We start from the raw sequence: 144,179 nt of genomic DNA, 5'->3' as shown, positions 1-144,179 counted from the left end.
TTTCTTCCGCATTTGTGTTAACAGCCAAGAAGTAACTGCAGCCGTCCCGTCTTAGCACCATAACTCCAGAAAATGTCATTGACCTCCGCCCTCAGCCTCTTGAACGGACTCCAGAATCCCTGCTTCCATTCTCTGTGTTGGATCTGACCACCGTGATTACAATATTGACCTGAAGTGGGGAGCAGCATTAGCCTCCGCACAGCCATTTAGCAATGGTTGGAGCCCATCGAGACAAATGTAGCATCCTCACCTCCTCTGAGGTCCGAGCTCACCGTTACCAAGTGGGCTCCCTCCAGGTGCTTATTCTCAAGGTAACGCCCTCACAACCTCAGCACATTCTACAGAGCTCTACAGCCAGTGAAGTGTTTCCTGAAGTGTAGTCACTGTTGTAATGTAGGAATCACGGCAGCCAATTTGCGCACAGCGAGATCCCACAAACAGCCCCGGTGATAATGACCGTGGATAATCTGTTTAAAAAAAAAAAAATTTAGAGTACCCAATTCATTTTTATTTTCAATTAAGGGACAATTTAGCGTGACCAATCCATCTACCCTGCACATCATTGGGTTGTGGGGATGAAACACATGTAGACACTGGGAGAATGTGCAAACTCCACACGGACAGTGACCCGGAGCCAGGATCGAACCTGGGTCCTCAGCGCCATGAGGCAGCGGTGCTAATCACCGTGCCGCCCGATAATCTGTTTTTGTGATGTTTTTTAAAGGATATATATTGGCCAGGACATGTGCTCCCCTCCTGCTCTTCTTCAAACTAGTGCCATGGGATCTTCCATATCCACGTGTGAGAGCAAATGGACCATTGGTTTAGCATCTCATCGAAAAGACAGCCACTCTGATAGCGTAGCATTCCCTCCACTACTACCCAGATTTCTGTGTTCACCTTTTGGGACGTCCCTTTGAACTCAAAGCCTTCTGACTCGGGCAAGATTGCAAACAACTGCTGACAGGGTGCTTCATGCAAACTGAAAATGAACGGTATGTGCAAACGGTTTAGATCCAGACCTGCACTTGGGTCTCCTCAGCGGATGGTAAACATCCGATTGAGGAACATAAAAGACTCAGGCCAAACAATGAGGATTAAACAGATCGACGTGGGTTCAAGTAGATCTTTCGAAAAGGCAGCAAGTGAGTATCATGCCACCAGAAACGGGGTAAGAGCATTCTGGAGTTTATAAATAGGATCATACAGTGCAACCGCTAAATGATAATGACACATTAGGACAAGGCAATAGCTAGGCCGTACATCCTGACTTGGGCATGGAGGGCCTGACTTTAACTCGGGTAGGTGGGTGGACTTTGAATGAGTTAAAATCTCACTCTATATAATCATTGTTCATTCATCATCGCTGGGTCAAAGCACTGGAACATCCTACCTCACACCCCCGTGAGTTTACCTTCAGCAGATGAAGAATGCTCACCACCACCTACTCAAAGACAACGAGGGATGACCTGACCTCTCAGACGATGACCAGGCCTCAGTGTTAATTGATGAAAGTTGAAGATAATTATTAACGAGGGAGGTTATTTGACCATCCACCCAGACTTGACGCTCACAACATTTGTGAGGCAATAGAGAACAGCACGATATCGAGGCCTGGGTTTTATTAATTTTGGGAAACCAAGGCAGAAGGCCAGAGTTCATGGTGAGGGCCATAACGAGGTTGAAAGGCCAAACAACAAATTAAGTATCAGGAAGCGCTGAAACTTGGGGAGGGGGGGAAGGCAGGTTCAGTTCAATGAGCGAGATTTAAGAATGTCACAAAGAAAGATATTAAGTTGAGGCTTTGAAACAAGTTCATAGAGGAGATGGAAATGTCTTTATGCTGGCAGTGGGAGTCTGGGACAACGGGGACATAACTTTAAAATCCGAACCAAGCCAGGCAGGGCAGCACAGTGGTTAGCACTGTTGCTTCACAGCTCCAGGGTCCCAGGTTCGATTCCCGGCTTGGGTCACTGTCTGTGCGGAGTCTGCACGTTCTCCCCGTGTCAATGTGGGTTTCCTCCAGATACTCCGGTTTCACAGTCCAAAGATGTGCAGGTTAGGTGAATCGGCCATGATAAATTGCCCCTTAGTGTCCAAAAAGGTTAGGTGAGGTCACTGGGTTACGAGGATAGGTTGGAAGTGTGGGCTGAAGCAGGGTGCTCTTTCCAAGGGCCGGTACAGACCCGATGGGCCGAATGGCCTTCTTCTGCGCTGTAAATTCTATGATTCTATGATGCAGGGCCTTTATTCTTTGGAGTTTAGAAGATTAAGAGGTGATGCCATTGAAACTTAAAAGATTCTTGATGCACTATCAATTACCACAAAGACGAGAGTAGTGGAATAATCGAGGCTTTATTGAGCAAGATGTTGTGCCTCCTGTAGCTGGAACCAGAATGGCTGCAGCACAGGAGAGCACACACATTTATACACCGCCTACTGGGCGGAGCCAGCAGGCAGGGATTTACCCATGTACCTTTACTATACGGGCAGTGCCGTAATACATGTAATATAGTACTAGTGGTGCGACCACAATTCTGAAGGGGTTTGATAGGATGGACAGCGAGAGATTGTTTCCGCTGGTCAGGGAATCTAAAATACGGGGGCACAGTCTCGGGATCAAGGGGCCCAATCATTCAGGACTGAGATAAGGAGAAATTAATGCACTCAAAGGGCTGTGAATCTTTGGAATCCCGACCCCGAGGGCTCTGAGTGCTCCATTGTTGAATACATTTCAGGCTGGGACAGGTGGAGTTTTGGCCTCTCGGGGAATCAAGGGATATGGGAGTGGGGAGTAAAATTGAGCTGAAGCTCAAGATCAGACTGAATGGCAGAGCGAGCGCGAGGGGCTAATTGTCTATTCCTGCTCCTAATTCTTGAGAGAAGTTTGGAGTCACAGCTTCACTCAAAGGCTGGTCGGAGTGCAGAACTCAGGTTGTAACTTTAAGTCTGAGGTCAATAGTTGATTGCTGGACAAGTAGAAGACGATATGGGGCCAAGATGGGTGGATAGAGTTTTTTTTTTAATTTAGAGTACCCAATTCATTTTTTCCAATTAAGGGGCAATTTAGTGTGGCCAATCCACCTAGCCTGTGCATCTTTTGGGTTGTGGGGGCGAAACCTACGCAAACACGGGGAGAATGTGCAAATTCCACACGGACAGTGACCCAGAGCCATGATCGAACCTGGGACCTTGGCGCCGTGAGGCAGCAGTGCTAATCCATTGTGCCACCGTGCTGCCCTCCGGGTGGATAGAGTTAAAGGATGGGTAAGCCGTGACTTCGCTAAAGAGCAGAACAGGCTCAATAGGAACATAGGACTTCGAAACAGGAGTAGGCCATTCAGCCCTTCCAACCTGCTGCACCATTCAGTAAAATCATGACCAGTCTGGTTCCGGTCTCAGCTGCACTTTGCTACCTGCTCCCTATAATCCTTGACTCCCTTGTCTAACTCAGCCATGAATTAATTCAATGGCCCCAGCCTCCACTGTTTACTGGGGAAGAAAGTCCCGCAGTTCCAGAAGGAAAACAACAGTAAAATGGGGAAAAGGATGTGGTATTATCAGGTATTGCAGTACCCGAGAGGCTGAAGCCCATTGGTTAAACCTAGGAGTTTCCATTGGCTGTATAGTATGTAGCTCCGCCCTGACAGGCGGGGTATAAGAACCGGTGCCCTCCCAGCAGCCCTCATTCTGTACCGAAGCTGCTGGGGAACAGTTCTAGTCTATTAAAGCCTTCAGTTATGTTATAACATTGTTTTAATAGTTATTGATCGTGCATCAAGGGAAGTAAGAATATTAGGCCAAACTGTTTTTTCCCCTTCTGGGTAGATTTTATAGAATTTACAGTGCAGAAGGGGCCACTCAGCCTATCGAGTCTGCACCGGCTCTTGGAAAGAAACCCAATTTAAGCCCACACCTCCACCCCATCCCCGTAACCCAGTATCCCCATCTAAACTTTCTGGACACTAAAGGCATTTATCACGGCCATCCCACCTAATCTGCACATCTTTGGACTGTGGGAGGAAACCGGAACACCCGGAGGAAACCCACGCACACACGGGGAGAACGTACACACTCCACACAGACAGTGAGCCAAGCCGGGAATCGAACCTGGGACCCTGAAGCTGGGACCCACTGCGCTACCGTGCCGCCCAGAAACAATGCTTTGAGAGATGAAAATCCAAGAGGTTGAATGGCCAACTCTTGTTTCTGGGTTCTTGTTAGTCAGAGAGTGGCAGAGAGCGAGAGAGGAAGGGACAGGTGGAGAGAGATTAAAAACAGGCTTCCAACTCCGGTAAGAATTTGGAATATCCTGGAGGTACTTAAGGAGTGCAGATACGTTTTGGTAAAACAAATGTGGAGAGACGATATAAAATAAAGACAAAGTAAAATAAAATTCTAACGGGGGTGCAGGAGCAGAGAGATTTGAGTGTTCATCTAAAAGTCATTGGAGGTGGCAGGATACATTGAGAGAGCCGTTTATAAAATGTACGGCGTCTGAGACTTTATTGCTGGGAGCATAGAGTACAAAAGCAATGTTAAACTTTGATAGAACACCGGTCTGGCTTCAACTGCAGTAGTGTGTCCAGTTTTGGATACCACACTTTAGGACAATGTGAAGGCATTGCAGAGGGTTTTGAAAAGATTCATGCAAATGGTTCCCAGCGGTGAGGAACTACAGTTATGTCGATAGATTGGAGAAGTTGGGACTGTTTTCTTCCTTGGCGAAGAGGAGGCTCCAAGGAGACCTGTTAAAGGTATTCAAAATCATGAGGCTCCTGGACCGAAAGGAAAGGGGAAATCTGTTCCCAATGGTGGAAGGCTCAATAATCAGAGGGCACAGGTTAAATGAAGCAATGACGACAGGAGAGGAAACTTTTTCACACAGCGAGTAGTTAAAATCTGGAATGCAGACGTCCGGTTGCGGCTATGCCTGGGTAGGTCGCACGGTCGGCAGCTCCCGCCGAGAATGGACTTTTGGGCCCTTTTACGGAGCTTCAGCGGCACTTGGACGACGATTCCCGGTGTGGGAAGGCAGCAGTGAGGTTCTCCCAGCGCTGTGTGGAGTGGACCAGGAGTGGAGCATTCAAAAAAGCGGCTTTGGAGAAGACAGGAAAAGGGGCGGGAAAAAACAAGATGGCGGCGGGCCCAGCGGTCACGGGAGCAGCAGGAGTTTCTCAGAAGCTGCTTCGCCGAGTTAAAGGCAGAGATGTTAGCCCCATGAAGGCTTCTATTGAAAGGTTGGTGGAGACCCAGAAGATGCAGGGGACGGCGATCAAGGAGGTGCAGCAGAAGGCCTCTGATAACGAGGATGAGATTTTGGGCCTGGCGGTTAGAGTAGAGGCGCACGAGGCTCTGCACAAAAGATGGCAGGAGAGGCTGGAAGACCTTGAAAACAGGTCAAGAAGGCAGAACCTGCGGATTCTGGGTCTCCCTGAAGGCGTGGAGGGGTCGGATGCTGGTGCATATGTGACCACGATGCTGGGAATGCTGATGGGCGTGGGGGCTTTCCCGCAATCCCTGGAGGTGGATGGGGCGCACAGAGCCTTGGCAAGGAGGCCTAGGGCGAACGAGCCACCGAGAACTATGGTAGTAAGATTCCACCACTTCACCGATAAGGAGTGTGTCCTGCGACGGGCGAAGAAGGAGCGAAATAGCAGGTGGGAGAACTGTGAGATCCGTATTTCCCAGGACTGGGGTACAGAGCTGGCCAAGAGGCGCGCGGGATTCAACCGGGCCAAGGCGGTCCTCCACAGCAAAGGGGTGAAGTTCGGGCTGTTACAACCGGCGAGGCGGTGGGTTACACATCAGGACCAGCACCACTATTTCGACACGCCGGATGAGGCGTGAACTTTTATAAAGAACGAGAAGCTGGACTCAAACTAATGGACTGCAGTATGTTGTTGGGGCATGCTGGTGGGGGCGGGGTGGTGGTGGGGGGGGGGGGGCTGTTGGGCTTTTTCCCTGTGTTCTCGTTTGTTTTTGTTGCCCCCTTTGTCCTGGGCCCTCGAGGTTCTGGGCTGGGTCGCAGTCGGGGAAGAGCTGCGTCACAGGTGATAGGGTTGGGCCAGACAGTGAGAGCAGTTTATTCGCTCAATGTTGGGGGTAGCACCCGAAGTTTGTTTGTTTGAGAGAGTTGTGTTTTTTCTCTGTACACACGGGATGTAGGGGGGGAACTCTCTTTACCTCACTTAGCTGACGGGGTGGGGGTTGGAGACCCGTAGAGGGAGCCAACAGGGGGATTGGAGGTAGAGGCGGGAGCGGCCGGGGTCAGCATGAGTCAGCTGTCTTGCGGGAGTACAATGGGGGGGGGAAGGGGGGGTTAAGCGAACGCTTGACTATGGTGGGGGGGATTGAGGGGGGTGGAGAGCTGGGATGCTGCTTTGCTGACTGGAGGGGAATCAATTTTCGGAGTAAAGGGGAGAGTCGGGACGGGGAGCCTCCGGCTGGAGGGCTGGAGTGTGCAGGAGGCGCGGGCACGTGGCTGGCCTAAAAAAGGAGATGGCTAGTCGGCAGCTGTGGGGGGGGGAGTAGTTAACCCCACCGACCAGGCTGATCATGTGGAACGTGAGGGGCCTGAATGGGCCGGTCAAGAGGGCCCGTGTATTTTCAGAGATGCATCTGAAGGTCGCGGATCAAACCAGGCTGAGGAAGGGATGGGTGGGGCAGGTCTTCCACTCAGGGCTGGATGCGAAGACCAGGGGGGTCGCAATCTTGGTGAGCAAGCGGGTGGCATTTGTGGCGGATAAAGGGGGTCGATATATTATGGCGAGTGGCAAGCTGCAGGGGGCCCGGGTGGTGTTAGTGAATGTGTATGCTCTGAACTGGGACGATGCAGGGTTCATGAAGTGGATGTTGAGTAAGATTCCGGATTTGGAGTCAAGCAGCCTGGTAATGGGGTTCTTCAATACGGTACTGGACCCGGCACTGGATTGGTCTAGGTCTAGATCGGGTAAGAGGCCGGCAGCGGCCTGTCATAATATACACCAGTATATCATGGTGCAGACACACACTGATGGACACACAGTGGGACCAATCAACACACACAACACCGCAGCCAATCACCAGTTAGAGCACACTCACTATAAAGACAGAGGGCATCAGTTTTCCCGCTCATTCGGGATGCAGCCTCCTACAAGGACAGAGCTTACAGCTTACAGCACAGATCTTCACCATGTGCTGAGTGCATAGACTGGTTAGGACAGGCATAGGTCTTTAATTTAATCTAACATCGTGTTAACCCACAGTAAAAGTATGTTCAACAGTTTCTAGCTTAATAAAATAGTGTTGCACTATTTCAGGTGTTGGTGGCCTGTATGTGTTCCACAGATCCAGAACACCCAACACATCATGATACCAGTAGTTGAGGGATGTTAGAACTTCTTCGACCTACCTGCAAGTGATCTGCCTTCCACCAGCATACAGCCATCCTGCAAAATGGCCGCCGCTCCGCCCGCCGCCGCCGCTCCGCATCACCGGTAACCTGGGGGCCAACTGGAAGATATTCAAACAACGCTTCCAGCTCTACCTTGAAGCCACAGACCGGGAAGCTGCCTCAGACACCAGGAAGATTGCTCTCTTCCTATCCACGGCCGGGGAACATGCCATCCACATTTTCAATTCTCTCACCTTTGCTAATGGTGAAGATAAATCAAAATTCAAGACAGTCCTCCTTAGGTTTGACAGTCACGGCGACATCGAGGTGAATGAAAGTTTTGAGCGCTATGTATTCCAACATCGTTTGCAGGGTAAGGATGAACCTTTCCAGTCCTTTCTCACCCACCTCCACATCCTTGAGCAGTCCTGTAATTACGGGCCCACCTCCGACTCCATGATACACGACCAGATCGTTTTCGGTGTTCAGTCGGACCCCCTACGCCAGCAGCTCTTCAAGGTAAAGCAGCTCACTCAAGCGATTGCCATCGAGACCTGTGTGCTACACGAACACGCCACTAGTCGGTATTCCCACATCCAAGCGGCTGAAACAGCGCAGCAAGGTCCCCACGAGGCAGAACGGGTCCAAGCAATCGAGCAACTCCAGAGCCTCAGCCTGGATGAGGGCGGCCATTTTGCGCGCTTTTCGTGGACTCACGCGCTTGTGCGCAGCGAACGAGGGGGTTGCGACGTCGACGGACGTACTGCGCAGGCGCGCACCACGTATGACCGCACCACGCATGCACGGTGGTGCAGCGAACGTACCGACGCTACAACGTGCGGCAACTGTGTCTCTGCCCACTTAAAGCGGCAATGCCCTGCCAAATCCCGACGATGCCTGCAATGTGGCAAACTTGGCCACTATGCTGCTTTATGCAGATCAGCTCAGCCTGCCAACTCTCGTCGCTCCAGCCAGCCTCGCAGGAATGTCCGGGCCATTCAACCCACGGTCACCGAGCCCGATCCGGACCTACTACCCGATATTGACACCGAGGTCCCAAAGGCCCCTTTTCGAGTCGGTATCGTTACAAAAAACAGGGTGTCCCCGAAGCAAAGAATCCAGCCTCTATCGGTATACAGCATCGATCCAGACGATGAGTGGTGTGCCACCCTTACGGTCAACCGGTCCCAAATACGAGTCTGCCTGGACACTGGTGCCTCCGCCAATCTCATTGCGCGGTCTGACCTCCAAAGCCTTCGTGTCAAACCAGCCAGCCTGCCATCAGCCTGCCAGCTATTAGATTATAATGGCAATGCCATTGCTGCCAGCGGCTCATGCCAGCTTGAAGTGATGCACAGGTCACGCAAAGCCATCCTTCCCTTTGAAATCGTGGGCTCCTCAAAAGCCTCCCTGCTTGGCGCGCAGGCATGCAAGCTATTGAACCTAGTTCAGAGAGTTCACTCTCTCTCTCCTGATGATGCGTCTGCCTTTCAGGACACTGACTTCAGGGCGCAGCTCGACGCCATTATCAACCAGTACCACGACGTCTTCGAGGGCATGGGCACACTCCCGTACACCGACAAATTTTATTAAAACCGAATGCCACGCCTGTGGTGCACGCACCTCGCAGGGTCCCAGCACCCCTTAAGGACCGCCTCAAGCAGCAGCTGCAGGACCTCCAGAACCAAGGAGTGATTTCCAAAGTCACGGAACCGATCGACTGGGTCAGTTCCATGGTATGTGTAAAAAAGCCTTCCGGCGAATTGAGAATTTGCATTGATCCCAAGGATCTAAATCGCAATATTATGAGAGAGCATTGTCCAATTCCCAAGCGCGTAGAACTCACGTGTGAGATGGCTCACGCCAAGCTCTTTACCAAACTCGACGCCTCAAAAGGATTCTGGCAAATCCAGCTCGATAAATCCAGCAGGAAACTGCACATTTAACGCCCCCTTTGGCAGATATTGTCACAATAGGATGCCGTTTGGGATCATCTCGGCATCAGAAGTGTTCCACAGGATTATGGAACAAATGATGGAAGGCATTGAAGGTGTTCGCGTCTATGTCGATTACATAATTATTTGGTCCACCACCCCGCAGGAGCATGTCAGTCGCCTCCAGCGCGTATTCAGACATATACATGAGCATGGCCTCCGCCTCAACAGGGCCAAATGCCATTTTGGTCATACGGAACTCAAGTTCCTCGGGAACCACATCTCCCAATTGGGTGTGCAGCCAGATGCGGACAAGGTAGCTGCCATCACAGCTATGAAAACACCAGAGGACAAGAAGGCGGTCCTCCGATTTCTGGGCATAGTCACTTTTTTAGGGAAATTCATCCCGAACCTCGCCTCTCATACCACGGCTCTCAGGAACCTGGTCAGGAAGACGACAGACTTCCAATGGCTCCCCGCCCACGAGCGCGAATGGAGAGAACACAAAACAAAACTGACCACGGCCCCGGTCTTAGCTTTCTTTGATCCAGCAAAGGAGACCAAAATTTTGACCGATGCCAGTCAATCCGGCATTAGGGCAGTGCTCCTTCAATGTGATGAGGCCTCATCATGGGCCCCCGTTGCATATGCGTCACGTGCAATGACCCCCACGGAGCAGCGCTACGTGCAGATAGAAAAGGAGTGCCTGGGCCTTCTGACCGGTGTGGTTAAGTTTCACGATTATGTGTACGGCCTTCCTCAATTCACCGTCGAGACCGACCATCGCCCGCTGGTCAATATAATACAGAAAGACTTGAACGACATGACGCTTCGCCTCCAGCGTATTCTTCTCAAGCTCCGGCGATACGACTTCTGGCTGGTATACACCCCAGGCAAAGACCTCATCATTGCTGACGCTCTCTCCAGGGCAGTCAACACTCCATGTGACCCATCGGGATTTGTCTGCCAGGTTGATGCCCAAGTGGCATTCGCAGCCTCCAATCTACCTGCCTCGGATGAACGCCTCGTCCAAATTTGCTGCGAGACGGCGGCTGACCCCTTGCTACAACGTGCCATGCGCCACCTAACGGACGGGTGGCTCAAAGGCCAATGCCCTCAATTCTATAATGTCAGAGATGATCTGGCGGTAGTAGACGGGGTTCTTCTAAAACTGGACCGCATTGTCATCCCGCATAGCATGCGCCAGCTACTCCTGGAACAGCTACACGAGGGCCACCTTGGCGTGGAAAAGTTCCGCCGACGGGCCCGAGAGGCAGTGTACTGGCCCGGCATCAATGAGGACATAGCCAACACAGTGCTCAACTGCCCCACTTGTCAGCGCTTCTAGCCGGCCCAACCACGTGAGACCCTGCAGCCCCATGAGTTGGTCACGTCACCATGGACCAAGGTGGGCATCGACCTGTTCCGCACGCTGGGTACAAAGAACAAAGAACAAAGAAATGTACAGCACAGGAACAGGCCCTTCGGCCCTCCAAGCCCGTGCCGACCATGCTGCCCGACTAAACTACAATCTTCTACACTTCCTGGGTCCGTATCCCTCTATTCCCATCCTATTCATGTATTTGTCAAGATGCCCCTTAAATGTCACTATCGTCCCTGCTTCCACCACCTCCTCCGGTAGCAAGTTCCAGGCACCCACTACCCTCTGCGTAAAAAAACTTGCCTCATACATCTACTCTAAACCTTGCCCCTCTCACCTTAAACCTATGCCCCCTAGTAATTGACCCCTCTACCCCGGGGAAAAGCCTCTGACTATCCACTCTGTCTATGCCCCTCATAATTTTGTAGACCTCTATCAGGTCGCCCCTCAACCTCCTTCGTTCCAGTGAGAACAAACCGAGTTTATTCAACCGCTCCTCATAGCTAATGCCCTCCATACCAGGCAACATTCTGGTAAATCTCTTCTGCACCCTCTCTAAAGCCTCCACATCCTTCTGGTAGTGTGGCGACCAGAATTGAACACTATACTCCCAAGTGTGGCCGAACTTAGGTTCTATACTGCTGCAACATGACTTGCCAATTCTTATACTCAATGCCCTGGCCAATGAAGGCAAGCATGCCGTATGCCTTCTTGACTACCTTCTCCACCTGTGTTGCCCCTTTCAGTGACCTGTGGACCTGTACTCCTAGATCTCTGACTTTCAATACTCTTGAGGGTTCTACCATTCACTGATATTCCCTACCTTCATTAGACCTTCCAAAATGCATTACCTCACATTTGTCCGGTAGAGACTATGTCCTGATCGGGGACTACTTTTTGAATTACCCGGAGGTAATACGGTTGCACGACATCACCTCGTCTGCAGTCATTCCTGCATGTAAAGAAACCTTTGCTCGACACAACATCCCGAGGAGGGGTTGTTAAAAGAGAGGCGGAGTCTGCAGGCGGAGTTTGACCTGCTTACGACGGGGAAGACCGAGGCTCAGTTGAGGAAGGTATAAGGAGCGGTGTATGAGTATGGGGAGAAGGCAAGCAGGATGCTGGCGCATCAATTGCGGAAGAGAGAGACGGCCAGGGAGATTGGGTGCTGAGCTCAGCAAAGATCAATGGGGTCTTCAAGGACTTTTATGATAAACTGTATGAGTCAGAACCCCCGGAGTGGGGGGAGGGGGTGAAGCAATTCCTGGACCAACTGAGGTTCCCTAAGGTGGAGGTGGGGTGGGTAGAGGGATTGGGGGCCCCGATTGAGATGGAGGAATTGGTTAAATGGTTGGAGGGTATGCAGTCGGGCAAGGCCCTGGGACCGGACGGATATCCCGTAGAATTTTACAGGAAATTCTTGGAGCTGTTAGGTCCGCTATTGTTGAGAACTTTTAACGAGGCTAAGGAAAAGGGAACCCTTCCCCCGACGATGTCGCAGGCTCTGATCTCGCTCATCCTTAAGCGAGATAAGGACCCGTTGCAATGTGGCTCCTACAGGCCGATTTTGCTCCTTAATGTAGATGCCAAACTGTTGGCCAAGATCTTGGCCACTAGGATTGAGGACTGTGTCCCGGGAGTGATCAATGAGGATCAGACGGGGTTTGTGAAGGGCAGGCAGTTGAACACGAATGTGCGGAGGCTCCTGAATGTGATCATGATGCCCTCGAAAGGGGGGGCGGATGCAGAGGTGGTGGCGGCAATGGACGCGGAGAAAGCCTTCGATCGGGTGGAGTGGGAGTACCTGTGGAAAGTGTTAGGCAGATTTGGGTTTGGCGAGGAATTTACAGGGTGGGTTAAATTGTCTCAGGCCCCGGTAGCGAGTGTGTCGACGAACCGGCTGCGGTCGGAGTACTTTAGGTTACATCGAGGAACGAGGCAGGGATGCCCCCTGTACCCCCTGCTGTTTGCCCTAGCAATCAACCCGCTGGCCATGGCGTTGAGGGAGTCTAGAAACTGGAGGGGGCTGGTTCGGGGGTGGAGGAGCATCGGGTTTCACTGTATGCGGATGACCTGCTCCTGTACATTTCGGACCCGGTGGTCATGCAGATCCTTAAAGATTTCAGGACTTTTCGGGGTATAAGCGAGCTTTTGTGATACATGCGAGGGGCCAGGAAAAGAGACTGGGAGAGCTACCGCTAAGATGGTGGAGAGGAGCTTTCGCTATTTGGGCACACAGGTGGCTAAGAGTTGGGATGCCCTGCACAAGCTCAATCCAGCGCGGCTGGTGCATCAGATGGAGGAGGACTTTAAGAGGTGGGACATGCTGCCGCTTTCCCTGGCGGGCAGGGTGCAGTCCGTGAAGATGACGGTCCTCCCCAGGTTATTGTTTGTCTTCCAGTGCCTTCCCATTCTCACCCTTCTTCAAGCGGGTGAACAGGATTATCACGGGATTTGTGTGGGCAAACAAGACCCCGCATGTTCAGAGACTGTTCTTCGGACTTCCGGGTGCGGCGATGACCAGCTGAGTCGCACGTTTCGGCAGCTCCCGGTGAAACGGACTTTTGGGCTCTTGATAGGAGCCCCAACGGCAATTTTGACGGCTAAAAACACTGTGCGGTAAACCAGAAGGGAATCCCCCCTGGATACGGATGAAAAAAGGAGGAGAAAGTGGCCGGATTGCAGTGGATCCTTTAGAACAGCGGCAAGGAAGGCAAGCAAAAACCAAGATGGCGTCGGAAGGTGGCAGTTTAACATGGGGCCCTGAACAACAAGAGTTCTTGAAATGCTGTGTGGAAGAGCTCAAAAAGGAAATGAAGAAAGAGCTGTTGGCCCCGATACTACAGGCGATCGAAGGGCTAAAGGAGGAACAAAAGACCCAGGAGCGGGAGCTTCGGGTCGTGAAGGCAAAGGCAGCCGAGAATGAGGACGACATACAGGGCCTGGTGGTGAAGACGGAGATGCATGAGGCACATCAGAAACGATGTGTGGGAAGGTTGGAGGCACTGGAGAACAACGCAAGGAGGAACAACTTGAGGATTCTTGGTCTTCCTGAAGGTGCGGAGGGAGCGGACGTCGGGGCATATGTGAGCACGATGCTGCACTCGTTAATGGGAGCGGAGGCCCCGGCGGGTCCGTTGGAGGTGGAGGGAGCATACCGAGTGATGGCACGAGGACCAAGAGCAGGAGAAATTCCCAGAGCCATAGTGGTGAGATTCCTCCGTTTTAAGGATAGAGAAATGGTCCTTAGATGGGCAAAGAAAACTCGGAGCAGTAAATGGGAGAACGCGGTGATCCGCGTTTATCAAGACTGGAGTGCGGAGGTGGCGAGAAGGAGGACGAGCTTTAATCGGGCCAAGGCGGTGCTTCATAAAAAGAAGATAAAATTTGGAATGCTGCAACCGGCAAGACTGTGGGTCACATATCGAGGGAGGCACCACTACTTTGAGACGGCGGATGAAGCGTGGACTTTTATTGTGGAAGAAAAACTGGAATGAGCGGGTTATTAAAAAGAACGTTTGAACAAAGTGGTGGGGCGAATGTGGGGGGGCGAAGAGGGGGGTTAAAAAGGGGGGAAAGAGGAGTTTTATGTACTAATCCTGCGATGTGGTAACTTTTCTCTCTTCCACAGGTGGTGATGGGGGGAGGAGGGGAGGTGGAGGAGATGGGGCGTTGGCCATTGGGGGCGGGTCCAAGGGAGCAGCGCGGGCTTGGTTCCCGCGCTATGATAATCATGGCGGGAATAGAGAAGCAGGAAGGAGGGGGCGTCGCACGGTGCGAGCCGAGGTCACGGGGGGAAGCCGAGGTCGGCCAGAGTTTGCTGACTTCTGGGAGCAACATGGGGGGAGTAATTACGCTAGCGGGGGATCTAGCGGGGGGGGGGTGGGAGGGGGGAATTACTGGGTTGCTGCTGCTGGGGAGAGGGGGGAGCTGGTATGGGAGGGGATGGGCGGGGGGGCACCGCCTGGGGGAGATACAGCTGCGTGGGAACCGGGTGAGGAGCTGGAAAAAGGGGATGGCTAATCGACAAAGGGGGGGGGGTAGGAAGCCCCCCAACCCGGCTGATCACGTGGAACGTGAGAGGGCTGAACGGGCCGATAAAGAGGGCACGGGTACTCGCACACCTTAAGAAACTTAAGGCAGATGTGGTTATGTTACAGGAAACGCACCTGAAACTGATAGACCAGGTTAGGCTACGCAAAGGTTGGGTGGGGCAGGTGTTCCATTCGGGGCTAGATGCGAAAAACAGGGGGTGGCTATATTAGTGGGGAAGAGGGTAATGTTCGAGGCAAAGACTATAGTGGCGGATAACGGGGGCAGATACGTGATGGTGAGTGGCAAACTACAGGGGGAGACGGGGGTTTTGGTAAACATATATGCCCCGAACTGGGATGATGCCAATTTTATGAGGCGGATGCTAGGACGCATTCCGGACCTAGAGATGGGAAAGCTGATAATGGGGGGAGATTTTAATACGGTGTTGGAACCAGGGCTGGATAGGTCGAAGTCCAGGACTGGAAGGAGGCCGGCAGCAGCCAAGGTACTTAAAGATTTTATGGAGCAGATGGGAGGTGTAGACCCGTGGATATTTAGCAGACCTAGGAGTAAGGAGTTCTCGTTTTTCTCCTATGTCCATAAAGTCTACTCGCGAATAGACATTTTTGTGCTGGGAAGGGCGTTGATCCCGAAGGTGAGGGGAACGGAGTATACGGCTATAGCCATTTCGGATCACGCTCCACACTGGGTAGACTTGGAGATAGGGGAGGAAACAGGAGGGCGCCCACCCTGGAGAATGGACATGGGACTAATGGCAGATGAGGGGGTGTGTCTAAGGGTGAGGGGTGCATTGAAAAGTACTTGGAACTCAATGATAATGGGAAGGTCCAGGTGGGAGTGGTCTGGGAGGCGCCGAAGGCGGTGGTTAGAGGGGAGCTGATATCAATAAGGGCACATAAAGGGAAGCAGGAGAGTAAGGAACGGGAGCGGTTGCTGCAAGAACGTTTGAGGGTGGACAGATAATATGCGGAAGCACCGGAGGAGGGACTGTACAGGGAAAGGCAAAGGCTACATGTAGAATTTGACTTGCTGACTACGGGCACTGCAGAGGCACAATGGAGGAAGGCACAGGGTGTACAGTACGAATATGGGGAGAAGGCGAGCAGGTTGCTGGCACACCAATTGAGGAAAAGGGGAGCAGCGAGGGAAATAGGGGGAGTGAGGGATGAGGAAGGAGAGATGGAGCGGGGAGCGGAGAGAGTGAATGGAGTGTTCAAGACATTTTATAAAAAATTATATGAAGCTCAACCCCCGGATGGGAGGGAGAGAATGATGGGCTTTTTGGATCGGCTGGAATTTCCCAAGGTGGAAGAGCAGGAAAGGGTGGGACTGGGAGCACAGATCGAGGTAGAAGAAGTGGTGAAAGGAATTAGGAGCATGCAGGCGGGAAAGGCCCCGGGACCGGATAGATTCCCAGTCGAATTCTATAGAAAATATGTGGACTTGCTCGCCCCGGTATTGACGAGGACCTTTAATGAGGCAAAGGAAAGGGGACAACTGCCCCCCGACTATGTCTGAAGCAACGATATCGCTTCTCTTAAAGAAGGAAAAGGACCCACTACAATGCGGGTCCTATCGACCTATTTCCCTCCTAAATGTAGATGCCAAGATCCTGGCCAAGGTAATGGCAATGAGAATAGAGGAATGTGTCCCGGGGGTGGTCCACGAGGACCAAACTGGGTTTGTGAAGGGGAGACAGCTGAACACGAATATACGGAGGCTGTTAGGGGTAATGATGATGCCCCCACCAGAGGGGGAAACGGAGATAGTAGTGGCGATGGATGCCGAGAAAGCATTTGATAGAGTGGAGTGGGATTATTTGTGGGAGGTGTTGAGGAGATTTGGTTTTGGAGAGGGGTATGTTAGATGGGTGCAGCTGTTGTATAGGGCCCCGATGGCGAGCGTGGTCACGAATGGACGGGGATCTGCATATTTTCGGCTCCATAGAGGGACAAGGCAGGGATGCCCTCTGTCCCCATTATTGTTTGCACTGGCGATTGAGCCCCTGGCGATAGCGTTGAGGGGTTCCAAGAAGTGGAGGTGAGTACTTAGAGGAGGAGAAGAACACCGGGTATCTTTGTATGCGGACGATTTGTTACTATATGTGGCAGACCCGGCGGAGGGGATGCCAGAAATAATGCGGATACTTGGGGAGTTTGGGGATTTTTCAGGGTATAAATTGAACATGAGGAAAAGTGAGTTGTTTGTGGTGCATCCAGGGGAGCAGAGTAGAGAAATAGAGGACCTACCGTTGAGGAAGGTAACAAGGGACTTTCGTTACCTGGGGATCCAGATAGCCAAGAATTGGGGCACATTACATAGGTTAAATTTAACGCGGTTGGTGGAACAAATGGAGGAGGATTTCAAGAGATGGGATATGGTATCCCTGTCACTGGCAGGGAGGGTGCAGGCGGTTAAGATGGTGGTCCTCCCGAGATTCCTCTTTGTGTTTCAGTGCCTCCCGGTGGTGATCACGAAGGCTTTTTTAAAAAGGATTGAAAAGAGCATCATGGGTTTTGTGTGGGCCGGGAAGACCCCGAGAGTGAGGAAGGGATTCTTACAGCGTAGCAGGGATAGGGGGGGGCTGGCACTACCGAGCCTAAGTGAGTATTATTGGGCCGCTAATATTTCAATGGTAAGTAAGTGGATGGGAGAGGAGGAGGGAGCGGCGTGGAAGAGATTAGAGAGGGCGTCCTGTAGGGGGACTAGCCTACAGGCTATGGTGACAGCCCCATTGCCGTTCTCACCGAGGAACTACACCACAAGCCCGGTGGTGGTGGCTACACTGAAGATTTGGGGACAGTGGAGACGGCATAGGGGAAAGACTGGAGCCTTGGGGGGGTCCCCGATAAGAAACAACCATAGGTTTGCCCCGGGGGGAATGGATGGGGGATATGGAATGTGGCAAAGAGCAGGAATAACGCAACTGAAAGATCTGTTTGTGGATGGGAAGTTCGCGAGTCTGGGAGCGCTGACCGAGAAATATGGGTTGCCCCAAGGGAATGCATTCAGGTATATGCAACTGAGGGCTTTTGCGAGGCAACAGGTGAGGGAATTCCCGCAGCTCCCGACACAAGAGGTGCAGGACAGAGTGATCTCAAAGACATGGGTGGGGGATGGTAAGGTGTCAGATATATATAGGGAAATGAGGGACGAAGGGGAGACTATGGTAGATGAACTAAAAGGGAAATGGGAAGAAGAGCTGGGGGAGGAGATCGAGGAGGGGCTGTGGGCAGATGCCCTAAGCAGGGTAAACTCGTCGTCCTCGTGTGCCACGCTAAGCCTGATTCAGTTTAAGGTATTACACAGGGCGCATATGACTGGAGCACGGCTCAGTAAATTTTTTGGGGTGGAGGATAGGTGTGCGAGGTGCTCGAGAAGCCCAGCGAATCATACCCATATGTTTTGGTCATGCCCGGCACTACAGGGGTTTTGGATGGGGGTGACAAAGGTGCTTTCAAAAGTAGTGGGGGTCCGGGTCGAACCAAGCTGGGGGTTGGCTATATTTGGGGTTGCACAAGAGCCAGGAGTGCAGGAGGCGAGAGAGGCCGATGTTTTGGCCTTTGCGTCCCTAGTAGCCCGGTGCAGGATATTGCTAACATGGAAAGAAGCCAAGCCCCCGGGGGTGGAGACCTGGATAAATGACATGGCAGGGTTTATAAAGCTAGAGCGGATTAAGTTCGTTCTAAGGGGGTCGGCTCAAGGGTTCACCAGGCGGTGGCAACCGTTCGTCGAATACCTCACAGAAAGATAGATGGAATGGAAAAAAGAAGGCAGCAGCAGCCCAGGATCGGGGGGGGGGGGGGGGGGGTGGTGGTGGGAGGGGGGGGGGGAGGAGGGACCAGAAGGACTCTCAGGGTTGTTAATATATACTGTATAATATGTATAGGTCGTTGCTACAGATAATTATATATTGGACTGTTAAATTATATTTTTGGAGAGTGTTACTTGTGATAAGGCAGTTGCCAATTAGGGTTAGTTTTCATTTTTGTTATTTATTATTTATTCATTTTCTGTTTATAAAATAGGTCATTGTTATTTGTGTTGTTATAATATTGTGTAAAGGATGCACAATGTACTGTGTTGGTTGACCAAAAATTTTCAATAAAATATTTTATATTAAAAAAAAGAGACTGTTCTTCGAGCGCAGTCGGGGTGGGGGTGGGCTGGCGCTGCCGAACTTCTGCAGCTATTATTGGGCAGCGAATATATCCATGATTCGGAAAAGGGTAGTAGAGGGAGGGGGGGATGGCGTGGAAACGGTTGGAGGCGGCGTCTTGCAGGGATACTAGCCTGGGGGCATTGATAACGGCACCGCTGCCGCTCCCGCCGACACGGTACACCACGAGCCCGGTGGTGATGGTGACATTGAGGATCTGGGGTCAGTGGTGAGGGCACAAGGGGGAGGTAGGGGCCTCAGTCTGGACCCCGATACGAAACAACCACAGGTTCATTCCAGGTAGAATAGACGGTGGGTTCCTAAGCTGGCACAGAGCGAGTATTAAAAGGATGGGGGACTTGTTTATTGACGGGACTTTTGCTAGCCTGAGGGCGCTGGAAGAGAAATTTGGGTTGCTCCCAGGGAATACCTTTAGGTACCTGCAGGTCCGGGCTTTCGTGAGGAAGCAGGTGGGGGAATTTCCGCTGCTACCGGCCCGGAGGAGACAGGACAGGGTGGTCTCGGGCTTGTGGGTAGGGGACGGAAAGGTATCGGACATATACCAGGAGCTGCAGGAGGCGGAGGAGGCCTCGGTGGAAGAACTGAAGGGCAAGTGGGAGGAGGAGCTGGGTGAGGAGCTAGATGAGGGCCTGTGGGCAGATGCGCTGGGCAGGGTCAATTCCTCCTCATCTTGCGTCAGGCTGAGCCTGATTCAGTTTAAGGTGGTGCATCGGGCGCATATGACAGTGGCGAGAATGAGTAAGTTCTTTGGGGTGGAGGACAGGTGTGTGAGGTGTTCAGGGAGCCCAGCAAACCATGTCCATATGTTTTGGGCATGCCCAGCACTTACAGAATTTTGGAAAGGCTTTGCAAAGGCTATGTCTAAGGTCTTGGACACTCGGGTAAAACCGAGCTGGGGGATAGCGATATTTGGGGTATAGGATGATCCGGGAGTGCAGGAGTCGAAAGAGGCCGGAGTTCTGGCCTTTGCCTCCTTGGTAGCCCGGAGACGGCTCTTGTTAATGTGGAGGGACGCAAAACCCCCAAATGTGGGGACTTGGGTCAGTGACATGGCGGGGTTTCTAGTTTGGAAAGGATAAAGTTTGCCTTGCGAGGGTCTGTGCAGGGGTTCTCCAGGCGGTGGCAACCGCTCCTTGACTTTCTCGCGCAACGTTAAGTGGAGGTCAGCAGCAGCAGCAACCCAGAAGGGGGGGGAGAGAGGGGGCGCGGCGGTATGGGTGGTGGATAGATTTCACTGGTAAAGGGCAGATACCCCACCTTGTTTTGTTCAGTTTGTTAATTCGCTTTTCTTTATTATTATTATTATGTTTTGTTGCATTCTTTCTGTGGTGGATTGTAAAATTTTGTAAAAAATTTTGAATAAAAACAAATTTTAAAAAATAAATAAATAAATATGGAATGCACTGCCTGAGAGTTTGGTGGAGGCATTCAAGAAAAAATGGGATTAATGTTTAAAAAGGAAGAATGTACAGGGTAATGGGGAGAAGGTTGGGGAGCAGCACTTCCTCCAACGGGACAACACAGGCACCGTGGATTGAATGGCCTCTTCGTGTGCTGTAACAATTCTGTGATGAGGCATGGTCACCATCTTTCTTTGGGCAATTCAAGTTCTAATATCTAAACTCACGAGAGAAGCTCAGTTTATAAAGAGCCCATGACTTTATGCCAGTTTTTGCGCAGTTCTGTGGGAGAGACATTAATAACCGTTTTTTTTAATATAAATGTCACTCACTGCAGGAGCAGGTCCATTGTCTACCCTGCAGGAGCCAATTCCATCCTCTCAAAAACTGTTGAATGATTTAAAATCGACAATAATGGCATAAAATTATTCATGTCCCCTGGTGCAAAAAGCCATTGCCGGTCAGAAGTGATGGATAATTAGTGAATACTGTTTCAAATGAAAAATAATGTTCATTTCAGGAATGGCTTGTTATTTGTTAGACGTTGCCGAGCCAAATTGACACATTTGCTGGAGTGAATGTACATTTCTCCACTTCCGTCACTGTGGTGACAAGAGAGATCTAGACTTGTGATAGCACTGATGGCTGTAAGTGATGCCAAACTGACCAAAGCTGACACAAAGTACAGAGGTCTGTGCCCACCGCCGCCTTTATACTACCTGGGAAGTGAGTGGCTCTAAGCTACAGAGCATGGATCGCAGGCAACTAGAGCAAAGTTATACTGTGGGCTGTGGTTCTCTGCTCCAGCTCCCGGGACAGCATCTGCTCAATCATAGAGCTCGGCTTATAAACCTCATACAGAATTCTGCTCACCCCTTCTGTCCCCTGCTGTGGGAGCTGTACAGCCGTCACTGCTGTGATCATTGACTTACCAAAGGCTCCTACTCCTCCATAAATTTAAAAATCTCATCCTTGTGTTTAAATCTGTTCGTAGCCTTACCCTCCCCTGGGCTCTGTGACCTCCTCCAGCCCTACAACTTTCCACCAACACTCTGTTTCTCCAACTCTAGTCTCCTGTATCCCCAGGCCCCACCCTCAGCACACCTCACCCCATCATTCTACCTTCTCAAAACCTTTCCTTCGCCGGGCTACCAGGGACGCAAAGGCCAGAATACCGGCCTCTTTCGCCTCCTGCACTCCCGGCTCCTCTGCCACCTCAAATATTGCGAGCCCCCAGCCCAGCTTGACCCTGGATCCTACCACCCTCGACACCGTCCTCGTTACATCCTTCCAAAAGTCCTCCAGCGCTGGGCATGTCCAGAACATGTGGGTGTGGTTTGCTGGGCTCCATGAGCACCTAACACATCTGTCCTCACTCCCAAAGAACCGGCTCATCCTTGCCCCGGTCATGTGTGCCCGGTGCAGCACCTTAAACTGTATCAGGCTGAACCTCGCGCAAGAGGAGGAAGAGTTCACCCTCCCCAGGGCATCCGCCCACGTCCCCTTGACAATCTCCTCTCCCAACTCCTCCTCCCACTTACCCTTTAGCTCCTCTGCCGAGGCCTCCTCCTCCTCCTGCATCACCTCATACGTTGCCGAGATCCTCCCCTCTCCAACCCACAATCCCAAAAGCACCCTGTCCTGGACCCTGCGTGGCGGCAATAGTGGGAACGCCACCACCTGCCGCCTAACATACGCCCTTACCTGCATATATCTGAAGGTGTTCCCAGGGGGGAGCCCGAACGTTTCCTCCAGCTCACCCAGGCTCCCGAACTTCCCGTCCACAAACAGGTTCCCCCATCCTTCTAATACCTGCCCTGTGCCAACTCAGGAACCCTCCGTCCATTCTCCCCGGGACAAACCGGTGGTTCCCCGTATCGGGGACCACACTGAGGCCCCCACCTCCCCCTTGTGACGTCTCCATTGCCCCCAAATTTTGAGGGTAGCCGCCACCACCATCTCGTGGTATACCTCGTTGGAGGAAGCGGCAGCAGCGCCGTCACCAGCGCCTCCAGGCTCGTGCCCACACAGGACGCCATCTCCAGCCCCTTCCATGCCGCCCCTCCCCCTCCATCACCCACTTATGCACCATCGCCACATTGGCGGCCCAATAATACCCACAGAGGTTAGGCAACACCAACCCCTCCCTATCCCTGCACCGCTCCAGGAACACCCTTCTGACCCTCGGGGTCTTCTGCGCCCACACAAACCCCATAATGCTCCTATTAATCCTCCTGAAGAAGGCCTTAGGGATCAGGATGGGGAGGCACTGGAACAGGAACAAAAACCTCGGGAGCACCGTCATTTTAACTGACTGCACCCTACCCGCCAGGGAGAGTGGCAGCACATCCCACCTCTTAAACTCCTCCTCCATCTGCTCCACCAGCGTCGTGAAGTTAAGCCTATGCAGGGCCCCCCAACTTCTAGCCACCTGGACCCCCAGGTACCTGAAGCTCCTCTCCGCCCTGTTTAGTGGGAGCTCGCCAATCCCCCTCTCCTGGTCCTCTGGGTGCACTACGAACAACTCGCTCTTCCCCATATTGAGCTTATACCCGGAGAAATCCCCAAACTCCCTGAGAATCTTCATCACCTCCGGCATTCCCCCCCACCGGGTCCGCCACATATAACAACAAGTCGTCCGCATAGAGCGACACCCGATGTCCCTCCCCACCCCGCACCAGCCCCCTCCAGATCTTCGACTCCCTCAACGCCATGGCCAGGGGCTCGATTGCCAGCGCAAAGAGCAGGGGGGACAGGGGGGGACCCCTGCCTCGTCCCCCAGTGTAACCGAAAATACTCTGACCTCCTTCTGTTCGTGGCCACACTCGCCACCGGGGTCTCATACAGCAACTTAACCCACCTGACGAACCCCTCCCCAAACCCGAACCTTTTCACCACCTCCCACAAGTACCCCCATTCCACCCTATCAAAGGCCTTCTCCGCATCCATCGCCGCCACTATCTCCGCCTCCCCTTCCACCGCCGGCAACATTCAAGAGCCTCCGTACATTCGTATTCAGCTGTCTCCCTTTCACGAACCCCGTCTGATCCTCGTGAATGACCTGTGGCACACAGTCCTCTATCCTCATGGCCAAAATCTTTGCCAGCAACTTTGCATCTACATTTAGGAGTGAGATCGACCTGTATAACCCACATTGTAGGGGATCCTTGTCCCGCTTTAGGATCAAAGAGATCAGCGCCCGAGACATCGTCGGGGGCAAAGCCCCTCCTTCCCTTGCCTCGTTAAAGGTTCTTACCAACAGAGGGCCCAGCAGGTCCGCATACTTCTTATAAAATTCGACCGGGAACCCATCCGGCCCCGGTGCCTTCCCCGCCTGCATGCTTCCTATCCTTTTAGCCAACTCCTCCAACGCCCCCAGCCCCGCCACCTGCCCCTCCTCCACCCTCGGGAATCTCAACCGGTCCAGAAAGCGACCCATCCCTCCCTCCTCCAGTGGGGGCTGGGACCGATACAGTTCCTCGTAAAAGTCCCTGAAGACCCCATTGATACCCACCCCACTTCGCACCGTGCTCCCTCCCCATCCTTAACTCCCCGATCTCCCGAGTTGCCTCTTGCTTCCGAAGCTGGTGCGCCAGCATCCGGCCCTCCTTTTCTCCATACTCATATACCGTCCCCTGCGCCTTCCTCCATTGCGCCTCCGCCTTCCTGGTGGTCAACAAATCGAACTCAGCCTGGAGGCTACGCCGCTCCCTCAGCAGTCCCTCCTCCGGGACCTCTGCGTACCTCCTGTCTACCCTCACCATCTCCCCCACCAGCCTCTCCCTCTCTCTCTTCTCCCTCCTCTCCTTATGGGCCCTAATGGAGATCAGCTCTCCCCTGACCACCGCCTTCAGCGCCTCCCAGACCACCCCCACTTGGACCTCCCCATTGTCGTTAGCCTCCAGGTACCTCTCTATACACCCTCAGACCCGCCCGCTCACCTCCTCGTCCGCCAACAACCCCACCTCTAAGCACCACAGCGGGCGCTGGTCCCTATCCTCCCCCAACTCGAGGTCTACCCAATGCGGAGCGTGATCGGAAATGGCTATCGCCTATTACTCCGTATCTTCCACCCTCGGAATCGGCCTTGTGGACATGGGAGAAGAATGAGAATTCCCTGGCCCCCGGCCTCGCAAACTTCCATGGGTCCACCCCTCCCATCTGGTCCATGAACCCCCTCAGCACCTTGGCCTCCGCCGGCATCCTACCCATCCTTGACCTGAAGCGATCCAGCGCCGTGTCCAGCACCGTATTGAAATCCCCCCCCCCCCATTATCAGGCCCCCTGTCTCCAGGTCCGGAATCCGGCCCAGCATACGCCGCATGAAACCCGCATCGTCCCAATTCGGGGCATATACATTGACCAACACCACCCGCTCCCCCTGCAGCTTGCCACTTACCATCACATCACTACCGCCATTGTCTGCCACGATGCTCGACGCCTCGAACGACACTCTCTTCCCCACCAAGATCGCCACCCCCCGATTTTTTGCATCCAACCCCGAATGAATCACCTGGCCTACCCACCCCTTTCTCAACCTTACCTGATCTGCCACCCTCAGGTGTGTCTCCTGAAGCATGGCCACATCTGCCTTCAGCCCCTTCAGGTGCGCGAACACCCGGGCCCATTTGACCGGCCCGTTCAGTCCCCTTACGTTCCAGGTTATCAGCCGGATCAGGGGGCTGCCTGCCCCCCTCCCCCGCCGACTAGCCATATCCCTTCCTAGGCCAGCCACGTGCCCGCGCCCCCTGCACGACCCGTTCCCCACAGCGGCAGACCCCCGCCCCGACCCCCTCTACCGGCACCAGCTCCCCCTTGGCCATTCCAGCAGCAACCCGGTTCCCCCCAGCTAGGTCCCCCCACTAGCTGCATTGCTCCCCCCATTGCACTCCAGTAAGTCAGCGACTCCTGCTGACCCCGGCCACTCCCTCGACCCCCCCCCCCAGTGTGGAACTTCCCCTCCCCACCCCCCTCCCATTGTCCACCAGCAGGCTCTCCTCCTCCCCCTTTCACTCCCAGCATGAGAAAAAGCCCTCGCTTCCTAGCTCCGGCCCCGCCCTCTTCAGCCCTTAGCGCGGTAAAAAGCCCGTGCTTTCCACTCGCGCGGCCCCGCCTCCTCTGGCGCAGCTCCCTTTTCAGGCCCGGTCCCCTTACCCCCAACTCAGGCCTCACCCCCCCCCCCCCCCCCGCGGGGCCCCATCCCCCCCCTGCCGGCCATCAACCCCCCAAGCCGTTTACCTACCCCCCACCACCAGCCCACCCGGCGGACCCAACCGAAACAGTGCCCAACCAACCCCCAAAAAACAAAGAACCAACAAAGAACAAAGAACCCCCCCCCTCAAAATACAACACAATAATCCACAACCATCCCTTCACCGCAACCCCCCGACCCTCAGTCCGAGTCCAATTTTTCGGCCTGAACAAAGGCCCACGCCTCCTCCGGGGACTCAACATAATGATGTCGGTCCTTATGGGTGACCCACATGCAGCATGCCGAACTTCACCCCCCTCCTGTGCAGCACCACCTTCACCCGATTGTACCCGGCCCTCTTCTTCGCCACCTCCGCGCTCCAATCTTGGTAGATCCGGACCTCCGCGTTCTCCCACCTGCTGCTCCGCTCCTTCTTGGCCCACCTTAGCACGCACTCCCCATCAGCAAACCGGTGGAACCGCACCAGCACCGCCCGCGGTGGCTCGTTGGGCTTGGGCCTCCTCGCCAGCACTCGGTGGGCCCCCTCCAGCTCCAGGGGCCCCTGGAGGGACCCCGCTCCCATCAGCGAATTCAGCATGGTGACCACGTAGGCCCCCACCTCCGGCCCCTCCAGGAGGCCCAGGATCCGCAGATTCTTCCGCCTCGACCGGTTCGCCATCTCCTCGAACCTCTCCTGCCATTTTCATATGGAGCGCCTCGTGCGCCTCCACTTTCACCGCTAGGCTTGGGATCTCATCTTCGTTCTCAGAGACCTTTTGCCAGACCTCCCAGATTGCCGCCCCTTGGGCCGTCTGGGTCTCCAGCAGCTTATCGATTGGAGCCTTCATCGGCTCCAGCAGATCCGCTTTCAGCTCCCTAAAGCAGCGCTGAAGAAACTCCTGCTGCTCCTGCGCCCACTGCATCCACCTGCCGCCATCTTGGTCTTCCTCCGTCGCACCTTCTTTTGCTTCACTGCCACGTTTTGGATCGCCCCACTCCTGGTCCAAGCCATACAGTATTGGGGGAATGTTGCTGTCCCCTACCCACACCGGGAAATGTCGAGCAAGCGCCGTTACGGGCTCTAAAAAGAGCACAAAAGTCTGTTTCTAGTGGGAGCTACCGAATGTGCGACTTAGCTCCGCATAGCCGCAACCGGAAGCCCAGTCACGATCTTATTGAACGACGGAACTGGCTTGATGGGCTGAATGGCCCACTCCTGTTTCCTATTATCTTATGGTTCTTCCAATCTTTTGCTCACCGCTCCTATTATTCCCTTCTGTGGTTTGACGTTCATGTCTGACGTGTTAGCTGCGTGGCTCAGTTGGTACTGCTTGTGTTTCTGAATTACAAGGTTCGGGGTTCAAGACTCACTGCAGGGCTCGAGTGCGAAACTCAATGCTGATGTTCCAGTGCAGTTATGAGGGAGTGTTGCACAGGCAGAGGTGCTGTTTCTCGAATGAGATGTTAAATTGTCTGCTGGGATGGATGTAAAAGCTTCCATGGCAATATCTTGAAGAGTAGGGGAGTTGTCCCCGGGGTTCTGGCCGACATTTGCCCCTCAACCCAACATCATTAAACAGATTACCTGGACGTTATCACATTGCGTTGTGTGGGATCTTGCTGTGTACAATAGTGACTACACCTCATAAAGTACCCCATTGACCGAAGAGCACAATGGTGGTGAGGGGGCTACATAAGTGCAAATGTTTCTCTTTTTCTGGCTGCGAACAGAACTGGGATGTGCGTTGCGAGATTTAACAGAACTGGGATGTGCGTTGCGAGATTTAACAGAACTGGGATGTGCGTTGCGAGATTTTTCTACATTAAATGTGTTCCATAAATGTAAGTTTTTGTTCATAAATTTTGAGCACCCAATTTTTTTTCCAATTAAGGGTCAATTTAGCGTGGCCAATCCGCCTACCCTGCACATTTCTGGGTTGTGGGGGTGAGACCAACACAGAAACGGGGAGAATGTGCAAACTCCACACAGGCAGCGACACGGGGCTGGGATTGAACCTGGGTCCTTGGCGCTATGAGGCAGTTGTGGTGATGTGCATCAATGTAAATGCATGTAGGCTAACTAGATACTAGAGGGAGCACCAGAAACATCACACACACACATTCAACCAATAGATCAGATAGATAGGATACGACCAATGGACATTCACGATACACAAGGAGGTGACACGACCACAGGGGGGCATTACACCAACCCATATATAAAGGACACCACACACATGATCTGCCTCTTTCCAGTGGAGACAGTCAGTGAGGACAGACACAGGGTTGATTCAATATTAGACCCACCACGTGGATTGCAGCAACTGGTTAGTCAGTCTAGGTAGCTATAGTAGGATTAGCAGTAGTGTCGAACCCGAGTAATAGAAGTGTAAATAGTTTAATAAACGTGTTGAAGTTATCTCCACATCTGAACCTTCCTATGTCAAGTGCAGCACAAGGAAGCCGCTTATGTTACACCAACAACATAACAAATCATGGTACCAGGACTGAACTGTTTCAATCCAGATAGCCATACTTCAGCGTACAGTGACAACCAGCAACGATACCCAGGCAAGATGTTCGAGATCCGGGTTCCGCAGCAGCTCCAGTGCCACGGCGATCTCTGCGAAAACTGGCGGGCATTCCGGCAAAAGTTTGAAATCTTCCTGGTGGCAGCCGAACTAGAAGAAGTGGCCAATCCAGAAAAAACAGAGCTTCTCCTCACCATCGCCGGTGCCAGAGCAGAAGAAATCTTTTAAAAATTCAATATTAGACCCACCACATGGATTGCAGCAACTGGTTAGTCAGTCTGGGTAGCTATAGTAGGATTAGCAGTAGTGTCGAACCCGAGTATAGAAGTGTAAATAGTTTAATGAACGTGTTGAAGTTATCTCCACATCTGAATCTTCCTTTGTCAAGTGCAGCACAAGGAAGCCGCTTATGTTACACCTACAACATAACAAATCAGCAGTAGTGCTAACCACTGCGCCACTGTGCCATCCGTCATAAATGTATGTCAAAATGGATCTTGGAAGGCGCCCATTCAATGTTTTGACTGTACGACAAGACATAGCAAGATTCACAAACTTGTGCTTCAGTTGACAACTTGATCAGGACTTCAGGGTGCACCTGAGTACTTTTGAATCCCAGGTTTCACCTGGGGTTACACTCCGCACCATCAAACCCGTGCAGAGTGCCATTCGGCCCATCGAGTCTGCACCGGCCCTTGAAAAGAGCACCCTACTTAAGCCCACATCTCCACCCTACCCCCGTAACCTAGTAACTCTACTAACGTTTTGGAAACTAAGGGGCAATTTATCAGGGCCAATCCACCTAGCCTGCACATCTTTGGACTGTGGGAGGAAACCGGAGCACCCGGAGGAAACCCACGCACACACGGGGAGAAAGTGCAGACTCCGCACAGACAGTCACCCGAGGCCAGAATTGAACCCGATCCCTGGAGCTGTGAGGCAGCAGTGCTAACCACTGTGCCACCATGCCGCCGTTTCCCCCCCCCCCACCCCCAGGGTGCCATACTTGATGCTTGCTGGGGGTGAGGTGGGGGATGGAGAGTGGAGGGATAATACTGTGTAACCTGCAAGCAGAGAGTGACATGAATGTAACATATGACCGCATTAAGCGGCGACATTATCTGACAGCACAAGAGAAAGAAACCTATTCAATCGTTGAAAATGAATCTTTCCAGCAGTTTGGTACAATTGTGGAAAGTGTGCGGCAATAAATACATCAAGGATGTACAGGCGGTGAGAGTGAGTTACAGCAATTGATTCACAGCCATGACAAGCACGTAACTCATGGACACGGTAGTTATTGAGAATGAATTATTGTCTTCAAACACTATGCGTATAACAGAAGCAGGAACATTGAAAGTGAGATTAATGACCGGGGGCAGCCCATTTGGAGCCCATTTGAACATTACTAAGAGACATCAATATAGACCATTTATTTTACTTCTGTTTTCACCCCGAGCTACAACTGCCTCGGAGACATTATTTTTGTGTGATGGGAATACAACAGTGCCTTCGCCATGCAATAACACAAGTCAGTTATCATTAGGCAATCCACACCCCAAAGGGATAGTTTCAGCTGCTTCCAGCTTTGTTTTTACAAATTTATAATGGAATCTGATAATGAGACGACTTCTTTACATAAAAAAGGTAATGAAATGAAAATTGCTTATTGTCACAAGTAGGCTTCAAATGAAGTTACTGTGAAAACCCCTAGTCGCCACATTCCGGTGCCTGTTCGGGGAGGCTGTTACAGGAACCGTGCTGCTGGCCTGCCTTGGTCTGCTTTCAAAGCCAGCTCTTTAGCCCTGTGCTAAAGCAGCCCAGTCTGAGAACCATGCGGAGAGTACACTCCATCTAGTGCTCAGTTCACACCACCTCATAATGAACTATAGGACATAGGTCAAAGGTGCAGGGTTACATCCTGGCCCTTGAAGAGTCACCACTTGGCTGGTGCCCAGTGACACTTGTGGAAGATGAGAGGGTAATTATATTTCAAATATCACAGCAAAAGAAAAGTTGGAAGAAGGCTGAAATATAAAATTAACACGTACTCTGAAATGAAAAAGGTTTGCGGAATGGAATCTCTGGAAAATTCAGAGAGCTGGTAAACTGGATTGAAGCTCCGTGCACTGGCTTAAGGCTCATACTGGGCACCCTAGCAAGGAGCTTCCTGAAGACATGACAAAATGAGTGTGTAACGTACATTGTACATCCACGTGTCAAATTTTCAGTGGGGAAAGAGCAGAGTCCTGGGGTGAAGTAAATAGTTTTTTTCACGGAGACAGAACAGTCACCATGAGCCAAGTGGCCTCCATCTGTGAACAAAGAACAATACAGCACAGGAACAGGCCCTTCGGCCCCCCCACGCCTGTACTGGCCATGATGTCACTCTTGGCCAAACCCTCAGCACTTCCTAGTGCTGTATCGCTCTATACCCATCCTATCCATGTATTTGTCGAGATGCCTTTTGAACGCCGTTAATGTATCTGCTTCCACAACCTCCCCAGGCAGCGTGTTCCAGGCACTCACCACCCTGTGTGTAAAAAAAACCTGCCTCGCACATCTCCTCTAAACTTTGTCCCACGGACCTTAAACCTATGCCCCCCTGGTGACTGACCCCTCCACCCTGGGAAAGAGTGCCTGCCCATCCACTCTATCCATGCCCCTCGTAATCTTGTAGACATCGATCAGGTTACCCCTCAACCTCCGTCGTTCTAATGAAAACAGTCCGAGTCTATTCAGCCTCTCCGCATAGCTAACACCCTCCAGACCAGGCAACATCCTGGTAAACCTCCTATGCACCCTCTCCAAAGCCGCCACATTCTTCTGGTAGTGTGGCGACCAGAATTGTGCACAATTCTGGTCGCCACACTACCAGAAGGATGTGGAGGCTTTGGAGAGGGGGCAGAGGATGTTTACCAGGATGTTGCCGTGCAAATCTATGATTCTATAGTATGTAGACTGAAGGCATGCTGACTTGATTAGATCAAGTTTAATGACATATCTATAGGATAAATTGTAGTATTATTTATAGTTCAATAGTATATTGGGAAGGAAGGTAGTTGAACAGGTTGAAACACAACATTGTCTCTGCAATAGTGGCTGAGGAACTAGAGTACAGCTACACTGCCACCACTAGCAGCGCCAGTGAGATGCAGAGTAAAGTTCCCTCAATGCTGGTTGTAACGGTGATAAGGAATAAAATTCCCTCTAGGTCGGCCAGCCTTCATCTGTAACTTCTGAAGAGCAACTCTCCTGTTCCTTCTCCACAAGGATGCCATTTACCACAGCCACCCTCTGACCTTTGGTGGGTTTGGGGGGGGGGGATTGCAAACAAATGCTAATGCTGAATTTTTTAATATAAATTTAGAGTACCCAATTATTCTTTTCCAATTAAGGGGCAATTTAGCGTGGCCAATCCACCTAACCTGCACATTTTTGGGTTGTGGGGGGAGACACGGGGAGAATGTGCAAACTCCACATAGGCAGTGACCCAGGGCCGGGATTCAAACCCGGGTCCTCAGCACCATAGTCCCAGTGCTAACCACTGCACCACCGTGCTGCCGCTAATACTGAATTTGATGGGTATCTTTGTGTGACGGGTCTGTGCCCACCAGGAGCTGGACTGAGCAGGCCGCACCTCACTTCATTTGGGGACCACATGCATTCAGCAGTTTACAAATCATTTCCTGGTGAGCCAGCCATGTCATTATTATAATAAAAGCAGAAAGAGCTGGAAAAACTCAGCAGGTCTGGCAGCATCTGTGAAGAGAGAAACAGAGTTAACGTTTGGAATCCAATGTGACTTTTCTTCAAAGCTCAAAGAAGATTATTATAATTCTGTTGTATTTGGACATTGTTTATTTTGTTAGTTATTTTAGTTAGTGGGTCATTTAGTTATTGTATTTAGGGATAAGTGTGTGCCAGGATTTAATAAACAGGGACTGCCAATAGACCTTCAAGGGGCGGCACCGTGACACAGTGGTTAGCTCTGCTACCTCACAGCACCAGGGACCCGGGTCCGATTCCAGCCTTGGGTGACTGTGTGGAGTTTGCACTTTCTCCCCGTTTCCCTCGGGTCCTCTGGTTTCCTCCCACAGTCCAAAGATGTGCAGGTTAGGTGGATAGGCCATGATAAAAATTGCCCCTTAGTGTCCAAAGGTGTGCAGCTTAGGTGGGGCTACGGGGATAGGGCGGGGGAGTGGGCCTAGGTAGGGTACTCTTTTGGTGAGCCGGTGCAGACTCGATGGGCTGAATGGCCTTCTTCTGCACTGCGTAGGGATTCCATGAGCTTTCACTCCATGAGATGTCATATCCACACTTCAGGACTGCCGGGATTAAAACCACAGCCAGTCCTGCAGGTTCAGTCGGCAGTTAGGAAGGCAAATGCAATGTTAGCATTCATGTCAGGAGGGCTGGAATACAAGAGCAGGGAGGTACTTCTGAGGCTGTATAAGGCTCTGATCAGACCCCATTTGGAGTATTGTGAGCAGTTTTGGGCCCCATATCTAAGGAAGGATGTGCTGGCCTTGGAAAGGGTCCAGAGGAGGTTCCCAAGAATGATCCCTGGAATGAACAGCTTGTCATATGAGGAACGGTTGAGAACTCTGTGTCTGTACTCGTTGGAGTTTAGAAGGATGAGGGGGGATCTTATTGAAACTTGCAGAATACTGAGAGGCCTGGATAGAGTGGACGTGGAGAGGATGTTTCCACTTGTAGGAAAAACTAGAACCAGAGAACACCATCTCAGACTAAAGGGATGATCCTTGAGAACAGAGATGAGGAATTTCTTCAGCCAGAGGGTGGTGAATCTGTGGAACTCTTTGCCGCAGAAGGCTATGGAGGCCAAATTACTGAGTGTCTTTAAGACAGAGATAGATAGGTTCTTGATTAATCAGGAGTTATGGGGAGAAGGCAGGAGAATGAAGATGAGAAAATATCAGCCATGATTGAATGGCGGAGCAGACTCGATGGGCCGAGTGGCCTAATTCTGCTCCTATGTCTTATGGTCTTAGTGTACTTGGTGTTTCAAAAGTAAGTGATGTGGAATTCCTTCTTTGACTAATTCTTGCTGCGTTGCAGTTCCCCAGGTATCTCACACTTCGCCACCACCTGATGTGACCATGTGTGGAAAGGAAGGTTTGATTTCATTATCCCTGCACCAATTGGGCCGGCTTTATTGTACGTGGCTCAGTGGATCGAGCTCTTGACTTTAAGTCAGAAGGTGGTGTGTTCAAGACCCACTCGAGAGACGTAGCATCGAGGCTGACAGTGGAGTGCAGTGCTGAGGGAGTGCTACACTGTCAGATCTTTCAGATACAATGGTAAACCATCAATCTGCCCCCTCAGGTAGATGTAAAAGATCCATGGCACTAATTCAAAAGTTGGCAAGGGAGTCCTCCTCAATATCCTGACTTTATTTAGCCTTCAATCAACATCACAAAAAAGATGGACTGATAATCTGTTAAATGTTAATTGTGGGAGGTATCTCGTTGTGTACTATTTGACCATCTAATTTCATTCATTGTTGGCAGTGCCGACACTTCTAAAACGCTTCATTGGTTGCAGATCATTTTGGGACATCTTGAAGTTGTGCATGGTGCTCTCTCAACGCAAGCTTTTCATTTTGCTTTTGGATCATTGCGATGACGTCTGAGGCACTTTCTAAACACCTCCGCGGCGATTTGCTTTTGTCACCCTCTATTCATGCAAATGTTTTACTTGTAATCCCATGAGGCCTTGTATTGCACAACAACCTTTTTTGTGCCGCTTTATTGAACACCTTTTAAAAATCCAAATATATTACACCCACCGGTTCCACCTTCCAGCCCTGCTAGTTACATTCTCACAAACGTAATATTTGATTTGTTGGGCATAAATTCCCTTTGCCTGTTGTGATTTTTTAAAGTGCTCTGACCTCTAAGCTTCTCACTGCCCTAGTCTTGATCTTGCATCTTTGGCTAGTTTCTCTCATATCTGACTCCATGCACTCGTCGAGCTCATCTTGTCCATGAGATCCAATCCCTGCTCCCTTGACCCTATTCCCACTGAACCGCAGACCACCCAACTTCCCCTCCTGATCCCTATGTTAGTCAATACTGTGAATGATTCCCTCAGATATTGTCCCTCCCTCCTTTGAGTCTGTCGTTCAGCAGGTAATGGGGAAGGCAAATGGAATGTTGGCTTTATTTCAAAGGGAATGGAGTACAAAAATAGGGAAGCTTGCTAAAACGATACAAGGCACTAATTAGGCTGCACCTGGAATACCGTGAACAGTTTTGGTCCCATTAACTAAGGAAAGATATACTGGCATTGGAGGCAGTCCAGAGAAGGTTCATCCCAGATATGGATTTTCTTGTGCGAATTTGAGTAGGTTGCGCCTGTACTTATTGGAGTGTCCTGTTATCCCATCCTTTATAATAGACTTTTGCCTTTTCCCTACTACTGATGTTTGGCTAACTGCTCCGTAATTCCCTGTTTTCTTCCGATCACCTTTTTTAAATAGTGGGGTTACATTTGCCACCCTCCAATCTGCTCGGACTGTCCCACAATCTACAGAATTTTGGAATCTTGGGCGAAATTCTCCGGTATCGGCGGGATGTCCGCCGACCGGCGCCAAAAACGGCGCAAATCAGTCGGGCATCGCGCCGCCCCAGAGGTGCGGAATCCTCCGCATCTTGGGGGGCTGAGCCCTAACCTTGAGGGGCTAGGCCCGCGACGGACTGATTTCCGCCCCGCCAGCTGGCGGAAGTGCCCCACCAGCTGGCGCGGAAATGACATTGCCGGGCGGTGAATGCGCGGGAGCGTTAGCGGCCGCTCATGGCATCCCCGCGCATGCGCTGTGGAGGGAGCCTCTTCCGCCTCCGCCATGGTGGAGACCGTGGCGAAGGCGGAAGGAAAAGAGTGCCCCCACGGCACAGGCCCGCCCGCGGATCGGTGGGCCCCGATCGCGGGCCAGGCCACTGTGGGGGCACCCCCCGGGACCAGATCGCCCCGCGCCTCCCCCCAGGACTCCGGAGCCCGCCCGCGCCGCCTTGTCCCGCCGGTAAGGTAGGTGGTTTAATCCACACCGGCGGGACAGGCATCCTAGCAACGGGACTTCGGCCCATCCGAGCCGGAGAATCGCGCGGGGGGGCGCCAACTGGCGCGGCGCGATTCCCGCCCCCGTCGAATCTCCGGTGCCAGAGAATTCGGCAACCGGCGGGGGCGGGATTCACGCCAGCCCCCGGCGATTCTCCGACCCGGCGGGGGGTCGGAGAATCTCGCCTATGATAACAAACACATCCACTGTTTCCATGGCCACCTCCTTTAGCACCCTGGAAATGTAGATTATCAGCCTTTTCAGTCCCGTTAATTTCTCCAGCACTATTTTTCTAATAATACTAATTTCCTTCAATTCCTCCCTCTCACTAGACCCTTGATTCCTTCGCATTTCTGGGAAGTGATATGTGACTTCTTTGTGAAGATAGAACTAAAGTAGTTGTTTAATTGCTCCGTCATTTCCTTGTTCTCCACTATAAATTGTCCTGTTTTGGATTGTAAGTGTCCTATGTTAAGGGACCTCCTTATCTAAGTGTAGCCAGAGTATCAGTTAAAATGGTTCTCTTTTCACTCCTGTACCATTATCACTGGTGTCCCCTGAGGATCTCTCCTTGCCGCCTTCTCATATACGTGGTGACATCATAGAATTAGTTTTCACCTATACACAAACAACACCCAGCTCTCCACCATCTCTTTCCACTCCTCCATTGTTACCAGACTATTTATCATCCATTTCTCGATGAGCAGAAATTTCCTTCCATTAAATACTGGAATGTCTTCCACATTGCTGGAGGAGGTGCTGACGACAGGGGGACTGGAGAAGGGGGTAGTGTCGGCGGTTTACGGAGCTATTTTGGAGGAGGAGAAGGCACCACTCGTTGGGATCAAAGCAAAGTGGGAGGAAGAGTTGGGAGAGGATATGGAGGAGGGGTTCTGGTGTGAAGTGCTCCGGAGAGTGAATGCCTCCACCTCGTGCGCGAGGTTGGGGCTGAAACAGCTGAAGGTGGTATACAGAGCACACCTCACGAGGGCGTGGATGAACCGAGTCTTTGAAGGAGTAGAAGATGTGTGTGAGCGTTACGGCGGGGTGGGGGGGGGGGGGGGGGGGGGGGGGGGGGGGCTAATCACATTCATATGTTTTGGTCCTGTCCAAAGCTGGAGGATTACCGGAAGGCGGTTTTTAGGGTAATTTCCAAGGTGGTGCACGTGAAACTGGACCCGGGTCCCCGGGAGGCCATATTCGGGGTGTCGGACCAGCCAGGGTTGGAAACGGGTGCGGAGGCAGATATCGTAGCCTTCGCCTCGTTGATCGCCCGAAGGCGGATCCTGCTGGGATGGAGAGCAGCCTCTCCACCCTGTGCCTGGCGTGGCGGGGGGACCTGTTGGAATACTTGACTCTTGAGAAGGTTAAGTTTGAACTGAGGGGAAGGATGGAGGGGTTCTACAATTCATGGGCATTATTCACTTTCAAGAACTGGATAACATCGAACATTAGTTGGGGGGGGATGGGTGGGAGGGTTGGGGGGGATGGGCGCTGTGTGTATAATTGGTGACTACGGGTAATCCCTGATTCCTTTTTGTCATTTGTTTATGTAAACATGCGGGCTGATGTTTGGGGTTTGGTGGGAGGATGGGATTGTTGTTATTGATATGGGGATTGACATATTTGGTATTGATTATTGTTTATTGTTGTTGGGTGTAAATTTGGGAGAAAATGTGAAAAAGAAGAATTTTTTTTTAAAAAAAATTTTAAATACTGGAATGCGTGAAGAGATTGTTTTCGGCACCCTCTCCAAATTCCATTCCCTAGCTGCTGACTCCTTTTTTTAACTTACTTTTTCTGAGTTACCAAGCCAGGGCTCAGAGTGTGGACAGGGACGAACCCCTAATCCAGCTCCTCGCCTGCTCCAAAAACCAATTCAAATTCAAATTGAATCCAATTCATGGTCCCCACAAGAGAGACTTACCGAATCTGAGCCAAAAGGCAGAGATTGATAAGAACAGATACTACACTTGATCTTAGCCAAAAGGCCGAGAAGCGGTCTGTCCCCAATATTGGTGTCGCTTTTGACCCTGAGATGACCTTCCAAACTCGTATTCTCGCCATCACGGAGACCCCCGTTTTCCATCTCCAAAATATCGCCGGACTTTGCCTCTCTGAGCTCACCTGCTGCTGAAACCCTCATCCCTCCCTTTGTTACCTCTGGTCTTGACTAATGTGCTCTAGGCCGGTCACACACCCTCTGTAAACCTGTGGTCACCTAAAACTCTGCTGCTGTCTCTTAACTCACACCAAATCCTGATCCCCTATTACTCCTGCGTACTCTGACCTTCAGTGGCTCCCAGTCAAGCAATGTCTTGATTTTAAAAGGCTCATCCTTATTTTCAAATCCCTCCGTGGCCTTGCCCCTTCCTGTCTCTGTAACATCCTCCAGCCCCCATGACCCTCCAAGATATCGGCCCGCTTGTAATTCTGGTCTCATAAACGTCCCCGGTTTTGATTCCTCCACCACTGAGTGGCTCGTCTTTATTGCCTGGGCCCTAAGCTCTGCAACTCCCTCCCTGCACCTCACCACCTCATGTTCTTCTTTTACGACACTCTTTAAAACCTATCTCTTTGACCCAAGCTTTGGGTCACTTGCCTTAATATCTCCTTAAGTGGTTTGGTGTCATACTTTGCTTTACCACCCTCCCGTGCCATGCCCAGGGATGTTTCCTTATGTTAAAGACATTGAATAAATGTGAGTTGTTCTTATTATCATTCCTCATTAATGGATTTCTGCATTTTCTTGATGACTGATGTCAGGTTAACTGGTCTGTAGTCCCATTCTCTTCCCCTCTCTTTTCTTGAATAGCAGGGATACATTTGCCACCTTCCAATCCACAGGAACTGTTCCAAGAATCTATGGATTTCTGGGAAATGCACTGGTTAAAACTCCTGGGAATGCCATGCAGCAATAATGGAATTTGACTTATTCATTACACTAACGAAAAGCTGTGAGTTCCTCACATTGTCCTGTTGCACACACCTGAAGACATTTCCAGTCAAATATTGCTGATCGCATAGAGGTGAACAAACCAACCACAATAAACGAATAAATGTTTATTAAATCATTTGGTGAAACATTATTGCATTTTTGTTGGAACACTAAATGCAACCACTTTTAAATACCATGTGACATTAACATAAATAAATAATCACAAACAGCTATTAATATCTGTGTATTAAAAAAACCTCATCATTCCAGAATTCAATTTCATCCCTTTAACCCTTTGAGGGCTGCAGATTTGGTGTCAAACAAGCTCCAGATTATTCAGCTTTCCATCATCCAAATAATATTTCTTACCCTAAAAAACCTTCAGGAAATTAATCTTATGGCTGGTATAGAAAACGCTCTATAAATTAGTTTGAAAACTGCAAAGGAATTTGCAGAACTCAAAGAGGTTAATTTAAAAAATCAATTTGCATTGAGAAGTTTGAAGTTCAGGGTTTTCGAAGGCTTTGACGTCAGCACCTCTGTAACAGATTGTGTGGCTTCTCAAAAGAAACTATAAATTGCTAATGCTGGCCTCCTTGCCCTCTCTGTGGATCAGATCGCTGGTGGAAGTTGCAGGTGACAGCCAAAATCCTTTAAGAAGGGATTTGGCCAACTCTTGAGAGGAGGGAGCAGTGGTATATTGAATTGGTGGGGAGGGGGGTGAAATTGACCTTTTGTTAACTCCCGAAGAATTAACGCTGCTACCTGGTGTGGGGGGAGTGCATGAGAGCTTTTGATATGGGATCCTGCTGAATGTCATTCATGTTGCTACTTTAATACGCTGGCCGTCTCAGGCCAGGTTCCGTGCGGTATCTGCAACCATGGCTCTGATACACGTGGTGTCTATCTGACTTCCCCCATCCAGCTGTGGGAAGCTTCTTCTTCAGTTCTCTGCCCAAAGGCAGGTCTTTGGCAATTATTTGCCAAAACATTGGAAAGTGCGGTGAATTAAAAAAAGTTTAATTTAGAGTACCCAATTATTATTTTTCCAATTAAGGGGCCTGCCCTGCACATTTTTGAGTTGTGGGGGTGAAACCCACGCAGACACGGGGAGAATGTGCAAACTCCACACAGACAGTGACCTGATGGCCGCAATTCAAACCTGGGTCCTCAGCGCCGTAGTCCCAGTGCTAACCATTGCGCCACATGCCACCCTAAGTGCGGTGATTTTTACTAGGGGGTGGGTGAGGAGGCCTCAAATCTACCTCGGCTACAATGGGGCATCAAACCCTTCGCTGTTGGCACTAATCTGATCCACACGCCCGCCATCTAGCCAACTTGGGTGAACGGCCCCACCCACTTTGCAGGCAGCTAGTGGATAGACGTGCATCTTTGGCAGCGACGCAGGACGGGCGGTGATGCATTGAGTGCATGGTACATTCTCTGTACCTGTATGAAATGAAATGAAATTTGCTTATTGTCACAAGTAGGCTTCAAATGAAGTTACTGTGAAAAGCCCCTAGTCGCCACATTCCGGCGCCTGTTCGGGGAGGCTGTTACGGGAATCGAACCGTGCTGCTGGCCTGCCTTGGTCTGCTTTCAAAGCCAGCAATTTAGCCCTGTGCTAAACAGCCCCATGCATAATTGCACCCTGGTACAAATCAGTATTCTTAGGATAAGAAAGGGTGGGGGAGCGGTGTTAGATTTTAAAAATGGGGCGAGGTAGCTAAGGCACAGACCCTTTACAAAAGCAAATAACTGCGGGTGCTGGCAGTCTGAAATTAAATCCCCAAAAAATGCTGAAAATATTCAACCTGAAATGAACTCTGTTTCTCACCACATATCCCACGGGCTCTTTACTGTGGGAGAAGCAGGCTTATTGGAAAATAAACTGACTTTTTAACACAAGAGGGCAAATTTCTAGTGTTAGCAAATGTCCCAGTGATATCCGATTTAGCTTGTTCCACATGTATTATTACAGGGAGACACCATTCCTGCTTTAAAATGCTGGATTTAGTCAAGCTTTTCAGCAAAGTAGAATTAGGACTTGGCTATGGCAGGGGTGGGGTTTCATAGAATCAGAGAATTTACAGTGCAGAAGGAGGCCATTCGGCCCATCGAGTCTGCCCGGCCCGTGGAATAAATAACATAAATAACGGAAATCGAACATTGCAGAAATTGCCGGGGATTCAGTATGCTCCTTTTGAAAAGACATTCTCGAAACGTTAACCCACCTCCCTTAATTGATTAACTTTTGGTGTAGTTCCTGTTTGAATGATCTGGTGGTCCAGAATAATCTGCTGGATACTTCCACCAAGATACACACACCACGCCATCACAGCTTTGATATGTACTGAATTAAATAAGGAACTTGCATTCATTTAGCACCTTTCGTGACTTCAGAATCCCCCAAAGCACCTCCCGACTAATGAAATGTGGGCCGTGAATTCTCAAGCCATTGGGATCTCTGTTCCCCACTGATTTCCTGGCGGTGTCGGGTGTCTGCAATGGGAAATCCCATTGACAAGCAGCAGGGGTAGAGGATCTCGCCGCCAGTGTAGCCACCTGGGTTGGCCACTTCCCGACTTAAAATGGAGATCCGCAAAGACTGCAGGGAAATTCAGCCAACACAGGCAAAATCTAGCAAGTGCAAAGTTCCTGTGTATTAAAACCTGCAGAAACCCACACAGCACTGAAACTCACAGCCATCTGCATATTAATGAGCGATCCCTGGGAACAATTGAAACATTTAAGGTGAATAAGGCCAAGCCAGACTCCTCGGCGCCAGCAGGAGCCAAGACAAAGGAAGGCCAACGGACACTCAGGAACCGCCCAGCGATCAGGGTACGGCTCCAGTATTGGAGAAATCGATCCAAGTGATCGGAACGCAGTCCAATCACTTGGAACCAGGTACGGGGTCCGCCCAAAGGGGTGGGAAGCCCCTGGAGACTATAAAATAGAGTCCCCAAGTTCAAATCGTCCTTCTTGGCAGGGTCACTCAGCAGCGAACCAACCCTTGACAGTGAACTGCCTAAGCTGCCGCATCAACCAAGTAAGTCTCCAGTCAACGCACGCTACGAGATAGGCGCTCCTAGCTACCAGTCCATACCAGCTTTTGAATCCTGCAGGCTCAGAATCGAACGAAAGGCCATTTGTTCCCCTGACCTGGTGGGCCAGTTCCAAGCTAAGTATAGGCCTTTTAGTGATAGAGATAGTCTAGTAAGTAGAGTTTTATGCATGGGTAGTGTGTTACTGTGTATAATAAATGTGTTTTGATTTGAATCTTACTAATTGGTGTGTTGAGTTATTGATCAGTACTTGACAATGAACCTCGTGGCAGTATCACAAAGATACCTGGTGACTCTAGAGCAAAGGTTATAGACACAGAGCAAATTAAGTAAAGATACAACGGGCAACATTTAAGAGCCAACCAAAAGTTAGCAACATTTGCTGGCTGACTCCGTCGGGACCCGACTTAGAAGTGGCCTAACCACTCCGGGAGAACCCAAAATTTGAATTAGAATCCAATTGGGAACAGAAAAACCACAAGTGTTCAAGCAGTTCTGATCAATCCTCATAATTCGGAAGCGTATTAATGCATGCATAATTAACAGGGCTATAAGGTAAAACTGATTGATTTTTGTTGCGAAAAACTGTCTGGAGTTTGTATTCCGGAAATTAGCGAACGCCGTACCCGTGATTACAGCACCGCCTTAGTACCCCTCGTTCCAATTTAAGAGAGTATTTAGAGAGGAAAGATGGCAATGCAGGCAATGCAACGCCTCATGAACCCTGAAGAATTCGTGGTCGCAGCAACCAGCAGCAGAGTAGGACAGTGTCCCGTTTGGGAAGAAGGGATCAGGAAATATCTCAAAGGGAAACGATGGCCCCTTTGGAGTGAATTCTGTGATAATGAGGAAACAGGTCCCGGGAGTATAGGATATACTTGATGGGAGAACCTGAGCGAAATCCATAAGAAGAGCTTAAGGAAAGCTCGGAAGCCAATGGCAATCGTGTCCTGTTTGGCACAATTGCGAGGCACAGAGGAGGTCGTTCGGACGCTCCGCAAAGTGATAGAAGAGAGACATCGAATGAGCAAGGTCAATGTTAGTGAGATCGAGAGAGAGAACATAGAGTTAAGAAGGAAGTTGGCAGCAAAGGACGGAGAGGTGGATGATGCCAAGTGGGCACACCAGTCTTGTCTAGCGCATCTGAGCAGCTTCCAAACCCAATATGAAAAGGCCTATCAGGACATGCAACGTGCAGTCCTGGTAAGAGAAGAGACAAGGAAACAGGTAGAGGCATTGCAAAGGCAGTGCAGCGATTTAAAAGCAGCGTTAAGAGCACTCCATGCTGCTACCACGGAGCACAGACAAAGCTCAGTGGATCATTCAAAATGCAGGAAGCAGATTGCGGAACTGCAGTCTTTGCTTTCAGTACAAAATGAGTTTCAGAGCACCTTTGGATCCCAATTAGATGAGGAAGACGGCCTTGATTGGCAAGAATTAAACGAAATCACGATTAGGTATGTTCAGGGAACATGTGCGCAAGGAAAGCCCCAAAAGAGAAAAGCACCCCAACCCCCCACAGAACAGATAGATCAGGCACCCATGAATCCAGTAACCACCCACCGCACAGTCACATCGGAAGGAGATGCGGAATTCCTTTACACCACCCCCTTAACCATGACCCAATTACGGGACGCGTGCGAAAAGATCACACCGTTCCTCCCCACCTCAGATCCCCACCACTTCTTTGCTAGAATGAAGCAGCAGGCGACCATGTACGGCCTGGATGAGCGTGAGCAAGTGAAGCTCACAGTTTTGAGTTTAGACCCTTCAGTTGTAGCAGCCCTTCCCGACCCACAGAATGTAGGAGGAGGCACCCTTGTAGAGATGCACACCGCGATCCTAGACGCGATCGGCTATAACAGAGGTGACCCAGTAGAAGGCCTGAATAAGTGCAGGCAGAAAAAGACAGAACACCCCACAGCGTTTGCTGGACGCCTGCGGATCCATTTTACAGCCGTTTTTGGCAACTTAGACCGCGCACATTTGTCCCCAGACAACATGGCCAAATGGACCCGCACCCTTATCTCCCATGCCACAGAGGCAGGACAAAAAGACTGTACCAATTATGACCCCTCGGAAGAAGCGCACAACGAAAAGTGGGTTTTAAAAAGATTGTTTTTGCACTTGGGAGCAATCAATTGCAGGCAAAACCGCATTTATAGCACCCGATGAAGAGCAGGTAGATATGAACCCTGTTAAAGCACACCAGAACCCCGCATGGGTAAATGAGGGCAGGAATAGCCAACCCCAACCCAAAGCTCAAGAATGTTACAATTGCGGACAATTAGGACATTACGCACGAGAATGTCAAGCCCCCCTGAAACAGCAACGGAATCAGCCCACAAATGCCCCCGAACAAGCAAAGACACCAACAGCCCCGACCCCCCATCCAGGGAACCATACCCAAGGGAACAATGCACCAGAGAGCCTGCTCCACCTTATGTGCCCCAGGGGTCATGTTACAACTGTGGGCAGTCAGGACACTTCGCCCGAGATTGCAGGAGACCCCCACCAGCTAGACTAGCCCCCAGATATGAAAGAGAACACCACCCACAGCAGCTACAAGGTCCCAGCTGCCCCATGCAAACTGTGAGCGCTTACCCACCACTTCTCATGGCAGCGTTACCTCAGCAAGGCCACTTCATTTTTGTTTCACTCCTCCTTCCTCTCTTCTTCGGCCACACTACACTGCCTCCATATGCTAGTTACACCCCAGTCCAAATGTGATTTACGATGTCCTTTCTGATGAAACCTGCACCATGTTTGTTCAATGTTTGTTCGTTAATGTTATCGCTAAGTGTGTGTAAACTCAAAAGTTTTCACGACCCCACGTCACCACTCCTTTAACGTCCCCTGGCTGTTAAAGGTACAAGTTTGTCCCAGACAATAGTTCAGAGGAACTAGTCTGTCGACAGACAACAATCATAACTACTCTCCTGATTCGAAGGTAATCACGAGAGGCAGCCCCCACGACGACCGCATTCTTACCCATACGCACCCCATTTTGGCTCGATTACGTTCAAAATTCTTTTGTTTGGTTTAGCAACCCTTAGGATTGCTTCCCTATGCTATTTACATCCTCAAACACTAGGATGGTAAATCACACAGGCTACGAAACGGCTCGCAGTACAGCAGTATTTTCTCAGATGTCTAGTCCAGATTTTCTGTTTTTAAAAAAAGGGAGTCACACATGGTGACCAATTATAAAGGGAAATTGGCACTAAAAGACAGACATGCTAACATTCAAGATATTACACAAGATAGTAACAGATATTATGCTTGTGTCCATATAACTCCGGAACCTCAGGAACCCCAGAGGAAGAAAAAGAAGACAGAAAGACGGAAAGATGAAGACAACCTTCATGTTCACCTGGATCTTAGCGGGATCCCTTCAGTTGCGTGCGGATGCTATCCCCCTGACCCCTACCACACAGGCCGTGAATGATTCCCACCCCTACCATACACTACACCCTGAAATAGTTAACCCCGAGATATTCACCGACACCCCAACCTGGTGTGACAAGTTTCTAACCTGGTACTCACTCAAACAAAAGAGTGATTGTAGAATCACTCTTAGTACTGGCGATACTCTGCAGTGTCGTGCAGACACTTAGACTCAGAAAATGGCGAAGGAGAGCCTACCGCTCTCGCACCCCGGTATACAGGATGAGATCCCCTATCTTCGGTTTTCACCAGGCCCCCGAACCCCTTGATCTACAATAAAGGACATTCGTTTGCGTCACTTGTGAATAAAGAAAGATTGTACAACTCTGTGTTTGACCTCCAAGCCAGAGGAAAATGTGAATGCTGCTATTATTTTTGTATTGTTAGGAAGTTAGTATGATTGAATGTTTAAATGAGTGTAGTTTATGGAAGATAGTTAGAGGTACCGTTTTTTAATGTTGTAATGCATGCCCCTAATGTGACATAGCGCCACTTAGAATTGTTAGTTAAAAAACATTTCATACATAGTTATGGTCAGTGTAGAGGCCATGGAAGAGTGCTCGCTGGGTCAGGGAGTGAAGACAACGCAGTTATGTGATCCTTCACGCTTCGCGTCAGGGATCACAAGGAGGGAGTGTAGCCACCTGGGTTGGCCACTTCCCGACTTAAAATGGAGATCCGCAAAGACTGCAGGGAAATTCAGCCAACACAGGCAAAAACTAGCAGGTGCAAAGTTCCTGTGTATTAAAATTTGCAGAAACCCAGACAGCACTGAAACTCACAGCCACCTGCATATTAATGAGCGATCCCTGGGAACAATTGAAACATTTAAGGTGAATAAGGCCAAGCCAGACTCCTCGGCGCCAGCAGGAGCCAAGACAAAGGAAGGCCAACGGACACCTAGGGACTGCCCAGCGATCAGGGAACGGCTCCAGTATTGGAGAAATCGATCCAAGTGATCGGAACGCAGTCCAATCACTTGGAACCAGGTTAGGGGTCCGCCCAAAGGGGCGGGAAGCCGCTGGGGACTATAAAATAGAGTCCCCAAGTTCAAATCGTCCTTCTTGGCAGGGTCACTCAGCAGCGAACCAACCCTTGACAGTGAACTGCCTAAGCTGCCGCATCAACCAAGTAAGTCTCCAGTCAACGCTCGCTACGAGATAGGCGCTCCTAGCTACCAGTCCATACCAGCTTTTGAATCCTGCAGGCTCAGAATCGAACGAAAGGCCATTTGTTCCCCTGACCTGGTGGGCCAGTTCCAAGCTAAGTATAGGCCTTTTAGTGATAGAGTTAGCCTAGTAAGTAGAGTTTTAAGCATGAGTAGTGAGTTACTGTGTATAATAAATGTGTTTTGATTTGAATCTTACTAATTGGTGTGTTGAGTTATTGATCAGTACTTGAACTTGAACCTCGTGGCGGTATCATAAAGATACCTGGCGACTCTAGAGCAAAGGTTATAGAAACAGCAAATTAAGTAAAGATACAACGGGCAACATTTAAGAGCCAACCAAAAGTTAGCAACACCGGCCAACGGCGCGCCGCCGAAAAATACCCGGTGGCCGGGGGGGGGGGGGACAGGAGATCCAGCCCGTGATGTAGGAAACAGGGCAGCCAATGAACAGCAAGTTCATACAAATTGCCAAGTGATAATGATCAGATCATCTACTTTAGTGATGTTGGTTGAAGGGGAATAATGCCATGGGACCGTTTACTTCTGCCTGAGAGGTCAAGGGCCTTGGTTCAATGCCTCATTTAAAACACAGCGGTTCTGACAGTGCAGCACTTACCCTGCACTACACTGGGAATGTCAGCGTGGAATTTGTGCTCGAATCTCTGCTGTAGGGTTTGAACTGCAATGTTCTGACTCCAATGTGAGAGTGTTTACTCACTGAGTCTCAGCTGACATTAGCTGCTCCCCATTGGGCTCAGCATCCCATTACTGGGGCATATAAAGGCTCTTAACTGCTCCCTAGCAACTAATATCTCCATCCTGCTGGCAAGCGTACTCATGTAAACGCTAGGTGACGGCGAGGAACAGAGGTCAGGGGTCAAATAACCGGCTGCCATTCACCAAGTGTGCAGGTCACGTGACGCATTGGGTAGCGCCCCTGCCTCTGCGCCAAAAGCTTGCTGTTCATTTCCCACCCGAGGACTTTTCTGAGCATGTTGATTATCAATCTGTATACCCTGCCCACGCCAATGGCAGGCAGTTCATCAGCCATGTGGTGGAAAGGGAGTTGGAGCCTCTCGACTCTCATAGCTCCAGATTCCGACATACATGTTGCCACAACAACCTGAATGAACTGTAACACACTTTCACCACTCACCGTGTATGAAGTTTAATCATTTAGGAGCAGGGAGTGGTGGGGGGGAAGATAAGATGGAAAGGGAGAAAATTAGGATCATGCCAAAAATGATGAAATAAGAGAGGTGTAGGCTTCTCCGTGATACGAAGATGCAACCTCTTGGCTGAGTTTTATAGCCATGGCAATTCTTTGAAGGCAGCTGTTTCCTATATCTTTCGGAACATAATCAGGGGAACTGCGCTGTAGGCCTAGTCTGGTAAATGTACTGGCTGTTGACAAATGCTTTTGTGACATGAAATCATGCTGGAAATGCTCAAATTGCTCTGAGGTTTTTTATGGCCTTGCAAGATCACTAAATCAATTGCCTGCGAAGCGACTGATTAAACGATGGCTGAGGGGTAGGGAATAGGGGGGGGGGGGGATGGTGCTGACTGAGGATGCAGCTGAGAGCAGTTGCCCCTGTGACCCTTAGTATCTCTCACATGGGCTACATTATCTGCCTTCTTCAACTCTGAACCCGGGGGGTGAAAGGTGAGGAGTCAGACTGGTGATGCGCCATCTTGAAAAAGAACAGTATTTGTAGTATGTTTCTCAAACAGAAAGTCTTGAATGTTCTTTCATCCAGTTTCCTTTGCTTATTTGTTTCTTGGCTCAGGCTCAGTGAATCTCACTGCCTTTGGTTTATCCCTTGTTGACAAGGCACCTGCCGTTATATTGACTTGATTTCCTCATTGATCTGTCCAATCAGCATGCGCGACAGTACAATTCCTCCAATCTACAACGACAGATGAGAGAAATATTAACTTTCCTTAAATATCAGCAACTGCACTACTTCATGCATTTCACCCAAGCCTTCTGCATGCACTCTCATTGTAATTCACTTGATGCTCTGGATGACGGTCTTAGCCTTGTGCATACTTCTTTTAAGGGTAAATATATGTCACCTCACTAATATATCCATTAACGGCAGCTTGCGACCATCACACTCACCCTCTTGCTGTCCTTGTTGAGTCATTGAACCTCACTCTATATCGGGGAGAGGGTCCTGGGGCTTCAGGGGTTTCCTGTGGCTTTGGAAATTTCTTCAGGTCTCAGGAGTTTCCTTGGGCAGTGTGAGAGTTTCCTGGCACTTCACGGGTTTCCTGAGGCGTGGTTTGAGAGTTCCCTGGAGGTTTGAGAGTTCCCTGAGGTTTGAGAGTTCCCTGGAGGTTTGAGAGTTCCCTGGAGGTTTGAGAGATCCCTGGAGGTTTGAGAGATCCCTGGAGGTTTGAGAGATCCCTGGAGGTTTGAGAGTTCCCTGGAGGTTTGAGAGATCCCTGGAGGTTTGAGAGATCCCTGGAGGTTTGAGAGTTCCCTGGAGGTTTGAGAGATCCCTGGAGGTTTGAGAGTTCCCTGGAGGTTTGAGAGATCCCTGGAGGTTTGAGAGATCCCTGGAGGTTTGAGAGGTTCCTGGAGGTTTGAGAGTTCCCTGGAGGTTTGAGAGTTCTCTGGAGGTTTGAGAGATCCCTGGAGGTTTGAGAGTTCCCTGGAGGTTTGAGAGATCCCTGAGGTTTGAGAGTTCCCTGGAGGTTTGAGAGTTCCCTGGAGGTTTGAGAGGTTCCTGGAGGTTTGCGAGTTCCCTGGGAGGTTTAGGAGTTTCCTGGAGATATAGTATTATCTGGGGTTTGAGCATTTACTTGGGGTGTGGGAGTTCTCTGCAGAGTTTGATATTTTCCCAGGAATTCAATCGCATCCTAGCAGTTGGAGAAGTTTCCTGACGGTTTAGGGGTTTGGGACGTTCTCGTGATGGTTTGGGAGTTTCCTGGGGGTTGGAAAGTTTCCTGATACTTTGGGATTTTCCTGGGAGTTCAGGACTCTCTTGGGAGTTTTGGAATTTCCTAATAGCCCAGGAGTTTCCAGGGGGTTTCGGAGTTTCTCCTGATGGTTCGGGAATTTCCCAGGGGTTTGAGAGTTTCCTGGGGGGGTTTTGTAGTTTCCTGGGGATTCGGGGGTTTGGTGTTTTCCTGATGGTTCAGGAATGTCCTGTGATGGTTTGGGAATTCCATCAGGGTTTTGGAAATCCACCATGAGCTTGGCCACATCCTCCAACACCCTCCTAGCTGCTGTCTAAACAGGTCTCTCGTTACCCACTCTCATCATTCCATTCCCCATCGTCCACCATTGTCCTCGGCAAAGAAAAGCCCCCGAGCCTGTTCTCAATAAGAATATTTATCTCGCTCTCTGAAACAATATTTGTACCTGTAGGAGCCATGGCTTCGATATAGGCAGAGAATACTGACACAGACAGACTGATGCGCACAGACACATGCACCTATACATGGGCAGACTGATCCACACCAAGGCTGCCTACCTGCGGTAGTGCCAGCCCAAGGACCACGCCCCCCACCAGCAACAGATGATTCTCTATCCAGATCGCTGCTTTGTTGGCACAGCCCGCCGGGTGCAAGAACTTCGAGGCTTCCAGTTGGTTTAGTGACTGCTTCCCGAATCCACACATTGTGTTGATCACCGACTGGAGGGAGAGGGAGAGGAGCAGAAACAATTAAAGCATCAGATGTTGAATGAGATGGACATCGCCATAGTGCTGTGACTGTGGGGCATGACATGCAGTTTGGAAGCTGGGTCAGATGTCCAGAGTGCTCCTGAGCAGGTGAGGGCCAGAAAACTGGAGCCGATTTCAATTCACCACTCGCATCCTTTGGTGAATTTCAGGCAAGATGCGGAATTACATTTCTATCTGGTTCAGGCGATTAATACCCACATCGAGTCCAGCTTAAAGCAAAATACTGTGGATTGTGGAAATCTGAAATTAAATTAAAAAACGCTGGAAACACTCAGTCGGTCCAGACTTCAGTGGAGAGAGGAGCAGAGTTGACATTGAACTCTGGTCTAAATTCACGCACTAACAGCAGCTGAGGCATTGTAGAGCTGTCAGCACCAATAGACTCATACTCTGGTAACACTCACTACCCTGAGAAGAGGCGAAAAGTTTGTTACAAAATAAACTTTTTTTAAAGATCGCAGGTTTGTCGGACAGCTTACCTCGCCAGGTACCAGTGTACAGCACGAATAAGGCACACCACAGCGCTCAGGGCTGGGGTTGTCAGGGGTACAGTTGAAATACATGTTCTTTGACCAATCTTTGTAGGTGATCCAACCACAGCACTGAAACTGCATGAAGGTAAAGGAAGAAAAGGGTTTACAGAGTGTACCCTACATTAAGATCATCATTAACTATTACATAAAGTCTTGTGTGTATATATTGTTTTTATGTAGATATATATATATATATAGTCGCTTTATAATACAGAACTTTGCGTATTGCTAAAAAAGATACATGTTGTCAAAGCTTTTCATCTTGCACTCATCAGGACAAATTCTCAGGATTGCCAGATCTTAAAGGGAGCAGCCATTTATACTACATGAGAAGAGGGTGCTGATAGGTTGGCAAATGCACTCTGATTGATGGATGCGTTGGCATGGAGAATACAACAGGAAACAGTTAACTGCCAAGCTTTTTGGTTAAATTCAAACCAGGCAAGTCAACTTTGATTTGTCATGGTGTTGCACTGGGGAATGAATCGGGGTATGGCTGTCCTCTCAGCTTTTATTGAGGTGAAAAGGACACAATTCTTGGGTTATGATCTTTCTGTTTGCTAAGCACAGGGCCCTGGGTGTGAATATATGTTGCTTTGAGCACACATAAGTGAGCTAGACTGTGAGCCTGAATGATAATCTCAAATTGACTGTTAGTATAATTCTTAGTACAGTCAGGATTGGTTAGTCAGTGTTGTCTAATTGTGGATTTACATCAAATGTTGGACACTATGGGGGGGAATTTTCCACACCCCTTGTGACATGTTTCTTGGTGGTGGGAAGTGGCCGGCTGTTGGCCGGAGGCTGTATCTTCTGGTCCCACAGCTGTCAATGGGATTTCCCATTGAATCCACCCCCCTCACTGCCGGGAAACCCGTAGTGGGGATTCACTGTTGGCAGGACCAGTAAATCCCGCTGGCGAGAAGTGCCATAAAATCCCCCCTATATTTTGAACTTTGCAAACATGGGCTGGTTGAGTAGGGTCTGGACTTTGCCTGTTGAGAGCAGCTGAAGGGACCTGCTGTTTGATACAATCAACCAGCTATTGGGATGTATGGCCTACATACCTGGCATCACACTGTCACTGAAATTAGTGGAGACTACGGGCGCGATCCAATCTCGCCGCTCAATGTGGCCGATAAAGCCGGGAGATCCTGCTCCCAGGATCTACCCGGCTCACAACGCATCACGAGATGCAACACGATCTCGCCCATTATGGGCGGGATCACCTTTTGGCAAATCCGCATATTGCAGCGAGACAGCCATTCTCACTCTAATGTGCAGATTCCCGAGGTACTTGAGACTTTGGGACTCAGTGAAATAACAATTTGTTCCATAAAATTCAGTAGGTAAGTCTGTTTTCAACTCAAGCGGTTTCTTTAACACTAGTGCACTGTACAAAGAACAAAAACAAAGAACAAAGAACAATATAGCACAGGAATAGGCCCTTCGGCCCTCCAAGCTTGTATCGGTCATGATACCACCCTTGGCCAAACCCCTCAGCAATTCCGTGTGCCGTATCCCTCTATACCCATCCTGTCCATGTATATGTCGAGATGTCTTTTGAACGCCGTTAATGTATCTGCTTCCACAACCTCCCCTGGCAGCGCGTTCCAGGCACTCACCACCCTCTGTGTAAAAAAAACCTGCCTCGCACATCTCCTCGAAACTTTGCCACACGGACCTTAACCTATGCCCCCGGGTGACTGACCCCTCCACCCTGGGAAAGAGTGCCCGCCCATCCACTCTATCCATGCCCCTCATAATCTTGTAGACCTCTAATAGGTCACCCCTCCACCTCCGTTGTCCTAATGAAAACAATCCGAGTCTACTTAGCCTCTCCGTATAGCAAATACCCTCCATACCAGGCAATATCCTGGTAAACCTCCTCTGCACCCTCTCCAAAGCCTGCACATCCTTCTAGTAGTGTGGCGACCAGAATTGTGTGCACTATTCCAAGTGCGGCCTTACCAAGGTTCTATACAAATGTAGTATGACTTGCCAGTTTTTATACTCGATGCCCTGTCCAATGAAGGCAAGCATTCCGTATGCTTTCTTGACTACCTTGTCCACTTGTGTTGCCACTTTCAACGATCTGTGGACCTGCACGCCCAGATCTCTCTGACTTTCTATATTCCTAAGAGTTTTACCATTTACGGTCCCCCTCTATGTTAGACCTACAAAAATGCATGACCTCACATTTGTTTGGATTAAACTCCAAATGCCATCACCGGAAGGCAGGGAGGTGGAGGTAATGATTGCAATGGATGCAGAAAAGGCTTTTGATCGGGTAGAATGGGATTATCTGTGGGAGGTACTGGGACAGTTCGGATTTGGGCGGGGCTTTATTGACTGGGTCAGGTTGCTGTATCAGGCTCCTGTGGCAAATGTACGGACGAATAGGACAACATCGGACTATTTTAGACTGCACTGGGGGATGAGACAGGGATGCCCCCTCTCCCCACTGTTGTTCGCGCTGGCTATAGAGCCGTTGGCAATTGCTCTGAGAGCCTCGAGGGGCTGGAGAGGACTGGTCTGGTGGGGAGTGGGGGGGGGGGGGGTGGAGCACAGAGTCTGGCTCTATGCAGACGACCTGCTTCTGTATGTATTGGACCCATTAAAAGGGATGGAAGAAATCATGAGGATTCTTGGAGAATTTGGCTGGTTTTCGGGGTATAAGCTAAATATGGGGAAAAGTGAGATGTTTGCGGTCCAGGCGAGGGGACAGGAGAGGCGATTGGGGAGCTGCCGTTTAGATTAGTAGGTGGAAGCTTTAGGTACCTCGGCATTCAAGTGGTGTGGGAATGGGACCGGCTGTATAAATTAAATCTGGCCCGGCTAGTGGACCAAATGAAGGACGATTTTTGGAGATGGGACGCGCTCCCGTTGTCATTAGCTGGGAGAGTGCAGACGGTGAAGATGGTGGTCCTCCCGAGATTCCTGTTCGTGTTTCAATGTCTACTCATCTTTATTCTGCGGTCCTTTTTTAAAAGGGTCAACAAAGTGATCTCTGGCTTTGTTTGGGCGGGCAAGACCCCGCGGGTAAGGAGGGTAATGCTTGAGCGGAGTCGGGGAGAGGGCGGGCTGGCGCTGCCAAATTTTAGTAACTATTATTGGGCGGTGAATATAGCCATGATCAAGAAGTGGGTGGTGGGGGAGGGGTCGGCATGGGAGCGTATGGAGGCGGCTTCATGCAAGGGCTCTAGTCTGGGGGTGTTGGTAACTGCGCCTCTGCCGTTCCTGCCGGCACGGTACTCCACCAGCCCCGTGGTGGTGGCGGCCCTGAGAGTCTGGGGGCAATGGAGGAGACATGTGGGAGCAGAGGGAGCATCGGTCTGGTCCCCAATCTGTAATAATCACCGGTTTGCCCCGGGAAATATGGATGGCGGGGTTCCGGATATGACGGAGAGCAGGGATTGAGAGGATGGGGGATATGTTTATAGAGGAGAGCTTTCCGAGTATGAGGAGAAGTTTGGATTGGCGAAGGGAAACAAATTCAGGTATCTGCAGGTGCAGGACTTCCTACGTAAACAGGTGTCAACCTTCCCGCTCCTACTGCTAAGGGGGATTCAGGACAGGGTAGTTTCCAGAGGGTGGGTAGGAGAAGGGAGCATCTCGGACATTTACAAGGAACTTATGGGGTCAGAGGAGACGCAGACCGAGGAGCTGAAGCGCAAGTGGGAGGAGGAGCTGGGAGGAGAGATAGAGGATGGTCTATGGGCGGACACGTTGAGTAGAGTAAACCCGTCGCAACATGTGCCAGGCTCAGCCTGATACAATTTAAGGTCGTTCACCGGGCTCACATGACAGTGGCCCAGATGAGCAGATTCTTTGAGGTGGAAGACAGGTGTTCAAAATGTGCTGGAGGACCAGCGAACCATGTCCACATGTTCTGAGCAGGTCCGAAGCTTAGGGGATTTTGGCAGGGGTTTGCAGATGTCATGTCCACGGTGTTAAAAACAAGGGTGGCCCTGAGTCCAGAGATGGCGATTTTCGGGGTGTCGGGAGATCCGGGAATCCAGGAGGAGAAAGAGGCAGATGTTCTGGCCTTTACTTCCCTGGTAGCCCGGAGACGGACACTATTAGCTAGGAGGGACTCAAAGCCCCCAAAATCGGAGACCTGGCTACCGGATATGGCTAGCTTTCTCTGTTTAGAGAAAATCAAGTTCGCCTTGAGATGGTCAATGTTAGGGTTCGCCCGGAGGTGGCAACCGTTCGTCGACTTCCTTGCGGAAAATTAATCGTCAGCAGAAAGGGGTGGGTGGGTTAGTTTAGCTTAGAGTAGGGGGTTAATAAAGGTTGGACCTGTAAGGGAGAGAGACAGCTTTTGCACTATGTTTATAGTTTCATGTACATTGTTTATTGTATTGTTATAATACCAAACAATACCTCAATAAAATGTTTATTAAAATTGTTTTTAAAAAATAACTCCAAATGCCATTTCTCTGCTCAAGTCTCCAACCTATCTATGTCCTACCGTATCCTCTGACAATCCTCAACACTATCTACCACGCCACTAACCTTGGTGTCATCCGCAAACTTACTAATCAGACCAGTTGTATTTTCTTCCAAATCGTTTATGTATACTGCAAACAACAGGGGCCCCAGCACAGATCCCTGTGGAACACCACTAGTCACAACCATCCATTCAGAAAAACACCCTTCTACTGCTACCCTCTGCCTTCTGTGACTCAGCTAGTTCTGTATCCATCTTACCACCTCACCTCTGATCCTTTTGTACCAGTCTGCCATGAGGCACCTTGTCAAAGACTTTACTGAAGTCCATATAAACAATATCCACCGCCCTCCCCCATCAATCATCCTTGACACCTCCTCAAAAAACTTGATCAAGTTAGTGAGGCACGACCTCCACTTCAAAAAACCAATTTTAACAGTAACATGTACATTTCTGGGCAGCACGGTAACACAAGTGGATAGCTCTGTGGCTTCACAGCGCCAGGGCCCCGGGTTCGATTCCCCACTGGGCCACTGTCTGTGCGGAGTTTGCACGTTCTTCCCGTGTCTGCATGGGTTTCCTCCGGGTGCTCCGGTTTCCTCCCACAGCCCAAAGACGTGCGGGTTAGGTGGATTGGCCAAGCTAAATTGCCCTTAGTGTCCAAAAAGGTTAGGAGGGGTTATTGGGTTACGGGGATAGGGTGGAAGCGCGAGCTTAAGTGGGTCGGTGCAGACTCAATGGGCCGAATGGCCTCCTTCTGCACTGTATGTTCTATGTTAAATACAAACCAACTCACAGTGTAAGTTAGGACTGAAAGGAGGCAAGAGAATAAATGAGGTATGTTCACACGATGCTACACCCTATGATGGAAACAGGATTATTTTCTATTTCTGATGATTTTTGAGAGCCTCGGTTCAAAACAGAGGATTGAATGTCTTCGCTAACATAAGGGGGGAGAATGGGGATGGCAGCAAGCAGAAATGGCAGGAAACGCGGCCTTGATAGCTGCAATCTTCCCACCTCCCCTTCCGAGCATACAGCTACGCAGTCAGTGTGTCAACCTGAGACAGGCAGCAGAGCCTCTCAATATGTCGTCCACAGAACCCTGTTTGTCATTTTACTACAACAACAACTCGCATTTAACATAATAAAACGTCCCAAGGCGTTTCACAGGAATGTTACCTACCAAATTTGACACCAAGCCACATGAGAGAATAGGACAGATGACCAAAAGGTCAACGAGATTGTTATTAAAAAGGAGCTTAAAGGAGGCAGAGGGTGAGTGGCAGCGAATGGCACAGTTGCCGGTGATACAGCGATTATTTGGATACGCAAGAGGCCAGAATTGAAGGAGCGCATGTTCCTCAGAGGGCTGTGAGGCTGGAGGAGGATTAGAGATAGAGAGGTAAGGAGTGAGGAGATGCCGGTATTTGAGAAGCAGAATGAGAATTTGTAAATGGAGGTGTTGTACGACCATTAGCCAAGGCAGACCAGCCAGCTACAGAGCCACAGTGAACAGGACCGGGTGCAAGTTAGGAGCAGCAGAGTTTTGGATGAATTTAAGATTATGGACAGTCTTTAGTACAGTATTGCCACCACACACACTCGCACTCTGCCCAGTTTCAGCTGGGGTTCTAGATGAGGAGGAACCCACAGATAAATTGTACTCCATTTTTATGGGGCCGGGGGGGGGGGGGGGGGGGGCACCATTGTTCCAGCTCTCCCAACATCCGCCAACAGACCAGGTGCCGGTGGCTGATTGGCCTGCTCGAAATTGCAGGCTGCCCCAGGGGCTCGGTTTTCCACTCAAGGGCTTCCGAGTGTGCAATGGGCAGTCTCTGCTGCAGTACCCACAACTTCCACCAGGTCAAAACCTCCAACACTCTGATGCGACCATCAATTCACCTTAGTAAACCGTGGTTTTAATCAGCTTAGAACTGAGCCTGCCTGTGACCAGTACAACACTGAAGGCGGCCCCGCAGGTCAGCAGCTCTTATACTTCCTGTAAAGGGGGTGGAGCCATGGGCGGAGCCCGTACATGCCCTAACATATCCCCTGTGGGTGAATCCACACAATGGCCCATAGGTAGAGCCCACAGGGTTAATAACATAACACAGTGCACTGGTGAATTATCAGTAATTATACATTCACCACACTCTGACCGTGGGGGTCGGGAAAAACGAAATCCTCTTTCTTGGCCGGGGATTGGAGCTCAATGTGGAGAGCTTGACATATGGATCTGGAATCCCTGTCATGCCCCAGGAATTCTATGCTATCAAGGCGGGATTATGAAGTGTGGTTTAAGACTGGCATAATTGAAGTGGGGTGGAATGGCATTGCTGCTTTCATGTGTTCTTCAATGAAAGCTGATGAATGAAGTCATTATCCACAGCTATGCTTTGAAATGCCTAATTAATAATGTTCTCACTTGTATGTAATTACTAACATGTGATTGTCACATGACTCATGCTAACATTGGGCTAAAATAACAAATATATGGCTCGCTAATTCTGCAATGTGAAAAGAATTTACATTATAGTAAATCTCTCGGCTCTCTATCTCCCTCTCTTTTTCTTCTTAAAATCTAGCTCTTTGGCCAAGCTTTTTATAACCTGATCTAATACTGCCTTATGAGGCTCCAAGTCAACTTTGATCTGATTGCGGTCCTGTGAACAGGCGCCAGAATGTGGCGACTAGGGGCTTTTCACAGTAACTTCATTTGAAGTCTACTTGTGACAATAAGCGGTTTTCATTTCATTTTCAAGCACCTTGGAATGTTTTTACTATGTTAAAGGTGCTGCGTAAATGCAAGTTGTTGGGGGTCGGGACAGGGATCGTCAGTTGAAGGCCGGTTGGGGGGAGCTGTTGGCTCCAGGTGGTTAGGCGGACTATAGTGCGTGATCGATTGGTGTATCAGTAGGTAATGCCACAGTACAGGAGGTCACTGGCCCAATCTTTTCCCTTCATTGCCCAACTCCTAATCACAGTCTGTCCAAAACAGGAATTCTCCCTGCAGCTGGTGTCCTCACCTCAGTGGGCTGAAATCGTAGAATCCTTACAATGCAGAAGGAGGCCATTCGGCCTATCGAGTCTGCACTGAACCTACGCCCAATTCCCCACCCAATCCCCGCAACCCCACCTAACCGTTGGACTCTAAGAGGCAATTTAGCCTGGCCAATCCACCCAACCTGCAGATTTTTGGACTATGGGAGAAAAGCGGATCACCCGGAGGAAACCCACGCAGACACGGGGAGAATGTACAGACTCCACACAGACAGTGACCCGAGGCTAGAATCAAACTCGGGGCCCGGGCATGGTGAAGCAGCAGTGCTAACCACTGTTCCACTGTGCCGCCCTTGAAGACCTATTAGCTGTTCCTGTTTGTTAAATCCTGGTACACAGGGACTTCCGGTGGCGGCTATGAAGGAGTAAGTCGCACATTTGGTGGCTCCCGCTCGGGTCGGACTTTTGGACTTCTTCCCCCGATTTTTTATCAGACTTGATTTGGAAAATCGATAATTGAGGCAATTGTGTACTGGATTCCCACATTGGTGCATGGAGAGAAGGACTAGAAGTGCTCGCAAAGGCAGAAACAGACGAACAAAGAAGGCTTGGGCTGAAGCTGCAGCGGGAGACAGCATGGCGGATGACCAGAGCTCCGGCTTGTCAGCCTAGCGGTCAACGGAGCTGCTGATGCAAGTTATCCAGGAGGGCTTTGCCAAGCAGAAGCAGGACTGCTTGGACCCAATTGAAGAGTCAATTGTGCGGCTGGAACATAGACTGGACGCCCAAGATCGGGGGAATCCAGAAAGTAGAGAAGGCGCTGGCTGACCAGAAGGAACATCAAACTGCGATGGAGTTGGAGGTGGGGATGCTGAGAGACCAGCAGAAAAGGCTCCTGGAGAAGGTGGAGGACCTAGAGAACAGGTCCTGCCGGCAGAACTTGAGAATCGTTGGGCTCCCGGAGGGGCCCAAAGGAGCGGACGCTGGAGCAGACATAGCGGGCATGTTTGAGAAGCTGCTGGGGGAGGGGACATTCTCCCGACCCTTGGAGGTGGACAGGGCTCACAGAGCGCTCGCGAGGGAGCCGAGAATGGGAGACCCCCCCCCCCAAAGGGCAATGGTGGTGAGATTCCACAGGTATTTGGACAAGGAGCGTATTTTACAGTGGGCCAAGCAGACACGGAGCTGTAAATGGGAGAACAGTATCCTGCGAATCTATCAGGACCTGAGTGCAGAGGTGGCCAGGAGAAGAGAGGGGTTTAACCAGGTAAGGTCGACCCTTTTTAAGAAAAAGGTGAAGTTCGGACTGCTGTATCCGGCCCATCTTTGGGTCACGTACGAGGAGCAACATTTCTATTTTGAGTCGCCTGAGGAAGCGCTGGACTTCACGAAAAGGAAAGGGCTGGTGGCGGACTGAGAACTTTGAACTTTGCTGCAACATTCATGTTTTTAAAAATTTCTCGTTTTCCGTTCTGTGGACATTATTTGAAATGAAAATGAAATGTTCTGGACATGCCCAAAGCTTAGGGGATTTTGGCAGGGGTTTGCGGATGTCATGTCCACGGAGTTGAAAATAAGGGTGGCGCCGAGTCCAGAGGTGCCGATTTTCGGGGTGTCGGAAGATCCGGGAATCCAGGAGGAGAAAGAGGCAGACGTTCTGGCCTTTGCTTCCCTGGTAGCCCGGAGACGGATATTATTAGCTTGGAGGGACTCAAAGCCCCCAAAGTCGGAGACCTGGCTATCGGGCATGGCTAGCTTTCTCTGTTTGGAGAAAATCAAGTTCGCCTCGAGAGGGTCACTGTCAGGGTTCGCCCGAAGGTGACAGCCGTTCGTCAACTTCTTTGCGCAAAATTAATCGTCAGCAGAAGGGGAGGTGGGGGTTGCTTAGTTTAGTGTAGGGGGTTAATAAAGGTCGGACCTGTAAGGGAGGAAGACGACTTTTGCACTATGTATATAAATTCATGTACATTGTTTATTTTGTTGTTGTAAAACCAAAAATACCTCAATAAAATGTTTATTAATTTAAAAAAATCCTGGTGCACACTTGTTAAATATAACTAATAAACCATTAACTAAAATAACTGACAAAATAAACCAGGTCTAAATATAATAGAATTATAATAATAACCTTTGAGATCTGAAGAGTCATATTGGACATGAAACGTTAACTCTGTTCCTCTCTCGGGGACTTCCAGTGGCAACAGGGAGGAGAAGGTCGCACATAAGGTAGCCCCCACCATGGTCTTTGCTTTTTTGGGGGGACTTTTAACCCAGTTCCTGGGGATTTTTGTTGTCAAAACCAGCCCATCGTATGGGATAAGCAATTTGTCGGTGAAAATATGTTGAAATCTATGAAGAAGGTTGGTGGCAAGAAGATTACAGGGGGTGGGGTAATCCGTCACAGAACCAGAAGCCTGAGAAGATCAGCAGGAGGGAAGGCAGCGGATCCGGCCTTGGGTGTGGCTGCTCAGATCACCGTGGAAACGCTGAGTGAGGTGAGAGTGCAGGAGTTTGAAAAATAGTTGGCCAAGCATTTTGAGGAGCAGGGCAGGGTGATGATGAAAACCCTTAAGCGGTCAATTGAGGAGGTCCGTGTGCCACCCGTTTCGCCCCCTACAACAAACATCAAACACTTTTTAATGGGAGGTTGATAGTTAGCAAGCCAATGGCAGGCCGAATATACTGATCTCAGAGGAAAGGTATGGTCCTTTAATAATCCCCTCTTTACAAGATGGTTGTAGTCGGAGTAGGAAGAGATTTACTCTTAGACAGTCCAACTAGGGAAGGGGCTGTACTGGACCTGGTATTGGGGAATGAGCCCGGCCAGGTGGTAGAAGTTTCAGTAGGGGAGCATTTCAGGAACAGTGACCACAATTCAGTATGTTTTAAAGTGCTGGTGGACAAGGATAAGAGTGGTCCTAGGGTGAATGTGCTAAATTGGGGGAAGGCTAATTATAACAATTTTAGGCGGGAACTGAAGAACCTAGATTGGCGGCGGATATTTGAGGGTAAATCAACATCTGACATGTGGGAGGCTTTCAAATGTCAGTTGAAAGGAATTCAGGACCAGCATGTTCCTGTCGGAAGAAGGATAAATACGACAAATTTCAGGAACCTTGGACAACGAGAGATAGTGTAGGCTACATCAAAAAGAAAAAGAAGGCATTTGTCAGGGCTAGAAAGTTGGGAACAGACGAAGCCTGTGTGGAATATAAGAAAAGTAGGAAGGAACTTAAGCAAGGAGTCAGGAGGGCTAGAAGGGGTAACGAAAGTCATTGGCAAAAAGGGTTAAGGAAAATCCCAAGGCTTTCTACACATACATAAAAAGCAAGAGGGTAGCCAGGGAAAGGGTTGGCCCACTGAAGGATAGGCAAGGGAATTTATGTGTGGAGCCAGAGGAAATGGCCGAGGTACTAAATGAATAATTTGCATCAGTATTCACCAAAGAGAAGGAATTGGTAGATGTTGAGTCTGGAAAAGGGTGTGTAGATAGCCTGGGTCACATTGAGATCCAGAAAGATGAGGTGTTGGGCGTCTTAAAAAATAATAAGGTAGATAAGTCCCCAGGGCCTGATGGGATCTACCCCAGAATACTGAAAGAGGCTAGAGAGGAAATTGCTGAGGCCTTGACAGAAATCTTTGGATCCACATTGTCTTCAGGTGATGTCCTGGAGGACTGGAGAATAGCCAATGTTGTTCCTTCGTCTAAGAAGGGTAGCAAGGATAATCCAGGGAACTACAGGCCGATGAGCCTTACGTCAGTAGTAGGGAAATTACTGGAGAGAATTCTTCGATACAGGATCTACTCCCATTTGGAAGCAAATGGACGTATTAGCGAGAGGCAGCATGATTTTGTGAAGGGGAGGTCGTGTCTCACTAACTTGATACAATTTTTCGAAGAGGTCACAAAGATGATTGATGCAGATAGGGCAGTGGATGTTGTCTATATGGACTTCAGTAAGGCCTTTGACAAGGTCCCTCATGGTAGACTGGTACAAAAGGTGAAGTCACACGGGATCAGGGGTGAGCTGGCAAGGTGGATACAGAACTGGCTAGGTCATAGAAGGCAGAGAGTAGCAATGGAAGGGTGCTTTTCTGATTGGAGTGCTGTGACTAGTGGTGTTCCGCAGGGATCAGTGCTGGGACCGTTGCTGTTCGTAGTATAAATAAATGATTTGGAGGAAAATGTAACTGATCTGATTAGTAAGTTTGCAGACGACACAAAGGTTGGTGGAATTGCGGATAGCGATGAGGACTTTGAGAGGATACAGCAGGATTTAGATCGTTTGGAGACTTGGGCGGAGAGATGGCAGATGGAGTTTAATCCGGACAAATGTGAGGTAATGCATTTTGGAAGGTCTAATGCAGGTAGGGAATATACAGTGAATGGTAGAACCCTCAAGAGTATTGAAAGTCAGAGAGATCTAGGTGTACAGGTCCACAGGTCACTGAAAGGGGCAACACAGGTGGAGAAGGTAGTCAAGAAGGCGTACGGCATGCTTGCCTTCATTGGCATGGGCATTGAGTATAAGAATTGGCAAGTCATGTTGCAGCTGTATAGAACCCTAGTTAGGCCGCACTTGGAGTATAGTGTTCAATTCTGGTCGCCACACTACCAGAAGGATGTGTAGGATTTAGAGAGGGTGCAGAAGAGATTTACCAGAATGTTGCCTGGTATGGAGGGCATTAGCTATGAGGAGCGGTTGAATAAACTCGGTTTGTTCTCACTGGAACGATGGAGGCTGAGGGGCGACCTGATAGAGGTCTACAAAATTATGTGGGCCATAGACAGAGTGGATAGTCAGAGGCTTTTTCCCAGGGTAGAGGGATCAATTACTAGGGGGCATAGGTTTAAGGTGCCAGGGGCAAGGTTTAGAGTAGATGTACGAGGCAAGTTTTTTACACAGAGGGTAGTGGGTGCCTGGACCTCGCTGCCGGAGGAGGTGGTGGAAGCAGGGACGATAGTGACATTTAAGGGGCATCTTGACAAATACATGAATAGGATGGGAATAGAGCGATATGGACCCAGGAACAAAGAACAAAGAACAAAGAAATGTACAGCACAGGAACAGGCCCTTCGGCCCTCCAAGCCCATGCCGGCCATGCTGCCCGACTAAACTACAATCTTCTACACTTCCTGGGTCCGTATCCCTCTATTCCCATCCTATTCATGTATTTGTCAAGATGCCCCTTAAATGTCACTATTGTCCCTGCTTCCACCACCTCCTCCGGTAGCGAGTTCCAGGCACCCACTACCCTCTGTGTAAAAAACCTGCCTCGTACATCTACTCTAAACCTTGCCCCTCTCACCTTAAACCTATGCCCCCTAGTAATTGACCCCTCTACCCTGGGGAAAAGCCTCTGACTATCCACTCTGTCTATGCCCCTCATAATTTTGTAGACCTCTATCAGGTCGCCCCTCAACCTCCGTCGTTCCAGTGAGAATAAACCGAGTTTATTCAACCACTCCTCATAGCTAATGCCCTCCATACCACGCAACATTCTGGTAAATCTCTTCTGCACCCTCTCTAAAGCCTCCACATCCTTCTGGTAGTGTGGCGACCAGAATTGAACACGATACTCCCAAGTGTGGCCTAACTAAGGTTCTATACAGCTACAACATGACTTGCCAATTCTTATACTCAATGCCTCGGCCAATGAAGGCAAGCATGCCATATGCCTTCTTGACTACCTTCTCCACCTGTGTTGCCCCTTTCAGTGACCTGTGGACATGTACTCCTAGATCTCTCTGACTTTCAATACTCTTGAGGGTTCTACCATTCACTGTATATTCCCTACCTGCATTAGACCTTCCAAAATGCATTACCTCACATTTGTCCGGATTAAACTCGATCTGCCATCTCTCCGCCCAAGTCTCTAAACAATCTAAATCCTGCTGTATCCTCTGACAGTCCTCATCGCTATCTGCAATTCCACCAACCTTTGTGTCGTCTGCAAACATACTAATCAGACCAGTTACATTTTCCTCCAAATCATTTATATATACTACAAACAGCAAAGGTCCCAGCACTGATCCCTGCGGAACACCACTGGTCACAGCCCTCCAATTAGAAAAGCATCCTTCCATTGCTAATCTCTGCCTTCGATGACCTAGCCAGTTCTGTATCCACCTTGCCAGCTCACCCCTGATCCCGTGTGACTTCACCTTTTGTACTAGTCTACCATGAGGGGCCTTGTCAAAGGCCTTACTGAAGTCCATATAGACAACATCCACTGCCCTACCTGCATCAATCATCTTTGTGACCTCCTCGAAAAACTCCTATCAAGTAAGTGAGACACGACCTCCCCTTCACAAAACCATGCTGCCTCTCACTAATACGTCCATTTGCTTCCAAATGGGAGTAGATCCTGTCTCGAAGAATTCTATCCAGTAATTTCCCTACTACTGAAGTAAGGCTCACCGGCCTGTAGTTCCCTGGATTATCCTTGCTACCCTTCTTAAACAGAGGAACAACATTGGCTATTCTCCAGTCCTCCGGGACATCACCTGAAGACAGTGAGGATCCAAAGATTTCTGTCAAGGCCTCAGCAATTTCCTCTCCAGCCTCCTTCAGTATTCTGGGGTAGATCCCATCAGGCCCTGGGGACTTATCTACCTTAATATTTTTTAAGACGCCCAACACCACGTCTTTTTGGATCTCAATGTGACCCAGGCTATCTACACACCCTTTTCCAGACTCAACATCTACCAATTCCTTCTCTTTGGTGAATACTGATGCAAATTATTCATTTAGTACCTCACCCATTTCTTCTGGCTCCACACATAGATTCCCTTGCCTATCCTTCAGTGGGCCAACCCTTTCCCTGGCTGCCCTCTTGCTTTTTATGTACGTGTAAAAAGCCTTGGGATTTTCCTTAACCCTATTTGCCAATGACTTTTCATGACCCCTTCTAGCCCTCCTGACTCCTTGCTTAAGTTCCTTCCTACTTTCCTTATATTCCACATAGGCTTCGTCTGTTCCCAGCCTTTTAGCCCTGACAAATGCCTCCTTTTTCTTTTTGATGTGGCCTACAATATCTCTCGTTATCCAAGGTTCCTGAAAATTGCCGTATTTATCCTTCTTCCTCACAGGAACATGCCGGTCCTGAATTCCTTTCAACTGACACTTGAAAGCCTCCCACATGTCAGATGTTGATTTACCCTCAAACATCCGCCCCCAATCTAGGTTCTTCAGTTCTCACCTAATTTGTTATAATTAGCCTTCCCCCAATTTAGCACATTCACCCTAGGACCACTCTTATCCTTGTCCACCAGCACTTTAAAACTTACTGAATTGTGGTCACTGTTCCCGAAATGCTCCCCTACTGAAACTTCTACCACCTGGCCTGGCTCATTCCCCAATACCAGGTCCAGTAAAGCCCCTTCCCTAGTTGGGCTGTCTACATATTGTTTTAAGAAGCCCTCCTGGATGCTCATTACAAACTCTGCCCCGTCTAAGCCCTTGGCACTAAGTGAGTCCCAGTCAATATTGGGGAAGTTAAAGTCTCCCATCACCACAACCCTGTTGTTTTTACTCTTTTCCAAAATCTGTCTACCTATCTGCTCCTCTATCGCCCGCTGGCTGTTGGGAGGCCTGTAGTAAACCCCCAACATTGTGACTGCACCCTTCTTATTCCTGATCTCTACCCATATAGCCTCACTGCATTCTGAGGTGTCCTCCCGTAGTACAGCTGTGATATTCTCCTTAACCAGTAGCGCAACTCCGCCACCCCTTTTACATCCCCCTCTATCCCACCTGAAACATCTAAATCCTGGAACGTTTAGCTGCCAATCCTGCCCTTCCCTCAACCAGGTCTCTGTAATGGCAACAACATCATAGTTCCAAGCACTAATCCAAGCTCTAAGTTCATCTGCCTTACCCGTAATACTTCTTGCATTAAAACATATGCACTTCAGGCCACGTGACCCGCTGTGTTCAGCAACTTCTCCCTGTCTGCTCTGCCTCAGAGCCACACTGTCCCTATTCCCTAGTTCTCCCTCAATGCTCTCACCTTCTGACCTATTGCTCCCATGCCCACCCCCCTGCCATACTAGTTTAAACCCTCCTGTGTGACACTAGCAAACCTCGCGGCCAGGATATTTATGCCTCTACAGTTTAGATGCAACCCGTCCTTCTTATATAGGTCACACCTGCCCCGGAAGAGCTCCCAGTGGTCCAGATAACGGAAACCCTCCCTCCTACACCAGCTGTTTAGCCATGTGTTTAGCTGTTCTATCTTCCTATTTCTAGCCTCACTGGCACGTGGCACAGGGAGTAATCCCGAGATTACAACCCTAGAGGTCCTGTCTTTTAACTTTCTGCCTAGCTCCCTGAACTCCTGCTGCAGGACCTCATGCCCCTTCCTGCCTATGTCGTTAGTACCAATATGTACAACGACCTCTGCCTGTTTGCCCTCCCCCTTCAGGATGCCCTCTACCCGTTCGGAGACATCCTGGACCCTGGCACCAGGGAGGCAACATACCATCCTGGAGTCTCTTTCACGTCCACAGATGCGCCTATCTGTGCCCCTGACTATAGAGTCCCCTATTACTATTGCTCTTCTGCGCTTTGACCCTCCCTTCTGAACATCAGAGCCAGCCGTGGTGCCACTGCTCTGGCTGCTGCTGCTTTCCCCTGATAGGCTATCCCCCCCGACAGTATCCAAAGGGGTATACCTGTTCGAGAGGGGGACAACCACAGGGGATTCCTGCACTGACTGCCTGCCCTTTCTGGTGGTCACCTATTTCTCTGCCTGCACCTTGGGTGTGGCCACATTTATATAACTGCGATCTATGACGCTTTCCACCACCTGCATGCTCCTAAGTGCATCCAATTGCTGCTCCAACCGAACCATGCGGTCTGTGAGGAGCTCTAGTTGGGTGCACTTTCTGCAGATGAAGCCATCCGGGACGCTGGAAGCCTCCCGGACCTGCCACATCTCACAGTCAGAGCACTGCACCCCTCTAACTGACAGGAAGTGTAGAAGATTTTAGTTTCGACAGGCAGCATGGTCGGCACAGGCTTGGAGGGCCGACGGGCCTGTTTCTGTGCTGTACTTTTCTTTGTTCTTTGTTCTCCTATAGCCGCATGTAAAATGGTGGGATTCAAAGTAGGGGCTGGATGCTGTACTGCCTTGTCCAGCTTTGTGTAATAAGAAAAGAAATAGCTGTTTGGAACTTAGCTTGTTCAAGATTAACCATTTGTAGGAGAAATGGTTGGGCACAGTAAAAAGAGCCTTTGCGAGATGGAGGAGGGGAGGGTCAAAGATGGGAAAGGAGTGTTGGAGATGGAAAGGAGGGGTGGAGACAGGGAGAAGATGGCTTAGAGATGGTGCAAGTAGATCCCAAGACTGAAGAGCCTTGCAAATGGCCAACGTGCAGCACGGGAGCCAGCTACTGAAAAACCTTCTTGGTGGCAGTTGCAGAAGCGACAACGGTGAGAAAATCAGGGTGGGTGGACTTCCAGTGACGACTATGCTGTGAACAGTCGCACTTTTAGCAGCCCCTGCTCTTGGTGGTTTTTTGACGGCTTTTAAACTGGATTTTCGCGGAAATTTTTTCTAACATAAATGGATAAAAGTGAGAGGAGGAGAAGGTGACCCCTATCCTATGGAATTACGCTCAGAAAGTAATCACAAAAGAAGGAATCAAAAGTTGGTTGGGAGTGAGGATCTGAGCTTGATGGCTGCAATGGCAGAGAAGCGAGGTCCGGCCCCGCCGGCCCAATGGTCGATGGATCAGTTGGTTACATACCGGGATGAGAAGTTCGCCCGGCATCGTAAGGAGTGTGCGAGGACCTGACCAAGGTGGTAGCCTCGATTAAGGAGGCTGTCGACCGGATGGAGGTGACAGTGAAGGCCCAGGGACAGTCGATTCAAAAGCTACAGGAGCAGGCAACGGGGCAAGAGGAGCAGTCCACTGGGACGGCGCTGCAAATTGGCATTCTATAGGATCGGCAAAAGTGGCTGCTGGAAAAGGTGGAGGACCTGGAGAATCGTTCCCGCAGGCAGAATGTGCGGATCGGCGGTCTCCCAGAGGGAAAGGAAGGATCGGATGCCGGTGCTATGTTGTGAGGATGTTCGAGACAATGATGGGGGTAGAGGCGTTCGACAGGCCGTTGGAGGCGGACCGGGCTCACAGGGCACTTATCCGCAAGCCCCAGGGTCGTGAGCCCCCGAGGGCGTTGGTGGTGAGGCTACACTGATTCCGGGACAAGGAACACATCATGAGATGGGCTAGGCAGACAAAACGGTTCGTATGGGAACAAGTCGAGATCCGGGTCTACCAAGAGCAGAACTTGCTAAGAGGAGAGCGCGTTTTAATGAAGTTAAAGCAGCGCTGTATGCGAAGGGAATAAAATTTGGACTACTCTACCCGGCCCGTCTTTGGGCAACCTACAAGGAACGGGAACTATATTTTGGCTCTGCGGAAGAAGTGGCGGGCTTTATGAAAGACAACAACCTGGGGGATCCATAAGGACTTAATAAAAAGAGAAAATTGGTCGGTCGCGATTTAAATCAAAAAGTTCTGTGGTGCTCTGTAACTTGAGTTGAAATGACCGGTAAGAGAAGGGGTTTTTTTTCTTTGAGTTATCTAACTTTGACCTTTCAGTGTATGTACTAAGGTACAGTTTCTTCCTTTTTGTTTGTGTTTGTAAAAATGGGAAAGAAAAGGGAAAATAAAATAAAAAGAATGGAGGGGGTGAAGAAATGCTTTCAAATTAAAATGGTCTAGGAGAGAAAGACATCTGTTTGAGTTTTTACTTGCATAATTTTTTTCTGCCTCTCCATTTATCCTGTTTGTTTACACTTCCATTGTTTGGGGCTCTGTTTGAAGGTGGTGGGATTGATAAGATGTTATAAAGGGGGAGGGGTGGGCCATTGAGCTTGAACCTTAAGTGGAGGTTGTGTTTGGTTTTTCCGTTTGGTGCTATTGTTTTGAAAACTTATGTTAAGAGCTTGGGTGTAAAGATTCAGCAGCCGGTAGACTTTTAGGCATCAGGGGTGGAGCTGCTAGGCTAGCTGGTAAGGCTGGCTCACGGAAGCGAAGTGGGGGGGGTGGGTGAGCTGAAAAGTGACGAGGTGGGGGGGGGGTTTCTGCTGACGATTAGAATCATAGAATTTACAGTGCAGAAGGAGGCCATTCGGCCCATCGAGTCTGCACCGGCTCTTGGAAAGAGCACCCTACCCAAGCCCACACCCCCACCCTATCCCCATAACCCAGTAACCTCACCCAACACTAAGGGCAATTTTGGACACTAAGGGCAATTTATCATGGCCAATCCACCTAACCTGCACATCTTTGGACTGTGGGAGGAAACCGGAGCACCCGGAGGAAACCCACGCACACACGGGGAGGACGTGCAGACTCCACACAGACAGCGACCCAAGCCGGGAATCGAACCTGGGACCCTGGAGCTGTGAAGCAATTGTGCTAACCACTATGCTACCGTGCTGCCCTAAAGGATAGATGTGGGCGGTGTGGGGGTAGCCCGGTGAATCATGTACATATGTTCTGCGCATGTCGGAAGTTGAGGGGATTCTGGCAGGGATTTGCGGACGTTATGTCAGAAGTCCTGGAAGGGAGGGGAACCCCGAGTCCAGAACTGGCAATATTTGGGGTATCGGATGATCCGGGTGCCAAGGGGGGGAGGGAGGCTGATGTCCTGGCCTTCTCCTCCCTGGTGGCCCGGGGACGGATTTTGCTGGGATGGAGGGACTCGGAGCCCCCGAAGCCGGGTGTGTGGGTCAGCGATATCGCCTTGAGAGGATCAACTCAGGGGTACCCCCAGCGATGGAAACCGTTCTTCAACTTCTTCAAAGAAAATTGAACGTCAGCAGTAAGGGGGGTGGGGTGGAGAGAAGGGGGGGGGGGGAAGAAAATAGGAGGCATGGCAGCGTTAGATAAGGACAGGGAACTCAGTATACGGATAGTTAGGAAATAGGGCGCGGGCAGTTGGGGACATTGTGTTTTTTTTTTACATGTGTCGGCCCACGCGGGTGTTTAAAAAATGTTAATGTGTTAAACTGTGAAAATTACAAATGCTTCAATAAAATATTTTCTAAAAAAAAGAAAATGAGGGTGAAAACACTTCATTGGAGAAATTTATATTCTTTTAAAGAAAGAAGTCAGCTTATTGAACTTGTCCAATCATACGTAATAGTATTTTGTTTAATTTTGGAAGTATGAAGACAAACTCTCTAGTAGTCCCTCGAAGGACAAGAACTCGAAAAGATACGACACAAACCAAAATGTACAGTTCATCAATGCCGAAGCCCTCGCTGAATAGTGCCAGTACCTCTCTCTGAATATAGTCGATCAGATTCTGCAGGTCAATGTCATTTCTGTAATGGACAATGGCTTTCTTCATAAATTTGCTGACTGTGTCTTCGGCCTGCAAAGGGAATAAAAGATCAAAGTAGCTGATGTCAGAAATAAAAGTAAATTAGTGTGCTAACAGTTTACATGGAAGTCTCTGTATTAAAAATTGATTTGGCAACAAAAGGGGACGATCCCGCTTTTGGGAAGGACGGAAAAGCACATTTCTCCAGAATTCTCTGTTGAATTATGAATTCCATCATGGAAACATTTCCACATTCACCCAATTGAACACCTTTCTAATGTTAAAAACCCCAATCATGTCACCCTCTCTCTTCTATAGACCCCCATCTCTTCAACCTTTCATCACTTTATAGAATCACAGAATCACAGAAAAATACTGTGCAGAAAAGGCCCTTCGGCCCATCGAGTCTGCTCCGCCGCATGGAAGGCACCTGATCCTAATCCTAATCCCACTTGCCAGCACTTTGCCCATAACCATGAATGTTATGATGAGCCAAGTGCTCATCCAGGTACTTTTTAACGGATGTGAGGCAACCCGCCGCTACCGCCCTCCCAGGCAGTGCGTTCCAGACCGTCAACACCCTCTGGGTAAAAAGGTTTTTCCTCAAATCCCCCCTGAAATTCCCGCTCCTCACCTTGAACTTGTATCCACTCGTATCCGACCCTTCAACTAAGGGGAACTGCTGTTCCCTAGCCACCCTGTCCATGCCCCTCATAATCTTGTACATCTCAATCAGGTCGCCCCTCGGTCTTCTCTGCTCCAGTGAAAAGAACTCAAGCCTATCCAGCCTCTCTTCATAACTAAAATGTTCCATCCCAGTGTTATGGACCAGGGTTTAGAGAATCCCAAAGTGTATCATGGAGTTCACCTGACCCACAACTTTTAATAGATTGCGCTATGGGGAGCACACGGCCCACTCTACAGGTGTGGTACAGCAGAAATGGAAAAGTATTTTTTAAAGCAAAACAATGTTTATTCTATGAACTCAAGTTAACCTTTTTAAAATATACAGTGAACAGCTTAGCAACCATCAATTCAAATACAACCCCAAAGAATACAACACTAAGTAATCCTTGAGCGTTCCTTTTAACATCCATAAGACTTAAAATAAAACCTTTCAGCAGAAGCACCTCAGGTTTAAATTTACTACGGAGAACAGTTACCACGTTGAAATCAGCAAATGGACACTCATAAGCTTGCAGAGATTCACACACATCCTGCTGTGATTGCAGCTTCTCCAAAACTAAAATGAAACCAAAGCCACCCTGCAGCAAAAAGCCTAAAGCAAAAGTAAAAAGCTGACAGACAGCTCAGCTCCACCCACTCTCTGACATCGCTGGAGTAATAAACACCCATTTCTTAAAGGTACTCTCACTACCGATATTTATATACACACCCATTTATAAACACCCATTTCTTAAAGGTACTCTCACATGACACCAGGCAACATCCTGAGAGGTGAAAGGCAAAGGAATCCGGAAGGCTGTACAATTTTTGTTAAAAACTCAATGTTCGGTGTGAAGAAAACAAGGCTACCAGACTTCCTTATCAGCTGTGGGCAGAGACAGAGCAGCTCCAGTGCTGAAGCCGGGATTCTTAATGCAAAGTGGCGATTCTGTGTGATACAGTTCTCTGGAACTCACTGAGCCCGCGGGGAATCGTTAACTGCTCAGCGAGCGAGTCCACTCCTGGATCTGGGGGTGGGTGCACAGCTTTCATGTTCCAAGAGGGAACTGCCAACCCAGCACAGCGTGTCCATGGTAGAATTACCTTATCAGAATAGACGAATCCCAGGACTCCAACTGCCAACTGCACCAAGAAGAGGATGGTCAGGCTCACTGAAAACTGCAAAGAAAATTGACAAAGCGGTGTTTGTAACAGAGTAATTGGAGTAGTGCTGTCTATTAATAAGGCAAGTGACCTCTTAATATCTCAGGTGTCTTCATACATCAACATTTTGAAATGAAATGAAAATCGCTTATTATAAGTTACTGTGAAAAGCCCCTAGTCGCCACATTCCTGGCGCCTGTTCGGGGAGGCTGGTACGGGAATTGAACCCGCTGCTGGCCTTGTTCTGCTTTACAAGCCAGCTGTTTAGCCCACTGTGCTAAACCAGCCTGTTGACAGCTACTGAAGAGAATTGGAGAACTGGCTCAGTTGAACAATAAAGGTTACAGGGAAGAGATTGTCACGGGAAAGAAGTGTTCCTGTTATTAGCACACACTTATCTCCTCAGTGTGGAACACACAGAAACAGCGTCAACATTCAGCAGAGAATGTTGTGTGCTTGTGGTTTATAGCAACTTCTGAGAGGGTAATGGTGGTGTAGTTTTTAAAAATTCATTTAAGGGATGTGGGCATCACTGGTCAGGCCAGCATTTATTGCCCATCCCTAGTTGCCCTTCAGAAGCTGGTGGTGAGCTGCCTTCTTGAACCGCTGCAGTCCCTGAGGTGTAGGTACAGCCACAATGCTGTTAGGGAGGGAGTTCCAGGATTTTGACCCAGTGACACTGAAGGAACAGGGATATATTTCCAAGTCAGGGTGGATGAGAATCTCCAGGTGGTGGGGTCCCAGGTATCTGCTACCCTTGTCCTTCTAGATGGTAGGTGACGTGGGTTTGGAAGGTGCTGCCTGAGGAACTTAAGTGAGTTCCTGCAGTGCAACTTGTAGATGGTGCACATGGCTGCCACTGTTCGTCAGTGGTGTAGGGATTGAATGTTTGTGGAAGGGGGAGTGGGCTGATTTGTTCTGGATGGTGTCGAGCTTCTTGAGTGTTTTAGTAATGCCACTGAGGCCTGGGCTAATGCTCTGGGGGCATGGGTTCAAACCCCAATATGGTGGCTGGTGGAATTTAAGTTCAGTCAATTAACCTGGAATATAAAGCTTGTCTCAGTTATGGTGATTAGTTGTTAATTAGCTGTCATCAGCAAAGCTTCCTTTCAATTACTATCCAGGTATTCCTGCTGAAAAGGAAAGGACTGAACTCTGCTATGACAACCCACGGTCGGCAGTCAATCCCTAGACCAGGGTTGTTCAAAGTTTGGTTTGCGATCCACGGGTGGGTCGTGGGTGGGTGTCAGTAGGGTCGCAGAGCAATTGGTCGCGCCGTTCCCGCAGCGGTTCCGATCACAGGAGAAGCACCCAACAGCCGCTACTAGCTTTTACATCGAGAATGGCTGCTGCTGCTGCCTTTTAAATGAAAATAAATGAGGCTGTGTGGGCGGCACGGTAGCTCAGTGGTTAGCACTGTTGCTTCACAGCACCAGAGTCCCGGGTTCGATTCCCGGCTTGGGTCACTGTCTGTGCGGAGTCTGCACGTTCTCCCCGTGTCTGCGTGGGTTTCCTCCGGGTGCTCCGGTTTCCTCCCACAAGTCCCGAAAGATGTGCTGTTAGGTAATTTGGACATTCTGAATTCTCCCTCAGTGTACCCAAACAGGTGCCAGAATGTGGCGACGAGGGGATTTTCACAGTAACTTCATCGCAGTGTTAATGTAAGCCTACTTGTGACAATAATAAAGATTATTGTTATCATTCTAGCCTTGGGTCACTGTCTTTGTAGAGTCTGTATGTTCTTCCATGTGTGCGTGGGTTTCTTCCAGGTGCTCCGGTTTCCTCCCACATTCCAAAGATGTGCAGGGTCAGTGGATTGGCCATGTTAATTTGCCCCGTAGTGTCTAAGGGTAGTTGGGGCTACTGGGCTATGGAGACAGGATGGAGATGTGTGCTTAAGTAGGGTGCTCTGTCAAGGGCCAGTGTGGACTCAATGGCCGAATGGCCTCCTTCTGCACTGTACATTCTAAGATCTCTATGATCTCTATTATGCGCCCTGCATACACACTTGATGCCAAGCGCCCTCCAGGTATGTGCTTTTGGTGCCAAATCACACAGCAGCATTACTTCCATTTTCCAGCTGCTGGCAAGCAAGGCAAATGAAATGAAAATGAAAATCACTTATTGTCACAAGTAGGCTTCAATGAAGTTACTGTGAAAAGCCCCTAGTCACCACATTCCGGCGCCTGTTCGGGGAAGCTGGTACGGGAATTGAACCGTGCTGCTGGCCTGCTTGGTATGCTTTAAAAGCCAGCGATTTAGCCCAGTGTGCTAAACCAGTCCCTGTATGAATGGTTTCCTTAACAGTAAGAGATGGGCAGAGACTCAAATAAGCAATTTACATTTTGGATCTCGCAATAAAATCTGCTGGAGAGAGCTGCTCAGGACAGGACAGAACAGTGCTAGTGTTTGCTCTGTACAGAGCTCCAGGGCCTCTGGTTAATAACCTGCAAAGAAGAAACTTAACTTTGGATCAAAGCAGTATAAAGATGATTCCTTGAGGTATGGTTTTGTTGATAGAGTCAATGCAAATAAGGATGCAAAGCCCATGTGTGTTATAGGCAGGGAAGTACTGGCAAATGAGAGAAAAAGTTTCGGATTTTGAAAGTGAGCGAAAATTCCTTTTGAGGTTGAAACCCCAGAGTCAGTTGTTAACATAGAGCTGACTCCAAATTAAAAGACTACACTGCTGTAGCTGACCTGTGATAACACGTTAAAATAAATGCCAAAAGCCCATCAGGCTGTCAGCATTCTGGAGTAGCATCGCCCAGGTGTATCCAGTGCTGAGTAAAACAAGCACTTTGTTGCTATTGCCCTTCACGACGACCTACATGTGTGAGGTTGGATTTTCCGTTTTCATAAAGATGATGAAGGCACAAAGGGACCAGCCGAAATCTGCGCCTGATTTCCACATTGCCCGCTCCTCCTTTGAACCCGAATCAAGTGAGATTGTGAGGACCAAGCAGGCTCCGCTTTCGCATTAAAGGTAAGCGAACGTGGCGTGTGTCACAAAGGTCGGTAGGTGCGGGTCGCGAAGGTTGGCTGGTTGGCAAAAGTGGGTCCTGGGAATATAAGTTTGAACAACCTTTTTGCCCTAGACTCTAACGTCAGAGATGACCGTGAGGTTCTGCAGAGTGTCTGGAACTTGGCGAGTTGTGCTTTTGCCTAAATCAAATTACTCAGGAGGAATGGTAGCAAAACAAATGTAGAAAGTACAAAAAGGAGAAGGGAAATTTTGCATATTTAGCAGGTAATATGTCATCTGTGTAGCTGCAGTTTACACCATTCTACAATCGCACGTTTTCAATGGAACCTCTCCATTGTGGCCCGGTGGCCTGGCAAGGAGAGGATCCAAAATGATCTAAAGCTACAAGTAAATAAATATAAATGCCCATAACATACAAGGCTATTGACCAAATGGAATGGGATTAGAATAGATAGGTGCTTGATGGCCCCTGCAGACACAATGGGCCAACGAGCCTCTATGTGTGCTGTCAAACTCTATGACCCTAGGAAGGTTGTGAGGACAATGCATTTTGTACTTCTTTTGAAATGTGCACAGTAATGCACAGATGTTTTATGGATACACTTTTGTTTCAATAAACTCACCACTTGCAGTAGCACAATGTTTTCTCGCAAGGCTCCAATGCATCCGCAGAAGGTTATTAGAAACATAACGGCTCCAACCACAATCATAATTATTGCAGGGTCAATTACAAAGGTATCCCGCACTGCGTCTGTGAGAAAACCAGAGGGACAATCATTCCGTCGACTCAATGGGATAGATCATTGACTTCAATATGAATCTTGATAGCTCGGAAGGAAACCTGACCTCATTGAACCCATCTGGCCTATATGACTCCAGGTGACTTTAAAGGCCCTGCAAAGTGACCTAGCAAGCCACTTGGTTGCATCAAACCACACTGGAACAGTGATGTAAATCCCAGCCTAGCAATTGATGCCTGCATCTGAAGGATTAGTTATTTTTTAATGCAAAAATCTCCAATATAACCACAGGTTTCTTTTTGCTTCATGTTCCCTGGTTCTATATTTATTCCACAAACCACCCCAACACCCAAGTATGTTGATAGACGACTCCCATTGGAACGTCTGCGTAATCACCCTCGCTGAGATGCCTTCTCTCTATTGCTGTAATTGCATATTTTAGCATGCAGCATTCTACTCCCGGCATGAATATCAGGGAGATTTCCCTATGCCTCTTTCTAAGGATCCTGTAACCTGGAATATTTAACTCACTAGCACATGGAGCCAGTCTCTGTAATGTTTATCACGTCATATCCTTTAACCCGATTTCCTGCTTCAACTCTTTGTGCTTCATGTGTTTGTGACCAGAATTCTTATTTGGGTAACTATTCCCATCCTGTGCAGGTCTGTATCCCATACTTTCAGCAGCAGGGCAGTCGGGAAACCTGAAATCATTCAAGAAATAGCTGGATGGCATCGGCACAGTGAGGTGTGCTCAATGGGTGTGACTCAATTTCGAGGTTCAGATATCAAGCTTCTACTCTGCCATCCCATCTCATATCATAATCAAAATGTTACATAGTTTTTTTCCAATTAAGGGGTAATTTAGTGTGGCTAATCCACCTACCCTGCACATCTTTGGGTTGCGGGGGCGAAACCCACGCAGGCATGGGGAGAATGTGCAAACTCCACACGGACAGTGACCCAGGGCCGGGATTCGAACCCGGGTCCTCAGTTCCCTAGTCCCAGTGCTAACCACTGTGCCGCGTGCCGCCCCTAAATGTTACATAGTTAACCATTGCTTTCCCACTTACAGGGTTGGGGGTGCTATTTTTTTAATATATTTGGTATTTGTAAGGGATGAATCTTTGAAACTCATATAAGATCTGGATTTTTCGGGGGAGGAGGAGGGGTTCATCCGGAGGGGGAAGCCGTTTATCGATTTCTTCAAAGTGAATTAAGGTGCCAGCGCGGGGGTAGTTGTGGACTTAGTGCCGGGGATGTTGTGTGCCTATATTCCTTGTTCCTGTGGATTTTTGGTTTTCTGATATTTCTATGTACATATGCAAAATGCCTTTAATAAAAATACTTCAGAAAAATAGACCTGTATTGATCGAGACAGAGACCCATTGTATTAGGAGGTACATTAACCAGTCTAACTGACTATCAAAGGGGAGACAATCAGATCAGCCGCGATCTTATTGAATGGCGGAGCAGGTTCGAGGGGCTGAATGGCCTACTTCAGATTTGAATGTTTATATATGGAGCATCTCTTCATCCCGATAAATCCAGGGAGACATTCTCTCTGCTTCTACTACGAGCATGGAACTGCTACAAATCATTGTACCCGAGTGGTATGTGCTCAGCTCTATGGCAAGTCAATAATAAAAGTAATAATAATAATAATTTTTATTAGTGTCACAAGTAGGCTTACATTAACACTGCAATGAAGTTTCTGTGAAATCCTCTAGTCCCCACACTCCGGCGCCTGTTCGGGTACACTGAGGGAGAATTCAGAATGTCCAATTCACCGAACAAGCATGTCTTTCGGGACTTGTGGGAGGAATCCGGAGCACCCGGAGGAAAGCCACGCAGACACGGGGAGAACATGCAGACTCCACACAGACAGTGACAGCTATATCTGACCTTCATTGAAGAGATGCTCCGTATACAAACCTATGAATTAGATCAGAAATAGGCCATTCGGCCCCTCGAGCCTGCTCCGTCATTCAATAGGATCATGATGATCTGATTGTTATCTCAATCTCACACTCCTGCTTACCTCCAACAACCTTTCACCCTCTTGTTAATCAATAATATATCCAGATCTGCCTTAAAAATATTCGAAGACCCTGCTTCCACTGCCTTTTGAAGGCTGACAGAAAGGATTTCTCTCCATCTTAAATAAACAATCCCTTATTTTTAAACAGTGAGCCCTGGTTCCAGGTTTTCTAATAAGAGGAGACACCCTCTCCATATCCAACTCCCCCCCCCCACCCGCCCCACGCACCCCCAAGACCCCTCAGGATCCTAAAGGTTTCCATCAAGTCGCCTCTTGCTCTTCGAAATTCTAGTGGATACAAACCTAACCCTCCTCGTAAGACAAGCTGCCCTTTCCTGGGATATACACTTAGGATGTGAAGAGAATATTAAATCTGGCCACTGCAGGTACGTAAGTAGAACTCAGGAGTTACCACAAGGTTTAGGAGTGGTATATACTTGGAAATCTCCAGTTGCCCATTGCAGGGATTTGCAGTCAGATAAAAGCAAAATAACGCGGGTGTTGGAAATCTGAATTAAAAACAGAGTATGCTGGCAAAACTGAGCGGGACTGGCAGCATCTATGGAGAGAAACACAGGACTCGATTTGATGGAAATGAAACAGAGCCCCGTTTCAGGCCTTTTAGCCGGGTGTTTTCCCGCGTGTCGAGAGAACGGCCCCTCTATTAAACGAGACTCTGCTTTTTCTCCGGGCTTCGGCGAGGAATGACCCACCAAGGCCGGATTTAGGTTCATTTCCTGCACTAAGGAGCTCAGCTCATTATTTTAAAATGGTGCCTCGATCTCGGAAACCCCAACGTGGCCTCTAGACACCCCCCCCCCCATGTCCCAACTTACCAATTAGGGGGTCCTTGAACCCCCCCCGCACCCACCTCATTTGGACAGGGCACCCCCAGGCCTGGTCCCCAGTATGAGCAAGATGCCACCTTGGCACTGCTGGCCTGGCACTCTAGCAGTGCCCCTGCCAGCTGGCAGTGCCACCTGGGCTCTCTGGCATTGCCAGGGTGGTAACCAACTGGCACTGCCAGGGTAACCGAGTGGCACTGCCAGGGTAACCGAGTGGACTGTCAGGGTAACCGAGTGGCACTGCCAGGGTAACCGAATGGCACTGCCAGGGTAACCGAGTGGACTGCCAGGGTAACCGAGTGGCACTGCCAGGATAACCGAGTGGACTGCCAGGGTAACCGAGTGGCACTGCCAGGGTAACCGAGTGGTACTGCCAGGGTAACCGAATGGCACTGCCAGGGTAACCGAGTGGACTGCCAGGGTAACCGAATGGCACTGCCAGGGTAACCGAGTGGCACTGCCAGGGTGCCCAGATGGCACTGCCAGGGTGCCAGGGTACCACCCTGCCCAGAGCCTGACCACCCAGGGGTTCCAGATCGCCTGGTAGACTCCCCCAATTGCTGGTGCTTCTGGTCCACATTTGTGGACACTGGTGCTAACGGTGCCTGCTTGGAGTCTCCGAGATGAGCCGTTGAATCACGCCCAGGTAACTCCGGCACAGACATATGTTTGCAAATCTGGATCCCACCCATTGAGGGCAGGATTTTGTTAGATCTCTAGAGGCGTGACGAGACCATACCGGCCTCGTTGCATCCCAAGTTGGGCGCAGCAAGATCGATAGTTAGCGCCCAGAGTTAACGCTTCGAGTGTGAATGACCCTTCTACAGAACTTTGCAGAATCTCTCATATCAATGAGTGAAGGGAACGTTTCTCACCCACCTGTAGCTTTCTGAATCTTAGCGTATACTCCAATTGCAACAATCACCAGTGAGATGATCTGCAAGACAAGAAAATCAATACATTAAAGAGCTGTGTCAACATCAAAGATTAATGTATCAGTGACCTCTGCTCACTTAATCAGAAGCACATCAAACACTTATTAAAACAGTAGACATTTTTGCTGTGTTGAATTGGTATTAGTAAAAGGCATGATAGTTGCTGGTGGTATTTCACCAAGTGATTAACTTAAAGTACAGATACTTACACTAGATGATACACAAAACAGAAACATTGTATAGAGAGAGCCACACTACACTGGAACAGCTTCATAGCCACACAAAAGTAACCGGGTTCTGCAGCTCTCTGCCAAAACTGAACCTTGATACCCTGTAAAGACACAAATTTTTCTGTACATGGCTCCATATCTATCCAGCCCTTTTCTGGTGTTCCGTAAAACTCACAGAGATGAAGGGAGATATTACATGTATCAAAATTGTACTGAAGCTCCTCAGAGTGCAGCTTGATCTTTGTAGACAATTAAATGCCATTGCAGGAATGCTGGAATATGAGGGCTTGAGAGCATTGGTGTTGAGTAATTTGACACATTCCTCCATGCCTCTTGCAATGTTACAGAGAAGCCCAACGCAAGCTGGAGGAGCAGCATCGCACCTTCCGCTTGGACACGTTACAGCCCTCAGGGCTCAAAATCGAGTTCAACAACTTTAGACTATGGCAGCACGGTGACACAGTGGTTAGCACTGCTGTCTCATTGAACCAGGGACCGAGATTCAATTCCACCCTTGGGAGCTGACTGTGTGGAGTTTGCACGTTCTCCCCATGTCTGCATGGGTTTCCTCCCGCAATCCAAAGATGTGCAGGTTAGGTAGATTGGCCGCGCTAAATTGGCTCTTGTGCCCAAAGACGTGTAGGTTAGGTGGGGTTACGGGTGGGTGGGGGGAGGGGGCTGAGGTAGAGTGCTCTTTCAGAGGGTGGGTGCACTCCTTCTGCACTGTAGAAATTCTATGATTCAATGACATTCCTCCAAGATCTTAAACCCCTTTTAAAAAATCAGATACATTTATTGTCTCAACCCAATAATCTCCCCCCGCCACACCTCCCCCCCCCCGCCCGCTCCCACAGCAGGCCATCTGTCTTTTGTTCTTAAAATTGCTACATGGTGTTGCAATCTCTTTCAGCTACAGTTTAATATCCAACATATTTCTCCCTCTCTTAAGCTCTGATGAAGAACCAAACAGACCCAAAAGGTTAACTCTGTTTTCTCTCTCCCTACAGATGCTATCAGAACTGTTGAGATTTTCGATCATTCTCTGTTTTTGTTTCACTTTTTGTAATGACCATTTTGAAATGCTTGTATTGTCCTTTAGATTATAGTGAAGCACCTCAGGGTGCAGCATGATCTATGTAGAAAACTTGAATATCATTGCACTTTCTGTGACGGCCATTCTGAAATGTCTGTAACGTTCGTTCAGCTACTTCACAAACAAAGTATATTTTTGCAAAAATAAATCTCTGGGAAACGGGAAGAATTTCTCCCCTGCTGTCCTGGACTAACCAGCCCTTACTATGCCACAATTGGGCAGCACGGCCGCTCAGTGGTTAGCACTGCTGCCTCACATTGCCGAGGACCTATGTTTGGTCCCGGCCCTGGGTCACTGTCCGTGTGGAGTTTGCGCATTCTCCCTGTCGGTGTGGGTCTCATCTCCACAACCCAAAGATGTGTAGGGTAGGGGAATTGGCCCCTTAATTGGGAAAAAAAGAATTGGGAACTGTAAAAAAAAAATTTAAATACTATGTCACAATTCCACAGACATTGATTGCCCTGTGTACTCTAAAGCACGGAAGGAGATCATTTGGCTGACTGTACTCCTAGTTCTTTGAAATAAATATCCAATTAATCCTGCTCCCCTAGCCTTTCCCTATTTGTCCTGCAAATCTTTCTCCTTCAAATATTTATGGAATTTCCTTTCAAAAGTTATTACTGAATTGCCCACTGCCACCCTTTTGGGCAGTAGCTCAGTTGATAGCACCCTTGTCTGAATCGGAAGATAATGGGTTCAAGTCCCACTTCAGGAGGTGAGTATGCTAATCTAGACTAAAGGTAACATCTGAATTTGGAGACAATATAAGCCCTTTAGACCCTGCATTCCGTCACTGCCATTAGATACTAATCTGAATGTGGCCTCTTCTTTCCTGTTTACCCCCCCCCCCCCCCCCCCCCAACACCCCCCATACTCTTTGACCCACTTGTCAGTCAAGCTCTAACTCAGCCTTAAAAATATTCAATGACTCAGCCTCCACTTCCCTCTAGGAAGAGAGTTCCGCAGACTAATGAAATTCTGAGAGAAAAGAAACTTCCTCATCTCAGTTATAAAAAGGAGGCTCCTCATTTCCAAACGTTGTCTCTCCCACAAGGAGGTATATCCTTTTGTTAGGAAAACAAAGGTCGTTTTAAGGGATTTAAAGGCTGAGTGAGAAGCTGGAGGATCTCGAGAACCGCTCCAGGAGGCAAAACCTGCAGATCGTGGAGATGCCTGTGCGTGTTGAAGGCATGGAGGCCGCAAAGTATGTGGCAAGCATTCTAGAGAAGCTAAGGGGCTGGGGCCTTTGATCGGCCTCTCGAGGTGTGCCGAGCACACAGGGCTCGGAGGAGGAGGCCGCAGGTGGGGGAACCGCCGAGGGGAATGGTGATGAGGCTGCTCCGTTTTCTTGATAAGGAGGAGAAGAGGGCCGTGTATAACCAGATCAAGACCGCCCTCCACGAGAAGTGGGTGAGGTTTGGGGTTCTGTATCCTGCTCGCTTGTGGGTTACGCACCAGAAGCAAGAGATTTATTTTGTCTCGCCAGAGGAAACAATGGGCTTTATGAGGGACTGGGTGGAGTGTGAGGACATTGAACTTTGGAGTGGAGCTTTGTGTAAACTGTGGGCAAATAGGTTGGGTGGATTGGTGCAGATTATGACGGTGGCAGCGGTGAGGGTGAATGTGCCTTTTGTTTCTCCTTGTATGTTTGCTTCTGGTGCGTAACCCACAAGCGAGCGGGGTAAAGAAGCACAAACCTAACCCCCTTCTTGGGAGAGCGGCCTTTAAACAGGGCTAGTTTAAGCTCAGTGGACTAGACAGCTGGTTTGTGATGCAGAATAAGGCTAGCAAAGCGGGTTCAATTCCCGTACCAGCTGAGAATTCTGAATTCTCCCTCCGTGTACCCGAACAGGCACCGGCGACTAGAGGCTTTTCACAGTAACTCATTGCAGTGTTAATGACTAGGGGATTTCACAGTAACTTCATTGCAGTGTTAATGACTAGGGGCTTTTCACAGTAACTTCATTGCAGTGTTAATGACTAGGGGATTTCACAGTAACTTCATTGCAGTGTTAATGACTAGGGGATTTCACAGTAACTTCATTGCAGTGTTAATGACTAGGGGCTTTTCACAGTAACTTCATTGCAGTGTTAATGACTAGGGGCTTTTCACAGTAACTTCATTGCAGTGTTAATGACTAGGGGATTTCACAGTAACTTCATTGCAGTGTTAATGACTAGGGGATTTCACAGTAACTTCATTGCAGTGTTAATGACTAGGGGATTTCACAGTAACTTCATTGCAGTGTTAATGACTAAGGGATTTTCACAGTAACTTCATTACAGTGTTAATGACTAGGGGCTTTTCACAGTAACTTCATTGCAGTGTTAATGACTAGGGGCTTTTCACAGTAACTTCATTGCAGTGTTAATGACTAGGGGCTTTTCACAGTAACTTCATTGCAGTGTTAATGACTAGGGGATTTCACAGTAACTTCATTGCAGTGTTAATGACTAGGGGCTTTTCACAGTAACTTCATTGCAGTGTTAATGACTAGGGGCTTTTCACAGTAACTTCATTGCAGTGTTAATGACTAGGGACTTTTCACAGTAACTTCATTGCAGTGTTAATGACTAGAGGCTTTTCACAGTAACTTCATTGCAGTGTTAATGACTAGGGGCTTTTCACAGTAACTTCATTGCAGTGTTAATGACTAGGGGATTTCACAGTAACTTCATTGCAGTGTTAATGACTAGGGGCTTTTCACAGTAACTTCATTGCAGTGTTAATGACTAGGGGCTTTTCACAGTAACTTCATTGCAGTGTTAATGACTAGGGGATTTCACAGTAACTTCATTGCAGTGTTAATGACTAGGGGCTTTTCACAGTAACTTCATTGCAGTGTTAATGACTAGGGGCTTTTCACAGTAACCTCATTGCAGTGTTAATGACTAGGGGCTTTTCACAGTAACTTCATTGCAGTGTTAATGACTAGGGGCTTTTCACAGTAACTTCATTGCAGTGTTAATGACTACGGGATTTCACAGTAACTTCATTGCAGTGTTAATGACTAGGGGATTTCACAGTAACTTCATTGCAGTGTTAATGACTAGGGGCTTTTCACAGTAACTTCATTGCAGTGTTAATGACTAGGGGCTTTTCACAGTAACTTCATTGCAGTGTTAATGACTAGGGGCTTTTCACAGTAACTTCATTGCAGTGTTAATGACTAGGGGCTTTTCACAGTAACTTCATTGCAGTGTTAATGACTAGGGGCTTTTCACAGTAACTTCATTGCAGTGTTAATGACTAGGGGATTTCACAGTAACTTCTTTGCAGTGTTAATGACTAGGGGATTTCACAGTAACTTCATTGCAGTGTTAATGACTAGGGGATTTCACAGTAACTTCATTACAGTGTTAATGACTAGGGGCTTTTCACAGTAACTTCATTGCAGTGTTAATGACTAGGGGCTTTTCACAGTAACTTCATTGCAGTGTTAATGACTAGGGGCTTTTCACAGTAACTTCATTGCAGTGTTAATGACTAGGGGATTTCACAGTAACTTCATTGCAGTGTTAATGACTAGGGGCTTTTCACAGTAGCTTCATTGCAGTGTTAATGACTAGGGGATTTTCACAGTAACTTCATTGCAGTGTTAATGACTAGGGGATTTCACAGTAACTTTATTGCAGTGTTAATGACTAGGGGCTTTTCACAGTAACTTCATTGCAGTGTTAATGACTAGGGGATTTCACATTAACTTCATTACAGTGTTAATGACGAGGGGCTTTTCACAGTAACTTCATTGCAGTGTTAATGACTTGGGGATTTTCACAGTAACTTCATTGCAGTGTTAATGACTAGGGGCTTTTCACAGTAACTTCATTGCAGTGTTAATGACTAGGGGCTTTTCACAGTAACTTCATTGCAGTGTTAATGACTAGGGGATTTCACAGTAACTTCATTGCAGTGTTAATGACTAGGGGCTTTTCACAGTAACTTCATTGCAGTGTTAATGACTAGGGGCTTTTCACAGTAACTTCATTGCAGTGTTAATGACTAGGGGATTTTCACAGTAACTTCATTGCAGTGTTAATGACTAGGGGATTTCACAGTAACTTCATTACAGTGTTAATGACTAGGGGCTTTTCACAGTAACTTCATTGCAGTGTTAATGACTAGGGGATTTCACAGTAACTTCATTGCAGTGTTAATGACTAGGGGCTTTTCACAGTAGCTTCATTGCAGTGTTAATGACTAGGGGCTTTTCACAGTAACTTCATTGCAGTGTTAATGACGAGGGGCTTTTCACAGTAACTTCATTGCAGTGTTAATGACTAGGGGCTTTTCACAGTAACTTCATTGCAGTGTTAATGACTAGGGGCTTTTCACAGTAACTTCATTGCAGTGTTAATGACTAGGGGCTTTTCACAGTAACTTCATTGCAGTGTTAATGACTAGGGGCTTTTCACAGTAACTTCATTGCAGTGTTAATGACTAGGGGATTTCACAGTAACTTTATTGCAGTGTTAATGACTAGGGGCTTTTCACAGTAACTTCATTACAGTGTTAATGACTAGGGGCTTTTCACAGTAACTTCATTGCAGTGTTAATGACTAGGGGCTTTTCACAGTAACTTCATTGCAGTGTTAATGACTAGGGGCTTTTCACAGTAACTTCATTGCAGTGTTAATGACTAAGGGATTTTCACAGTAACTTTATTGCAGTGTTAATGACTAGGGGCTTTTCACAGTAACTTCATTACAGTGTTAATGACTAGGGGCTTTTCACAGTAACTTCATTGCAGTGTTAATGACTAGGGGCTTTTCACAGTAACGTCATTGCAGTGTTAATGACTAGGGGCTTTTCACAGTAACTTCATTGCAGTGTTAATGACTAGGGGCTTTTCACAGTAACTTCATTGCAGTGTTAATGACTAAGGGATTTTCACAGTAACTTCATTGCAGTGTTAATGACTAGGGGATTTCACAGTAACTTTATTGCAGTGTTAATGACTAGGGGCTTTTCACAGTAACTTCATTGCAGTGTTAATGACTAGGGGCTTTTCACAGTAACTTCATTGCAGTGTTAATGACTAGGGGCTTTTCACAGTAACCTCATTGCAGTGTTAATGACTAGGGGCTTTTCACAGTAACTTCATTGCAGTGTTAATGACTAGGGGCTTTTCACAGTAACTTCATTGCAGTGTTAATGACTACGGGATTTCACAGTAACTTCATTGCAGTGTTAATGACTAGGGGATTTCACAGTAACTTCATTGCAGTGTTAATGACTAGGGGCTTTTCACAGTAACTTCATTGCAGTGTTAATGACTAGGGGCTTTTCACAGTAACTTCATTGCAGTGTTAATGACTAGGGGCTTTTCACAGTAACTTCATTGCAGTGTTAATGACTAGGGGCTTTTCACAGTAACTTCATTGCAGTGTTAATGACTAGGGGCTTTTCACAGTAACTTCATTGCAGTGTTAATGACTAGGGGATTTCACAGTAACTTCATTGCAGTGTTAATGACTAGGGGATTTCACAGTAACTTCTTTGCAGTGTTAATGACTAGGGGATTTCACAGTAACTTCATTGCAGTGTTAATGACTAGGGGATTTCACAGTAACTTCATTACAGTGTTAATGACTAGGGGCTTTTCACAGTAACTTCATTGCAGTGTTAATGACTAGGGGCTTTTCACAGTAACTTCATTGCAGTGTTAATGACTAGGGGCTTTTCACAGTAACTTCATTGCAGTGTTAATGACTAGGGGCTTTTCACAGTAACTTCATTGCAGTGTTAATGACTAGGGGATTTCACAGTAACTTCATTGCAGTGTTAATGACTAGGGGATTTCACAGTAACTTCTTTGCAGTGTTAATGACTAGGGGATTTCACAGTAACTTCATTGCAGTGTTAATGACTAGGGGATTTCACAGTAACTTCATTACAGTGTTAATGACTAGGGGCTTTTCACAGTAACTTCATTGCAGTGTTAATGACTAGGGGCTTTTCACAGTAACTTCATTGCAGTGTTAATGACTAGGGGCTTTTCACAGTAACTTCATTGCAGTGTTAATGACTAAGGGATTTTCACAGTAACTTCATTGCAGTGTTAATGACTCGGGGATTTCACAGTAACTTTATTGCAGTGTTAATGACTAGGGGCTTTTCACAGTAACTTCATTGCAGTGTTAATGACTAGGGGATTTCACATTAACTTCATTACAGTGTTAATGACGAGGGGCTTTTCACAGTAACTTCATTGCAGTGTTAATGACTTGGGGATTTTCACAGTAACTTCATTGCAGTGTTAATGACTAGGGGCTTTTCACAGTAACTTCATTGCAGTGTTAATGACTAGGGGCTTTTCACAGTAACTTCATTGCAGTGTTAATGACTAGGGGATTTCACAGTAACTTCATTGCAGTGTTAATGACTAGGGGCTTTTCACAGTAACTTCATTGCAGTGTTAATGACTAGGGGCTTTTCAAAGTAACTTCATTGCAGTGTTAATGACTAGGGGCTTTTCACAGTAACTTCATTGCAGTGTTAATGACTAGGGGCTTTTCACAGTAACTTCATTGCAGTGTTAATGACTAGGGGCTTTTCACAGTAACTTCATTGCAGTGTTAATGACTAGGGGCTTTTCACAGTAACTTCATTGCAGTGTTAATGACTAGGGGCTTTTCACAGTAACTTCATTGCAGTGTTAATGACTAGGGGATTTCACAGTAACTTTATTGCAGTGTTAATGACTAGGGGCTTTTCACAGTAACTTCATTACAGTGTTAATGACTAGGGGCTTTTCACAGTAACTTCATTGCAGTGTTAATGACTAGGGGCTTTTCACAGTAACTTCATTGCAGTGTTAATGACTAGGGGCTTTTCACAGTAACTTCATTGCAGTGTTAATGACTAAGGGATTTTCACAGTAACTTTATTGCAGTGTTAATGACTAGGGGCTTTTCACAGTAACTTCATTACAGTGTTAATGACTAGGGGCTTTTCACAGTAACTTCATTGCAGTGTTAATGACTAGGGGCTTTTCACAGTAACGTCATTGCAGTGTTAATGACTAGGGGCTTTTCACAGTAACTTCATTGCAGTGTTAATGACTAGGGGCTTTTCACAGTAACTTCATTGCAGTGTTAATGACTAAGGGATTTTCACAGTAACTTCATTGCAGTGTTAATGACTAGGGGATTTCACAGTAACTTTATTGCAGTGTTAATGACTAGGGGCTTTTCACAGTAACTTCATTGCAGTGTTAATGACTAGGGGCTTTTCACAGTAACTTCATTGCAGTGTTAATGACTAGGGGCTTTTCACAGTAACTTCATTGCAGTGTTAATGACTAGGGGATTTCACAGTAACTTCATTGCAGTGTTAATGACTAGGGGCTTTTCACAGTAACTTCATTGCAGTGTTAATGACTAGGGGATTTCACAGTAACTTCATTGCAGTGTTAATGACTAGGGGATTTCACAGTAACTTCATTACAGTGTTAATGACTAGGGGCTTTTCACAGTAACTTCATTGCAGTGTTAATGACTAGGGGATTTCACAGTAACTTCATTACAGTGTTAATGACTAGGGGCTTTTCACAGTAACTTCATTGCAGTGTTAATGACTAGGGGATTTCACAGTAACTTCATTGCAGTGTTAATGACTAGGGGATTTTCACAGTAACTTCATTGCAGTGTTAATGACTAGGGGATTTCACAGTAACTTCATTACAGTGTTAATGACTAGGGGATTTCACAGTAACTTCATTGCAGTGTTAATGACTAGGGGCTTTTCACAGTAACTTCATTGCAGTGTTAATGACTAGGGGCTTTTCACAGTAACTTCATTGCAGTGTTAATGACTAGGGGCTTTTCACAGTAACTTCATTGCAGTGTTAATGACTAGGGGCTTTTCACAGTAACTTCATTGCAGTGTTAATGACTAGGGGATTTCACAGTAACTTCATTGCAGTGTTACTGACTAGGGGCTTTTCACAGTAACTTCATTGCAGTGTTAATGACTAGGGGATTTCACAGTAACTTCATTGCAGTGTTAATGACTAGGGGATTTCACAGTAACTTCATTGCAGTGTTACTGACTAGGGGCTTTTCACAGTAACTTCATTGCAGTGTTAATGACTTGGGGATTTCACAGTAACTTCATTGCAGTGTTAATGACTAGGGGCTTTTCACAGTAACTTCATTGCAGTGTTAATGACTAGGGGCTTTTCACAGTAACTTTATTGCAGTGTTAATGACTAGGGGCTTTTCACAGTAACTTCATTGCAGTGTTAATGACTAGGGGCTTTTCACAGTAACTTTATTGCAGTGTTAATGACTAGGGGCTTTTCACAGTAACTTCATTGCAGTGTTAATGACTAGGGGCTTTTCACAGTAACTTTATTGCAGTGTTAATGACTAGGGGCTTTTCACAGTAACTTCATTGCAGTGTTAATGACTAGGGGCTTTTCACAGTAACTTTATTGCAGTGTTAATGACTAGGGGCTTTTCACAGTAACTTCATTGCAGTGTTAATGACTAGGGGCTTTTCACAGTAACTTCATTGCAGTGCTAATGTAAGCCTACTTGTGACAATAAAGGTTATTTATTTATTTTGTTTATTTGGAGGGATTGGGGGAAGGGCTGATTGTGGGGATGAGGCCTGGTCAGAGGCACTGGACGGGGACAATGTGCTCACTGAGCTTGGGAGCTCGTTAACGGGAGTGAAGCAGGGGATTGCCAGGAGGATGGAGTCGGGGGGGAGGGATGGGTTGGTTTTTGGGTTGGTTATGGGGAGGGAGTGGGGGGAGAGTTGCTGACATGGGTGTGGTTGGTGTGGCACAGTTGGGTAAGGAGGGATGGCAGCTGACACCAAGGGGCAGGCCTGGAAATGTGCGTGATGTGGGCCGGTGTGGGGGGCCTGGCTAAAGAAGGGCTATGGCTGGTTACATGGACTATGCGAGGATGGAATGGGCCTGTTAAATGGTCACGCGTTTTCCCGCACTTGACTTTGAAGACAGACGTTATGATCCTGCAGGAGACATCCCTGAAGTTGGGGGATCAGACGAAGCTGAGGAAGGGATGGGTAGGACAGGTGTTCCACTCGGGGTTGGACATGAAGACGAGGGGGATGGTGGTGCTGATCAATAAGAAAGTGACCTTCGAGGTGAGTAGTATTGTAGCCAACCTGATTGGGGGGGTAACGTGATGGTCAGTGGGAAGCTGGAGGGGATGCTGGTAGTCCTGGTGAATGTTTATGCCCAAAATTGGGGCGACATGGACTTTATGAGGAGGATATTGGGGAAGATCCCGGATCTGGACACACATTGGCTGATAATGGGAGGTGATTTTAACACGGTTTTGGATCCGAGGTTGGATTGGTCATGTCACAGGCCGTTAAAGGGGTTGGCGGTGGCAAGGGAATTGAGGGGTTTCATGGACCATATGTGGAGGAGTTTGGGAGGCCTAGGGCGAAGGAGATCTCGTTCCTCTCACATGAGCACCGGGTCTATTCCCGGATCAACTTTTTCGTGATGGACAAGGCACTGCTGACGGGGGTGGCCAATTCGGAGTATTTGGCGATTGTGGTTTCCGACCATGCGCCGCACTGGGTGGATTTGCGGGTGGTTCAGGAGGAGGCCCAGCGGCCGGAGTGGTGGTTGGACGTGGGCTTGTTGGCGGATGAGGATGCGCACGGGTATGTGGAGCAGAATAACACGGGGGAGGTCTCGGCCTGAGGTCTGAGGGTGGATCAGTGCTACTCAGTTACGCCAGAACAGGGGCTACTGAAGGAGAGGCTCCAGATGGAGTATGGGTTGGTGTCTACGGGGAAGGCAATAGAGCAATTGCAGAAAAGAGCAATTCTTGTGTCTCCAATGTACGTACTGTGTACATTCCCTTGGCCACAGAAAAATACTTTTCACTGTACTTATGTGACAATAAATATCAATCAATCAGAGGACCAGTGTACGTGTACGGGGAAAAGGTGAGTAGGATGTTGGCACGCCAATTGAGGAAGCAGGCAGGAACGAGGGAGATTGGTAGGGTGAGGGATGAGAGGGGTAAGGTGGTGTCAGACCCAGAAGGGGTGAATGGGGTATTTTAGGCCTTCTATAGAAGGCTGTAAGAGTCTGAGCCTCTGCCTGGGGAGGAGGGACTGAGGCGGTTCTTGGACAGGTTGGAATTTCCTCGGGTGGAGGAGGGGAGGGTGCAGGTATTGGGGGCCCCGTTGGGCTGAGGGAGGTGATGGGTGGTGTAGGATCGATGCAGACAGTGAAGGTCCCCGTGCCGGGTGGGTTCCCAGCAGAGTTTTATCAGAGGTTTGGTGCAGAGTTGGGACCTCTGCTCATGGGGATGTACAAGAGAAAGGGGGGAAGCTCTCCCCCACATTGTCGCAGGTGTCCATTTCACTGATTTTAAAGAAAGATAAGGACCCGGAGCAGTGTGGGTCGTACCACCTGATATCGCTGCTTAAGGTGGATGCGAAGTTGTCAGCAAAAGTGTCAGCGTCACGGATAGAGGATTGTGTGCCAAGAGTGATAGGGGAGGACCAGACAGGGTTCCTGAAGGGGCGGCAGTTGTCGGTGAATGTGGGTAAGCTGCTTAATGTTATTATGATGCCCTCGGCGGATCAGGATGTAGAAGTTGTGGTGGTAACGGATGTGGAGAAGACTTTTGATCGGGTGGAGTGGGCATATTTGTTGGAGGTGTTGGGTCGGTTTGGGTTTGGTCTGGGCTTTGTGGATTGGGTCTGGCTGCTGTACGCCGATGGGCTGGACGAATCGGACGAACTCGGGGTACTTCGGGCTGCATTGAGGGACGAGGCAGAGGTTTCCCCGATACTTTTTGCTTGAGCAATAGAGCCGTTGGCAATGGCACTTTGGACTTTGAAGGGTTGGAGAGGGATTGGTCAGGGTGGGACCCAGCACAGAGTCTTGTTATATGCGGACGATCTTTTGTTCTACATTTCAGACCCAGTGGGCATTTTTGAAAGGATCATGGAGATCCTGAGGGAATTTGGCTGGGTCTTGGCGTATAACTTGATCATGGGGAAAAGCGAGGTGTCCTCGATTATTGCCTGAGGGCAGGAGAGGAGGTTGGGGGAGTTGCCGTTCTGCGTTGTAGGGACGGGTTTTCGGTGTCTAGGAATTCAGGTGCTGCAAAGCTGGGCGCAGCTGGACAAATTGAATTTGGTACGACTGGTGGAGGGAACGAAGGCAGACTTTAAGAGGTGGTACATGTTGCCGCTGTCACTGGCGAGGCGCAGACAGTTAAAATGATGGTGCTGCCCAGGTTCCTGTTCGTGTTCCAGAACCTCCCCACTTTGTTCCCAAGTCTTATTTCAGGAAGGTGAATGGGATAATATCTGGATTTGTGTGGGCAGGGAAGACCCCGCGGGTGAGGAGGGTGGTTTTGGAGCGAGAGGTCAGGGGGCCTAGGGTTGCCGAGTTTGGGCGGCGAATATCGCAATGGTGAGGAAATGGGCAGTGGAGGAGGGATCAGTGTGGGGGTGGATGTAGGCGGTGTCGTGTAGGGGGACGGGTTGGAGGGCACTCTTCTTGACGCCCCTGCCATTCTCACCGGTCCAGTACTCCGTGAGGCCGATGTGGTTTCAGCATTGCGGGGCCAGTGCAGGCAATATTTCGGGGTGGAGGGTAGGTGTGGGCACCGGTATGTGACAATCACAGCTTTGTGCCGGCAGGGCTGGAAGCGAGGTTCTGGGGGTGGGGGCAAGTCGGGATAGAGTATGTTAGGAATTGTTTATAGGGCAGCACGGTGGCACAAGTGGTGCGTACGGTTGCCTCACGGCGCCAAGGTCCCAGGTTCGATCCAGGCTCTGGGTCACTGTCCGTGTGGAGTTTGCACATTCTCCCCGTGTTCGCTTGGGTTTCGCCCCCACAACCCAAAGATGTGCAGGGTAGGTGGATTGGCCACGCTACATTGCCCCTTAATTGGAAAAAAGAATTAGATATTCTAAAAAAAATTTTAAGTAATTGTTTATAGGGGGCAGGTTTGCAGTCCTGGAAGAGATGGAGGAAATGTATGAACTGCCCAAAGGGAATGGCTTCAGATACCTGAGGGACTTTGTGAGGAGAGAGGAGCCGTCCTTCCCGGGGCTGTCGCCCCCGGAGCTGCAAGATAAGCTGTGGTCCGAGCGTGACATTGGGAAGGGGAGAGTGTCATGCCTTTACGGAGAGCTGATGGAGAGGGAAGGCGCTCCGGTGGAGGAGGTCAAGTGCAAATGGGAGGATGAGTTGGGTGGGGAGGTGAGGGCCGGGACATGGAAGGAGGGTGAAAGCGTCCTCGTCGTGTGCGAGGTTAAGCCTCATCCAGTTTAAGGGGGTGCATAGGGCCCACATAGGATAAGCTGGTTCTTTGCAGGGGCGGATGATAGGTGTGGGCGGTGTGCAGGGGGAACCTGCCAATCAGGTCCACATGTTTTGGGCGGGTCCAAAGCTGAGGGGGCTCTGGCAGAGTTCACGGATGTTATGTCCGAGATTCTGGGGGTAGGGGTGGGCCCGAGTCAGGCGGTGCCAATATTTGGCGGGTCAGAAGATCCGGGAGTGCAGGGCAGGAGAGAGGCCGATGCATTGGCCTTGGCCCGCCTAGCTGGCGGGACTCGGAGCCACCGAAGGCGGGAGTGTGGGTGAGCGACCTGGAAGAATTCCTGCATTTGGAGAAGGTCAAGTTTGCCTTACGGAGGGTGGAGGAGGGCTTCACCCGGAGGTGGAAGCCAGTTATCGATTTCTTCTAGGTGAACTAAGGTGTCAACGGAGTGGGGGGAGGTTTGGGGGGAGTTAAGGGGGAAAATTAAGAGGGCGGAGTGAGCTGTGGGTTTGGTGTTGGCGGATGTTGAGGGCCGGTGTTCTTTGTTCCTGTGGATTTTCGGTCTTTGATATTTTTATGTACAAATGCAAAATACCTTAAATAAAAATACTTCAAAAATTCACAGAATCACAGAATTGTTACAGCCCATTATTTCTGAACCAGCTCTCCAAATGAGCAATGCACCTAGTACTGTTCCCCTGCCTTCTCCCCCTAACCCTGCACATTCTTCCTTTTCAGAAAACAATCCAATTTCCTCTTGAAAGTCTCGAGTGAACCTGTCTCCGCCACACTGCATTCCAAACCCGAGCCATTCGCTTTTCCTCGTGTCTCTATTGCTCCTATTTGTCAATTACCTGAAATGTGCGTCCCTCTGGTTCGCGATCCTTTTACTAATGGGAACAGTTTCTCTATAACCACCCTGTCCAGACCCCTCGCGGTTTTGAACACCTCCATAATTCCCCTCTCAACCTTCCCCTGCAAGGGGAAGAATCCCGGCCTCTCCAATCTATCCGCGTAACTGAAGCTTCACATTCCTGGAACCATTCTCGTGAATCTTTTCAGCACCCCCTCGAGTTCTCAATATTAGCTTTCTCGAGTTAACTGGATATTGAACATGATAAGTCGATGACTCGCACACCCTTATCACATTCGCCTCTGCTGGATTATGATGTTTGTTTGCTTTTCAAACTATTTTTTATTCACTCCTTACCAACCTTTACAGATGCACCATAGAAAGCATCCTATCTGGCTGCATCACAGCCTGGTATGGCAACTGCTCGGCCCAGGACCGCAAGAAACTTCAGAGAGTCGTGAACACCGCCCAGTCCATCACACGACCCTGCCTCCCATCCATTGATTCTTCGACATCGTTTTAAAAATGTATTTAATTATGGGATGTGGGCATTGCTGGCTAGGCCAGCATTTAACCCCCATCCCTAGTTGCCCTTCAGAAAGTGGTGGTGAGTTGCTTCTTGAACGGCTATAATCCCCGAGGTGAAGGTATAGCCACAATGCTGTTTGGGAGGGAATTCCAGGATTTTGCTAGGACATTGAAGGAATGGCGATATATTTCCAAGTCAGGATGGTGAGTGACTTGGAGGGGAACCTCCAGGTGATGGGGTTCCAGGTATCTGCTGCTCTTGTCCTTCTAGATGGTGATGGTCGTGGGTTTGGAAGGTGCTGTCTAAGGAACCTTGGTGAGTTACTGCAGTGCATCTTGTGGATGGCCCACTCGGCTGCCACTGTTCGTCTGTGGTGGAGAGTTTGAATGTTTGTTGGAGGGGGAGCAATCAAGCGGGGCTGCTTTGTCCTGGATGGTGTCGAGCTTCTTGAGTATTGTTGGTGCTGCACTCATCCAGGCAAGTGGAGAGTATTCCATCAAACTCCTGACTCGTGCCTTGTAAATGGTGGACAGACTTTGGGGGTCAGGAGATGAGTTACTCGCCGCAGGATTCTTAGCCTTTGACCTGTCCTGGTAGCCACAGTATTAATGTGGCTAGTCCAGTTCAGTTTCTGATCAATGGTAACCCTCAGGATGTTGATTGTGGGGGATTCAGTGATGGTAATGCCATTGAATGTCAAGGGGCGATGGTTAGAACCACTCTTGTAGGAGATGGTCATTTCCTGGCATTTGTGTGGCACAAATGTAACTTTCTACTCGTCAGCCCAAGCCTGGATATTGTCCAGGTCTTGCTGCATTTGGACATGGACTGCTTCATTATCTGAGGAGTCGTGAATGGTGCTGAACATTGTGCAGTCATCCGTAAACATCCCCACTTCTGATCTTATGATGGAAGGGAGGTAATTGATGAAGCAGCTGAAAGTGGTTAGGCCTTGGACACAACTCCGAGGAACTCCTGCAGCAATGTCCTGGCGCTGAGATGATAGACCTCCAACCACCCCCTGATTCCCATTGACTCCAGTTTTGCTAGGTCATACTCGGTCAAATGCTGCCTGGATGTCAGGGGCAGTCACTCTCACTTCACTTCTGGCATTCAGCTCTTTGTCCATGTTTGAACCAAGGATCTGAGTGACCCTAGCGGAACCCAAACTGAACATCTGTGAGCAGGTTAATGCTGAGTAGGTGCTGTTTGATAGCCTGTTGATGACTCCTTCCATCACTTTGCTGATGATGCAGAGTAGATTGATAGGGCGGTAATTACTGGGTTGGATTTGTCCTCTTTCTTGTGTACAGGACACACCGGGGCAAATTTCCACATTGCCGGATCAATGCCAGTGCTATAGCTGTACTGGAACAACTTGACAAGGGGTGGGGCAAGTTCTGGAGCACAAGACTTCAGTACTATTGGTAGAATATTGCCAGGGCCCAAAGCCTTTGCAGTATCCAGTGCCTTCAGCCGTTTCTTGATATCACGTGGAGTGAATCGTATTGGCTGAAGACTGACATCTGCGAAACTGGGGACCTCCGGAGGAGACCGAGATGGATCATTCACTCGGCAGTTCTGGCTGACTATTGTTGCAAATGCCTCAGCCTTGTCTTTTGTACATATGTGCTGGGTTCCTCTATCATTGAGGATGGGGATATTTGTGGAGTCTCCTCCTCCAGTGAGTTGTTTAATTGTCCACCACCATTCACAGCTAGATGTGGCAGGACTTCAGAGCTTAGATCTGATGTGTTTGTCGTGGAATTGCTTAGCTCTGTCTATTACTTGCTGCTTACACTATTTGGCACCCAAGTAATCCGGTGTTGTAGCTTCACCAGGTTGATACATCATTTTTCGGTATGCCTGATGCTGCTCCTGACATGCTTTCCTGCACTCTTCATTGAACCAGAGTTGATCCCCTGGCTTGGTGGTAATGGTAGAGTGGAGGATATGCCAGGCCATGAGATTGTAGTTGAATACAATTCTGCTGCTGCTGATGGCCCACAGCGTCTCAAGGATGACATTTATTTTACCAGAACTGTTTCAGAGTCTGCAGTTTCTCCATGATGTCTCGACTTGTCTGGATGAGCAGATGTAACAGGTTTGGAAGCGGTCTTGCCGTCAAAGTCTGAGCACGTGTTGTTTCCTTTTTCATTCTACCCCACTCCTGGTACCATGTGATGTTCCTTGCATAGTTCTCCAAGATGGCTAAAAGTCGTGGTATTGACAAAGAACATCAAGCTATGTATTTGAAACAAAGCTAGTTTATTTTACACTACTTCAAATGGTTTGCACACTTCACTAAGTAATAGCTAATAGAACAGCAGTATAAAATCTATGTTACAGAAATCTATATCTTTTTAGTACAACTAACACTCTATCTCAACTTCTCACTATCCCTCTTCACAACCTTCTCCCAGAACACCTGAGCCGCAGCCTTTTATAAGACTACTCTGTGGTGCCATCTAGTGTTGAGACACATGAACATCACCTTGTTTTTTTGTTTTTTTTTAAATTTTATTAAGGTTTTCATAAAATATCAATAACAAAATGAAAAAGGAGCCCAACACGATTAAGTACAAAACACAGTCTAGAAAAGCAACCCTCCCTCCCCCCCCTCCCCCTGTACATAATTAATAAATTAACATTAACACCCCGACTTAACACAACAGGTATATACACCCCCTCAGACCCTCCAGTGTAAATAACAAAAAGGAAAATAAAGTAACCCCCCCCCCCCCCCGCCCCCCCCCCCCCCCCCTGAGTTGCTGCTGCCATTGACCAATGTCTACCGTTCTGCCAGGAAGTCTAAGAACGGTTGCCACCGCCTAAAGAACCCTTGTACCAACCCTCTCAAGGCAAATTTCACCCTCTCCAACTTAATAAACCCCGCCATATCGCTGATCCAGGTTTCCACACTTGGGGGCCTCGCATCCTTCCACTGAAGAAGAATCCTTCGCCGGGCTACCAGGGACGCAAAGGCCAGAATACCGGCCTCTTTCGCCTCCTGCACTCCCGGCTCCTCTGCGACCCCAAATATTGCGAGCTCCCAGCCCGGTTTGACCCTGGATCCTACCACCCTCGACACCGTCCTCGCTACGCCCCTCCAAAGATCCTCCAGCGCTGGGCATGCCCAGAACATATGGGTGTGGTTTGCTGGGCTCCCTGAGCACCTAACACACCTGTCCTCACCCCCAAAGAACCTGCTCATCCTTGTCCCGGTCATGTGTGCCCTGTGCAGCACCTTAAACTGTATGAGGCTGAGCCTCGCGCACGATGAGGAAGAGTTCACCCTCCCTAGGGCATCTGCCCACGTCCCTTCCTCAATCTCCTCTCCCAACTCCTCCTCCCACTTACCTTTCACCTCCACCACAGAGGCCTCCTCCTCCTCCTGCATCACCTGGTACGTTTCTGAGATCTTCCCCACTCCCACCCACCCCCCCGAGAGCACCCTGTCCTGTACTGTGTGTGGCAGCAGCCGCGGGAATTCCACCACCTGCCGCCTGGCAAACGCCCTTACCTGTAAGTACCTGAAGGTGTTCCCCAGGGGGAGCCCGTACTTCTCCTCCAGCTCACCCAGGCTCGTGAACTTCCCGTCCACAAACAGGTCCCCCAACTTTCGTATCCCTGCCCTGTGCCACCCCGAAAACCCTCCACCTGTTCTTCCTGGGGCGAACCGGTGGTTCCCCCGTATTGGGGACCACACCGAGGCCCCAACTTCCCCCCTATGCCGCCTCCACTGCCCCTAGAGTTTGAGGGCAGCCACCACCACCGGGCTCGTGGTATACCTCCTTGGAGGGAACGGCTGTGGCGCCGTTGCCAGTTCCCCCAGACTTGTACCCACAGAGGACGCCGTCTCTAGCCTCTTCCATGCAGCCCAATCACCCACGTGCGCACCATGGCCGCATTGGCAGCCCAGTAGTACCCAGAGGTTGGGCAGCGCCAGCCCCACCCCCATCCCTACTCCGCTCCAGGAACACCCTTCTCATCCTCGGAGTCCCTCGCGCCCACACAAACCCCATTATACTCCTGTTAACCCGCCTAAAGAAGGCCTTCGGGATAAACACGGGGAGGCACTGGAACAGGAACAAAAACCTTGGGAGCACCGTCATTCTGATTGACTGCACCCTACCCGCCAAGGACAGCGGCAACGCGTCCCACCTCTTGAACTCCTCCTCCATTTGCTCCACCAGCCTTGTGAAATTAAGCCTATGCAGGGCCTCCCAGCTCCTGGCCACCTGGACCCCCAAATACCTGAAGCTCCTCTCCGCCCTTTTTAGTGGGAGCTCGCCAATCCCCCTCTCCTGGTCCCCTGGGTGAACCACGAACAGCTCGCTCTTCCCCATGTTGAGCTTGTACCCCGAAAAATCCCCGAAATCCCTCAGGATCCTCATTACCTCCGGCATTCCCCCCACCGGGTCCGCCACATATAGCAGCAAGTCGTCCGCATAGAGCGACACCCTATGCTCCTCCCCACCCCGCACCAACCCCCTCCAGTTCCTCGACTCCCTCAGTGCCATAGCCAGGGGTTCAATCGCCAGTGCGAAGAGCAGGGGGGACAGGCGACACCCCTGCCTCGTCCCTCGGTGCAACCAAATGTACTTGGGCCTCCTCCTATTTGTGGTCACACTTGCCATCGGGACCTCATACAACAGCTTAACCCACCTGACAAACCCCTCCCCAAACCCAAACCTCTTCAGCAGCTCCCACAAGTACCACCACACTACCCTATCAAAGGCTTTCTCAGTGTCCATCGCCACCACTATCTCCACCTCCCCCTCCCTCGCCGGCATCATGATAACGTTCAAAAGCCTCCGCACATTCGCGTTCAACTGTCTCCCCTTCACGAACCCCGTCTGGTCTTCGTGGATGACCTGCGGCACACAATCCTCAATCCTCGTGGCTAAGACCTTCGCCAGCACCTTGGCATCTACATTTAGCAACTCCCTTGCCTCATTGAAGGTCCTAACGAGCAACGGGCCCAACAGGTCCATATATTTTTTATAGAACTCGACCGGGAAACCGTCCGGCCCCGGTGCCATCCCCGCCTGCATGCTTCCTGTCCCTTTGGTCAGCTCCTCCAGCCCAATCGGGCCCCCCAATCCCACCACCAGTCCCTCCTCCACCTTCGGAATCCTCAATTGGTCCAGGAAGTGGCCCATCTCTCCCTCCTCCCGTGGGGGCTCGGACCGGTACAATCCCTCATAAAAGTCCCTGAAGACCGCATTGATGCCAACCCCACTCCGCACCACACTCCCTCCCCTGTCCTTAACTCCCCCGATCTCCCTAGCTGCGTCCCGCTTCCGAAGCTGATGCGCCAGCATCCGGCTTGCCTTTTCCCCATACTCGTAAATCGCCCCCTGGGCCTTCCTCCACTGCACCTCCGCCTTCCTGGTGGTCACCAGGTCGAATTCGGCCTGGAGGCTGCGCCTCTTCCTCAACAACCCTTCCTCGGGCACCTCCGCATACCTCCTGTCTACCCTCACCATCTCCCCCACCAACCTCTCCCTCTCTCCCTGCTCCCTCCGCTCCTTGTGGGCCCTAATGGAGATCAGCTCTCCCCTAACCACCTCCTTCAGCGCCTCCAATACCATCCCCACTCGGACCTCCCCGTTGTCATTGGTCTCCAAGTACCTCTCTATACTTCCTCGGACCCGTTCACTCACCTCCTCGTCCGCCAACAGCCCCACCTCCAAGCGCCACAACGGGCGCTGGTCCCTCTCCTCCCCCAGCTCTAAGTCCACCCAATGCGGGGCGTGGTCTGAAATGGCTATTGCTGAATACGCGGTATCCTCTACTCTCGCTATCAGCGCCCTACTCAAAATAAAAAAGTCGATTCGGGAATAAGCCTTATGGACATGTGAGAAGAATGAAAATTCCCTAGCCCCCGGCCGTGCAAATCTCCAAGGGTCCACTCCTCCCATCTGGTCCATAAATCCCCTCAACACTCTAGCTGCCGCCGGCTTCCTACCCGTCCTAGACCTGGAGCGATCCAGTGCCGGATCCAGCACCGTGTTAAGGTCTTCCCCCCATTATCAGGCCCCCCACTTCCAAGTCTGGGATCCGACCCAACATGCGCCGCATAAAACCCGCATCGTCCCAGTTCAGGGCATACACACTGACCAGTACCACCCTCTCTCCCTGCAACTTACCACTTATCATTACGTACCTACCGCCATTATCTGCCACAATGCTCGACGCCTCGAATGACACCTTCTTTCCCACCAAAATCGCCACCCCTCGATTTTTGGCATCCAGCCCCGAATGAAACACCTGACCTACCCACCCTTTCCTCAGTCTTACCTGGTCTGCCACCTTCAGGTGTGTCTCCTGGAGCATAACCACATCCGCCTTCAGCCCCTTCAGGTGCGCGAACACGCGGGCCCGCTTGACCGGCCCGTTCAGTCCCCTTACATTCCAGGTTATCAGCCGGATCGGGGGTTACCCGCCCCCCTCCCCCGCCGACTAGCCATAACCCCTCCTCGGCCAGCCACACGCCCGCACCCCACACCCGGCCCGTTCCCCACGGCAGCAGACCCCCGTCTCGACCCCCCCCCCCCCCACTCGCTCCAGCTCCCCCTTGACCATAGCAGCAGCAACTCGATTCCCCCCTACCCACCCCCCCACCCTCCACCCCCCTACGGCTAGGACCCATCCTAGCTGTTTTACTCCCCCCACTTACGCAAGTCAGCTGACTCCTGCTGACCCCGGCCACTCCCGCCTCTCCTTCGACTCCTCCCATTGTGTGACACACCCTCCTCTTCCGTTCCCCATCCACAGGCTCTCCCCCTCCCCTTCCATCCTAAGCGCGGGAAACAACCCTCGCTTCCCCGCCCCGGCCCCACCCCCTCCAGTCTTCAGCGCGGGAAAAAGCCCCCGCTTACCACCTACCCGGCCCCGCCACCTCTGACGCAGCTCCTTTTACAGGCCCAATTCCCTCACCCCCAACACGGGCCTCTCCCTCCCTCGCGGGGCCCCATCTCACCGCCGGCCATCCACCCCTGTTCCATTTGCTTACCCCCCTCCAAGAGCCCCCCCGACCAACCCAACCAAAACCGTGCCCAACCCGCCCTGACCACCCTCACCGAACCAGAAAGAAAAAAACAAGAGCAAAGGACCCCCCCCCTCAAAAAGTAACATTTCAACCGCAATCCCCAAACGCCCATCCCGACCCTCAATCTATGTCCAACTTCTCGGCCTGAACAAAGGCCCACGCCGCCTCCGGAGACTCAAAATAATGGTGCCGGTCCTTGTAGGTGACCCACAGTCGCGCCGGCTGCAACATGCCAAACTTCACCCCCTTCCTGTGCAGCACCGCCTTCGCCCGATTGTACCCGGCCCTCCTCTTCGCCACCTCCGCACTCCAATCCTGGTATATTCGAACCTCTCCTTCTTGGCCCACCTGAGCACACACTCCCGATCAGCGAACCGATGAAACCGCACCAGCACCGCCCACGGAGGCTCGTTAGCCTTGGGCCTCCTCGCCAACACTCTATGGGCCCCTTCCAGCTCCAGGGACCCCTGGAAGGACCCCGCCCCATCAGCGAGTTTAACATGGTGACCACATAGGCCCCCACGTCCGGCCCCTCCAGCCCCTCCGGGAGGCCCAGAATCCGCAGATTCTTCCGCCTCGACCGATTCTCCATCACCTTGAACCGCTCCTGCCATTTCTTGTGGAGCGCCTCGTGCGCCTCCACCTTTACCGCCAGGCCTAAGATCTCGTCCTCGTTGTCGGAGATCTTTTGTCGGGTCTCACTGATCGCCACCCCCTGGGCCGTCTGTGTCTCCAGCAGCTTATCGATAGAAGCCTTCATCGGCTCAAGCAGGTCCGCTTTAATCTCCCTGAAGCAGCGCTGGATCACCTCCTGTTGCTCCTGCGCCCACTGCATCCACGCTGCCTGGTCCCCGCCCGCCGCCATTTTGTTCTTCTTCCCTCGCACCTTCTTCGGGTCCACCACCACTTTTTTAGTCGCCCCGCTCCTGATAAAAGCCATATACTATCGGGGAATTGTTGTAATCTTCTTCCCACACCGGGAATCGGTGCAAAAGTGCCGTTGGGGGCCTGAAAAGAGCCCAAAAGTCCATTTTTGCGGGAGCTGCTGAATGTGCGACTTAGCTCTGCATAGCCGCAACCGGAAGTCCCGAACATCATCTTGTTAACCCTTTACACTCCTTACATTATCCATATCATTACACACGTGTCAACCCTCGCCCTTCGCTCATCCGTTTTACCTGTAATACTCCGGGCATTAAAGTAGAGGCGATCCAGCCTTGTCTTACTCCCTTGAAACTTACTACTGCTGTATTCCCTCTGACCTGATTGCTTTTCTATGTTATATTGGGTCCCTATTCTGCGATCCCCTCCCCCTGCTAAACTAGTTTAAACTCCTCCCAACAGCATTAGCAAACCCGTCAGCAAGGATGTTAGACCCGCTCTGGTTTAGATGTAGACCGTCCCACTTGTACAGATCCCACCTTCCCCATAAACAGTCCCAGTTCTCCAGGAATCTAAAACCCTCCCTCCTGCACCAACTCTTAAGCCACGCATTCATCTGTGCTGTTCTCCTATTTCTATACTCGCTAGCACGTGGCACCGGAGTAATCCAGAGATTACAACCCGAGGGGCCCTGCTTTTTAGCCTAGCTCCCTGAATTCCTGATGCAAGACCTCATCCCTCTTTCTACCTTTGTCATTGGTACAACATGTACCCTGGCCTCTGCCTTATCACCCTCCCCCTTCAGGATGCCCTGCAGCCGTTCAGTGACATGCCGGACCCTGGCACTAGGGAGGCAAGGCGCCAACGTGGAGTCTTTTTCACGACCACAGAAGCGCCTATCTGTGCCGCTGACTATGGAATTAATGGAGCAAACTGGACAATCTGAGAGTACAGTTGCATCAGTGAGGATGAACGCAGTTGTAGTCACAGACCCTGCTTGCTATCTTTAATGGTGGATCATGGCTTATATAAATGATGTATGAACTGCTGCATAAACAGGAGTGAGCACAGTCAGGGCAGTGTTTGCAAAATCACCATTCGGTCTTAGTCATTCAGCTCGGAATGTAAAGCAGCTACTGTCAGGAACAAAAAGAATGAGATTAAATCAAATGAAATATTTTCACAGTCCAATTAACAGGGCACCAAGGCAAAAAAAACCCCAACAGTCCAGTAAAGCCTGTGGGCAGTGCTCAGTGTATTCCCCAGCCGTTCCTCTCGCTGATATTCAGCCAGGCTCATTCAGACATTTTTGAGGGGTCATTTCAACCCCAATAAATGCGTGGGTTCAGGTTGCTTGTTTCAAGTCTAAATCCTGCCCCAGCCCACACATCTGGTTTTAATACAGTCAGGATGGTGGGCGGCCCAAACATCTCCAAAGAGGAGAGACGGCATGTTAAATATTACAGTGAAGCCGCGTGACTCATTTTTATTCACCATTTAAAATTGAACTCTGGATAACCAGGTTTCCCCGCCTCGAGGGAGTCGCAGGCTAAACTAGGAAATGAAATGAAATGAAAATTGCTATTGTCACAAGTAGGCTTCAAATGAAGTCACTGTGAAAAGCCCCTAGTCGCCACATTCCGGCGCCTGTTCGGGGAGGCTGGTACGGGAATTGAACCGTGCTGCTGGCCTGCCTTGGTCTGCTTTAAAAGCCAGCGATTTTGCCCTGTGCTAAACCAGCCCCAGGATGAGGGACTGTTGTAAAATCTTTCCACCTATTTACTGGCTTCAGCGTGCCAGCTCCCTGCAATTGGATTCAGCGCCGTAGGCAGAAGTGCTAACCACTGGGCCACCGTGCCATCCGTGTTACAAGCAAAGTTGACAAACGTTTTGAGTTCCAGCTGAGAGCAGGAAACGGCGGCAATACAGTCAGCAACGTATCAGGAAAAAAGGTGAGGGAGGGGGCCCAAAGACGACTGGAACAAGAAATGTTCAACATATCCTGGAAAGAGGCAGGCTTAGCTAGGACCTTATAAATACCCATAGCAAAGTCTTTTATTTGGAGGAAGTGAGATGAGTTAAACGAAAAAGTGTTCAATGAGAGAACAAGTTCAGCCAGGTGGAAGAGGGCGGTGGTGGATTGGGACAGGTTGGGCCTCCAATTCAAGGAAGAAGTGGAGAGTCCTCAGATTGTCCTGGAGGGGGCCGGAGGTGTAGAGAGATTGGATGTCTCTGGTCAAAGAGGCGACCAGGAAACTGTAAATTGATGAAGCAACGTAGGACATCAAAAGCGTTGTGGATGTAGAAGAGGAGAGACTGGACAAGAGGAGTAAAATAGGGTCAAGATAGGAAGAAATTAGTTCAGCAGGTTAGGAACAGGCTGAAACAATGGGTCTGTCAGGATAGTAAAGCATAGTTATTCAGAGCAGTAGAAGGTGGAAAGTGGTATTCCACAAAGATTAGTGCTGGCACCATTTTGTTCACAATTTACAATAACAATTTGAACTTCGGAAGCAAGAACAAAATTTCTAAATTTGTGATGACAAATTGGTGGCAATAGTCAACCCTGAGGAACATAAGAAATAGGAGCAGGAGTAGGCCATTCAGCCCCTCATGGCCTCTCCGCCATTCAGCCCTTCATGACCTCTCCGCCATTCAATGAGATCATGGCAGATCTTCTACTTCAACACTATTTTTCTGTACTGTCCCCGTACCCCTTGATGATTTTAACATGTGGAAATCTAATCTCAGTTTTGAACATGCTCAATGACTAATTCTCCACAGCCCTCTGGGGTAGAAAATCTGAAATAATCACCACCACTCTCTGAATGAAGAAATTCCTCCTCATCTGTGAATCCAAGGCTGGAATTAAACCCCGGTCCCTGGTGCTGTGAGGCAGCAGTGCTAACCACTGTGCCGCCCAATTACAATGACAGTTTCATGGTCAGATTATTGAAACTAGCCTTCAATTCCAGGTCTATTAATTGAATTCAAATTCCACCAGCTGCCGTGGTGCGATTTGAACCTGTATCCTCAGAGCCTGGGCCTACTGGATTACTATTCCAGCGACATTACCACTACTTCACCATCTCCACAAGTAAAGTCTTAAATCTTCGTCTTAAATTACCTTTGCCTGTATTCTGAGACTGTATACCCTGGTTCTAGACATCACAGCCTGGGGAAACGTCCTTCCTGCATCTACCCTGCCGAGCCCTGTAAGTATTTTGTACATTTGAATGAGATCACCTCTCATTCTTCCAAAATTCAGAGAATAAAAGCCCTGTTAATTTAATCTTTCCTCCTCGGATTATCTCTCCATCCCAGCAATTAGTATGGTGAACCTTTGTTGCACTTTGTCAAGGGCAAGTATATCTTTCCTTGAGTAAGTTGACCAGAACGGCACACACTCCTCTAGGTGTGGTCTCACCAAGGTGGTATATAATTGCAGTCAGACATCTTTACTCCCATACTCAAATTCTTTGGTAATAAGTGCCAACATACTTCTTAACTGCTCGCTGTACCTGCATGTTAGCTTTCCGTGACTCACGAACAGGGGCACCCAAGTCCCTTTGATGTTCAATGCTTCGCAGCCTGCCACCATTTAATAAATACTCTTCTGTATTTCTGTTTATTGTACCAAAGTGGATAAACTCACATTACTCCACATTGTATTCCAAGTGCCAATGTTTTGCCCACTAACTTAACCTCTGCAAATCGCCCTGAAGCATCTTCATAACTCAGACTTCCATCTAGTTTTGTGTCACCGACAAATCTGGAAATATTACACATCCAAATCATTGATATAGACGGTGAATAGCTGAGGCTCAAGCACTCCGTGCAGTACCCATTTGTCACACACTGCTAACCTGAAAATGACCCATTTATTGCCACTCTCTGTTTTCTGTCCATTAATCAATTTTCAATCCATGCCAGCATATTCCACCCAATCTCCTGGGCTCCTAACCTCTTGTGCAGTTCCTCATCAAAAGCTTTCTGAAAATCCAAATATACCACATTCGCCAGTTCCCCCTTATCTATTCTGCCAGTTACATTCACAAAAAACTCCACCAGGTTTGTAAAACATGGGGCGACATTCTCCGACCCCCCGCCGGGTCGGAGAATCGCCGGGGGCTGGCGTGAATCCCGCCCCCGCCGGTTGCCGAAGTCTCTGGCACCGGATATTCGGCGGGGGTGGGAATCGCGCCTCGCCGGTTGGCGGGCCCCCCCACTCGATTCTCCGGCCCGGATGGGCCGAAGTCCCGCCAATAAATTGCCTGTCCCGCCAGCGTAAATTAAATCACCTACCTTACCGGCGGGACAAGGGGGGGGGCGGGGCAATCTGGCCCCGGGGGGTACCCCCACGGTGGCCTGGCCCGCGATCAGGGCCCACCGATCCGCGGGCGGGCCTGTGCCGTGGGGGCACTCTTTCCCATCCGCCTCTGCCACGGTCTCCAACATGGCAGAGACGGAAGGGACTCCCTCCACTGCGCATGCGTGGGAAACTGTCAGCGGCCGCTGACGCTCCCGCGCATGCGCCGCCCCGAGATGTCATTTCCGCGCCAGCTGGCGGGGCACCAAAGGCCTTTTCCGCCAGCTGGCGGGGCAGAAATTCCTCCGGCGTCGGCCTAGCCCCTCAATGTTGGGGCTCGGCCCCCAAAGATGCGGAGCATTCCGCACCTTTGGGGCGGCGTGATGCCCGTCTGATTGGCCCCGTTTTGGGCGCCAGTTGGCGGACATCGCGCCGTTTCGGGAGAATTTCGCCCATGATGTCCCATTCACAAAACCACCGTGTCTCTGTCCACTCTGACCATTATTTGCAAAGTATCCTGATATTCCACAATTTATCATAGCATTTACCTTATGGCTGATATCAGGCTAACAGGTCTGCAGCTCCCTGTTTTCCTGAACAGTGGGGTAATGTTTACGACTTTGCAATCTGCAGGAATTTATCCAGGGTTAACAGAATTTTGAAAGGTGACCACCAATGAATCCACTGGGGCGATTTTGTGACGTAAACCGCCCCCCCCCCCCCAGATTTTCTGTGCAGAAAACGCAGTTGTGCACCTGGCGAGATACACGGCGGTTTTCAGTCCGAGCCTGACAGATTATGGTGCAATTCCACCCACTATCTCTGCAGCCACCTCGTTCAACATTCTGGGATGTAGATCATCAGGTTAAGGTAATTTATATACTATTAAGTTCCATTAACTTCTCCAGTACAATTTTTTACTAACATTAATATCTTGCAGTTCCTCATTTACACTAGCCCTTTGATCTCCATTATTTCTGGGAGGTTTTTTCCTCCGTGAAGGCAGACAGACACAAATATTTGTTTTGTATCACTGCTATTTCCTTATTCCCCATTATAAATTCTGCTAACTACGCTTGTAATGGACCCACATTTGGTTTTACAAACATATGAACAAGGAACTGGAGTAGGCCATTCAGCCCCTCGAGCCTGTTCCGCCATTTACTAAGATCATGGCTGATCTGATTGTTATCTCTACCCCCATTCCATCTACCCCCGATAACCTATCCACTCCCTTGCTTACCAAGAATCTATCCACCTCTACCTTAAAATAGTCAAAGATTCTGGGCGGAGTGTCAGCCTCTGACTGAAACCCGACGAGTAGCTCTTCAGCTGCACAGCCGGGTTTTTAGCCCAGATGTTCTGGCACTCTGGAAAAGAAACTCAGTGAGTGGCGTTTATGCTGTCAGCCTGGTGGGGCGGGGCCTGATAGAGCGCCCCCCCCCCCCACCACAGAACAATCAACAGGGCTCTCCCCCCCCCCCCCATCACAGAACAATCAACAGGGCTTTCCCCTCACACCAACCCCCCCCCCCCCCCCCCCCACACCACAGAACAATGAACAGGGCTCTCCCCTCACACCAACCCCCCCCCCCACCCCCCCCCCCCCCCCACAGCACAATCAACGGGGCTCCCCGCCCCCCATCACCAACCCCTCCCCATCACCACAGCACAATCAATGGGGCTCTCCCTTTGCATCCCCCTCCCCAACCGCCACAGTACAAGCAACAGGTCTTATGAGGAAAGGTTAGGAAGGTTAGACTAGTATCCATTGGAGTTATCACTAACCTTGCGCCACACGTTAGCAAGGCGGTAAAAAGGCAAACCAGGCTCTATTTCTAAACTATGCTATATTTGTAGAGGGATAAAATTCAAAGGTTATGCTGGTTATGCTGAACCTATATCGAACCTTGGTTAGACTACACTTAGAGTACAGTCCTGGTTGCCATTTTATGAAGAGAATATAGAGGAAGAGGAGAGGGTGCAGAGAAGATTTACAAGTCTGACAGCAGGAATGCATGTACATACATATCAGGAAGGGATTGAAAGACTGGGTCTCTTTCCTCCTGAAAGAAGGCGGCTGATGGACGACCTAACAGAGGTTTTTAAAATGATAAAAGGTTTTGACCGAGTGGATGGTGAGAGAATGTTCCCACTCGTGAGGCAGAGCGTAACTGGAGGCCATCAATATATTATAGTCACCAAGAAATCCAATAAGGAATTCAGAAGAAGCGTCTCGATCCAGAGAGTGGTGAGAATGTGGAACTCGCTACGTGATGTGAAAGGTATTTAGCATTCAAGGGGAATCTAGACAAGGAAATGAAGGAGAAGGGTATTGTTGACAGATTTAGATGAGGAAAGATTGGAGGAGGCTTGGGTGGGGCACAAACACCAGCACGGACCAGTTGGGCCGAATGGCCTGCTTCTTTGCCGCATATCCGATGGAAATATGGCAGCCATTGAGTGCTGACAAAATGAGAAATCTTGCGATGCTTCTGGTGGAGGAATGAATGTTAGACCTGACACTGGGCGAACAACTCCCTGTGCCTTTTTCAGTAACAGAACCCTTAACATCCAGAACAGATGTTGGAGGGATTGTATTTCCAAGTGACAGCTGTGGAGCCTTGCAGATTACTCTGCAAAGACTCTGCTGAATAGAGAAGGCAGGTTGGGTACTCAGAGGCTGTTTCTCATTAGAAGGAAGTGCGACAGCAACACTAACACACAGAGCCACAACAGTCTCAGATAAAGGATCATTCTGAGCGATGAATGCTGCTCACAGCTGTCCCTGTTTCGTACTCCTTTGTTAATTCTTGCGTGTCAGTCAAACTGTGAAATGGTTCATCAGAATGAGGATTGATCTTGCTTCTTGCTGCTTGGTCGTGCTTGTTTTTAGTAACAAATAGTTGACGCCAACGGTTTGGATTGGGATTGAAGAATGCGTATGTGATATAATCGACAGGGAAACGGGGGGAAATTGTGTCACATGTAGGCAAACTCAGTTTGGGCATTACACTATGGAGCAAAAATCTTAATGATTTGGAATGTATCATTTCAGAAACCTAGATTGGTGGGATTTTCCAGACCTTCCCACCAGCAGGATCTTCCGGTCCCGGTGAAGGTGACCCGACCCCCCGTGGCAGGTTCCCCGGTGGTTGAACCATATAAAATCCCATAGACCTCGGCGGGCCTGGAAGATCCAGTCCGGCGGCCAATGGAAAGCTGCTGGAAAACACATGGGAAGGGGGCGGTAAATCTGACCATTGTCTACAACAGTGGAGGGGAAATTCCTCTGTGCTTTAGATACACATGGACCCATATAACTGGGGCAAATTAAATGCCCAGAAGGATTTTTAAAATCCTAGATACAATAGTAATTGTCCTATCTAATTGATGCACGATCAATTGCACAAAGACTAAAGTTGGGTACAACTGTGGCTTTATTACAGTCAGATGTGTGGCCTCCTGCTGCAGCTGGCGAAATGGCAGGGCACTGGAGATCATACATATTGATACAGTTCTCCGTGGGCGGAGCCAGCCGGCAGGAGCTACCGGCGAACCTGTAGTGCAGGTCCTACCTTACATCTCCTATTACAGTGGTTCACCACACGAATGAAATAGCCCAAAGGTCTAGAATATATCTTGAAGGCACAAACTCAGTTCCCAGAACTATTTAAGTACTAAATATGATGTTAATTTGTTCTTCTTCTCAAAACGGAAGCAGCAACAATTTGCATTTATGTTCTATCTTTAACAAAGTAATACTTCCAAAGGCAGTTCATAGGTGTGCAATCAGCCAACATATTTCATTCCACATTGTAAAATATCACCAGTAACCCACACCAATGGCTAGTGTTTTGTCATGAGAAGTAGGAGGAGTAGACCATATAGCCCCTTGAGCTTGCTCTGCCATTCAATACGAACTTGAGTAATCTTCAACTTCAACTCCACTCTCCTGCCCACTCCCATACCCCTTCATTTCCCCAAACGACCAAAGGTTTGTGAAGTAATTTCTCCTCATCTCAGTCTTCAATGATCATCCCCTTATCCTGCGATTGTGCCCCCATGTTCCAGATTCCCAGCCAGGAGAAACAACCTCTATCCTGACAAGTCTCTTCAGAATCTTGTGTGTTTTAATTAGATCATCACCTCTGACTCTTCTAAATGCGAGAGAATAAAGGCTCAATTTAGTGAACTTGTAAACACAGGACAGCCCTCTCTTCCCAGGGACCAAACTTGTGTATTGTCTCCAATGATTGCTTATCTTTCCTTTATTATGACGATTAAAACGGCACACAGCATTTTAGATGTGGTCTCACCAAAACCCTATAGAGCTGCAGCAATTGTGCTCCAATCCCCTTGCAGTAGAGGGTAACGCATCATTTACCTCCCTGATTGCTTGTTGTACCTGCACACTACGGGCAGCACAGTAGCACAGTGGTTAGCACTGTTGCTTCACAGCTCCAGGGTCCCAGGTTCGATTCCCGGCTTGGGTCGCTGTCTGTGCGGAGTCTGCACGTTCTCCCCGTGTCTGCGTGGGTTTCCTCCGGGCGCTCCGGTTTCCTCCCACAAGTCCCGAAAGACGTGCTGTCAGGTAATTTGGACATTCTGAATTTTCCCTCTGTGTACCCGAACAGGTGCCAGAATGTGGCGACTATGGGCTTTTCACAGTAACTTCATTGCAGTGTTAATGTAAGCCTACTTGTGACAATAAAGGTTATTATTATTATACACTCCCTTTCTGTGTCCCTATGGCACTTGGAACTTGACACTCAAGTTCCTCCGGACTTCAACATTTACAAGTTTCACACCTTTAAAAGAAATTCTGCTTTATTATTCTTGCAACCAAAGTGAACAACCTCAAGTATCCCCACATTATAATCCATCTGCCACCTTTTTGCTCACTCAATTAACCTGTCTATGATTCTTTGCAGCCTCTTTGTGTCTTCCTCACAGCTTACATTCCCAATTAACTTTGTATCATCAGCAAACTTAGATATATGAATCTCTGTCCCCTTGTCTAAGTCATTAATATGGATTGTAAATAGCTGAGCCCCTAGTATTGAACCCTGAGGCACTCTGTTGGTCACAGCCTGCCAACTTGAAAATGCCTCATTCATCCCCACTCTTTGCTTCCTGTCTTAACCAATTCTCTATCTGTGCTAATATTTTACTCTATGACCCTATCTTGTAAATTATTAACCTTTTGAGCGGCACATTATCGAGGGCCTTTTGGGATCCAAGTTTACTGCATCTACTGGTTCCCCTTTATTGACCCTTCCGGTGCATCTGGATGGGCATCTTGCCCCTAGGTCTGTGAGATTCCAGGACCAGGTTGGCCACATATACAGGGGAACATTGAAGATTATGGGGATCACTATGACCCTGGCTACTTATGGGCAGCAGACGGCCCGACTCCTGCTCATAGTTGCATGAGGACTAGGACCCAGCCTCTTGAATAGTGACTGGCTACAAATATTTAAATGAGGAACCAGTAGACTGTACAAGGTCATTGGAAAATACCCCGAGGTGTACCAAGAGGGCCTTGGTAGAATAAAGGGAGCAAGGGCAAAGATTTATGTGAACCCCGACACCCTACCCAAATATTTCAGGGCACGGCCAGTCCCATACGCTTTACTTACCAAAGTAGAAACCAAACTTGAGCGGTTAGAGAGCCTCGGGATACTACAACCAGTGCAGTTCGCAGAGTGGGCTGCGCCAGTAGTCCCTGTCCTCAAGCCCAATAAGGCAGTATGCCTTTGTCGGGACTATAAACTAACAGTTAATAAAGCCTCACATTTAGATTGGTAGCCCATGCCAAGCCTAGACATTATGTGAGCCAAACAGGCAGGGTGGCAAACCTTCACCAAACTAGCTATAAGCCATGCCTATCTTCAGCTAGAACTAGACGAGTCAGCCAGGAAGTATGTGACGATTAACACCATGTGATACGAATATACACGCCTGCTCTTCGGTGTCTCGTCGGCATGCAGGTGATGAAGAACATTCTCCAAGGGCTATCTAATGTGGCAGTATACGTCGACAACGCACTAATCACAGGAGCCATGGAAAAAGAGCACCTAGCAAATCTGGAGGAGATTTTGAGTGATTTTCTGATACAGGTGTGCAGGAAGGCAAAGTGATTTACCTAGGGTACCGAGTTGAGGTCTACACCACAAAGAGGATAAAGTTAAAGACATCAAAGAGGCACCGACCCCACAAAATACGACAGAATTAAACCAACCTCTCAACTCTACATTAATTTATTCCGAGTGAATGTTTATCAGAGATAAATAATAATCCGCACATCACCAACAATCTGTCCTGGTCCATCCACGCCGACACTATGACCAAGAAATCACAACAGCGCCTGTACTTCCTCAGGAAACAAAGGAAATTCGGCATGCCCACCCTGACTCTTACCAATGTTTACAGATGTACCATAGAAAGCATCCTATCTGGCTGCATCACAGCCTGGTTTGGCAACTGCTCGGCCAAAGACTGTAAGAAACTACAGAGAGTCGTGAACACAGCCCAGTCCATCACGCAAACCTGCCTCCCATCCATTGACTCCATCTACACCTCCCGCTGCCTTGGGAAAGTGGACAGCATAATCAAAGGCCCCTCCCACCTGGCTTATTCTCTCTTCTAACCTCCACTGAGTAATACTGCGCTCCTGTGTGCTTCACCCGATGCCTGTGTCTATGTATTTACATTGCCTATTTATGTTTGCCCTATGTTTTGTTTTCATGTATGGAACGATCTGTCCGAACTGTACGCAGAACAATACCTCGGTACACATGACAATAAATAAATCCAATCCAACCTTCCATTGGGCAGGAGATACAGAAGTCTGAGAACACGCATTAACAGATTCAAAAACAGCTTCTTCCGCACTGTTACCAGACTCCTGAATGACCCTCTTATGGACTGAATTGATCTTTCTACACATCTTCTCTACTGTGTAGTACTACACTCCGTATGCTTCGTCCGATGTCTGTGCCTATGTGTGCTATGTTGTGTATCTATCGTATGTCCTATGTTTTTTATGTATGGGACGATCTGCCTGGTCTGTACACAGAACAAACAGGACAATAAATCTGATAAATCTAAATCTACAGCAAGCTGGGCGAAAATCAGGATATTCCTGAAAAACATAATGGGCAGGGTTTTTCCTGCAGGCTTTAGGCTTAGACACTATCTCTGTCTGACAGCCCTTTCCCCCTCCAAATAGGGGACCTATTGTCAGGCTCATTTAAGGGCTAGAAGGCCGCACTATTTGGGGAGCAGATGCTCATCTGTGTCTTTCTCCAAATTGGCTAACCAATGGGTGGAGAGTGGGCTCACTGGCCAATTAAGGTTGGCGGGTGGAGTCTCGAAGCCAGAGGGCCAATAGGAAGCCTTCCAGCTTAGAAGCAGCAGCCGGGTGCCCCAAAATGCAGACTCACCCTCTCCGACATTTTGATATTTAAAATAAAGAGGCTTTTCCAGATCTCCATTTTGGAGGGGGACAGGGCTGTCAGACAGAGATAGTGTCTAAGCCGACCTGGTCCCTGGCCCACTGTCAGGAGGCCACCTCCAAGCAGCTAAATTGTCCCGTGTCAACTCCGGAGACTTGCATAACATAGAATTTACAGTGCAGAAGGAGGCCATTTGGCCCATCGAGACTGCACCGGCTCTTGGAAAGAGCACCCCACCCAAGGTCAACACCTCCACCCTATCCCCATAACCCAGTAACCCCACCCAACACTAAGGGCAATTTTGGACACTAAGGGCAATTTATCATGGCCAATCCACCTAACCTGCACATCTTTGGACTGTGGGAGGAAACCGGAGCACCCGGAGGAAACCCACGCACACACGGGACGAACGTGCAGACTCCGCACAGACAGTGACCCAAGCCAGAATCAAACTTGGGACCCTGGAGCTGTGAAGCAATTGTGCATGCCAACCGGAAAACTCCAGGTGGTCTCCGACAATAGGCCTTAATCGGCCTTGAACCATGTTGATTGGCTAGCCACTACTTGCCCTTGTCCTGCCTTGGGGAAAATGATCCAGAGGCAGGATGCAGCCAGGGAACAGGAATGCCAGCCTGAGGTGCTATTTTTAGCAGCCACCAATCTCCGTGCCTGTCCCGTCACGGGGACAAAATCCTGACCGACATGGAGCGTTTTAAATTGACGTTTCTTTTGGAAAGGAGTGTTTGAGGGATTGAGGAGGCTGTATATTTGTGTATATGTATATGTATATGTGTGTGGTGTGTCTACATGGGTGTGTCTACATGTGTGTACACCTGTGTGTACATGTGTGTGCGTGTATGTGTGGTGTGTGTACATATTCTGCATGCCTCTAGCACATGTCCATCCTGCTAGGGTGGCACGGTGGCACAGTAGTTAGCACTGCTGCCTCACTGCTCCAGGGTCCTGGGTTCAATTCCGGGTCACTGTTGTTCTCCCCGTGTCCACGTGGGTTTCCTCCGAGTGCTCCGGTTTCCTCCCACAGTCCAAAGATGTGCAGGTTAGGTGGATTGGCCATGATAAATTGCCCCTCAATGTCAAAAAGCGTTAGGTGGGGTTACAGGGATGGGGTGGGGCAATGGGCCTACGTCAGGTGCTCTTTCAGAGGGTCGGTGCAGACTCGATGGGCAGAATGGCCTCGTTCTGCACTGTAGGGATTCTATGAATACTCCAAGAAACACTGTATTAGAATGAATTGGTCATTGCTGCTGTTTTTGTCTGACCTTGCTAGCCTGCCTCTCTAAGGACAAGAGCCAGGCATTTGGCCAGCAGTGCCAATTATCTTCTCATTGACCTCTGAATGTGCAGATTCAGATCACTGCCCCACAGGGAGTATCTGCGCTGCGGGAGCAAAGAGACGGGGCAGATTAACCAGCTCCACACTATCACAGCCAATGTCCCAGGTGCAGGCGGCCTGGTGTTGTGGGCACCTCGGACAATCAGTTTATCTTTGTAATTACAGTCATTGGCACGGAAATACTGCCATTATTTTGCCAGCTAATCTTTGAAAGACTCTGGCGGAGGTTAAACGCAATGTTCCCAAGGTGAAAGGGTCTTCGCAACTCCCCGATCATTCTGGTTTTAAAAATTCTTTCATGGGCCATGTGTGGACTTTGCTAGCAGAGCCAGCATCCCCAATTGCCCTTGAGAAGGTGGTGGCGAGCTCGTTGTCAAATGTGCAACTGAGCCAGGTCGAGAAAGGCATGATCGACCTGCCCTCTGGGGCAGTAAGAGCGGTAAGATAATCTTCTGATGAACTCCGCATAAAACAAATCAAGTCAATAGAAATCTCAAGGACCCAATCCTACGATACATTTCAGCTGAGGGAGGGGGATGGAAAGTCGGCGCTACACACTTCAGGCATTGGTGACCAGATAGAACATCCTTGTTCATCCAGAACCCGCTAAAGCTACCCAGCATTTGCTATACTCTACACACACACACACACACACACTCACAACTGGTCGAACAGGCTCAGAGTATCAATCAACACTCCTGTAAATTCCACGAAAGCTAAAATTATAACTGCACCAACACATAAAAACAGCAGAAGATCCTTTTTATTTTCAGATAGGCACCTCAAGAAATGATTACAAATCACAGCCCAGGAATAATCAAAATGAAATTTGAACGCAAGCTCAAACAATCCCTTCACTAATAGATTCAATTAGAACTGATGGGGGTCTGTGGCTGGGCGAAGGTGATGTTACAGAACAGGCTGCAAAGAATTAACCTTCAAACAAAATGAATTAAACAGCTGCATACATGTTCTGGAAAAGAAAAATTATTGTAAATGTCTCAGCAATCACTTACCCAGAACAGGAAGCTGAAGAAAAATAGATAATACTTAATCCAGGGGTTGATGAATGTGATATTTACGCCTCTGTTCAATCTTCCTCCAATATCCATTGTGGAAATACAGCAGTTGCGATAAGAAAAATATCAGGACAGGGAAAGAGAAGGGATTCCGCCCAATGATAAGCGATGAAGAAAATGTCAGCAGACTTCTCGCTTGGTGTGCTTGTGCAGTGTGCCTGTGTGTGTGAATGGGCCTGCCTGTTACTGAACACTGCAGCTCACTCTGGTTGGGTCTGTACCAGAAATAGACACACTCTCTTAGCAGCCGAACGCACGCAGTCAGACACAACACGAATGGCAATACTGATTCAGCATCATTAGGGACACGTTGTCACTGGCGTTCACAGAACCAACTGCAGTGCTGTTTTTTTTCTATAAAGCCTGTTTAATTACTGAAGTCAGTGGTTTTACTGTGCCCTTGACCTCCTCTTTTGTTCTGACCTTCAGGGTAAGGCTTTAGTATTTTTCTGTGGCATGTACACAGACACACATAATTAAGCAATATATTGCACAATCATGTATAAATGTGTATATTTATGTACATTTATAAAGATATTATACACTTTCTAAAGGTATAAAACATACATTTTATGGCAGTCTTTAAGCCAAATATTTTACACGTCGACGGAAACTTTAAACAAGACCATTATTAAATGCTGGGATGTTATTTTCCTCACAAAGACTTGGAGCTAAAGTTAAAATGTACTTTTCTGCCAGTATTGGCTAATTTATAACAAATTTGCATTGCTTGCAAATTGCAGCATTGCTACCTGGCTGGACTGTGGTTACTGACCACCATAGTTTAAAGGTACAAACTTGAGGGGGGGTCACTAGCTATGCCAACCACGAAAGTTTCTGTTCGGATTTCCACTTGACACTACTGCATTAGGGAAGCTTTGAGCTTCACTGTTGCTTCACTCCAAGCAGCATAACGTGCAATGTTGCATTGCTGACGATATAATGAATGTGCCAGCATAAAACTATGCAGAAATATTCACCATGAGCATCAATGTGGTGGTATGTATTAGGGGTAATACGGTACACCATGATGCCGAGGGGCTATTGGTGGACAGACACTGGGTCCTGATTGGATCTGCCGCCTACTGGGCTCCACCCAGAAAGGCGGGGTATAAGAACCCAGGTTCTCCCAGCAGCCGCATTCTGTAACTGAGCTGCTGGGGAACAAGTCTGCTCAATAAAGCCTCGATTGAGTTCTCTACGTCTCGCCTCGTGTGTTATCGATGGTGCCACAATTTATTGAGCAGACTTAAAAAGGAAGATGGAGCTCCGGATCACCCCGGAGTGCCTGCGAATTGGCCCCCAAGCAGCTAACTCAGCATCGGCGTTTAAGCACTGGGTGGCGTGCTTTGAGGGGTACCTCCGAACGTCCCCCGGCAGACCAACAGAAGACCAGAAGATGCAGGTCCTACATTCCAGGGTGAGTCCCGAAATCTATTCGCTCATCGAGGATGCGGAAGATTTCCCAGCGGCGATCACCTTGCTGAAAGAGACCTACATTCGGCCCGTCAACCAGGTCTATGCACGCCATCAGCTCGCGACGAGACGACAAATCCCCGGGGAATCGCTAGACGAATTCTACAATGCTCTACTGATCCTGGGAAGAAACTGCAACTGCCCAGCGGTAACGGCGAATGAGCACACGGAGCTCCTGATCAGAGACGCTTACGTAGCAGGTTTGGCATCATCGCAAATTCGCCAGAGACTTTTAGAAAAAGACTCTCTCGGACTCACAGAGGCACGGGCCCTTGCGGCCTCCCTCGACGTGGCCTCCCAAAACGCCCGCGCCTCCGACCGCGCTACAGCCCCTTGGGCTCCGTGGACCCCTGCCGCGATCGACCCCCCGGCACTCTCCACCCCCCTGCAAGCGTGCACGGCCAGAACCCCAGACCACCCGGGGGGGCCCCGCTGCTATTTTTGCGGGCAGCCGAAACACCCCCGCCAGCGCTGCCCGGCCCGCTCGGCCTCCTGTAAAAGCTGCGGCAAAAAGGGGCACTACGCAGCGGTGTGCCAGTCCCGGGGGGTCGCCACTATCTCCGGGGAAGAAACGGGACCACGGACTCACCCCCCCCCCCAGCGACCCATGTGCGGCCAACGGGCACCGCCATTTTGGACCCCGGACGCCACGAGGGGGGGACGGCCGCCGCCATCTTGTTACCCGCGGGCCGCGTGCGATCCATGGGAGTGGCCATTTTGTCCACCCCAGGCCGCGTCCGATCCATGAGAGCGGCCATTTTGTCCAACCCCGACCGCATGCGATCCATGGACGCCGCCATCTTGGCTGACAGGCAAGGACCCCAGCGTGGACGGCTCCACGCTGCCTGAAGACAATGACCAGATGCAGCAACCACGTTTGGCATCGGTGACCCTGGACCAGTCGCGGCCCCAGACGCTCCAGACAGCAACGACGAAGGTGCTGGTGAACGGGCATGAGACGCTGTGTTTGATCGACTCGGGGAGCACGGAGAGTTTTATTCATCCGGACACGGTAAGACGCTGTTCCCTTATAATTCGTCCAAGCACCAAAAAAACGTTCCTGGCGGCGGGGTCCCACTCCGTTTAAATCAAAGGGTTCTGTATCGCAAACCTAACAGTGCAGGGGAGAGAGTTCAAAAATTACCGGCTGTATGTCCTCCCCCACCTCTGTGCTCCCACCCTCCTGGGGTTGGATTTTCAATGCAACCTCCAGAGTTTAACATTCAAATTTGGCGGCCCTATACCCCCACTGACTATCTGCGGCCTCGCGACCCTCAAGGTTGAACCGCCTTCCTTGTTTGCGAACATCACCCCGGATTGCAAGCCCGTCGCCACTAGGAGCAGATGATACAGCACCCAGGACCGGACGTTTATCCGGTCCGAAGTCCAGCGGCTGCTGAAGGAAGGCATAATCCAGGCCAGCAATAGTCCCTGGAGAGCCCAGGTGGTAGTTGTGAAGACCGGAGAGAAGCAGAGGATGGTCATAGACTATAGTCAGACCATCAACAGGTACACGCAGCTAGATGCGTACCCTCTTCCCCGCATATCCGACATGGTCAATCGGATTGCACAGTACAAGGTCTTCTCCACCGTCGACCTGAAGTCCGCCTACCACCAGCTCCCCATTCGCCCCGGTGACCGCAAGTACACTGCCTTCGAAGCAGACGGGCGGCTATACCACTTTTTAAGGGTTCCATTCGGCGTCACGAATGGAGTCTTGGTCTTCCAACGGGAGATGGACCGAATGGTTGACAAGCACGGTTTACGGGCCAAGTTCCCGTACCTCGACAACGTCACCATCTGCGGCCACGACCAGCAGGACCACAACGCCAACCTCCGAAAATTCCTCCAGACCGCTAACGCCCTCAACCTCACCTACAACGAGGAAAAATGTGTGCTTAGCCCCGTCCGTCTAGCCATCTTGGGCTACGTAGTGCGTAATGGAGTGATAAGCCCCGACCCTGAACGCATGCGCCCCCTCACGGAGTTCCCTCTTCCCCACTGTGCCAAAGCCCTGAAACGCTGCCTGGGCTTCTTTTCTTATTACGCCCAGTGGGTTTCCCAATACGCAGACAAGGCCCGCCCACTAATCCAGTCCACTACTTTGCCCCTGTCGACAGAGGCCCGCCAGGCCTTCAGCCGCATCAAAGTGGATATCGCAAGGGCCAAGATGCGCGCCATCGACGAGTCCCTCCCCTTCCAAGTCGAGAGCGACGCATCCGACGTAGCTCTGGCGGCCACTCTCAACCAAGCGGGCAGACCCGTGGCCTTTTTCTCCCGGACCCTCCACGCTTCAGAAATTCGCCACTCCTCAGTAGAAAAGGAGGCCCAAGCCATAGTGGAAGCTGTGCGACATTGGAGGCATTACCTGGCCGGTAGGAGATTCACACTCCTCACTGACCAACGGTCGGTAGCCTTCATGTTCAATAATGCACAGCGGGGCAAGATAAAAAACGACAAGATCCTGCGGTGGAGGATCGAACTCTCCACCTACAATTATGAGATCTTGTACCGTCCCGGAAGGCTGAACGAGCCGTCCGATGCCCTATCTCGCGGCTCATGTGCCAACGCACAAGTGGACCGTCTCCAAGCCGTCCACGAGGACCTCTGCCATCCGGGGGTCACTCGTTTCTACCACTTTATAAAGGCCCACAACCTGCCCTACTCCGTCGAGGAGGTCCGAACAGTCACCAGGAACTGCCAAATCTGCGCAGAATGAAAACCGCATTTTTTCAGGCCAGATAGAGCGCACCTGATAAAGGCTTCCCGCCCCTTTGAACGCCTCAGTTTGGATTTCAAAGGCCCCCTCCCCTCCACCGATCGCAACACGTACTTTCTTAACATCGGTGATGAATACTCCCGTTTCCCCTTCGCCATCCCCTGCCCCGACATGACCGCGGCCACGGTCATTAAAGCCCTCTGCACCATCTTTACCCTGTTCGGTTTCCCTGCCTACATCCATAGCGATAGGGGGTCCTCCTTCATGAGTGACGAGCTGCGTCAATTCCTGCTCAGCAAGGGCATAGCCTCGAGCAGGACGACCAGCTACAACCCCCGGGGGAACGGGCAGGTAGAGAGGGAGAACGGAACGGTCTGGATGACCGTCCTACTGGCCCTACAGTCTAGGAGTCTCCCAACTTCCCGCTGGCAGGAAGTCCTCCCGGATGCCCTTCATTCTATCCGGTCCCTGCTGTGCACCACCACTAACCAAACGCCTCACGAGCGATTGCTTGTCTTCCCTAGGAGGTCCGCTTCTGGAACATCACTTCCGACCTGGCTGGCAGCCCCAGGACCCATCCTGCTCCGGAAACATGTGCGGGCGCACATATCAGACCCACTGGTGGAAAAGGTACATCTCCTCCACGCAAACCCGCAGTATGTACCCCGACGGCCGACAGGACACGGTCTCTCTGCGGGACCTGGCGCCCGCCGGAGCTCCCCACACCCCCCCCAACACCAATCACCACCCCCTCACTCCCGCCGGTGCACCCCACAGCCACCCCCTTCCCGGGGGGATCGGTTATCCGCCCAGGCCCGCCCAGGAGTAAGGAAACAGGGATGGACAGCGCGATGCTCCCAGAGTCGACTGGACCCGAGCCAGCACCACCATCACCACCCGGGCTGAGACGATCGGATAGGGTGACCAGGGCACCCTCTCGGCTCATCGAATCGGTTTAAGTGATGTAAATAATTCAGTGGCCCAGTAAAAGCGGCATTGTTGTACATAGTTAATGGTTAAGGCACCATACCGATCCTGTAAACCCCTACCACCATACCATCCACCACCCCGCCGGGTTCCCTTTTAACAAGGGGTGAATGTGGTGGTATGTATTAGGGGTAATACAGTACACCATGATGCCAAGGGGCTATTGGTGGACAGATACTGGGTCCTGATTGGATCTGCCGCCTACTGGGCTCCACCCAGAAAGGCGGGGGTATAAGAACCCAGGTTCACCCAACAGCCGCATCCTGTAACTGAGCTGCTGGGGAACAAGTCTGCTCAATAAAGCCTCGATTGAGTTCTCTACGTCTCGCCTCGTGTGTTATCGATGGTGCCACAATCAATTAATAGGATCTCCAGCCTCTTAACTTGCACCCTCCATCATATCTGACACATCATGCTCATTCTCGGCATGTCCAGTTGTCTCTGTTGTAGGTTCGTTATCTTCAGTTTGCTGCTTGTGCAGTTTTGAGCGTGATGCAGCAATCAGAAGCAGGACTCGGCGGTGAGTTTTTCCCCCACTCCTGGCCACGGATTATCCAGCCATAAGAGCAGGAAGTTACCTGCTTCTATGCCGGCGTTGGACTGGGGTGAGCACAGTAAGGAGTCTTACAACACCAGGTTAAAGTCCAAGTTGAAACAAACCTGTTGGACTTTAACCTGGTGTTGTAAGACTTCTTACGGGGTGCATTAGGTTAGCTCAGTAGGGGGTGAAGATGGAGGCGATGCAACTGATCTCAATAACCCTCCATCAGGGAGGCGAATGACACCATTGTGATTCCTGCTCCTCATTGCTCGCATGGAGGGATCACCCGGGAGGATGGTGGAATTTGCTACCGAGGGCAGGAGGCTGTCTCTGTCCGGCAATGTGGAGCACCGGACCTCATCATGGAGCGGGTCGTCATAATCCTCCATGCAATGGATCAGACCGGCTGATACGGCCAACCCAGGGCGAGCAACACATGGTGGGGAGGATATGGGGTTGGGGGGGGGGGTTGCGGTGGTGTAGGTGTGGGGGAGTGCAGGGAGGGTGGGCAGGGGCGGTGCTGATGGGGGCAGGGAGGGTGGGCAGGTGTGGTGGTGATGGGGGGGCAGGGAGGGTGGACAGGTGAGGTGGTGATGGGGGGGCAGGTGCGGTGGTCATGGGGGCAGGGAGAGTGGACAGGTGCGGTGGTGCTGGGGGGCAGGGAGGGTGGGCAGGTGCGGTGGTGATGGGGGCATGGAGGGTGGACAGGTGCGGTGGTGATGGGGGCAGGGAGGGTGGGCAGGTGAGGTGGTGATGGGGGTGCAGGGAGGGTGGACAGCAAGGGGTATTTGTGGGGGGGGGGAATCTGGGGGGGGGGGGATTGGACGGTAGGGCTGCCAGTCGCTAGGCCCCCTAGTCGGTGAACCTGGAAGCTATTAGATTGTCCCATGCACGGCAGCCCAGACGCCACGTTGTGCGGTCTCCTGTGGCTGCCTGGGTCCTATGTCCTGCCCATCTTGGCCCTCCTCTGCATCCTCCTCGTCAGACGAGGCCTGGCGTTCGTCCTGTTCCTCCAGCATGTCACCCTTTTGCTGTGCGATGTTGTGGAGGACGCAGCAGGCCACCACGATGTGGGAAACTTCTCCTGGCGCTGTACTGGAGGGCCCCTCCAGAGCGGTCCAGACACCTGAACTGCATCATCAGCATGCCGTTGCGCCGCATGGTCACCCCCTGGTCGCTGCATGGGCATCGTTGTAGCGGGTCTCCACGTTGGTCTGTGGCCTTCAGATTGGCGTCATCAGCCACGACCGCAGCGGATAACCCCTGTTACCCAGGAGCTAACCCCTCACTGGGAGTGTGCCTCGACAGTGTCGGGAACCGTCATGTGTGCCAGGATGAAGGGGTCGTGCTCACTGCCCGGGTATCGGGTGCAGGGGTGCACGATGTACATCTCATGGTCACACACCAACTGCATGTTCATGGAGTGGAACCTCTTTTGGTGTGTGAAGATCACCCCCTCATACGTCAGTGCCCAGAGGGTGAATGGCATCCCATCGATCACCGCCTGGAATTGGGGCATTCCGACGATGATGGTGAATCCCATTGCCCGGGCATCCTGGTGGGCTTGGTCCACATTGAAATGGATGTATTGTGCACCCACCCCCACACCCAGCCTCCCCATACCACAATCTATTAAAAGTTGTGGATCAGGTGAACTCCATGATATACTTTGGGGTTCTCTAAAGCCTGGCCCATAACAAATTGTGGGCTCGAGGGGGATAAAAGTCTATCTATTGGATTGGCTGAATGAACTTAAAGACAGTGAGGGGTGAGCATATTGTGGTTGCTTTTCAGGTGTGGTATTCTAGTTTAAGTAGGGAGTGTGTTGTGGACAATATCTCTTTCAGAGGCTCTGAGGTTTTTGGGAATGGAGACGGTCACACGCAGTACCTTACGGACAGAGACTAAAAGCAGACTGTTAGATTTGGCAAAAACATTGCAGGTAACATTACCTGACAAAATGCGAAAAGATGAGGTAATTATGGCGGTGGCTAAGCATTTAAAGTTGCCTGAGATACAGTCTGACTCATTAGAAATGGCAAAGATCCAGTTGCAGATTAAGCAGCTTGAATATGCAATGAGAGAAAAACAAAGAAAGAGGGAGATACTGATCGGGGAAAAGAAAAAGAGAGAGAAGAAAGAAACAAAGAAAGAGATAGAGAGGAAAGGGAAAAAGAGAGAGAGTTTGAATTTCAGAAAATGGCTTTGAAACATAACAGTCAGTCAAAATTGGCAGACGTAAATGGAAACGTACAGTTGGATGATAGTGATGAGGATAGTGAGAAATAGCGTAATAGTTGAAGGCTTGGTGGGATCTATTTAAATATGCCCAAGCATTGCCAAGGTTTGACGAGAAGGAGGTGGAAGCCTTTTTCATTTCATTTGAGAAGGTAGCTAAACAAATGAAATGGCCACAGGACATGTGGGTATTACTGATTCAAACAAAGCTGGTAGGTAGGGCTATGAAGTGTTTGCATTACTCCCGGAGGAGGTATCTGGGACGTATGAGGAGGTGAAAATCCATCTTAGGTGCATATGAACTAGTGCCTGAAGCCCACAAAGGTTTAGAAATTTAAGGAAAGAATTTGGTCAAACATACATGGAGTTTGAAAGGCTCAGAGTAATTTTTATAGGTGGAAAAGGGCTTTGAAAATAGACCAAACGTATGAAGCGCTGAGAGAAATTATGCTTTTGGAGGAGTTTAAAAATTCAATTCCTGATGTAGTGAGAACTCATGTGGAAGAGCAGAGGGTTAAAACTGCGAGATTAGCAGCAGAAATGGCAGATGATTATGAATTAGTTCATAAATCAAAGCTTGGTTTCCAACATCAGTTACAGCCTGCGAGGGATAGAAACTGGGGACATGAGAAATACTCAAGTGGTAAAGGTAAAGGTGATCTGATGGGAGATAATCAGGAGAGTGTACCTCAGATTAAAAATGAAATCCAGGAGAGTGGAAGAGATATGGAAAGTTTCAAATGTTTTCACTGTAATAAACTAGGCCATGTAAAGTCACGGTGTTGGTGATTGAAGAAAAGCACTGGGAAGGCTGATGTGGTAAAACAGGATAAGACAGTGGGGGTTGTTAAAGTGATAAAGGAAAGCCCAAGTGAAGCGAAAGAGGTGCAAAGATTGTACAGCCTGATCAAGAGGTGATTGATAAGAAGGTACCAGATCTCTTTCAAGAATTTACTTGTGTGGTTAAAGTTTACTCGTGTATCAGGAGGAGCAGGTAAAGAAGTCACAATTTTAAGAGATACGGGAGCTAGTCAATCTTTAATGGTAAGAGATGAGGAATTATGTAGTTTGGGAAGAATGTTGCCAGAAAAGGAGTTAATATGTGGAATTCAGGGTGAGAGGAGTAGTGTTCCATTATATAAGGTAAAGTTGGAAAGTCCAGTGAAGAGTGGTGAAGTGGTAGTAGGAGTTGTCATAATATACACCAGTATATCATGGTGCAGACACACACACTGATGGACACACAGCAAGACCAATCAACACACACAACACCGCAGCCAATCACCAGTTAGAGCACACTCACTATAAAGACGGGGGCATCAGAGTTCCCGCTCATTCGGGATGCAGCCTCCTACAAGGACAGAGCTTACAGTTTACAGCACAGATCCTCACCATGTGCCGAGTGCATAGACTGGTTCGGACAGGCATAGGTCTTTAGTTTAATCTAACATCGTGTTAACCCACAATGAAAGTATGTTCAACAGTTTCTAGCTTAATAAAATAGTGTTGTACTATTTTAAGTGTTGGTGGCCTGTATGTGTTCCATGGATCCAGAGCACCCAACACATCATGATACCAGTAGTTGAGGGATGTTAGAACTTCTTAGACCTACCTGCAAGTGATCTGCCTTCCACCAGCATACAGTCATCCTGCAAAATGGACAGCGTCCGCCCACCGCCGCTCCGCATCACCGGTAACCTGGGGGCCAACTGGAAGATATTCAAACAACGCTTCCAGCTCTACCTTGAAGTCACAGACCGGGAAGCTGCCTCAGACACCAGGAAGATCGCTCTCTTCCTATCCACGGCCGGGGAACATGCCATCCACATTTTCAATTCTCTCATTTTTGCTGATGGTGAAGATAAATCAAAATTCAAGACGGTCACTGCAACATCGAGGTGAATGAAAGTTTTGAGCGCTATGTATTCCAACAGCGTTTGCAGGGTAAGGATGAACCTTTCCAGTCCTTTCTCACCCACCTCCACATCCTTGCGCAGTCCTGTAATTACGGGCCCACCTCCGACTCCACGATACGTGATCAGATCGTTTTCGGTGTTCAGTCGGACCCCCTACGCCAGCAGCTCCTCAAGGTAAAGCAGCTCACTCTAGCGATTGCCATCGAGACCTGCGGCTACACGAACACGCCACTAGTCGGTATTCCCACATCCAAGCGGCTGAAACAGCGCGGCAAGGTCCCCATGAGGCAGAACGGGTCCAAGCAATCGAGCAACTCCAGGGCCTCAGCCTGGATGAGGGCGGCCATTTTGCGTGCTTTTTGCAGACTCCCGCGCTTGTGTGCACCGAACGAGGGGACGGCAACGTCGACGAATGTACTGCACAGGCGCGCACCACGTACGACCGCACCGCTCATGCGCGGTGACGCAGCGAACGTACTGACGCGACAACGTGCGGCAACTGTAGCTTCGTCCACTTAAAGCGGCAATGCCCTGCCAAATCACGACGATGCCTGAGATGTGGCAAACTTGGCCACTATGCTGTTTTATGCAGATCAGCTCAGCCTGCCAACTCTCGTCGCTCCAGCCAGCCCCGCAGGAATGTCCGGGGCCAGTAAACCCACGGTCACCGAGTCCGATTCGGACCTGCTACCCGATATTGACACCGAGGTCCCGAAGGCGCCTTTTTGAGTCGGTATCATTACAAAAAACAGGGTGCCCCCGTAGCAAAGACTCCAGCCTCTATCGGTATACAGCACCGATCCAGACGATGAGTGGTGTGCCACCCTTACGGTCAACCGGTCCCAAATACGATTCCGCCTGGACACCGGTGCCTCCGCCAATCTCATTGCGCGGTCTGACCTCCAAACCATCGTGTCAAACCATCAGCCTGCCAGCTATTAGATTATAATGACAATGCCATTGCTGCCAGCGGCTCATGCCAACTTGAAGTGACGCACAGGTCACGCAAAGCCATCTTTCCCTTTGAAATCGTGGGCTCCACGAAAGCCTCCCTGCTTGGCGGGCAGGCATGCAAGCTGTTGAACCTAGTTCAGAGAGTTCACTCTCTCTCTCTTGCTGACGCGTCTGCCTTTCAGGACACTGACTTCAGGGCGCAGCTCGACGCCATTATCAACCACTACCACGACGTCTTCGAGGGCATGGGCACACTCCCGTATACCGACAAGATTTTATTAAAACCGAATGCCACGCCTGTGGTGCACACACCTCGCAGGGCCCCAGCACCCGTCAAGGACCGCCTCAAGCAGCAGCTGCAGGACCTCCAGAACCAAGGAGTGATTTCCAAAGTCACGGAACCGACCGACTGGGTCAGTTCCATGGTATGTGTAAAAAAGCCTTCCGGCGAATTGAGAATTTGCATTGATCCCGAGGATCTAAATCGCAATATCATGAGGGAGCAGTATCCAATTCCCAAGCGCGTAGAGCTCACGTGTGAGGTGGCTCGCGCCAAGCTCTTTACCAAACTCGACGCCTCAAAAGGATTCTGGCAAATCCAGCTCGATAAATCCAGCAGGAAACTGCATGTTTAACGCCCCCTTTGGAAGATATTGTTACAACAGGATGCCGTTTGGGATCAAATCTGCGTCAGAAGTGTTCCATAGGATTATGGAACAAATGATGGAAGGCATTGAAGGTGTTCGCGTCTGTGTCGATGACATAATTATTTGGTCCACATGCAGGAGCATGTTAGTCGCCTCCAGCGCGTATTCAGACGTATACATGAGCATGGCCTCCGCCTCAACAGGGCCAAATGCCATTTTGGTCAGATGGAACTCAAGTTCCTCGGAGACCACGGGCGTCATTTTCCGACCCCCCGCCAGGTTGGAGAATCGCCGGGGGCTGCCGTGAATCCCGCCCCCGCCGGTTGCCGAAGTCTCCGGTACCGGATATTCGGCGGGGGCGGGAATCGGGCCGCGCCGGTTGGCGGGCCCCCCCGCTGGATTCTCCGGCCCGGATGGGCCGAAGTCCCGCCGTTAAATTGCCTGTCCCGCCGGCGTGGATTAAACCACCTTTTGAACGGCGGGACAAGGCGGCGTGGGTGGGCTCCAGGGTCCTGGGGGGGGCGCGGGGCGATCTGACCCCGGGGGGTGCCCCCACGGTGGCCTGGCCCGCGATCGGGGCCCACCGATCCGCGGGCGGGCCTGTGCCGTGGGGACACTCTTTCCCTTCCGCCTCCGCCACGGTCTCCACCATGGTGGAGGCGGAAGAGACTCCCTCCACTGCGCATGCGCGGGAATGCCGTCAGTGGCCGCTGACGCTCCCGCGCATGCGCCGCCCCGACATGTCATTTCCGCGCCAGCTGGCGGGGCAACAAAGGCCATTTCCGCCAGCTGGCGGGGCGGAAATTCCTCCGGCGTCGGCCTAGTCCCTCAATGTTGGGTCTCGGCCCCCAAAGATGCGGAGCATTCCGCACCTTTGGGGCGGGGCGATGCCCGTCTGATTGGCGCCGTTTTGGGCGCCAGTCGGCGGACATCGCGCAGTTTCGGGAGAATTTCGCCCCACATCTCCCAATTCGGTGTGCAGCCGGATGCGGACAAGGTAGCTGCCATCACAGCTATGAAAACACCAGAGGACAAGAAGGCGGTCCTCCGATTTCTGGGCATGGTCAATTTTTTAGGGAAATTCATCCCTAACCTCGTCTCTCATACCACGGCTCTCGGGAACCTGGTCAGGAAGACGACAGACTTCCAATGGCTCCCTGCCCACGAGTGCGAATGGAGAGAACTCAAAACAAAACTGACCACGGCCCCGGTCTTAGCTTTCTTTGATCCAGCAAAGGAGGCCAAAATTTCAACCGATGCCAGTCAATCCGGCATTGGGGCAGTGCTCCTTCAACGTGATGAGGCATCATGGGCCCCCGTTGCATATGCGTCACGTGCAATGACCCCCACGGAGCAGCGCTACGTGCAGATAGAAAAGGAGTGCCTGGGCCTTCTGACCGGTGTGGTTAAGTTTCACGATTATGTCTACGGACTTCCTCAATTCACCGTCGAGACCGACCATCGCCCACTGGTCAATATAATACAGAAAGACTTGAACGACATGACACCTCGCCTCCATCGTATTCTTCTCAAGCTCCGGCGATACGACTTCCAGCTGGTATACACCCCAGGCAAAGACCTCATCATTGCTGACGCTCTCTCCAGGGCAGTCAACACTCCGTGTGACCCATCGGGATTTGTCTGCCAGGTTGATGCCCATGTGGCATTCGCAGCCTCCAATCTACCTGCCTCGGATGAACGCCTCATCCAAATTCGCCACGCGACGGCGGCTGACCCCTTGCTGCAGCGTGTCATGCGCCACCTAACGGACGGGTGCCTCAAGGGCCAATGCCCTCAATTCTATAATTTCAGAGATGATCTGGCGGTAGTAGACGGGGTTCTTCTAAAACTGGACCGCATTGTCATCCCACATAGCATGCACCAGCATCTCCTGGAACAGCTACACGAGGACCACCCTGGCGTGGAAAAGTGCCACCGACAGGCCCGAGAGGCAGTGTACTGGCCCGGCATTAATGAGGACATCGCCAACACAGTGCTCAACTGCCCCACTTGTCAGCGCTTCCAGCCGGCCCAACCACGTGAGACCCTGCAGCCCCGTGAGTTGGTCACGTCACCATGGACCAAGGTGGGCATCGAGACTATGTCCTGATCGTGGACTACTTTTTGAATTACCCGGAGGTGATACGGTTGCACGACATCACCTCGTCTGCAGTCATTCGTGCATGTAAAGAAACCTTTGCTCGACATGGTATCCCGCTCACGGTTATGTCGGACAATGGCCCCATGCTTCGCCAGCCAAGAATGGTCCAACTTTGCCAGGCAGTACAATTTTGCCCATGTGACGTCCAGTCCCCTGTACCCCCAATCCAACGGCAAAGCGGAGAAGGGAGTACATATAGTCAAACAGCTCCTGTGCAAGGCTGCCGATGCTGGGTCCGATTTCCACCTTGCCTTGCTGGCCTATTGCTCCGCCCCACTGTCCACTGGCCTGTCGCCAGCCCAGTTACTCATGGGTCGCACCCTGAGGACGACGGTGCCGTCCATCCATGTCCCAGACCTCGACCACGTTCCGGTCCTTCGCCGGATGCAGCTGTCTCGTGCATAGCACAAGGCGGCTCATGACTCCCGTGCACGTGATCTCCCTGCTCTGGCTCCAGCTGACAACGTCCGCGTCCATCTTCCAGATGGTGGCTGGTTGGCTGGTCTGCAACCGCTGTTGTCCTTCGGCAGGTGGCCCCCCCGCTCGTTCCTGGTTCGTCTACCGGATGGCTCTATTCTGCGCCGCAATCGACGCGCCCTTCGTCTCGTTCCACGCTCGTCACGTGATCCTCCAGTGTCGCCTCACCCTCCTGCTGACCCTGCCATGGACTATGCAGAGCTCCCTGTCACTCTGCATCCCCCTGACTTTGACGCAGTCCAGCCCGCTCCTGAACTGGCGGCTCTCGACCCATCCTTGAGGCGGTCAACCAGAATTCGTCGCCCACCTCAGAGACTACATTTATGAACTTTGCGAACTCATGGACTCTCTGAATTGTTCCATTGCTTTGTTTGATCGTTTCCCTGGTTTGTATATAGTGTTGATCTTGTTACTCTTGTTGCATACTGCTTCTCTGCACCAGGCACCTTCCCATGTAAATAGCTTAGTTCTCATGTATGTAGTCCTGTAAATATGTCTTTGCACCCCACACGTAGTTAGGAACATTTTCACCATACATTATTTATTGCCACACACACATTTTTTTATAAAAGGGGGATGTCATAATATACACCAGTACATCATGGTGCAGATACACACACACTGATGGACACACAGCAAGACCAATCAGCACACACAACACCGCAGCCAATCACCAGTTAGAGCACACTCACTATAAAGACAGGGGGCATCAGAGTTTCCGCTCATTCGGGGTGCAGCCTCTCAGAAGGACAGAGCTTACAGCTTACAGCACAGATCTTCACCATGTGCTGAGTGCATAGACTGGTTCGGACAGGCATAGGTCTTTAGTTTAATCTAACATCGTGTTAACACACAGTGAAAGTATGTTCAACAGTTTCTAACTTAGTAAAATAGTGTTGTACTATTTTAAGTGTTGGTGGCCTGTATGTGTTCCACAGATCCAGAGCACCCAATACATCAGGAGTAATAGAGAAACTATCTTGTCCAGGAATACAGTTTGTCTTGGGTAATGATATAGCTGGATCACATGTGAGAGTGATGCCTACTGTGATTGATAAGCCAGTGGAAAATCAGACAACTGAAGTGTTGAAGGACGAATATCCTGGGATTTTTCTGGATTGTGTAGTAACAAGGTCGCAAAGTCAGGGGTTGGTTTAGCACACTTGGCTAAATCGCTGGCTTTTAAAGCAGACCAAGGCAGGCCAGCAGCACGGTTCAATTCCCGTACCAGCCTCCCCGAACAGGCGCCGGAATGTGGCGACTAGGGGCTTTTCACAGTAACTTCATTGAAGCCTACTCGTGACAATAAGCGATTTTCATTTTCTATGTGTGGAGCCAGAGGAAATGGGCGAGGTACTAAATGAATACTTTGCATCAGTATTCACCAAAGAGAAGAAATTGGTAGATGTTGAGTCTGGAGAAGGGTGTGTAGATAGCCTGGGTCACATTGAGATCCAAAAAGACGAGGTGTTGGGTGTCTTAAAAAATATTAAGGTAGATAAGTCCCCAGGGCCTGATGGGATCTACCCCAGAATACTGAAGGAGGCTGGAGAGGAAATTGCTGAGGCCTTGACAGAAATCTTTGGATCCTCACTGTCTTCAGGAGATGTCCAGGAGGACTGGAGAATAGCCAATGTTGTTCCTCTGTTTAAGAAGGGTAGCAAGGATAATCCAGGGAACTACAGGCCGGTGAGCCTTACGTCAGTGGTAGGGAAATTACTGGAGAGAATTCTTCGAGACAGGATCTACTCCCATTTGGAAGCAAATGGACATATTAGTGAGAGGCAGCATGGTTTTGTGAAGGGGAGGTCGTGTCTCACTAACTTGATAGAGTTTTTCGAGGAGGTCACTAAGATGATTGATGCAGGTAGGGCAGTGGATGTTGTCTATATGGACTTCAGTAAGGCCTTTGACAAGGTCCCTCATGGTAGACTAGTACAAAAGGTGAAGTCACATGGGATCAGGGGTGAGCTGGCAAGGTGGATACAGAACTGGCTAGGTCATAGAAGGCAGAGAGTAGCAATGGAAGGATGCTTTTCTAATTGGAGGGCTGTGACCAGTGGTGTTCCACAGGGATCAGTGCTGGGACCTTTGCTCTTTGTAGTATATATAAATGATTTGGAGGAAAATGTAACTGGTCTGATTAGTAAGTTTGCAGACGACACAAAGGTTGGTGGAATTGCGGATAGCGATGAGGACTGTCAGAGGATAGAGCAGGATTTAGATTGTTTGGAGACTTGGGCGGAGAGATGGCAGATGGAGTTTAATCCGGACAAATGTGAGGTAATGCATTTTGGAAGGTCTAATGCAGGTAGGGAATATACAGTGAATGGTAGAACCCTCAAGAGTATTGAAAGTCAAAGAGATCTAGGAGTACAGGTCCACAGGTCACTGAAAGGGGCAACACAGGTGGAGAAGGTAGTCAAGAAGGCATACGGCATGCTTGCCTTCATTGGCCGGGGCACTGAGTATAAGAATTGGCAAATCATGTTGCAGCTGTATAGAACCTTAGTTAGGCCACACTTGGAGTATAGTGTCCAATTCTGGTCGCCACACTACCAGAAGGATGTGGAGGCTTTAGAGAGGGTGCAGAAGAGATTTACCAGAATGTTGCCTGGTATGGAGGGCATTAGCTATGAGGAGCGGTTGAATAAACTCGGTTTGTTCTCACTGGAACGAAGGAGGTTGAGGGGAGACCTGATAGAGGTCTACAAAATTATGAGGGGCATAGACAGAGTGGATAGTCAGAGGCTTTTCCCCAGGGTAGAGGGGTCAATTACTAGGGGGCATAGGTTTAAGGTGAGAGGGGCAAGGTTTAGAGTAGATGTACGAGGCAAGTTTTTTACGCAGAGGGTAGTGGGCGCCAGGAACTCGCTGCTGGAGGAGGTGGTGGAAGCAGGGACGATAGTGACATTTAAGGGGCATCTTGACAAATCCATGAATAGGATGGGAATAGAGGGATACGGACCCAGGAAGTGTAGAAGATTGTAGTTTAGTCAGGCAGCATGGTCGGCACGGGCTTGGAGGGCCTGTTCCTGTGCTGTACATTTCTTTGTTCTTTGTTGTTTTTGTCACAGGTTAAGACAAGAGGAGAAATCAAAGAGTGAAGATGAAGTGGAAGTTCAATTATCAGAAATGATTTTTGATGGGATGGTTAAAAAAGAACAAGAACAGGTGGTGGATGAGGCGGATATTTTTTTTTTGAAAATCTTTTATTGGCTTTTCTCATATTTATAAACAGTTGTTGCTTATATACGTTACATTTTTCTTGCCAGCGCTAATTTGCTTTATTTTAAAGAGAGGTTTGTTTTGTCCTTCATTTGACTAACTGTACGTACATTTTGCTGCCCTCTGGATCGGGCTATGATATCCCCCCTTCCTCCCCCTCCCCCCCATCATTGGTTTCAGCACCCTTCCTCTTCTCTTGTGGTTTCCCCATTTTTCTAACCCCCCTCCCCCGGAGTTGCGCAGTCCTTTGGTTCGTCATCTTTTTTTTTCTTGGCTCACTCCTCATTGCTGGCCTCAAACAGGTTTTGGAACAGGCCGACGAACTGCCCCCCAGTATCCAGGAAGCCTTCCTCTGACCCTTGGGTGGCGCACTTAATCTTCTCCAAGTGGAGAAATTCCGAGAGGTCAGCGAGCCAGTCTGCAGCTATAGGTGGTGCTGCCGATCGTCAGCCGAGCAGGATTCTCCGGCGTGCGATTAGGGAAGTAAGGGCGTTGGCCCCCTTCCCCATGTGTAGCTCTGGCTGCTCCGATACCCCGAAGATTGTCACGATTGGGCATGGCTTCACCCTCACCCCCACAACTTTGGATATTGCCTCGGAGAAGGCTGTCCAGAACCCAGCAACCTTGGGGCAAGCCCAAAACATGTGGGTGTGGTTGGCCGGGCCCCTCTGGCACCGCTCACATTTGTCCTCCACCTCCGGGAAGAACCTGCTCATTCGGGTTCTGGTCAGGTGCGCTCTGTGCACCACTTTGAGCTGGATTAGGCTTAGCCTTGCGCAGGAGGAGGTGGAGCTCACCCTGCTCAGTGCTTCGCTCCAGAGTCCCCACCCTATCTCTGTCCCCAGTTCGTCCTCCCATTTTTGTCTGGTCCCGTCCAGTGGTGTTCGGGCTCTGTCCAGTAGTTGTCCGTATATTTTCCCACATAGCCCCCCCTTCTCGCTGCTTGTGTCTATCAGGTCCTCTAGTAGTGTGGTTTCTGGGCCCCCGGGTACCCCACTGTCTCTTTGCGGAGGAAGTGCTTTATTTGGAGGTGTCTCAATTCCTGTCCTCTTGCTAGTTTCCACTTCCTCGTCAGTTCGTCCAGTGTCGCCAGTCTGCGCCCGACGTAGAAGGTCCCCGACCGTCAATGTGCCCCCGTCCCACCTCCATCTTTTGAAGGTGGTATCTAGCATGGCTGGGGGGAATCTGTGATTGCTGCAGATGGGGGCCATAAGGGACATTTTGGTTATCCCGAAGTGCTGTCTCAACTGGGTCCACGTTTTCAGAGTGGCCGCGACCACTGGGCTCATTGTGTACCTTGTTGAGGAGGATGGGACTGCTGCTGTGGCCAGGGCCCGGAGGGTTGTTCCTTTACAGGATGCCTCCTCCATTTGTACCCAATCTGTGTCGGGTTCTTGTACCCATCCCCTCACTCTTTCTGCCGTTGCTGCCCAGTGGTAGTATTGTAGGTTCGGTAGAGCCAGGCCCCGTCTGACTTTCCCTCCTTGCAGTGTCGGCTTGGGAATTCTCGGATTCTTGCCCCCCACACAAACGCCATGATTAGCCTGTCTATGTTTTGGAAAAAGGCGTTGGGGATGAAGATCGGGATGGATCTAAACAGGAAGAGGAACCTTGGCAGTACGTTCACCTTGATCGTCTGCACTCTTCCCTCCAGGGAGAGTGGGAGTGAGCCCCACCGTTGAAGGTCTTTTCTTACTTCCTCCCCCAGGCTGGTCAGGTTCCACTTGTGGATCTGTGAGTCTCTGGCTATTTGGATCCCCAGCTAACGGAATCTGTTCTGGGCCGTTTTGAACGGGAGCCCCTTCAGCTCTGTCCCTCCCCCTTTTGGGTTCACTGGGAATGTCTCGCTTTTGCCCATGAGGCGGATATTTTTAGTTCAGGAAAATTGGCGGCGTTACAACAAAAAGATATAGAAATAAAACGGATGTATCAGAAAGCATACACGGAAGAAGAATCTGCGTGTATACCAGAGTGTTATTACTGTAAAAGTGATGTCTTGATGAGAAAATGGAGACCTTTACGTATGCAGGCGGATGAAAAGTGGGCAGAAGTTCATCAAGTAGCATTGCCGGTAGGGTATAGAAAGGAGGTGTTGCGAGTTACACATGAGGTACCAGTGGGAGGTCATTTGGGAATAAGGAAAACTCAAGCTAAAATACAAAAACATTTTTATTGGCCTGGACTACATAAAGATGTAGTTAAATTTTGTCAATCATGTCACACATGTCAAGTGATAGGGAAACCTCAAGCAGTGATAAAACCAGCGCCCTTAATACCCATTCCAGCATTTGAGGAACCTTTTACAAGGGTCCTAATTGATTGCGTAGGACCGCTTCCTAAACAAAAAGTGGGAATCAATATCTTTTGACGATAATGGATGTGTCTACTAGGTTTCCAGAGGCCATTCCAGTACATAATATTACCGCTAAAAAGATTGTGGAGGAGTTACTTAAATTCTTTACGAGATATGGACTACCCACAGAAATACAATCGGATCAAGGATCAAATTTTACCTCAAGGTTATTCAAAGAAGTTATGGATAGCTTAGGAATAAAACAATTTAAATCAACTGCGTACCATCCAGAATCGCAGGGAGCATTAGAAAGGTGGCATCAGACATTTGTTATGGGTCAGGGTGTAGAGAACCCAAAGTGTATCATGGAGTTCACCTGACCCACAACTTTTAATAGATTGTGGTATGGGGAGCACACGGCCCACTCTACAGGTGTGGTACAGCAGAAATGGAAAAATATTTTTTAAAGTAAAAGAATGTTTATTCTCTGAACTCAAGTTAACCTTTTTAAAACATACAGTGAACATCTTAGCAACCATTAATTCAAATACAACCTCCAAAGAATACAACACTAAATAATCCTTAATAACTGCCCAAACAACATCCAGAAGACAAAAGAAACACCTTTTAACAGAAGCACATCAGGTTTACATTCACTACTGAGAACATTTATAATTCTGAATTCACCAAATTATCAAGAGATAGTATTTTCGTGGCAGAGAGATCAACAGTACACCTGCTTTGTCTGGCTTCAGCCCCAACACTGAAAACGAAACCAAAAAGACACAGACACACCCAAGCTTTTCTCAAAATGAAACTAAAAAGCAGAGCCAGAGCTCAGCTCCACCCACGCTCTGACATCACTGCAGTAACATGAGCAGCCAAACATTTCTTAAAGCGACATTCTCATGACACCTCCCCCCAAGAAAATAAAATAAACCATCAACTTCAAGATGGTTTCATTTTTCACCTTCTCACTATCCTTTAAGAAATGCACACAGAAAATATACATTTTTGTTACAAAAAACACACGCAAACAGGTATATTAATATAGTCCATTTTGTTCTCGTTCTTCTTCCTCCAACTGAAATCTTTCTCAATTGACAGTCTCTTTGAACAAAAAGTCTCTGCACGATCCGAAAATTTCTCTACACCTCGACATTTCTCTTTAAAGTCAGATACTTTAGTTCTATCTGATCATAGATAGGATGCAGAGCTGGGCTGAGAAGTGGCAGATGGAGTTTAACCCTGAAAAGTGTGAGGTTGTCCATTTTGGAAGGACAAATATGAATGCGGAATACAGGGTTAACGGTAGAGTTCTTGGCAATGTGGAGGAGCAGAGAGATCTTGGGGTCTATGTTCATACATCTTTGAAAGTTGCCACTCAAGTGGATAGAGCTGTGAAGAAGGCCTATGGTGTGCTCGCGTTCATTAACAGAGGGATTGAATTTAAGAGCCGTGAGGTGATGATGCAGCTGTACAAAACTTTGGTAAGGCCACATTTGGAGTACTGTGTACAGTTCTGGTCGCCTCATTTTAGGAAGGATGTGGAAGCTTTGGAAAAGGTGCAAAGAAGATTTACCAGGATGTTGCCTGGAATGGAGAGTAGGTCTTACGAGGAAAGGTTGAGGGTGCTAGGCCTTTTCTCATTAGAACGGAGAAGGATGAGGGGCGACTTGATAGACGTTTATAAGATGATCAGGGGAATAGATGGAGTAGACAGTCAGAGACTTTTTCCCCGGGTGGAACAAACCATTACAAGGGGACATAAATTTAAGGTGAAAGGTGGAAGATATAGGAGGGATATCAGAGGTAGGTTCTTTACCCAAAGAGTAGTGGGGGCATGGAATGCACTGCCTGTGGAAGTAGTTGAGTCGGAAACATTAGGGACCTTCAAGCAGCTATTGGATAGGTACATGGATTACGGTAAAATGATATAGTGTAGATTTATTTGTTCTATGGGCAGCACGGTAGCATTGTGGATAGCACAATTGCTTCACGGCTCCAGGGTCCCAGGTTCGATTCCGGCTTGGGTCACTGTCTGTGTGGAGTCTGCCCGTCCTCTCCGTGTCTGCGTGGGTTTCCTCCGGGTGCTCCGGTTTCCTCCCACAGTCCAAAGATGTGCGGGTTAGGTGAATTGGCCAATGATAAATTGCCCTTAATGTCCAAATTGCCCTTGGTGTTGGGTGGAGGTGTTGAGTTTGGGTAGGGTGCTCTTTCCAAGAGCCGGTGCAGACTCAAAGGGCCGAATGGCCTCCTTCTGCACTGTAAATTCAATGATAATCTATGATTAATCTAGGACAAACGTTCGGCACAACATCGTGGGCCAAAGGGCCTGTTCTGTGCTGTATTTTCTATGTTCTATGTTCTATAGAGTCCCTTGTAATTCTCCAATACAGGAGCATTGGTTATCACAACTTTCACGGCATCAAATGCCTGTTGAAAGTCCGCTGTCCACTGAATTTTTTGACGTTTCTTCAGCAAGTCCATCAGTGGAGCAACCACACTACAAAACTTTTTCATCAATGTTCGATCAAATCCAATTATGCCAAGAAATCGCATTATTTCCCGTCGTGTCGTGGGTATCGGAAACTCCTCAAGGAAAGTGACTTGGGCTTTTCCAAATTCACTTTTGGCTAGGTTTATCACCAAACCCGCCTCCTGAAGTCGATCAAATAACTCCATCAGATGTTTTAAATGTTCTTTCCATGTCTAGCTAAAAATTACCAGATCGTCGATGTATACCGCACAATTGGGTAATCCTGAAACAACTTTGTTAGTTAACCGTTGAAATGTGGCTGGGGTGTTTTTCATGCCAAATGGCATAACTTTGAATTGGTATATATCATCTGGAGTCACAAAAGCTGAAATCTCCTTCGCCCTTTCGGATAAAGGTATCTGCCAGTAACCATTAAGTAAATCCTGTTTGGAAATAAAAGCTGATTGTCCCACTTTCTCAATGCAATCCTCCAAACGTGTGATAGGATAAGAGTCCGTTCTTGTAACTGCATTAACCTTTCTATAGTCCACACATAACCGTTGGGTACTGTCTGGTTTAGGTACCATCACTATGGGTGAGCTCCTTTGGCTGCAACCACTTCAATTATGCCATTTTTAAGCATACTCTCAATCTCTTTGTTATTGATTAAGGAAAAATTGGTGAGTGAGAAATCGGAAATTGCCTTCTTGGATTTCGTGTCAAATTTTAGGGAACAATTAAATGGAGCAGGTGAATTGGCTCGACAACATTTAAAAGTTGCACAAAATGTGATGAAACGGATAGCGGACAAGAAATCCAAAGTTTGTAGTTTTGCCAGTGGAGATAAAGTTTTAGTATTGTTACCAGTGGTAGGTGAACCTTTAATAGCAAGGTTTTGTGGACCTTATCAGATTGAAAGGAAATTAAGTGAGGTGAATTATGTGGTAAAAACACCAGATAGAAGGAAGACTCACCGAGTGTGTCATGTGCATGTGCTTAAAAGGTACTTTGAAAGGGAAGGAGAGAAAAAGGAGGTTTTAATGATTCTAACTCAAAGTGACGAACCAAATCCAGATGACTGTGAATTTGACATACCTCAAATTAAATTGGAAAATGAGGATGTCCTTAAAAATTGGGATAAATTGTTGAGTTACCTTCTAGAGGAAAAACAAACTAACCTGAAAGAGTTATTGATATTACATGGGCAAGATTGTGGAGATAAATTGGGAAGTACTAAAATGGCTATACATGATGTAGATATGGGAAATGCTTTTCCAATCAAACAACATCCATATCGAGTTAACCCTTTAAAATTGGCACAGGTTAACAAAGAGATTGAGAGTATGCTTAAAAATGGCATAATTTGAAGTGGGTTACAGCCAATGGAGCTCACCCATAGTGATGGTACCTAAACCAGACAGTACCCAACGGTTGTGTGTGGACTATAGAAAGGTTAATGCAGTTACAAGAATGGACTCTTATCCTATCACACGTTTGGAGGATTGCATTGAGAAAGTGGGACAATCAGCTTTTATTTCCAAACTGGATTTACTTAAAGGTTACTGGCAGGTACCTTTATCCGAAAGGGCGAAGGAGATTTCCAGATGGTATATACCAATTCATATCAGCCTCCCCGAACAGGCGCCGGAATGTGGCGACTAGGGGCTTTTCACAGTAACTTCATTTGAAGCCTACTTGTGACAATAAGCAATTTTCATTTCATTTCATTTCATATTAAATGGGTTCAGGTGTTGTATCATAGACCATTGTCAGCAGTGCTCACGAATGGTGTTAGATCTGAGAATTTTGGCCTTCAGAGAGGGACTAGGCAGGGCTGCCCCTTATCCCCCTTGCTGTTTGCATGGGCCATAGAGCCTCTGGTAGAGGTTATTAAGCAAGATCCCTTGATACTTTATGCTGTGGAGGAAACAGCATAAAATCTCGCTTTACGTTGATGATATGCTGTCATTTGTATCGGTAGCCGGACATATCAGTTCCTGCTGTTATCAATGTGGTAGACAGATTTAGTACCTTCTCTGGTTATACGATTAACTCTACAAAGTTTGAGGCTATGGTAGTCCACTTCCCCTTGCTAATATTCCTCTTAGGTGGTCCTGACGGGTTTACTTATCTGGGTGTTATAATTACCCCCTTTTCAAGCAACTATATGGGGCTAATTTCCCTCAGTTGATTCCATCTTTTAGAATCATAGAATTTGCAGTGCAGAAGGAGGCCATTCAGCCCATCGGATCTGCACTGGCCCTTGGAAAGAGCACCTCACTTAAGCCCACGCATCCACCCTGTCCTTGCAATCTAGTAACCTCACCCAACCTTTTGGACACTAAGGGGCAATTTAGCATGGCCAACCCACCTAACCTGCACATCTTTGGACTGTGGGAAGAAACCGGAGCACCCGGAGGAAACCCACGCAGACACGGGGAGAACGTGCGGACTCCGCACAGATAGCGACCCAGCGGGGAATCGAACCTGGGACCCTGGAGCTGTGAAGCCACAGTACTAACCACTGTGCTACCGTGCTGCCCTATGTGGCCTTATCTTCTTTCCCCTTCCCAATTTCTGATTGATCTGGGTCTATAAATTAGTTCTTAAAGACCATTGTTTTGAATTTATCCTGTCTTTCGCTGTTCTTACATTTACAGGAATATTTGTTCTGTTGTGTACCAGTTGTGTTTCGAAAACAGGTGTTATCTTTAAAATGATTGAAAAAATCTAAGAAAAATATATTTAAAAAATGTATTCTCATCTCACCACTAAGCTGTGACTCTGCTGAGAATGAGAAGCAAATTAGATTCATGTACAAAAAGAAGGGAGGTTTTGTGGCGCATGGATAGTGTCCCAGGAGTGCAGGACTTGGTGGTCAAGGAAGGTGTGTTTATAACGCGGCCAGTAGATTGAGTATCAACCTGAAAAAGCCTTTCAACATGCCAATGAGAGTCGGTAAGAGCGGGAGAGACTCCTAGTCATCCATGCTTGATGCAGAGTGACATCCCCCAAGCTATAAGCCTCTGGTGATAGGCTCGCGACCTATTCCAGGAAAAGCCTTGTCATAATATGCACCCATGCACATCATGAGGTAAATGCAGGCAGTGACAGACACCCAGGTGAGCCAATCAACACACAGAACAGAACACAACCAATCACCAGACAGAACGCCAGAGGGGGGCTTCCAAATATGGAACACACGAGACATCAGCACTCTGCCTCTTTCCACTGGTGACAACTGTAGTGACAGTCAGGGTGTACAAATCATTCAACACCTTCTACACGTGGATCGGAGCTGGCCTGGTCTAGATAGTTAGAGTTAGTTTACTTAGAGTAGTAGAGAGTCAACCCACAGGCAGCTGTGTGCTTCGTTACTGAAGTTCAATAAATCTTATTGAACCAACGCCTACGTTTGGTGTATGCTTTATCGTTTAACTGCAACATGTTACAGTCCGTGTTACCCCAGGGTGAATAACACAACATGAGAAGTGGCTACTGCTTCTAATGAACAACATGACAAGCCTTACTATGGGAATGGGTGAGAGTCTGCCCTTTACACCCTTGGTGCGGAAGGAGCAACAACTAACGGAAGATATTTTCGGAACAGGATCGGGGAATTTGCCCTGTCACTTTTTGAAGGATCACAAATCCTACCTTATCGTTTTCTCAATATATTTCTGTAATTGGGAAAAATGCAATGTGGTAGTCACCACTGTTGTATTATATTGTATATACTGCACTGCATACGAGGGTATTATGGTAAGGCCCCTGTGTACTACAGGTACGGGGGTAGATCCCTGCCTGCTGGCTCCGCCCAGTAGGCGGAGTATAAATGTGTGTGCTCTCCGAACTGCAGCCCTTCCGGCAGCAGCTGAAGGAGGCCACACATCTCTGTGTGATAAAGCCTTGATTACTCTCTACTCTCATCTCGTCGTAATTGATAGTGCATCATGCAAATAGAAGTAATAAATAGCATAATTACAGGAGGAAGCATGACAGGATTAAATGGCCATGATTGGCCCTGAGCTGAACATTCCTATCTTCCCCCAAAAAAGGCCAATGGAAAATAAAAAAAGATTCCTACTTGCTGAGAGTATTAATCATGAACTTGTGCAGTATTATGTGACATTTTTTTCCAGAAACTACCGAGCTTCACAAGGGAATATCACCATGTTGAAGAAGGAAATGAATACTAATTTTGTACAAGTGTAGCGATTATGCTGACCTTTAGCAGAGGTGATGTAGAAAAGCAGAACCCCAAGAAGAGAATTCCACAACTCACAGAGCATACTAGCCGAGGCAGGACATGTACAGAATCAGCCATCTGGATGTGGTAAAGGAGTAAGTAGTCTGAGGATTGACAGTGAAGCTACTGTTGAGATGAACCACCTAGTCCACATAGACCTAACTGGGATGGCGTGCTATCGCCAATGGACTATCGGCAGGAGCAGAGGTCACTTAAGTCTTGTGGTTTCCAAAAATTCTTTGTATTTTCTTTTTTCCTTTTTTAATATAAATTTAGATTACCCAATTCTTTTTTTTCCACTTAAGGGGCAATATAGCGTGGCCAATCCACCTACCCTGCACATCTTTGGGTTGTGGGGGCGAAATGCACACAGACATGGGGAGAATGTGCAAACTCCACATGGACAGTGACCCGGGGCCGGGATTCGAACCGGGTCCTCGGCACCATGAGGCAGCTGTGCTAACCACTGCGCCGCTGTGCCGCCCCCACCCAGAAATTCAAGATAATCTTACAGAGATTCATAAATGAACTAATAATAAGGGATCCTCCAGGTAGAATTTTCCTTTTTTTTTTAAATTTAGAGTACCCAATTATTATTATTTTCCAATTAAGGGGCAATTTAGTGTGGCCAATCCACCCAACCTGCACATCTTTTGGGTTGTGGGGGTGAAACCCACGCAGACACGGGGAGAATGTGCAAACCCCCCATGGACAGTGACCCAGGGCCGGGATTCAAACCCGGGTCCTCAGCGCCGTAGTCCCAGTGCTAACCACTGCGCCACCCTTCTCCAGTAGAAATTATGGTAGCATGATAGAATTTCATATTCAGTTTCAGGGTGAGAAATGTGGGTCTGAAACTACTGCCTTAAACTTTTAAAAAAAGGCAATTTACGGATATGAAGATAGGGTTAGCTAAAGCAGACTGAGAGAAGCAGTGGTGGACATATAAAGAAATAATTCATAGCTGTCAACAAAAGTATATTCCATTAAGAAAGAATGACTACCAGACAGATGCAACATTCATGGCTAACTAACGAAGTTAGCGGTGTTACCCAATTGAAAGAAAAGATGTACAATGCTGCAAAGTTTAGTGGTAGGCCAGAATAAAGTGGGAGAAGTTGGAGCATGAGAAAAAAACCCTGCAAGAAATATAAAAACAGGCAATAAAAACCTCAACCAGCATATAGGAAGGAGCAGAGTAGTGACAGTGAGGATGGGTCCCATCGAGAATGAGATTAGAGTATTACCAATGAGAAACAAAGAAATAGCAGAGACTTGGAATAAATATTTTGCCGGAATCATTGCTGGGCCAATTTACAATCTGTATGAGTGTTTTTTAAACTTTTTTCCCAGGACCCACTTTTAGCAACCGCCCGACCTTCGGGGCATACACCAGCCGAACTTCGGGATTTACGCCGGCCGACCTTCACGACCCACGCTGGCTGACCTTCGGGACCCACCCCGGCCGACCTTCGGGACCCACGCTGGCTGACCTTCATGACCCACGCTGGCTGACCTTCGG

General features: G+C 49.3%; 1 protein-coding gene and 1 pseudogene across 1 annotated transcript; both read right to left on the bottom strand.

Annotated features, from left to right (window-relative positions):
* Positions 1-36,921: 36,921 nt before the first annotated feature.
* Positions 36,922-37,132, bottom strand: LOC140430790 (U2 spliceosomal RNA; annotated as a pseudogene).
* A 1,045-nt stretch (positions 37,133-38,177) lies between these two features.
* tspan33b (tetraspanin 33b) lies at positions 38,178-116,572 on the bottom strand. The gene is made up of 8 exons (XM_072512968.1): positions 116,230-116,572; positions 79,109-79,166; positions 75,227-75,354; positions 71,558-71,632; positions 69,743-69,838; positions 49,931-50,059; positions 49,239-49,400; positions 38,178-47,663 (listed from the first exon to the last, which is right to left on the bottom strand). Exons 1-8 carry the CDS (start codon positions 116,323-116,325, stop codon positions 47,598-47,600), a joined length of 810 nt encoding a protein of 269 aa, XP_072369069.1. The 5' UTR covers positions 116,326-116,572; the 3' UTR covers positions 38,178-47,597.
* Between the last annotated feature and the right edge of the window lie 27,607 nt (positions 116,573-144,179).

The sequence above is a fragment of the Scyliorhinus torazame genome, chromosome 1 (assembly GCF_047496885.1).
Source record: "Scyliorhinus torazame isolate Kashiwa2021f chromosome 1, sScyTor2.1, whole genome shotgun sequence".
Lineage (NCBI taxonomy): Eukaryota > Metazoa > Chordata > Chondrichthyes > Carcharhiniformes > Scyliorhinidae > Scyliorhinus > Scyliorhinus torazame.
The sequence above is the reverse complement of the archived record's forward strand: the minus strand, read 5'-3'. Positions and strand labels throughout refer to the sequence as shown.

Excerpts from the sequence above, each read along its gene's own strand:
- tspan33b (XM_072512968.1), bottom strand. The coding sequence starts at position 116,325 with ATGGATATTGGAGGAAGATTGAACAGAGGCGTAAATATCACATTCATC. Across the intron at positions 75,355-79,108 it reads TAAGATTCAGAAAGCTACAG|ACGCAGTGCGGGATACCTTT; the intron begins GTGGGTGAGAAA and ends GTTTTCTCACAG. Across the intron at positions 47,664-49,238 it reads TTGGGCTGGCACTACCGCAG|ATTGGAGGAATTGTACTGTC; the intron begins GTAGGCAGCCTT and ends CTGTCGTTGTAG.